Source organism: Punica granatum, chromosome 7 (genome assembly GCF_007655135.1).
Source record: "Punica granatum isolate Tunisia-2019 chromosome 7, ASM765513v2, whole genome shotgun sequence".
NCBI lineage: Eukaryota > Viridiplantae > Streptophyta > Magnoliopsida > Myrtales > Lythraceae > Punica > Punica granatum.
Window position 1 is genome coordinate 6,458,309 of NC_045133.1, and position 142,873 is coordinate 6,601,181.

Genomic DNA, 142,873 nt, shown 5'->3' on the forward strand with positions numbered 1-142,873 from the left:
TTTGTGTGTAAATCAAATTTAGTTGTAATTTCTTCTGAATTTTTATTTGGAATAAGTACCATAAAAGGGCAAAAACATTTGAAATATTTTTCTCTTTTGGACCAAAATATCTATTTTTGTGTAAATGGGACATGACTTTGTTAATATCTCTTTGAATATTTTGAATATTCTTAAATTTCAATAGTTAAACCTAAAATCAATAAATTTTGCATAAAGAACAAACTTATGTGATCGAAAAACGAAAGAAAAAGGCAGATCATTTTGATGGTGGTTGGTCGAAGGGCACCAGCGCCCTAGGCATGATTGTAGGCAGATGGTGGTTGCCGAACAAAGGCCCCCGCTCATCAATTTCCTGGTTCCTCTGAAAATATGACCAAGAGTCAGATAAAAAGTTAGAAAGAAAATAACAAGAGACAATAAAATAATATCTCAAAACATGGAGAGAAACCTATGATATCCCAAAATAATAGTAAAATCTATGAAGAACAACAAATAAGTAGTTACTTGAGAACTATACATAAATATTCTTTGTAAAAGACCTGCAAAAAATCTATAAATTATAAGGAAATATATATCTTATAAGAGATGAACTACTATTTTGAAATATAAGAACATGACTATTGAAATTCTCGGGCAATAATGTCAAGAAATTTCTGAGACTTCATAATGAACTATCTAAGAGAAGAGTTGTAGAGGGAGATCAAGGAATTTAAAATGATTCTCATATGTCATTCGAAAATTGAAAGGTATATATAATAGCAATAAATGCAGCTTGTTTGGGTAGTCATATCCCTTTAGAACACAGTCATATATTTTCACCAGAAAATTATATTTCATCAAATATAAAAAAAAGGATGATTAAATTTATTTATACTAACTTAAATATTAAATTTATCTTCTCATTAAATTGTAATTTTTTCTTTATTTTTTGGTAGAATCTTTCTTTTCTTGTTATACTAAAAAATAGATATAATTTTCTAATAAAAATAAAAATGAAGTGATACGTGAATTTCATTTAGCCTTATGAGATGCAAGTGCCTCTTGAAAAGTTGCTTGAAAAGTTGTTTCACTTGTATTGTTTGAGTAAAAAGACATTAACCAAATGGAATGATGATGTCAAGAATTGAATCGGTTTTGTTAACCATGTAAAGGGGAAATTTATAATATCATTATTTATGTAAGGGCAAAATGGAAAGAAAAGTTCGAGAAACACCTCATATATATATATATATATATATATATATATATATAAACTTGACACCAAGACAATAAATGTGGTTAGAACGGTAAATGTATAAATATATAGGGTTAGAAAAGCCAATACCTCAATAAATATAAATGCTCTATCATTAATGAAACAAAATTATTAATATAATTTAATAAAAAGATCGAAAGAGCTGATTTAATTATTTGAAACCCATTTATAAAAATCCTTTTTTTTTGGCCTATAAGAAAATGCCTTATTTCAAAAAATAAGTGATAAAAAATTATTTAATTGGATATTAGCCTAATTTCTTTTATATGATTAACACTATTATAATGTATGAACTTATAGCAATATAAAAATATTTAAAATACATATTTGAAATGAAGATGTTATAAAACTTTACATTTAAAAATTTTGTAATCATGCTTGTATATATAGCTTTGAAAAATCAGTCTAATATGCATATTGTTAAATAATAGATACAATACAGATTGAGACCGTTAGTTACAAACTATTCATTGAACCATTTAATAATTGTTATAATTTTATTAATAGATTATAGTATGAAGCTTGAAATTAATCATTGAAGATATTTTATTGTTTAAAGAAGTAAATCGATATTTTAAAACTCAGAAGAATTGTTATAAAAAGTGATGTATAAATGTGTTAGAATGAACATATATAATGCAAATCATATAAATAATAAAAAAATTAATTGATCACATATTGAATTTCCTAAAAGGATTATAGTCCTATAAAAAAATCATGACATGACAGTATTAACTTAAACTCATAAATAAAATAAAATAACACCTAAAAATATGGATGTCATATACACCAATTCAGAAAAAGGATGAAACAAATTTTCATTCTAATTATTGAACTTAATATATGTGACAAATTTATATCAACAATAAACTTAAAGTATTATGCATAATGCATATTAATTGACAGAATTACTTGAAATTATTATTTTATTAATTATTTTACACTAATTTAAAAAATATATTGAAGATTATCATTTGAAAATTAATTATAATAGTTCATTTTTAATAAGATAATTGGCATTTCAGTTTATAAATAATTATAATAAATCCTGATATGGAGATATATAAAAATGAACACATGCAACGCACGAGACAGAAAAACTAGTACTTTTATATATAGTATAGATATGACCCATTTACTTGTAAGCCTAGTCATAGTTATAATAGGATCGCATTCTAATTATCGCTAAATATGTAATCCTTAAACGATGCCGTCACCGACACGGAATCGAGATCTTCATTTCCATATATGGCTTATCACCAAAGAAATAAAAGATGGTGGGGTCAATCAGTTGCACTTACCAAAACAAAATCTCGAATTAAATTCTCATCAATGCTTTCAACGTAATCTCATAGATACTATTAGATAATATCTTCAAAAAAAATAACAAATAAATGTTCTATTTCTACCTATATGTGTATATATATGTTTAGCCACTCCTTTTACAAAGCACAAATAAATAATACTTTTACATCATTGACCATGAGGAGGAAGGTGAAGCTTGCTTTTATCGAACATAACTCCTCAAGGAAGGCCACCTTCAACAAGAGGAAGAAGGGCCTTCTTAAGAAGGCCAGTGAGCTCAGCAATCTATGTGGTGTCCCCGCATGTGCAATCATCTATGGTGAGCATGAGTCCGAGACCGAACTGTGGCCTCCGTCCCCCATCTCAGTTCGCCGGGTTATCTCTAAGTTCCATGATATGTCGGAGGCGGAACAAAGCAAGAAGATGATGAATCAGGAGAACTTCCTACTGCAGAGGATCACGAAGACTGAGGAGCAGTTGAAGAAGCTGAGGAAGGACAATAAGGAGATGGAAATGCTTAATGTGATGTACCAGGGCTTAGGCGGGCTGCAGCCGCCGGAGTGGCTCCAAGGCATGAACATGCTAGACCTGAACAATCTCGAGTGGGTGATTGATCAGATGTTGGATAAGATTTGTGAGAGACAGGAGAAGGTGAGTAAGACCGAGGTGGGAGGATCAAATGAGGTGATGGAAGAAGCAGAAAAGGCGGGACCGGAGGATGCCAGCACTTAGGTGGAAGATATCAATAATAATGTGGTTTGTTGTCATGCCGATATGAATTATTAGAGCACATGCAGTGAATTAATGTCGTCAGTCTCTTGAGTCATAGTTAAAGAAAATAAATAAATTCATATTGGATCAACTATCTAGTGAATCTAGGTGGCTGGTTTTGGTGTGAGTCATGCTTACTAGTAGATGGATATTGTGATATCTATGGATTTATGAAATGATATGTGCGCAATGGTCGCATTCTCCAATCGAGTTTGATTTCTATTTTTTTCATTTATTTAGTGTCATTTTTATCATATTATTATAAGGTTGAGAAATTTAAAAGAAAAATAATAATAAAAATTGGATGAATCCATAGCAAAGGAACAAGCTTATAAAGGGGCAAATTCATGATTTTTTGGGTCGTTAACCCTTATTTGTTTGTTTATTTTCTAACATGTGAGCTGCTAATGGCATAGCAAAGGAACAAGCTTAATAAAAATACAGAAAATCTATTATGAGAGAGTTTTACTCCGTTTAGTGGGCCGACCCAGCTCGAATTGGATTAATCGAAGCCCATTAGTTTCCGAATATCAAAGTACACACTGAAAAAAAAATTATGTGTATTATTGGTACTACAATCATCCCTTCCTGAAAAAGGAACATTAATAATTAGAGGAAAAAGCAGTTTGCCCTCTAACCTCATGGGGCAACTTAGCTCTACCCCTAACATTTAAAATTTTGCACTTTATCTCCCACGCTAATTGAAAAATAAGCAAAGTGTCAACTCGGTGAAATTCTGGTCATTTTTCCAGCCAATTCTGGTCATGTCCCTTTCAAAGGGCAAAATGGTCTTCCAATCTCATCTTCTTCCTTCCGCAGAAAAAAAAAAATTTAATTAGGGCAAATTTGGCCCCAAATTGCGTAGCCCCAAATTGCTATGCGGGCACCTTTGGGAGGATCACAACTACCAAATCCTCAGACCACATCATCATCTGCTTCAGTTCTCCAGCTGACACGTTGCCGAGATCAATTTTTAAGCGTGCCCAGGTGCTTTCCCAAGCATGTCGTTGCAAAAAGCTAGCCGACATCACCAGGTTTAAAGCGTTACACCTCGGTTGTAGGCTTGAAAGATTAGCTGGATCACGATTTCTAACAGGGAATTTGGTTTCTAATGAGGAATTTGGTTTCTAACAAGTGGTCCAAGAAATTCGATCATTAGAATTGGACCCTGAATTCGGCATCAGAAACCGAATTCCTTGGTATCATAAGTCAATTAATTCAGATTGACTGGGCTTAGAAATGATTTTTAACAAAGATTTCAATTTCTAAATAGAGTATTGAATTCAATGTACGGATACCAAAATAGACTTTGGATGTTTTAAGTTAAACTTCGGGCCTTCAAGGATCAAGGTGCAACGCGTTAGACCTGGTCAGACCAGATGGTGTTTCGTGGCGACATGCTTGGGAAAGCGCCTTGACACACCTTGCAATTGATATCCCCATGCGTCAGCCAGAGAACTGGTCGTGTGAGAAATTAAACGAAACACATGCAATGATGCCTTGGGCTCTAGGTTGAAATTGCATCTATGTTCTTGTAATAAGTCGTAGACCTTCATGAAAGGAAAAAAAAAAAAACATCTATGGAAGAGGCCAAAAGTGTTACAACTATTATGTGAAGATAATTATGAATTTCAGTAGTAATGAAAAAATATATTATAAAAACTGTGTAGTGTAGTGTAGTGGCATACATCCTGACCTGATAACTAAGAGGTTTTAAGTTCGATATATGTGATTAGACTATTTGTGCCCCTTTATTAACTATTTATGATTTATATTTCATTGTATTAGGTCATCGACCTTCCTTATTAAAAACCCATTGAAGCATCAAAATGATAGCCCGGCTTCTTGCCTCAGAATGTAGGCATTGAAGCATTCATACAGGTTTCTAATTTCAGCCACAAATTACACCTAAATTTTAAAAATTAACAAGTTAGCTAGATAAGGAAAAGAAATATAAAATTCAAGATTTATTTTTCGCAATTCACATGATTTTGTATACAATTTTGCGTTACATAAGTGCGTCCATTAAAATATGAGAATTTTGCACCTCATCGTGCTTTTTTACTCCCATCCCCCTTTTTTTCCTTCCAACTTTCTTTTGAAGAAATTCCTTCCTCTTTTCTAATAATTTTTCTATAATTATCGTGTGTTTACTTTTTCATTTTTATCGCTTTTTTTTTATTTTATAATCCCATTCTTCACTTATTCTTGTTATGTACGGTTTTTTTTATATTTCCAACATATACAAAAAAGTATTATAAACTATAAATATAAAATGTTCGGGCTTGGTCGATGGCCATTGTAAATACTACCTTCTAATTCGGCCTCGGGTCGATGCACATTCTATGACCTTGTTCGGGCTAGTCCACCCGGTTCCACCTTCTTGGCTTCAAATGGGGGCTTGATTCCTGCAAAAGACTCATGATTATTTCACTGCAAAAAAGAATTATATTATTCGATCAGCATGCACTTTGCTTTATGAACCACTTTCTATGCGATCAAATCGAAAATGAGTTAAATAAAAGCACTAATTTAGTATCTCATGGTATATTTTATCTCAAATTGTGAAACCCGTCGCTACAGAACCATTCATATGTTGCCCTTTAATTTTTTTTCGGTTATAAATCTCTCGATCTTTCTTGTGTTCTTCCATTATCTATTCAAGCTCAGTCTAAAAGTTCACTACGCCTATAAGAGATTGAGCCCATCCCCAATCTAAAAGCTCAAGCGGATAGCATGTGATACCCAATCTCTTATAAACTCATGGATTCCTAATCAAGATTTCAACGTGGGATAAATCACTCTCAACAATCGTAATCTAAATCTTTCTTATCTATAAAGATTATTAGCATTGATGATGCCCCATCTCAAAAGTTATAAAAAAAATCTCATGGTTTTCTAGAATTGTACTTGCTTATTGTAGATAATTTAAATTTATAAAAACGATTTCACCTATATGTATAAGGGAGAGAACGGCGATAACAAACAAATGTGGTGGCTATCGTTCAGGTACATTATTATGACAGACTCAAAAGAGTACATGAATTTTATTTTATTTTGTGCATGAAATAACTTGCTTAGTTATTAGGTTCAGTGTATACGATCAATATATTATCTATACTATATATAAAAGTATGAAGTGTTTCTCCAATTTTCATTATTCCAAAATATCCATATATCCTCGTGACTTTTTGTTGCATCCTTTTAGATTCATTACTTTGAGTCTCATACTTTCATAATGCTCACATTCAAATTCTTTCTATTTATAACTTTTTTTGACTTTTTTTTTCTATCACATCCATTTCAACCGAGTTAGTCCTTATTGCAAGTACGTTTGTCTTATTTTTTTCATATCGATTTATAATTTCAAAACTTTGTTGTATCATATGTTCGTATTCCCTGTATGAGGTATTTCTCCAAATATTCTTCCTATTTTGGCCTTACTTAGATTATTCTTGAAATCATTTTACTTTTTAGTAAATGTCCCTACATTCAAATAATACAAGGGAAACAACTTTTCAAACAATATTTTAGGAGACCCTTGCATTTTCTAGGGCTAAATGAAATTGATACATCACTTAATTTTTTTTTATTTTTATAGAAAATTATATCTTCTTTAGAACAATAAAAAACTATAAAAATCCAATCGGAAAAATAAAGAGAAAGTTATAATTTAATAAGAAGGTAAATTTAATAGTTAAATCAGTATAGATAATTTAATCATCAAATACTATTTCATATTTGGTAAAATAATTTTCTTGTGAAAGGATGTAATTGCTGAAGGTTGTGACTATTCAAAGAGTTACATTTGTTTCTGCTATATATACTTTCCAGATTTCAGATAGACATATGAAAAATCACTTGAACTTCATTCTCCCTATAAAACTTTTATAGTTTCATTAAGAAGTCTCAAAAGATTCTCGATATTGTTGCCCAATAATCTCAATGGTCGTGCTCTTATATTTCAAAATGTATGTCATCTCTTATAAAATATCTATTCACTTATAATTTATAGATTTTATGTGGATCTTTAAAAGAGAATATTTACATATGATTCTCAAGTAATTTTTTATCTGTAGTTCTTCATAGATTTTACTCTCTTTTTTAGGATATCAGACGTTTCCTTCTACGTTTAGATATATTATTTGATTGTCTTTTATAATTTTATTTCTAATTTTTCTTCGTACTCTTATAAGAAGTGTGAAATTGAGTGGTAGGAGCCTTTGGCCAACAACCACCACCTGCCGTCGACCTCGCTAGGGGCAGCGGTGCCCTTTGATTAACCAACACTGGCCCGATCTTCCTTTCTCTTTCGTTTTTTGATCCCAAAATTTTGTCTTTATGTGTGTATATATAATTGTTCTAATATTTTAGAATTTTCAAATTTTAGGTTTAACTTTTGAAACATAAAAAATTCAAAAGATTGGAATGGCCTTATTAAAATATTAACAAATGTTATGTCTTATTTATACAAAATTAAATGTTTTGGTCTGAAAGAAAAAAATGTTCCAATTTTTTTTCTCTTTTAGTACTTATTCCAAATGAAAATTGAGAAGAAGATTAGCATAATTATTCATTATTTTCGATGTAATTTTTTAAAAAGAATTCGAATTATGAGCAATTATATAATTTTTTTTTGTTATTTTGCTTTTCTCTCATTTTCCTTCAACAATATTCATTTTTTGTGCTGATGATTATCATGATTTTAATCATGTATTCAGCTAAGGCTTTTTATATTAAATAATTCTTGCTTACGTTTTATTTTTGCATTTTTTAAAATTTGTTATATGTGTAATGCAACAGGGATCTTATATTAATAATGTAGTTAAAACAAACATTTATTACAATTTCTTTTCGATTAAATATTAATTGAAAATTTTTCTTCTTTTGTTTCAATTAACTACTTCAAAATTCCAAAAAAAATATGATAGTTTTGAAATGTGCAATATTAAAAGATTATACCTTCACTTCTTATATTAACCTTAATTTTTTGAAGAAAAATTGACTAGATTCTGTCAAAAAATTGAATTAATTATTCATAATTATTGATATTATCTATTATGTTATATTTAAATAAAAATTATTAATATACATTAATGATATTAAGTAATTCATATTTATTGATTTGGTATCTTTAAACCAACCAATAAGATTATGAATGATGTTACATAATTAATTATATTTATTTTGGATGAAATTTAAATTTTTATATATTTTCTAGCATTTTATAATTATTACGTCTTACCAATTAATCGAAAAATCTTTCACATGCAATACACGTGTTGATTTACTAGTTTATGAAATAAATAATCTGAAAGACATCAATATAATATTTAAATAATTTAAAATTCTAAAAGTATCAACAGATTTAAGTGATTGATATATTCCATTTCCTCAGATAAAATATTGTTTCCAATATTTATCAATTACCAATTAATATCCTTTCTCGAGATTTATATATAATTTCTTACTTATCTTTAACCTTAAAGCCTTAGAAGAAGGATTAGGATTTTACTTGCTAATGGGATCCCCGGAAACCGTCAAGATGATCATTTTAAAGACTGCAATAGCTTTGATACTCATTTCATAAGCTGCCGCTGCTGGGAAACTGAACGCGTCAAGGAGGTAAGTAAAAGGATCGTTGCATAATTTAGCACATGCTGATCATAAGTCATAAATTATATGCAGGTTTGATTTTTTTTCTTTTTTTCTTTTTTTGGTGGATTGCGGTGCCAAAGCCCTAAGAAAAGCAAAAAAACTCGTCAAATACAAATGCAGGTTTGATTTAACCGGAAGTTTCTCACTTGAAAATACGATGATAGGAAACTTTATTAATCTGATCATGCTATGTGTCATGTTAAGCAGCAGTAGTTTTTAATTGGACGATGTCTTATTAAAGTTATTGCCTTGCGTCTTTCACTAATCAAGAGTCAGAGCAGACATGTTACTTTAATTTGCTTCCCTCGTCTGGTACGATAGTTCTATAGCAAGGCGCCTGTGGTTCTGTACGACAACTGTGTGTGCAGGTGCTATACAGCGACTTCCAGGACGAGCCCGAAAAGGACCTCCAGATGCTCACGATCCAGAGCCTGAACTTGGCCATGGCCAACTCCTTGGAGGCAATGGGCTATGCTAGCGCTATGGCCAAAAACACGCCCCCTTCACTGGACTGTGCTCCAATCATGCTCCATCTCATTCCATGGAGCAGAGTCTTCAGAGCAGGCAGCGAGTTTTTGGATGGCCGACTTCCCCCTCTTGATTAAGGTAATGACAGCATTCCGACGGCCAAATCCATTGCCATTATGTGGAGTTGTTTGCCTTCATCTGCGACACCGCTACTTCCATGGTTATCCAGAAAGGCAACAGATCAATTAGTTAAGGAAAAACTAAACATTGCGTCCTCTAGATTTGCTTACTTTTCTGTTTTACTTTTCCTAATTGTTTTATCATTTACATTCTTTAACTTTGAATACTTTTATGTCATTTTCCTTGGTTCGTTTTCATTCAATTCATTTTTTCACTTCTATGTTTTTATCGAATTTTGTATTAGAGAAATTTTTAATTTTGGTCCCTAACCTTTTGTAATCACTTTTTTCATCCTGATTCTTTTTTTGTTTAACTTTTCTTTAATATTAATCATCTTGTGTCTTGTAATTTTACCGCTCACAGTAGAAATTTTGAAATAAAAAATTATATTTAAATTTTTTTAAAAAAATTAGAATAATAAAAGCAAAATCGTGAACCTGCTCAAGAGAATGAGTAAGGGCAAATGTTTTTAGGCAATCTTGGCATAAGATTAGACAGAAAAACTATTGCTAATTGCCCAAAATGAGATCCAGCTACAGGAGAACCAGGAACCAGGAGATCCTGTAGCTGGATCTCATTTTGGGCAATTAGCAATAGTTTTTCTGTCTAATCTTTTGATTAGCTGAATAAGCTTCGTCGAGATTGCTTGGTGTTCAGTGTACCGCACTGAAGCTTGTGTAGCCTATGATTGCCTCACGATATATTAGCTAGAGAAAATGATTGGTAAAGCCGGTTCTCGATCTTGTAAAGCGATGACTGGGAGTTTGACACAATGATACAAGTCATCGAATCAAAATCAAATCTCTCTTATATTGAAATTACCTATTTCTTAAAATAAACTTTTACATTGCTACGATTGTAATAATTAACCTTAAAACATATAAAATTAAGTGATATATAACTTAAAATATTGGGCAATTAAGATATTAAATTTCTGAATAACTTGCTACTTTCAGCACTCCATATATTTTTTTTTTCAAAAAACTTTCATTTAATCTTTTAAGCACATAATTCATTAGGTTCTAAAAATTAAACTCTTAAAAATAAGTCAAAATAAAATCAACAAATACAATCAGAAGAGGGTGTGCGTAGTGCTGCATGTCATCGTCAGATAATCAATAGATTTCAGATTTGATAATTAGTGGGACTACCCGCGCTGCGTTAGGATTTCTATTTCATTGTACTAGGCTCATGAGCCTTCCTTGTAACCCACAAAAAAATTGACAAATACATGTTTAGTGAGGATTTAACACAGGACATCTTAGTTCTAAGTCGACGCCTTGTGCAGCTGTACACAGACCCCTTTTTTCCGCCTTGGAAGAATTAAGTCTTCATTTATTTTAAAAAGAAAATTACCATATTGGGACTGAGGGGATTTGTATTATATTACTTTCTTGTATTTAGATTACAAATGAGAACAATTAGTTTATGAGTGCTTCAACATGTCTGAACATGCACAATTTTTCAAACAACAGAATTATTATTCTCGTATCCACAAAACTATAGTACTCCATATATCATAGTTATGGACATATCGAAAAAAAAAACACAAATTAACACACAGAGAGTGATAAAATCAACCGGCTTTCTCATATCACACTATGCTAGGCATTGATGGCATGGCGTTTCGACTCTGAGACATGGCTCTCATGGAACCTCGCGATGAAAGCAGACGCCTTCCTATCGATCCCGGGCTCAGCCACGTAGTGACCTCGGTCGTAGTCGCTGGGCCAAACCTTCCTGGGGCTGGCTTCATCCCAGCGGTTGTCTTCCCTCCAGTGTTGCCTCCGGTGTTTGAAGAGGCCGAATAGGGAGAATGAACATGAGCTTGCCTTGTTCTTGGTCTGCCTACGGTTGTTGTTGCCTCCCATGTTGATCAATATAGAGATATAAAGAGAGAGTGAGAGAGAGGGAGAGAGGAGAGTGATCTGAAGGTTGATTTCAACTTCAATAAATGTTTTGTTTTGTGATATGTGTTTTTCGCTTTGTGGTGATGAGCAGATGTTATTGGTATTTATAGTAGAAGGGATGGGCTTGACGTTAATTATAGGAAGATAGGCCACTTTTTCTTTGCTGGCATGAACTTTTAGGTGGGAGAATCTTAGGACAGACTTCCAAGCCCACCAACATTAACATTGTTTGAATTCGAAATTAGTCAATTAAAACTTGCTGAAAAGCACTTGCCAGATGCATCCACACTCTCTCTGAAAAATAATTTGGCACTGTACCAAACTGAAAAACGTATTCTACTTCCGTCTCGCTTCCGCTATCGACCATTTCGGAACTAAGATATGCAAAAACAGTCAAGAACAGTGCCAGGCAAAATTGACCAGAGAGTACTTTATTATTTTCATCTTTATTTAATTTATCTATATTATTTAAAGTATCATACTTTCTTATTAATAGAAGACGAATTTTCATGTGCAATGCACATGTATTTATTTTAGTAATCATAAAATTCATATAAATTAATCGTAATATCAGATTAATTTTTTTGTAATGCCATAATAAGTTATAAATAAAGAAATGTTGCTCTCAGTAAATTTACATCTTAGATTCTAAAGAATAATGTAACACATATGTGAATAACACGAGCATCTGCCTCTCATTTTTCCTAATTTTTCATTTTCAATAATTGTTTCAATAAAATCCTTTAGTTAAATTTTAGTGGCTCCGTTGCTAACCTGTATTTTTATTGCTTTTTTTTTTAAACCCGGTGAGTCCAAGTTTCGCCAGACTAATTCTCAGGACTCCGTGAACCCCCGGCGGCACATGGAGCGGATATCTTTATACTTACGGCAAATGTATATAGTATTAGTCTATAATCTCATGCACTGCATGAGATTTGGTTTTAGTTTTGCTCAAGCAATTTCTCGGTTGATAACATTCTAGAATCTCATGAATCATTGTCCGTTTACATTAATGTTATCTTTTTATTTTATCAGAAATTTAATTTTTACTTAAAAATTGAAAAAAAAATATATGATATCTACGTGTCTTTTTTTTACTGGCTTATTTGTACCCAGCTACATCATGGACTCCCCTCGGATTAGCAATCAAAGCTCTTCTCTGCTCACTCTTGTCTACGATTTCCGGGTTTGAAGGACCGAAATTAGTTGCGGTAATAAGACTAGCTTTCCGTCTAGCCGCCGGCGGGCGGTATTTATTCAAAAGTTGTCGCTGAACCCTTCGATTCTTCCTCCGATGAAGCAGTCGAGAAGGAGTCAGTCTTCTTTGGTAAGACGGAATTGGACAAAGAAAAGAGAGTGCTCGACCGGAGAAGAGAAGGACAAAGGACAGAGGAAAGAGACAGAGGAGTACGCGAAAAAACTTCCAAAGTGGAGATGAATATACGCTTCGCCGACTTGATGAGATATTGACCAGTCTGGAAAATGAAGGACAAAATGGTTTCGGATTTAAACTTCTTTATAACCGACGAATGGCTAGCCTTTTTGGGCTTTTTCGAATAAAGGCATATTATATACAAATAAAGCGAGACCATAAGTTAATTAATTCAAAGAAAGTTCTTTTTTTCCAAACATAATAATAGTTACACTGAATGGATTAGTGAGAAAAACTTATTGAGCTAAGACTTGAAGAAAAAGAAGATCATATTGTTTTGTTTCATATATAATTTTCAATAAAAATTATTATCTCCCAAGAAAGACTTTTTAAACAAATTAGAAATAGCTAATATTTACGCTACATAATAATTATTGATATTGCAAATATTAGGATAAGCAATTTTTTTAATCTCATATAAATAAATTACGAATGTACTTATAGAATATATATATATATATATATATATATATAATTTCCTCGTTGATAGTTATACATCTATCTATTACCCCTTCAGTATCAGTTTACCATGTCATGCATGTTATTTTCTTAAGATAATAAGTTGTTTAGGACTATTTTTAGTTTTTGGGTGAAAATTATTTTCTTGGGGTAAGAATCAATATTTAATTATTTGATTAGTTCATATTTTTCATATATTGATCGTTTCTGAATTATATTAAGTTGTCATTAAGGCTAGCTTAATTTGTTTAATTTAAGGATCATAGTTATTAAATCATTTGGAATAATTTTTAAATTTACCTAAACAAAAAAGGGGTTTTTACCCCATATATCTCATGGTTTGGGGTTTTTATCCAAAATGGCCCATGGTTTGTCCGTTTTGTCAAATCTATCCTATGCTTTTTTTTGTCAAATCTATCCCATGATTTACTTTTTGTATCAAATCTATCCCGGCGTTATCTTTTCCGTCAACATTTAACGGTCGTGCTGACGTAGCACGTGGAGATAGTGGGCCACACTTGCCACGTGAGCGCCACGTCAGCACGGCCGTTAGATGTCGACGGAAAAGATAACGCCGGGATAGATTTGATGCAAAAAGTAAACCATGTGATAGATTTGACAAAAAAAACATATGATAGATTTGACAAAACGGGCAAATCATGGGCCATTTTAGGTAAATACCCCCTCATGGTTTCACATTTCTTTCAAATCTATCATATACTTTAAAATGATCTAAAATATCCCATGGTTTACATTTTTTCCAAATCTATCATGGCATTATATTTTCCGTTAATGAAATGTAAGTATGCTCTAAATCTATCCCATGTTTTAATTTTTTCTCAAATCTATCCTATGGTTTTAATTTTTTTCTCAAATCTATCTTATGGTTTTAATTTTTTTCTCAAATCTATCCCATGGTTTTAATTTTTTTCTCAAATCTATCCCGGGTAAAAGGGCCACAGTGGCAAGACAGTTAATATGTTGACGGAGATATAACGGCGGAATAAATTTGGAAAAAAATGTAAACCATGAGATATTTTAAATCATTTTAGAAGTATATGATAGATTAAAAAGAAAGGTGAAACCATGAGATATATGAGGTAATTAGCCCAACAAAAAATATACATTGGTTAATTAAGCTTTAATTTTAATATTTAAAAATTATATAATGTATACTTTCTCACACTACATTTTTACAATCACTTTCCTTATATATTTTTTTATGTGCTCGCGCATCCACGTCTGATTTAATATGTGCAAGTTAAAAGAAAAAATTATGGCAATAGCTACTTTTCTCATATATGAAGTTGCCTATTTCTTAAATTAATCTTTTGCATTTCTATATTATTGCAATAGCTAACTTTAAAACATATAAAAATTAAGTAATATTTTGACTCAAAAAATTGGGCAATCACGATAATATTTTGACTCAAAAAATTCTGAACAACTTGCTACTTTCAGCACTTTATATTTTAAATTTTCTCAATCAAAAAGCTTTTGTTTAATCATTTAAGCACTTAATCCTTTATGTTCTTAAAATTAAGCACTTAATTTTTATGCACCTTGAATTTTTTATTTTTATTTCCGTTAGAGAGGCCCCGGTACTAATATAAGGATAAGAAATAAAATGACACATAAGTCTCGCTTGTGAGAATTTAACTCGGGACCTATTGCCTCTAAGTAAGCGCCATGAAGCACGACATTAAGACCCTTTTCTCCGCCTTGGAAGTTGGAAGAATGAAGTCTTCATTTATTTAAAAAAAAATTACCTTATTGAGAACTGGGATTTGTATTGCATTCTTTTCTCTAGATTACAAAGGAGAACAATCAGTTTATTGTGCTCCAATACGTGGGAACATGCACAATTTTTCAAACGTCAGGATTGTTATTTCTACTCCCTCACTCAACATATGTCTGAATATGTTACTGTTATGGACAAATTGAAAATAAATAAACACCACAAATCATCAATACACAGCGAGTGACAAAATCAACCGGGTTTCTCATGTCACACTATGCTAGGCATTTATCGTATGGTGTTTCGACTCAGAGACACGGCTCTCATGGAACCTCGCAAGATCCCGGTCGTAGTCGCTGGGCCAAACCTTCCAAGGGCTTACATATTGCATCGTCCCCGCTGTGGTCGTATCTCTGGTGATGCCTCCAGTGTTTGAAGAACCCGATTAGGGAGAATGAACATGAGCTTGCCCTGTTCTTGGTCTGCCTACGGTTGTTGTTGCTTCGCATGATCAATATAGAGATAAGAGTGAGAATGATTTGAAGGATCACTAATATTATGTGATTTGGGGTTCACTGTTTTGCAATTGTTGGGGATATCTCTTGGTATTTATAGTAGAAGGCATGGGCTTGATATTAATTATAGGAAGACAGGGACGATGTACTTTTCGTTTGCTGAAAGGGACTTTTAGGTAGGGGAATCTAGGACAAACTTCCAAGCCCCCAACATCAACAATATTTGAGGTCCAATACCCATGAATTGAATTCAAATTGGTCAATTGAAACTTGCCAAAAAGCACCTTCTCCCTGCCCCATGCCTTCCGCTTCCCAGATGTATCGCACTTTTTCTATAGAAAATAATTAGGCTCGATATTAGACTGAAAAGCGCATTCTACTTCCCTCCACCTCTCGCTTTCAACCCTTCTGTAACTGACATAGAAATACAGAAACAGTCGGAATAGTGCCATGCAGAATCGACCAGACAGTACTAATTTATTATTTACATCCTTATTTAATTTATATATATATTGAAAATATTTTTGTTCTTACTGTAGAAAACGAATTTTCCTGTGCGTTATACGTATATTTGCACTGGTTATTATAAAATTCATGGAATTAATTCTAATACCATATTAAGTTTTTCTTTTCTGGGGGTGTAGATGCCATGCTAAGTTAAAAAAACAAACAAATGTTGCAAAACCTTTAAGAGAAACTGGAGGCATGATGTTTATATAAACTCGAGCAGCAAAAGTATCCTAATGAGGAATCAATCAAAATGGCTTCTCTCCAAGGGCTCATTCACTCTCAAGCACTGCATTAGCATAAAGAACCATATATACGCCCATTTCATAATAAAATTACATTCAATTCAAGACGGGCTAAAACCAGAGAGCCAAGAGGCAGCATACAGTTCTCAACAGCAAGGTCTTGTGGGTTTCGCCACTATTCCCCAATGTAATGAAATCATCGCCACCAAAATATAATGGAGAGTTAGGTTCATTGTAATGTAATAGGAATCACAATGGAGAGATAAATCATGACAGTTGCACAAACTGTTTTCTTTTTCTTCTTCGTTGGGGGAAAAGGTTGAAATATAGACATAAAGTTTTAATTCACAAGGATGTTTCTGATTTTAAATTCTAGCAAAGCTATAAAGTTCATAAATCTAAACAAACTCGAGAATTTATGAATAATGAAGAAATTGTAGAATACCAAAATGAAATCAATAATGTGTGGAACGATAACTCAAAACAGAAAATAGTGAGCACCAAGGTCCAACCTATACCTGCTTTCCCAAAGAGCCACCAAAGTTTTCAAACTAGTGGATTCGGATAGTTGATTTGAAATGTAGGGAACCTTTACACAAACCTTCAAGCTGAAAGGCACGGACAACATTTTCTGCACTATTGTTACGAGATACCTGGATGCCATTGATTGTACGGTAGGTTTTATTTGGTATAATATCATCCGCCAATATGATAAGGGCCTCACACACTATTAACTTTGAAAATAATGTCAAATCACTACAAAAGAATACACAAGAAACGGAGGATAAGTTAGAGAAAAGGAGAATTGAAAAAATGAATGTAATGGGACACAAATCAATAGTGAATGATCCTCTTGGATATCCTTCCCATATTAATTTTTTTTTTCTCATTTTCAGTTGTGAAAATAATCTTGTTGACATAGGCAGTGAATGCTTTGATATCTATCCCTTGTTATCTTGTCCACGTTGTCTTTATATGCCTTATGTAAATCTCGGTTTTCAAATCTCGATTTCCCTTTACAGTTTCAAATCACAATTTTCACAACATTTGTAAAATCTAGATGGGATTTGTGTAAGACACTGCTAAAACCACCACAACCTTTAAAAGAAGGAATATGCTTAGAACGTACTTGCTAAACCATCACTGAAAAGGAAAATATATTATATACATGCTAAGCCAACACCATATAACTTGAATTGGCGTTTCTTTTTTCTATTGTGAGAAAAACGAGAAGTCAATTGGATAAATGGCTAGAACCACTCAAGATCAAAATCAAGATTCCAGACCATCACCGTCAAGGGAAAAGATATATTTTGAGAACATGAACATCTCTAACCTTAAACTCATTTCTCAAGGGATAGGCCTTTGGTAGTCGAGGCTCACAAGAACAGAAACAACAGCCCGAAAGAAAAATAAATAATAATCAAACCCCTTAAACCATCGGAACCAAATGCCGCAAAGTCAAATCAAAAGACACTGAAGAAAGCACTTTTACGCAGAATAGCAGCAGTACTATCCAGAGGAGAGCGATATGGCGGAAACTATAATGTAACACGTCAGGAACAGAGTGAAATCACAAGAACGTTGAGCCCCCATTATATTAATTTTTGCGTTTCTCCATGTTATTATATAATTAGAGAAGCATTACCCTTGTACACATCAAAGTAAAATAGCTGGAGATAGAATGACAAAAGGATCCGTGAATACAGATTGAGAAATTAAGTCATATGAGTCTTTTAAAATGAAGCAACTTTAGAAAATTGATGTGATAATGTGTGTCAGACGTCAAATGGGCGTCGAACACAACAATTGGAGGCGAAAGCCTACCTGGTTGGTGCGAAATTCGACGGAATGGTGGTGTGGAGAGCAGAAAGCTGCAAGAGGCATTTGATGAAGCAATTTGGAGGCGGTAGATATAAGTAGAAACGGAGATGGACCTGTAAGAGTGTACAGATAGCAGAGGAAGGGATGTTCGGCGATCCATGCATGCGAATCAATATAAAAGTCACGTTTTGGGACGAACCCATAAACATGTGCGATGGGGAATCAGTGGCGTCACTATGTTACTGATGGGTGGTCGCGGGTGGTAGGGCAAACGGTAGAGGGCCCAGCCAGTGGTCATGGCGACGACAAGGGAGGTGGCAAGGTGGATGGTGAAGGCCCAAGGCCAAGTGGTTGATCGTTGAATGGGCGGAGGCGAAGTCGAACAACGATAAAGAGCGCCGGATCTGTTGAAGGATCGAAGCAACGGTTGGAGAGGCAGGGGCATAAACTAACCTGACACAGTATATATGAGTGTATATATATATATATGGAATTGAGGAGGCACGGTTCAACACACAAAGTAGCGAAAAGGCATAATTGGTGACTCCAAGTGCGAAAACACTCTATATGGCGTCCATATGTGTGAAAACACTCAAGTGAGGCCCGCATTTTTTATTAGAGGTATAGATATATGCAATTTATAGAAAGAGATGAAAGGTGAAAGATAATACTGTTACTCTCACGTGCCAATCTCTCATTATTTTACTCTCTTCTCTCTCAATTTCCCAATTCCAAATCTATCGTATGATATTTATTTTTTAATTTAATCTCAAACTCTTTCCTTTTTATTTTTCAGCATTAATTTTTTTTCTCCTCTTTCAAATCAATGCATCCATCTATGAGCGCATAAAAAAATTATTACACTCGCCATGCGGAATCCACGGAAAGTCTAGTATAAAAATTGCAACAAAAAAAAAGTCTAGTATAAAATTAAGTAATATTTAACTTAGACCATATTGGGCAATCAAGTTAATAAAATTCAGAGTAACTTCCTATTTTTTGCCCTTTCTATTCTGAATAATCCATTAGAGTAAAAGGCAATTTGTCCCATGACCTTTGAGGTTAGATAACATTTGCCCCCGGACCTACACATTGTCCCCCGACCCCCTAAAAAATGAGCACATTGCCTTCTCCGGTCATTTTTCCGGCAAAAAAATGAGACACATGACAAGCACATGAGTTCTCAAGGGTAAAAAGTCAATTGAAAATAAAAAATTATTAAAAAAATAAATAAAAGGAAAAAGAAGAACAGACCCAAACCCTTGATCGGGGAGGAGGGTCCCATCGTTGGTCATTAACTATCCTTCTTGGGTTTTATTTCAAGCCGCAAAGAAAGGGGAAAAAAAGAAAAGGAAAGAAAAGAAGAGGCGTCCTTAAATGTCTGTGGATTTTATTTCGATAGCCCCCTTAAATCCACTCTCAATCAACGTTGCCAATCGGAGAATAACAATTGAGCAGGGAGACCGTCAAATAGTCCACCCCCGGCAAGGGTTTTTTTTTATAAAAATGAAAAATATATTATTTGATATTTTTAATTATTAAATGATTTTTTTGCCCCTTGAAAAGTCTTGTTACGGGCATGTGATCTGATCGGAAAAGTGGCCGGATAGTGGTGAAGTGTTCATTTTTCAGGAGGTTGGGGGCACATTGTAAAAATTTAAAGGTTATGCCATCTATCACTAAAGGTAAGGGGCCTAACTGCTTTTTACTCTAATCCATTAACTTCTTAAAATTTAAACACTTAATTTTCAATACTTAAACATAAGTTAAAACAATCACATGCTAAGTGTAATTCGAAAAGACGCATGCATACGCTTCATAAGTAGTTCATAAGGTTGTGAGTTCGAATCCCTCCTTGAAAGCATATATAGCACCTAGTGAAATCAACCAAATTCTCGTGCTCTCACAAACACAATTACCCTGGATGGATGGGCTCATAGGCAGACTTACATTTTGAGAAACTGAGGGAATTTGTTACTTGATTATAAATGAGAACAGTCATAAGACAATTTCGACTGTTGATTCAACTGTTGTTCGAGGACTCATAATTGGATTGGATCCTGGTGCCCCTTCATTCCATTTACTACTGGCAGACATAAAGACAATTTCCGTCAAGAATCTAACAACTGTTGTGCCGATTAACTTGTCCGAAAATCTATTAGTATGTTTTTGGGATTGCATATTCCCAATGATCTAGGCCTTCTGTTATTGAGCGATATTTATGGGTCGCCATAGCCTGCAATTGTATTAGTTAATATTTTTTTATTGGGCTTTTGCCCCGTTTCCTTACCCCAAAAAAAATGAGAACAGTCAGTTTATGAGTTCTCCAACACATGTACAATCTCTCAAACATCTGGATTGTTATTTCATTATCCTTAAATTGTTGGTCGCTCACTCACACGTCTCTGATTTTATATTTATGGACAAATTAAAAATAAATAAACACTACAAATTAATAAACAGATATAGCTGCGAAATCCGGGTTTCTCATATCACGCGGTGCTGCGCATTGATTGCATGGCTTTTCGACTCCGAGACACGGCTCTCATGGAACCTCGCGATGAAAGCAGACGCCCTCCTGTCAATCCCGGGCTCGGCCACATAGTTGCCTCGGTTGTAGTTACTGGGCCAGACCTTCCTAGGGCTCATCACGTCCTCCCAGCCCTGGTCATTCCTCCGGTGTTTGAGGAAGCCAAACAGCGAGAATGAACCCGACATCACCTTGCTCTTGGCCTGCCTGTGGTTGTTGTTTCTCCCGTGATCAATAGAGAGATATATGGGAGAAAGAGAGTGATTTTGAAGGATTATTTCAACTTCACTAATATTTTGTGATTTGTGGTTCACTGTTGGCTAATTGTTGAGGAGATTGCTTGGTATTTATAGAAGGGATGGGGTTGATATTAATTACAGGAAGATAGGCTATTTTTTCCATGCTGGAAGGAACTTTAGGCAGAAGAATCTAGAAAAAACTTTCAGACCCACCAACATTAGCAATGTTCGAGGTCCAAGACCAATCAATTGAATTTGAATCGGTCAAGTAAAACTTGCCGTAAAGCACCTTTTACCTTCCCGTCTCTTCCAGATGCATCGTGCTCTCTCTCCGAGGAACAATATGGCATAGTACCAGGCAGAATCGACTACAAACATTATTATTGCAGAGGGATTATTCACTGTCCCCTGCGTACTCTTACCGGTTTGAGCCCGCTCATGTAGGTTTCTCTTTGTGTCCTCTATTTGCTTCCTTGCCTTGCAAAAAAGCACATTATTTATGGTCCTCTGCTTTTGGCAAATAATTGACGCATCCAATGTTGGAGAGATGTCATTCTTGTTCAAAGACCTATTCACTAATTTAGATTGACAAATGCATTCTGTTACAAACAAATGCATATTATATACATATAAATCATTAACAAACATTTAAATTAATTCTGACAAAGTTCTTTATCTATGAAATAATAATAGTTATGCTAAATAAATTAATAAATTAGTTATATATCTCTTACTTATTGCTATAACTGAGATTAAAAAGAAAAAACTTGTTCAGTTTAGACTTGAAGTAAAAGAAGATTCGATTATTCAATTTTCCAATACGATTGGTCAAGCTTAAGTGCATCATATATAAAGTAGTATCCCCATAATAAATTGGGTTAGAAAAGTAATTTTATATAGTATAAGGCAATAAGGGTATATATATATAAAGTTGTATCCCAAAATAAATAAGATTAGAAAAGTAATTTTATATATAGATAAGGTCATAAGTAAATATTTAAATAATCTAAATGTATATACAATTAGGATTAAATTCGTAATAACATACAAATCATTAAATATTTAAAAATTTATAATTTTATTATGTTAGCACATTCTTGATTTTAAAAAAATGCAATCTCGAAATTTATTTAGAAAAAATACAACTCATTAAAATAACATATTTATAGAAAACTTTTATTAGTAACTAAAAGAAAATTATACTGATATATAATGAGTATAGTTTCAATATTAAACACTTTTTAAATAGTAAAAGATAAATCTATTTAAAAATTTTTAAAATTAAGAATTTGCAGGAAGAATATATGATAATAGATTATTTGCACTTCTTTTTTTTTAAACTAAAATACATGGAAGTCATCTACCACAATTTTTCAGAATTTGATATCTACGAAAATGTAATATGTTTTTTAAGTAATATCATTTTCTTTATTCATATTTGGTATTATAATTCATCTTTAATTATCCTTAATTTTTTATTGTATGCACTAATATCTGAATCGTTTCAATTTAAGAATATATATAACTTAATGAACATTTCAATTGTGATGTCAAAATTCCAAAAATTCATCTAAAAATAATCATGCTAACCAATAATCCAGATATCGCACTGGCAAAAATGTTAGTTTTAATTTAAAGTTTTGCCAATCAAATATATGATTTAATTCAACAACTTACAATTGGTTATATTAAACCTATATATATATATATATATTATAGTTCAATAAATTTTATATTTTAAGCTCATTTGAAATATATACAGAAAAATCGGATTATGATATAATATTTGTAATGGATTGCATGTAGCTAAAATAACAGAAATTGTTTAAGCACAACTTATACAGTTAAATGGTATTAATTTAAAATAAATAATTAAAATTAAATATATATTATGAAGGAGAAAAGTAAATACTGATTCTTTAATTGAAAATTTTACAAGGTAAAAATTACAAAGTGCACACTTTAAATGTATAAGTTCTTAAAAAAAATTAAAATAAAGGGAATTATTAAAATATTGCCATTTATTTCCTAGAAAAATTCCATTCTATTGAATGGTCATATATGATGAAATGACACCAGAAAACTAAAGGATCTTGTTTCAGAATAATTAAGAGATAATAATTGGAATATTTGTCATATATATTGAAAGCGTGGGATAGAGATTACAAGAATGTTACAATGAATGAGCAAAATAAGTATTTGTAACCAATATGGGATGGTTCAAACGATTCAGCTATTGTTCCGCTTAAACAATATCTCGGGTTCGAGTCCTTGTGAATACAGAAAATCCACGCAAAAAGAGTTTTATCCCTTAGTTGACCGACCCGACTCGACTAGATTAGTCATGACTCAATTGATCTTTCGAATATCATAATTCACATCCAAAAAAATAAATACTTATAAGAGTATTTAGAAACATTGAAGAACGAAATAGAAATTATGGAAAAACATAATAGTAATATCTATAATTTTATATGTATTTAGATATGTGAGTGCGCACGTGCTTGCGCGTGCAATCTAATACATGCAAGCTAATAAGACAAATCATGAAAAAGTTTTAATTTTAAATTCTTGTCTAATATCTCTTATATTACAATAAAACAAGTTTTCCTTAATAAAAAATTTACCTATTTGATTTCATCTTTTGAATTTCTATTGTTTTTAGTAATAATAAATTGAAAATGTGTAAAATTAGGTAAAAAAGCAACTTAAAATATTGGGCAATCATGAAATAAAATTCTGAATAACTTCCTATTTTAATCACTCTATGGATTTTCCCTTACCAAACATGAAACAACTTTACTCACAATTTTTTTTTTTTAACGAGGGAGACTCATGGATATTCTACAATGAAATAGAAATCCCTAATAACTAATAAGACGTATGGATAATCCCACTGAATATCGAATCTAAAATCTCTTAGTTACCGGACAAGAGTGTGTGCTACTGCGCTACACCCTCTTTTGATTATGTACACTTAATCCATTAAGCTCTTAGAATTTAAGCACTTAACTTTTAGCAATTAAAATTAGATAGTATGTGCATATGCTTCGTAGTTCATAAGATCGTGAGTTCGAATCCTTCCTTACATATTGCATATATAACACTCGGCAAAACCAACAACACTCGTGATCTCACATATGAACTTGCCTGGATTGACGGGATCATAGACAGGGGACTTAGCGGGCAATCATGCGCCCGGGAAGAATTTAGCTCTTTCATTCATTAGAAGAAAGACCTCGTTGAGAAACTGAAGGAATTTTATTGTTCTTTTCTCTTGATTACAAATGAGAACAATCAGTCTATGAGTGCTTCAACATTGTGCGAACATGCGCAATTTTTCAAACATCTGGATTGTTATTCTATCTACAGACCTCTGACTCACACACGTCTGAATATTTTATAGTTATGGACAAATTGATAAACGCCACAAACTGACATAAAGATACTGATGAATCAACCGTGGTTTCTCATATCACGCTACTAGGCTACGGATTGATCGCATGACATTCCGGCTCCGAGACACGGCTTTCGTGGAACCTCGCGATGAAAGCAGATGCCTTCCTGTCAATCCCCGGCTCGGCCACGTAGCAGCCTCGGTCGTATTCGCTAGGCCAGACCTTCCTGGGGCTCATCAGGTCGTCACAGCCGTGGTCGTCCCTCCGGTGCTGCCTCAGGTGTTTGAGGAAGCCGAACAGCAAGAATGACCCTGAGCTTGTCTTGCTCTTGGTCTGTCTGTGGTTGTTGTTGCCTCCCATGATCAAGATAGAGACAGAAGGACAGAGTACGAGAGTGATTTGAAGGGTTATTTCACTTCACTAAATCTTTTGTGATTTCTATAGTTCTTTTTGTTTTGTAGTGGTGAAGAGATCTCCTGGTCTATATTTATAGTTGAAGAGTTGGGCTTGATATTATTATAGGGTTTTAGGGAACCTTTTCCTTGCTGGAATGAACTTTAGGTAGGAGAATCTAGGACAAGCTTTCAAGCCTACCAACATTAACAATGTTCGAGGTCCAGCACCAATCGATTGAATTCGAATCAGTCAAGTAAAACTTGCCGAAAAGCACATTCTACCTCCCCTGCCTATCGCATTCCAGACGCATGGACGATTTATTTCCGAGAAATAATCCAGAACTGTACCAGGCAAAATCAGTCATACAGTATTGTTACAGAGGGATTATTCACTGTCCCCTGCGTACTCTTCCCGGTTCGGGCCCGAGCGTGTGGGCTTCTCTTTGTGTTGCTTTGCTTGTCTTGCAAAAAAGCACATTGTTTCTGGTCCTCTGCTTTTGGCAAATAATTGACGCATCAAATGTTGGAGAGATATTTCATGTTCAAAGATCCATTCACTGTGTCTTGCACTTTCTTTGATGGAGAATTCCAACTCAATGGATGGTCTTCGTATTCTCAAGTTTCCATTGTTATTCTTTTTCTTTTTTTTTTTCATATTGTAAAATTCCAAGTACAGTTCATATAATTTTGTACTGTCTAGACGGGTCAATGAACTTTCAAATTTGCCTAAAATTAAAATTCGTCTTTTATATATTTTCTTTTTTCGTTTTCTAACAAGAGACACCCGTGCCTTGATAGGGGAAGATAAATAAATGGACATGGAGTCAGTAACAAGAACCGAGCTCTTAACCCTTGATTGTTAGTGAGGACGCATACCATTGTATTACAGTTTGTTTCTCCTAGAATATATACATATTATCCAACCAAAGCTTGGTCCATTTTATAACCGAAAAGCTTGGTCCATTTCTACATTCCATAAAAAAAATTGAAAAGGTGATTTATGGGGAAGAAACACAGGAAGGCAGTCAAAAAGAAACCAGACTTACGTGTCTTCCTTATTAGTGAAACGAAACCTGGGATCTCCTAAATTTTTTAGGGAGCTCTTAATTTTTTGAATTTATTGGATATGCTCTTTTATTTTTGAAGAAATTTTATCGGTTCATGCTTTTGTTTGGTAAGGTTCGTGGTATTGTTGTCAACATTAATTATTTTCTTAAAATATTAATAAGTTTTTTCTGTGGTTAAAATATTAATAAGTTAATTACTTAATTAAAAGCAGCGTTGCCTTCGTATTCTCAAATTTCCATATTGTAAAATTCACCAAATACAATTCATATTATTGTATTGCCTAGTCAATGAACTTTCAAATTTACCAAAATTTAAATTTTATATATGCATTTTGTTTTTCGACCACAATGGACACCTTTGCCTCGATAACGAGATAGGGGAAGATAAAATAAATGAATATAGACAAGAATTAGGCTCTAGATTCATTGATTTTGAGTGAGAACGTGTGCCATTATAATGCACGCTATTTCTTTATTATATACGTATTTACCAAACCAAAGCTCGGTCCATTTTTACATTCCATAAAAATATTGAATAGGTAATTTATTGTGAAGAAACACGGGAACGCAGTCAAGAAGGAAGAGAAAATTATCAATATGGTCCTTTAAAGATCATATTATCATGGTCTTTCAAAGATTTTTGCCATCAACATGATCCATTGAAGATCATATTGCCATCAATTTGGTCCTTCAATGACTTTTGCCATCAATATAGTCCTTCAAAGATCATTCCGTCCATCAAATTAGTCCTCCGTTAAAAACACATTTAGTATTGTTGAACTCTTTCAAATAATTTTTATAAAAAATAAAAATAGAAAAAACTATATCTGCTGAAATAAAATATCGATAATATTTCTCACTCTAATACATACGTTGTGATTTTGTCAACTGCCTGATAGTTTCCATCTCCACCTCCATCTCCATTCATCTTCATCTTTCCCATTGATAACATGAACATATACAGAGTAAATATTACAAAGAGAGTGTAAGAGAGATTGAGAGAGCAATTTTTCTTTTGTGGAAAAAAAATTTCTATTTTTTTATTTTTTATAGAAATTATTTGATGGAATTAAGCAATTATAACGTTATTTTAACGGAAGATTAAATTGATGGCAATATGATCTTTTAAGGACCATATTGATGGCGAAAATCGTTGAAGGACCAAATTAATGGCTATATGATCTTTGAAGGACCTTATTGAGAGCAAAAATCTTTGAACAACCAAATTGATGACAATCTGATTTTTCAATGACCAAATTTATAGTTTTATGAGAAAACAAGGAGTTCTTAATTTTCTGAACTTGTTGGACAAGCTCTTTTGGTATCTGTTTGTTTATTTCTGAACTGGAAATTGCATTGGTTCGTGCTTTTGGTTGGTCAGGTTCGTGGTGTTGTAGTCAACAAAAGTTTGGTTTTCTTCCTTAAAAAATTAATTAGTTAAATAAAAGCTGGATTGGCTTTAGTAGAATAAATTAGAAGATAATGTCAATTTAATTTATGTACCAAATCAGTTCTCAGTTCATTGTGTTTCCATATTGTGATCGGGTCTATCTTTCCTTTTGCTTTTTGCTCTTATTTAATTCTTAAAAATCAAAGGAAATCTTAAATAATCAAACATCATGATAATATATTGAGGAAATTCAATGAAATTACAATTGACAACTATGGCAACTACTCACATGATTAAAACTCGCCCATCCATTTGATATGATTTGATTGGATTTTCTCCACATAACTTAGTCAGGTCAGATCGCCCAAAAGTTTCTCAATCAAAAAAACTCTTAAACCGATAACTTAATGCAAAATGCCATTAATTTCAACAAATTTCATCAGTTCACTTTCGTTCCAAAATCTTTTTTTTTTAGTAAGATTATTTTTTGTAATAATGTTGAAGACAAACTGACCTGTTTGGTTTTAAGGTCAGTTTTTAAAATTTTAACTCTAACTTTAACTCTATTCACTACACAACAAAAATCAACAGTACAATTATTTTCTTTTTCTTTTTTAAAAAAAAATTTAACCGTTCAATTCAATTTTTAATATTAAATTTTCTCAACTATTTATTACTTTTTCACATTTTTTTCTCATAATTCAACAACACAATCATTATAACCCAATTAAAATCAAAACTCAACTCTACTTAACTCTAAAACCAAACACGTTATAAAATTTCTTGGAGTTATTAAGCCCATACCTATCAACTTGTACTCCAAAGCACGGAACTTGTCCTTTATTCCCTCTTTTGCTTTTCACTTTTTTAGTTAATGGAATTTTATCTCTTTATTCATATTATAGACACTAATATATTGTTTTCTTGCTGTAATCACGTTAGCCTGAATAAATAAATAGATATATCATACTCCGAAAAAAATATTATTAGCTGTTGATAAATTTCTTTGAGTGTTGGCTATACGACACGCCTCTTTGATTTCTTTTAGTAACTTAATAATTAACAATATCCCCCACAAAAAAACAGTAATTAATAAATAATTCATACAACCAAAGGTAATTCATATTCGAGAGTTGGCGGCGTTTATTAATAAAAGTTAGGCTAGATATGCATTAAAAAAGATCTCTTCTAGAGATCTGTGGTCATCCCTTAGAAACATCTCCGGTCTATTCATGAACATCCTTATCAAATTCGGCTTCTCGACTTAACCACATAATTTGGCTCTGTTCGAGTTCAGCCAGCAGTCCTCGCATTAGGCAGGTTGAGACTTCACCTTTGCTACCATATAGGAACCTACTGCACTATTTGAGTTTACATTAGTACTTCTCTATCCCATATTTTCACACCACATGTTAAGACACTTCTAGAATATTAGCTATTACGGAGAAGAATTCATGGATAATCAGTCGAAAATTCGGCATTTTCAACGGATTATCCACAGATTGTCGAGGTATTTCATCTCTCGGTAATTCTTTCCTTACAAACATATTCGACGATATTAGGAAAATTTTCCTCAATAAATTTTGCGATAGAAAAATTCTAAGAGATTAATTTGCTAGGGATATTTTACGAGGGAATGTTTCAGTCGCAAAATTTTCTCTGTAAAGTTGCCCTTGTAGTAGTGAGATATACGAAACAGTGTGTCGTCTACTGGAGCACCTTTAAACGTGCACTTTTAGGGATGCTTCTAAAAAAAGTATTGTTATATCCAAATTAATAAGTTTCTCTTAGAAGTTAGAACACCCAAGACGATATGTCTGGTAGTATAAGGGTGCAACTTTCTTAAACAAGATCTATGTTCGAGTTAACCATATATAAGAATACTCCTATTATGTACCGACTTGTCCCATAATAAAGTCACATCTCCAACTCAACCGCTCGAGTTGATAAGTTGTGGTACCAAATATCTTATAATCCATATATTTATAATTAATCTATTTCCCAATGTGCGACAGCAAACTTTCAACATCGGGAGTTCATGTGGGCAGTGAGGATTAGTGTAACAAAGTTCGAATCCACCTTGTTATCAAAAAGTTTTATATTAAATAACAACACTCCTATGATTTAACAAGGAATCCCATCGACAATCAAATGACATACAGTGATATCATGTTCTCCAATTGGCCTCTTCAATTTAGGCTTCGTTTGGGGAGTACTGTTACTGAAATAAAAATACTAAAATATAATTACTGAAAAATAAATGTTTATTTTAGAATAAGAAAAAGTGTTCGTGAAATAACAATTTGAAATTGCTAAAATTACAATCGATGCTAAAAATATAGAAAATCATGTTTCCAATAGTGAAAAACAATCAAACCAGGTTCCGAAATATTTTACCAAACACTATTAGATTAAAAAAAGCACTTATGTAATAATGCAATTGATGGCATCTCCATAGCCAAGCCTTGATCTTTTCTAGGAACCTCCAAATGGAAGTTTAATCCCCTATGTAATAACTCAATCCATGGCATCTCTTACTCATGGTGCCCTGCTCTCAAATGATAACAAAAGCTCGTCCACTAGGCCCGATCCCGTTTCAAGAAGAGGCTCCACCTAAACACATTAGGCTGAGGGAATGACCCGTGGCATTGCAAAAAGTGGTTAGCACCCTCGGGACCGGACACGATGAATACCTCCTTCGATTGGTGAAAGACACCCCAACACCTTGATGAGGGGGCACCATGGCTCAACCCCTCTCCATGGTGGCAGTGCAATGAGCCTCATTCCACCTTCTTAGCTGGCACGTTAAGGCTCGACAAGCCCCAACCTTTTCAATCAGTTGGGACTTGGTGAGCCCCAACCTTGCTCAGCCAATAGAGTCCAAGCGAGTTCCAGCCCTTCTCCGGCGTACTAGGGCTTGAAGACTCCCAGCCTTGCTTAGGCACCTCAGGCTCAAAAAGCCGTTACCTTTCTTGGCTAGTTGGGGCTTGACGAGCCCTTGCGTTGATCAAGCAAATAGGGCCTTCTCAAGGCTGCTGGGCTTGACTAGCCCCAACCCTAGGCATGCCTCACCAATTGGGCCTAGAATGATCGTCTGATTAATTCGGCTTGTTGTTGTTGCTCTCCAACCACTAAATTCGAATTGCATTCCTTAGATGTCCTCAATTTACCAACAGAGATTGTATTCGTCAGAGGTTATTAGCCTACAACTACAAGCCACTAATTTCCAACTTAGAAAGAACTAAAGTGATTTCTTCTTTTCATTTTAAAAAACTAAAGTGATTTCTTCTTTTCATTTAAAAAAGATTTACTTTTTTTTTTTAAGAAATTTCCCCTCCTGCGAAAAGGATAACAGGTAGGAATGTACGCAAACTAGTTTCGTGGGCCTCCTCCTGTTGGGCCCATTACTGGGCCTTGAGGCCTTGAGAAACTGAGGTTCGGCCCAGCTCATTATACTCTCTATCTTCTCTTATTTTTAGATATAAAAATAAATAATAATTATTTATATTTTTTAAAAAAGTAATTACGAAAAATTCGATTAAACTGACGGAGATCGGAGTCGGAGTTCATCTTCAGATTTCGCCGTCTCTCTGGGCACCGATCAGGTACGTTCATCACGCCGTGTCATTTCTGAAGTTTTAGCCCAAAAATGATCATTCTTTTCTTTTAGTTTTGTCAATTCTCGATTCTGATGCGTGTTCGTGTTTTCAATTTCAACGTATGGCTGTCTCCTCGGAGTTTAATCCTCAAAAATCAGTTTCTTCGAGCTGATTATTTGATTACATTGGCACCGTAGGGTTTGAGCGTGAGAAACTGTTTGGGTTGACAGGTTAGGGTTTGTGAATCATCTCATCCTCTCTGGATGGAGAAGATGATTTGCCTATTTCGTAATTTTCGTTAACTTGCTTTGATGGGCAGAAAAAGGTGTAGTTTTGAGCTGGGGATTTGCTGTTCTTTGGGATTTTGTTGTGAAAATTTGGATTTAGAGGGTAATCTATGAGTTTTGATTAGATTCAGTAGCTTGCTTTTGATGCCCTTCATGTTTGCCTACGCTTAAAGCTGTGTGAAGAAATCAGTCTCCGAACTGTAAGCTCCACATTGTGTTTTTGCTTCAGTTTAGGTGCAATGGACTATAGATGGCACAGTGGTAAGCATGATTCTGGTGCTCGAGATCGAAGAAATCAAGGGAGAGGGGCAAGGAAGCAATCTCTGTTAGAGATTTCTCGTTCACTGTTATGGTGGATAGTTTCTCCGAATATGAAGCCTCTTATTTGATGAAACTGTTTGATCCCATACAATTTTTATGAAATGATATTTCGTTGAACTGCACACGTCTGACTGCCTAGTGACGATAGCAACATCATGCTGAAAGCTTCAGCATAACGTGATTTAGTTTAGGTATGCAGTGTTTTGCTTATTTTATGTATTTATATTGATGTGGCAGGACTCTCTCATGGAGAATCTGTCAGAGGATTTCCGACCACCAATAAACCAAAAGCCTACGGAAAATGTGGATTTAGATGATGTGAAACAAGCATCTCTTGACACACAATCGACATCATCCAATGTTGGATTTAGGCTTCTGCAAAAGATGGGGTGGAAAGGAAAAGGCCTCAGGAAGGATGAAACAAGGTACCTATATAATCCACTGTTGCAATAGGTACAATCCACTCTTGGAATTCTTATTGGGCTTCTTAATCTTCTTTGATGAGAAACAAAGTGGTATATTTGTGGTTTCTGATGTCATTGATCATATATATTCAGAAATTGTTGAGCCTATAAAATCAGACATGAGACAGCCCAAGTTAGGGATTGGGAAGCAAGAAGAAGATGATTTCTTTACTGCCGAGGAGAATATTCAGCGAAAGAAACTGGATATCGATGTTGAGGGGACTGAAGAAAATATCAAGAAGCGAGAGGTATGCAGATCAAATTCCTACATGGTTGATGGGCAATTTTTAGATAGTAATTTGTTCACTTCAATAGTCGTTTATATTGGATAAAGTAAAAGTTGATGCATTACTTTTTGTCAACCAAACACTCGAAAGCAGAAAGCAGCACATAGCATATATGTGTGTCTTTTGAAGGGAATGGTATATCATAAGGGAGCATCAACTTTGGAAGAATTTCCTGCAGTTTTTATTACCTGGTGGCTACTTCTACTGCGCCCTTCGTGCACCTTATGAAAATCCAAGTCATAGCTGGTCTCGAGCAGAAAATTCAGAATGAGGTCAAAGAAATATGTAAGGTGTTCTTTTGTGAGCTTTGCAACAAGCAATACAAATTGGCCATGGAATTTGAGGTTCACCTAAGCTCATACGACTGCAACCACAGAAAGGTGAGTTCAAATATCCAAATAATATCTTTTTCTCTCTTGAGTAATACTTAATTCGCCCCTTTCCCAAGTTTCCAACTCTTTGCAATGTGGGCCCAGAGGTTCAAAGAAATGAAGGAGATGCATGGGAGTACTAGTCGTGATGAATGTCAAAAGAGAGAACAACAACGGCTCGATAGGGAGATGGCCAAAATGTAACTAGTTGTTGTGGTTCGCATTGTCGTGATTCACGTTTTCCTTATTTGAATATCTTTGACTTAAGAATTTTGTTGTTAACTCTTTAATATGATTCGCTCTTTTGGTGCCTTCGTGAAAATAGAACTGATGCCCATAAGCAGAAGCAACAACAACAAGATGATCCTGGGTCTGCTCCAGCTCCAACTGTAACAACTGCTGCTACAGCACTCGCTGATCAGGAGCAGAGGAAGGCTTTGAAGTTTGGATTTTCATCCTAAAGTAACTGCTGTAAGGTGTGTTGCTTCGAGATGTTTGAATTTGCATTATATCTAGTAACATTATTCTGGTCCATACTCATTGCATGTGCATGTGTTATATCTTCGGTAGCCTCAATCGCTTGACGTTAGAAAGTCCATGATTCTTGCTTCTAAGAGATGCTTGTTCAAATCGGAACTCTACTATTGCATTGTTGAGAACCTTGCATACTACAAAACGTGTGGAGTTATTGAGGAGCTGATTTACTTCTTCCAAGTCTCCCTATCTGTTGATTTGGCTTCTTATTCCCTCATTCTTGTCACGGTTGCTGGGCAGAGCTCACTTGGTGCTGCTACAAAGAAACCAATCTTTTAGATAAAATTTTCTATCTTAATTACTCTCAATCTTTTCTTTAAATACTTCATATATTCAAATCAAGAAGTTAGAATTGGTCTCATGACATGAATATAAACAAGTTACAATTACAAATTTTTTTTATTAATATATATTAGGTACGTAAGACTTTTAGGAAGATAAAGAAAAGTTTCAATTAATATTACGTATTATGATCATTTATATCCGTAGAAGAAAGAAAAAGAATTAGACCAAACTAAACTATTTAAAACATTACTTTATTGGCATATATGCCAAATGTAATAGTAACTTTACTTTAAAGAACTTTTTTCTTTTTTCCTTATTGAAAATTCATTTTGGAATGCAACGACCGTCTTTCATATTCTCCTCGCATCTTCTCTCCTTCATTTTTCATGAAAAAACCCCCCAAGCACACTTTTCATACTTTGTTTGGATGGAGGGAAATGCAAGGGAAGGGAGAGAACCGTGAGGGGAGAGGAAAAGTATGTATAGAATTTTTCAAAAATTTTATATAAAATTTGACTTTTTGAATTCTTCAAAAGAAAGGCTATGGCCATTTTGACTTTTTTGTGAGAAGGTTGAGATATTTAAGAAATAGATTTGGATGAATCTATCTACGCTCCAAGTGGGCAAAACTTACTTGCATTGTAAAGATTTGGAACTCAGTGAAAGTACAGCACTTGAAAAGTTTGAATAACAACTCATGGTCTTTCTAGAAAAGGAATAAAAAAATTTGCTTTGAAAATTCTGCTGAAGGGCGAAAAGGCCTTCAGTGGTAATAAATATACGTGATCAATGCAACAAAAAAGAAGCCCTTGATAATCAATCCAATAAGCACAAAATTAAGCCGATAAGTCTCCTTTGCAATTAAAAAATAAGTTAAAAAACGAATGAGATTATGCAGTAGAAGAAAAAGGGAAAATTTAAATATAATTAAAGAGTTCTTGTAAATTCAACGATTTCTTTTTTTTTTAATAATTCATTGTTATCTTCATGATTCTATTCACATTTTAAGATTATATGAATAAATCATATATAGTAAAATTCTTGGAAAAAAGTTGGTGTTTTACATTAATTTCTCGTAATATTTTTTTTTCTTATGATGGTTAAAATTTTATCAACTTGTCATCACTTAATTTAGTTTTTTTTAATGAAATATGCTACTTTGTATTTAAACTTTAGTAATCGATACCCTATTAGAAATTACTATTAATTATCTATTAATTTGTGTGAGAGTGACATAAAGTAATTAATGAGATGTAAATTTATCAAAATTTAAAATGTAAGAAGCGTATATATCGTGGAAACTCACGTATAATATATAAAAATTTGTGATCCATCACGTGTGTTAAAAATAAGCCTTATGAATGCCTCTAATGATGCTTGGATGATCTCCAATGCTTATCAGCTTTTCAATCTAACTAGTGAATCTATACATGTGTTGCACGTGAAAGGTTTCTTGATTAAGTGATAAGACGTAATACTTATAAAATGTTAAAAAATATATTAAAAAAATTTAAATTTCATTCGAAAATATGGAATTGATTATATAACATCATTAATTATCTTATTGTTGGCTTAAAGATACCAAATCAATAAAAATGGATGTATTTAATATCATTAAAGTATATTGATAATTTTTTACTTAAATAAAACATAATAAATATTATAAATAATTATTCAATTTTTTAGCCAGAATTAAGTCGATTTAATTTTAAAAATTAAGGTTAATATAAGAAGTGAAGGTATAATCTTTTAATAATGCCCATTACCAAACTATGATATAGTAGTTGGACTTTTGAAGTAGTTAATAAAAAACAAAAGAAGAAAAAAATTTCAACTCTAATGTTCAGCCAAAAAGAAATTATACCAAATATTCATTTTAAATACATTAGTAATTTAATATTCTTGTTGAATAGCACATACAATAATTTTTAAAATACCGAAAAATGAAAAATGAGCAATAAATTAATTGATATAAAAAAGCCTAGCAAAATGCAGGAATAAAATCATAATAATTAAAGGCAAATAGTGAATACTATTAAAGAAAAATAAGAAAAATTCATTTAATTGCTTGTAATTCTATTTTTTAAAAATTGCATTGAATGTAATATAATTTTTCAAATCTTCTTTTGTGTGTAAATCAATATAATTGTAATTTCTTCTGAATTTTTATTTGGGAGAAGTACCAAAAAAGGTCAAAACATTTGAAACATTTTTCTCTTTTGGACTAGAATAGCTATTTTTGTGTAAATGGGACATGACATTTGTTAATATTTAAGTAAGGCTCTTTGAATATTTTGAATATTCTTAAGTTTCAATAGTTAAACCTAAAATCAGTAAATTCTACATAAAGAACAAACTTACGCGATCGGAAAACGAAAGAGAAAGGCAAATCATTCTGATGGTGGCTAGTCAGAGGACACCACTGCCCCAAGCAAGATTGTAAGCATGTGGTGGCTGTTGGCGAAAGGCCCCCAGTCATCAATTTCTTGCTTCCTATGAAAAGATGACCAAGAGTACGGACAAAAAGTTAGGAAGAAAACAACAACAGACAAACAAATAATATCTCCAAACATGGAGAGAAACCTATGATATCCAAAAATAATAGTAAAATCTATGAAGAAAACGGATAAGTGGTTACTCGAGAACCATACATAAATATTCTATGTGAAAGGCCTATAAAAAATCTATAAATTACAAGGAAATAGATATCTTATAAGAGATTAACTATCATTTTGAAATATAACATTGACGGTGCGTTTGGTATCAGAGTTAAAGTAACTTTAATTTTGATTTTGATTGTGGAAAATAACAAATGAGATGGGATTATAAATTTAACTTGGGAAACGTGTGTTTTTATTGTGTAGTGTGTTGAGTTAAAGTTAAAGTTAAAATTTTTGACTTGGAAAATGTGTGTTTTTGTTGTGTAAGTGTGTTGAGTTAAAGTTAAAGTTAAAGTTAAAATTAAAAAATTTTAACCCGGAATCCAAACAAGGCCTGAAATTCTCGGGCAATAACGTCAAGAAACTTTTGAAACTTCTTAATGAATTATTTAGGAGAAGAGTTGTAGAGGGAGCTCAAGGAATTTCAAATGATTTGTCATGTCATTCGAAAATTGGAAGGTATGTATAGTAGCAATAAATGCAGCTCTTTGAATAGTTACATCTCTTTAGAGTACAATCACATCATTTCACCAGAAAATCATATTTCGTCAAATATAAAAGAAAATGGATGATTTATCTATACTAACTTAACTATTAAATTTATCTTCTTATTAAATTATAATTTTTTCTTTATTTTTTGGTAGAATCTTTCTTTTTTTTTTGTTATATTAAAAAATAGATATAATTTTTTGATAAAAAAATTGAGTGAAGTGTGAATTTCATTTAGCCTCATGAGATGCAAGGGCCTCTTGAAAAGTTGCTTGAAAAGTTATTTCACTTGTATTTTTTGAGTAAAAGGACATTAACCAAATGAAACGATGATGTCGAGAATTAAATCGGTTTTGTTAACCTTGTAAAGGAGAAAATTTGTAATATCATTATTTATGTAAGGGCAAAATCGAAAAAACAGATGGAGAAACACCTCATATATATATATATATATATATATATATATATATATATATATGAACTTGACAACAAGACAATAAATAAAGTTAGAAAGGTAGATGCTTAAATAATGGGTTAGAAAACTCCATATACCTTGATAAATATAATGCTCTATCATTGATGAAACAAAATTATTAATATAATTTAATAAAAAGATCAAAAGAGCTGATTTAATTATTTGAACCCATTTGTAAAAACCCATTGTTTTCTTGGCCTATAAGAAAATGCCTTATTTCAAAAACTAAGTGACAAATAATTATTTAATTTGGTATTACCCTAATTTCTATTATATGATTAAAACTATTATATTGTATGAACTTATAGCAATATAAAAAATAAAAAATACATATTTGAAATGAGGATGTTATAAAACTTTACATCTAAAAATTGTGTAATCATGTTTGTATGCATAGCTTTAAAAAAAGAGTCTAATATGCGTATAGTTAAATAATATATACAATACTGATTGAGACCGTTGCAAATTATTCATTGAACCATTTATAATTTTTCTCATTTTATTAATAGATTATAGTATGGAGGTTGAAATTAATCATTGAAGATATTTTATTGTTTAAAGAAGCAAATCGATATTTCAAGTCTGAATAATTGTTGTAGGAAGTGATGTATAAATGTGTTCAAATGAACATATATAATGAAAATCATAATTGATAAAAAAATTAATTGATCGCGTATTGAATTTCCTAAAAGGATTATAGTCCTATAAAAAAATCATGACATGACACTATGAACTTAAACTCATAAATAAAATAAAAATAACACTTACATAAATGAATGTCATATAGACCAATTCAGAAAAAGGATGAAAAAAAATTTATTCTAATTACTGAACTTAATATATGTGACAAATTTATATCAACAATAAACTTAAAGTATTATGCATAACGCATATTAATTGAGACAATTACTTGAAATTATCATTGTAATAATTAATTTACACTTTTAAAAAATATATTGAAGATTATCATTTGAAAATTAATACTAATAGTTTATTTTTAATAAGATAATTGGCATTTCAATTTATAAATAATTATATAAATCCTGATATGGAGATATATAAAAATGAATACACGCAATGCACGGGACGAAAAAACTAGTACTTTTATATGTAGTATAGATATGACCCATTTACTTATAAGCCTAGTTATAGTTCTAATAGGATCACATTCTAATTATCGATATATATGAAATCCTCAAACAATGCCGTCACCGACACGGAATCGAGATCTTCATTTCCATATGTGGCTTATCACCAGCGAAATAAAAGATAGTGGGGTCAATCAGTTGCACTTACCAAAACAAGATCTCGGATTAAATTCTCATCAATGCTTTCAATGTAATCTCATAGATACTATTAGATAATATCTTTAAAAAAAAATGTTCTATTTCTACCTATATGTGTATATATATGTTTAGCCACTCCTTTTATGCAAAGCGCAAATAATTAATACTTTTACATCATTGGCCATGAGGAGGAAGGTGAAGCTTGCTTTTATCGAACATAACTCCTCAAGGAAGGCCACCTTCAACAAGAGGAAGAAGGGCCTCCTTAAGAAGGCCAGTGAGCTCTGCAATCTATGTGGTGTCCCCGCATGTGCAATCATCTATGGTGAGCACGAGTCCAAGCCCGAACCGTGGCCTCCGTCCCCCATCTCGGTGCACCGGGTTATCTCTAAGTTCCATGATATGTCGGAGGTGGAACAAAGGAAGAAGATGATGAATCAGGAGAACTTCCTACTGCAGAGGATCACGAAGACTGAGGAGCAGTTGAAGAAGCTGAGGAAGGACAATAAGGAGATGGAAATGCTTAATGTGATGTACCAAGGCTCAGGCGGGCTGCAGCCGCCAGAGTGGCTCCAAGACATGAACATGCTAGACCTGAACAATGTCGAGTGGGTGATTGATCAGGTCTTGGATAAGATCTATCAGAGACAGGAGAAGGTGAGTAAGACCGAGGTGGGGAGGATCAAAGGATGTGATGGAAGAAGCAGAAAAGGCGGGACCGGAGGATGCCCGCACTTAGGTGGAAGATATCAATAATAATGTGCTTTGTTGTCATGCCGATAAGAATTATTAGAGCACATGCAGTGAATTAACGTCGTCAGTCTCTTGAGTCATAGTTAAAGAAAATAAATAAATTCATATTGGATCAACTATCTAGTGAATCTAGGTGGCTGGTTTTGGTTTGAGTCATGCTTACTAGTAGATGGATATTGTGATATCTATGGACTTATGAAATGATATGCGCGCGAGGGTCTTATTGAGTGTAATTTCACATTCTCCACTCGAGTTTGATTTCTATTTTTTTTCATTTTTTGTGTCATTTTCATCATATTATTATAAGGTTGAGAAACTAAAAGAAAAAAAAAATTGGATGAATCTGTAACAAAGGAACAAGCTTATAAAGGGGTAAATTCATGATTTTTTGGGTCATTAAATCTTATTTGTTTGTTTATTTTCGAATTGGATTAGTTGGAATCCGTTAGGCTTTCGAATATCAAAATACACACCGAAAAAAAAAATAACGCGTATTATAGCACTACAATCATCCCTTCCTGAGAAAGGGACATTAAAAATTAGAGGAAAAAGGTTAGGGGCAACTTAGCTCTACCCTAACCTTTAAAATTTTCCACTTTACCCCCACCCTCATTGAAAAATAAGCAAAGTGCCCACTTGGTGAAATTCTGGTCATTTTACTGACCAATTCGGGTCGTGCCCCTCGCATGCCTCTTTGAAAGGGCAAAATGGTCTTCCAATCTCATCTTCTTCCTTCCACAGAAAATAAATAAATAAACAAATTAGGGCAAATTTGGCCCCAAATTGAGCTGACGACTAAACCATCCCTTGTAATCAATCTCTTCATTCAAGGGAAGTGCAAGCAATCAAGTCAGAATTCAGTCAACAATATCTCACAGAGTATACTTCCGCTTGACGAAGACATCAGAAAGCAGAGCGACGGGAGAGCTAGAGGGAGGACTCGCCATTCTTGTCCAGCAGTGTCATTATCTGGAACTCGACTCCGATCATTGCCATGTAGTCCAGACTGAACTCGTTCTCAGCAAAGCAGGACAGTATGTGCGACTTCCCCACTGTCGAGTTCCTGATGAGCACCACCTTGAGCCCGTAGTCTATCCTCGAGTCCACATCTTGACTAGCCATTGCAATGCAGCCCCCATATACGAAGGAGTGCGGTTCGTTCGATAAATTCCTACTTCTCTCTCTCTCTCATTCTCACTCACTTACCCTCTCTCTCTCTCTGATCGACCGCTTGATGAGGATAAAGGTCGTATTGATCAGAAAGCTCTCACTGGCTCAGCTACTGATGACTGCATAACCGAAAAGAACACTACTCTAAATCGAAAAGAAGCAGTGATCAGAAAGCATAATTGACTGAAGAAAGCGTAAACAAAACCAGGATGTTGCTCTCTATAGCTGCAACAATCTTCCTAGCCACTGTATCGAGACCCTGAACTTACGGATATATTTCCGAGCCACATTTACATCATTTGACTGTTTTCAACAACAAAAGCTTCACCGCGTCAAGTAATATAGTCCAACAACAAATGTGCCATCCATGCAGCAAAAGTGCCCCATTCATCTAACATGCCACTGAAGACTGTGAAGTCATCCCCTCTTTTCTTCGTACTTCCAATTTCTTCCTTACATGTGCCAGAGTCTCAACTTCATGGTGTGCTCCCTCCATTTTTCTCTTATTTCCACGGTTGGCTACTGATTCTTTTGTTCCCTATAAAAAAAATAATATATTAGTATTGCCCCAACACCATCTTCTACATTATTATTCTTCAAACAAAGCTTGCAGGACCACATTCCTTCATCTCTTTCACATATTTCATTTCATAACCACAATGCTTTAAGAGGATTATACTAACCATAATCTGGAGCATTTCGTCCCATAAGCACTTCATGGTTTTGTGTTCTCAACTTCCAACTCATCCCGAAGAAGAAAGAGTTGGTGGCGGCGTCGAAGTGGAGCTTGGAACATAGGATGGGGTGGGGGGTCTACAGTCGGTGGAGGCCGAGAGGAGGAGGGAGGGGTCCGCGGTTTATTGAGGAGGAGGGTGTGGACGGTGTCGCCGGTGCCAACGAGGGCAGCCTTGCACTAGATGTTCTCAGAACGCACAGTCGTGGACTCTCAAGCCCCGCAAGGATTTAGTCGTGAGCTCAATTTGGAATGTTGAGATTGTGCCTTGCTGTCGCTGTCAAGAGAGATGGGGGGCACTAGTTTAGTCGTGATCTCAATTTGGGGCCAAATTTGCCCTATTTTAATTTTCCTTTTTCTTTTTTCTTTTTTTTCTGTGAAAGGAGGAAGATGAGATTGGACGACCATTTTGCCCTTTCAAAAAGGCATGTGAGGGGCACATGATCCAAATTGGCCAAAAAAAGGATCAGAATTTCATCGAGTAGGCACTTTGCTGATTTTTCAATTAGCTTGGGGAGTAAAGTACAAAATTTTAAAGATCAAGAGTAGAGCTAAGTTTGCCCCCTAAGGTCAGGGACAAACTGCTTTTCCCTCTATTCTTTTATCCTTACTTTTCTGTACCTTTATATTCCTTACACATTACTTTTTTTCGTACATTTAATTCCCGCGCTTTGCTTTACTCACTCTTTACATTTCAAACCTCTACTTTCCTTGCACTTTCATTTCCTGGCAACTAACCGGGGCACATGATCCAACTTATATCCATTCGAGCCTTAGCTTCCGGGCTATGATTTGACTTCTCTTGGCCATGAGCGGCCAGGTCACACATCATGAGTCTTCCAAGGAACGTGATAGCTCTTACTTCAGATTGGCTTTCAGGCCATCTACTGGTACGAGTCGGAGTATTACTAGGCGTGCACCTTTGGGAGGATCACAACCACCAAATCCTCGGACCACATCATCATCTGCTTCCAGTTCTCTAGCTGACACGTGGTGGATATCAATTTTTAAGCGTGCCCAAGTGCCTTTCCAAGCGTGTCGTTGCAAAAAGCTAGCCAACCTCACCAAGTTTAACGCGTTACACCTCGGTCCCTGTAGGCCCGAAAGATTAGCTGGATCACGATTTCTAACAAGGAATTCGGTTTCTAACGAGGAATTTGGTTTCGAACAAGTGGTCCAAGGAATTCGGTGATCAGAATTGGACCCCGAATTCGGTATCAGAAACCGAATTCCTTGGTATCATAAGTCAATTAATTCAGATCAACTGGGCTTAGAAATGATTTCTATCAAGGATTTCGATTTCTAAATAGAGTATGGAATTCAATGTACAGATACCAAAATAGACTTGGATGTTTTAAGCTAAACTTCGGGCCTTCAGGGATTAAGGGCAACGCGTTAGACATAATCAGGCCGGCTAGCGTTTCGCAACGACACGCTTGGGAAAGCGCCTTGGCACACCTTGCAATTGATAGCCCCCATGTGTCAGCCAGAGAACTGGTCGTGTGAGAAATTAAGCGGAACACATAGAATGATGGCTTTGGCTCTAGGTTGAAATTGCATCTATATTCTTTTAATAAGTCGTTGACCTCCCTTATTGAAGGGGGGAAAAAATCTATGGAGGAGGCCAAAAGTGCGACAATTATTATGTGAAGATAATTATGAATTTCAGTAGTAATGAAAAAATATCATATAAAGAGGGTGTAGCGTAATGACACACATCCTCGCTTAATAACTAAGAGGTTTCAAGTTTAATACTTGTGATTAGACTATTTGTGCCTCTTTATTAACAATGTAGAATTTATATTTTTTTGTACTAGGTCATAGACATTTCTTATTAAAAAAACCCATCGAAGCACCAAAATGATAGTCTGGCTTCTTGCCTCAGAATATAGGCATTGAAGCATTCATACAAGTTGTTTTTAATTTCAGCCACAAATTACACCTAAATTTTAAAAATTAAGAAGTTAGCTTGATAAGGAAAAGAAATATAAAATGTCACGATTTATTTTTCACAATTCACATGATTTTGTATACAATTTTGCGTTACATAAGTGCGTCCATTAAAATATGAGAATTTTGCACCTCATCGTGCTTTTTTACCCCATCCCCTTTTCTTATTTTTTTTCCTTCCAATTTTCTTTTAAAAAAATTCCTTCCTCTTCTAATAATTTTTCTATAATTATCGAGTGTTTATTTGTTCGTGTTTATCACTTTTTTATTTTTTAATCCCATTCTTCACTCATTCTTGTTATGTACGGTTTTTTCTTTTTAATTCCAACTTATAAAAAAACGTATTATAAACTATGAATAGAAAATGTTCGGGCTTGGTCCATGGCCATTGTAAAGACTACCTTCTAATTCGGCTTCGGATCGACGCACATTCTATGACCTTGTTTGGGCTAGTCCTCCCGGTTCCACCTCCTCGGCTTCAAATGGGGGCTTGATTCCTGCAAAAGACTCATGATTATTTCACTGAAAAAAAAGAATTATATTATTCGATCAGCATGCACTTTGCTTTATTAAACACTTTCTATGAGATCAAATCGAAATTGAGGTAAAGCCACTAATTTAGTATCTCATGGTAGATTTTATCTCAAATTGTGAAATCCTTCGCTACAGAACCATTTATATGTTGCTTGTTAATTTTTTTCCGGTTATAAATCTCTCGATCTTTCTCAACTTCTTCCATTTATCTATTCAAGCTCGGTCTAAATTTCACTTGGCCTATAAGAGATTGAGCTCATTTCTAATTTAAAAGCTCGAGCTGATAGGTTGTGATACCTAATCTCTTATAAACTCATGGATTCCTATTCAATATATCAACGTGGGCTAAATCACCCTCAAACACTCATAATCTAAATTTTTCTTATCTATAGAGATTATTAGCATTGATGATGCCCAATCTCAAAAGTCATAAAAAAATCTCATAGTTTTTTTAGAATGGTAGGTGCTTGTTCTAGATAATTTAAATTTATAAAAACGATTTCACCAATATGTATAAGGAAGGAGAGAATGGCGATAAGAAACAAATGAGGGGGCTATCTTTCAGGTGCATTATTATGACAGACTAAAAAGAGTACATGAAAAGAAAAAAGTTTTTTTTCTGGGTTGTACATGAAATAACTTGCTTAGTTATTAGGTTCGGTGTAAACGATCGATATATAAAAGGTGCTTATCTAATTTTCATTATTCCAAAATATCTCTATATCCTCGTGACTTTTTGTTGCACCCTTTTAGATTCATTATATTTAGTCGCATGCTTTCATAATGCTCACATTCAGATTCTTTCTCATTATAACTGATTTTTTACTTTTTTTTCCTATCACATCCATTTCAACCGAGTTAGTCCTTATTGCAGGTACGTTTGTCTTTTTTTTTATATTGATTTATAATTTCAAAACTTTGTTATATCATATGTTCTTTTTCCTTGTATAAGGTGTTTCTCCAACTATTCTTCCTATTTTGCCCTTACTTAAATAACGATAGTACAAGTTTGCTCTTTTACATAGTTAACAAGACTCAATTAATTCTTGAAATCATTGTACTTTTTGTTTAATGTCCCTACATTCAAACAATACAAGGGAAACAACTTTTCAAACAATATTTTAGGAGACCCTTGCATCTTCTAGGGCTAAATGAAATTGATACATCACTTATTTTTTTTATTTTTATAGAAAATTATTTCTTCTTTAATACAATAAAAAAACTATAAAAATCTGATAGGAAAAATAAAGAGAAAGTTATAATTTATTAAGAAATAAATTTAATAGTTAAATCAGTATAGATAATTTAATCATCAAATACTATTTCATATTTGGTGAAATAATTTTCTAGTGAAAGGATGTAATAACTAAAGGTTGTGACTATTCAAAAAGTTGCATTTGTTTATGCTTTATATACATTCCAAATTTCAAATAGACATATGAAAAATCATATGAACTCCATTCTCCCTCTAAAACTTTTATAGCTTCATTAAGAAGTACCAAAAGATTCTCGATACTGTTGCCCAATAATCTCAATGGTCGTGTTCTTATATTTCAAAATGTATTTCATCTCTTATAAAATATCTATTCACTTATAATTTATAGATTCTATATGGATCTTTAATAGAGAATATTTACGTATGATTCTCGAGTAATTCTTTATATGTTGTTCTTCGTAGATTTTGCTCTTTTTTTAGGATATCATAGGTTTCCTTCTATGTTTAGATATATTATTTGATTGTCTTTTATTTTTTTTTCTTCTAATTTTTCTTCGTACTCTTATAAGAAGCGTGAAATTGAGCGATTGGGGCATTTGGCCAATAACCACCACCTATCGACGACCTCGCTAGGGGCATCGAGGCCCTTTAATGAACCACCACCGGCTTAGTCTTCCTTTCTCTTTCGTTTTTTGATCCCATAATTTTTCTCTTTATGTGGTATATGTAATTGTCTGATTTTTTTAGAATTTATATATTTTAGGTTTAACTTTTGAAACATAAAAAATTTGAAATATTGGAATGGCCTTATTAAAATATTAACAAATGTTATGTCTTATTTATACAAAATTAAATGTTTTGGTCGGAAAGAAAAAAAATGTTTCAAATTTTTTTCTCTTTTAGTACTTATTCTAAATGAAAATTGAGAAGAAATTTAAATTATATGTGATTTACTGATAAAAGAAGATTAGCATAATCATTCATTATTTTGGAGATAATTTTTTTACAAAGAATTAGAATTATGAGCAATTAGACAATTTTTTTGTTATTTTGCTTTTCTCTCATTTTCCTTTAACAATATTCATTTTTTCTGCTCTTGATTATCATGATTTTAATCCTGCATTCGGCTAAGGCTTTTTATATTAATTAATTCTTGCTCACATTTTATGTTTGCTTTTTTTAAAAATTTGTTATATGTGTAATACAACAGGAATCTTACATTAGTAATGTAGTTGAAATGAACTTTTATTACAATTTCTTTTCGATTAAATATTAGAATTGAAATTTTTTTCTTCTTTTGTTTCAATTAACTACTTCAAAATTCCAATAAATAAATAATAGTTTTGAAATGTGCAATATTAAAAGATTATACCTTCACTTGTTATATTAACCGTAATTTTTTGAAGAAAAATTGACTAGATTCTGGCAAAAAAATTGAATTAATTTTTTATATTACCAATTATGTTATATTTAAATAAAAATTATCAATATATATTAATGATATTAAGTAGTTCATATTTATTGATCCGGTATCTTTAAACCAACCAATAAGATTATGAATGATGTTACATAATTAATTATATTTATTTTGGATGAAATTTAATTTTTAATATATTTTCTACCATTTTATAATTATTATGTCTTACCACTTAATCGAAAAATCTTTCACGTGCAATACACGTGTTGATTCACTAATTTATAAAATAAATAATCTAAAAGACATCAACATGATATTTAAATAGGTTAAAATTCTGAAAATGTCAACTGATAAAATATTTAGAATTTTAACTTATTTACGTAATTAAATATCAACTGATAAAATATTATGTAATTAATATTGTTTCCAATATTTTATCTGAGGAATATTGTTTCCAATATTTTATTAATTACATAATATTTTATTAGTTGATATTTTCAGAATTTTATGAAATAAATAATCTGAAAGACATCGACATAATATTGTTTCCAATATTTATTAATTACCAATTAATACCCTTTCTCGAGATTTATATATAATTTCTTACTTATCTTTAACCTTAAAGCCTTAGAAGAAGGGTTAGGATTTTACTTGCTAATGGGATCCACGGAAATCGTCAAGATTATCATTTTAAAGACTGCAGTAGCTTTGATACTCATTTCGTAAGCTGCCGCTGCTGAGAAACCAAATGCGTCAAGGAGGTAAGTAAAGGGATCGATACTTGATTTACCACATGCTGATCATAAGTCATAAATTAAACGCAGGTTTGATTTTTCTTCGGTGGATTGCGGTGCCAAAGCCCTAGAAAAAGCAAAAAAACTCTTCAAATACAAATGCAGGTTTGATTTAACGGGAAGTTGCTCGCTTGAAATTACAATGATAGGAAATTTTATTAATCTGATCATGTTATGTGTCATATAAAGCAGCAGTAGCTTTTAATTGGTCGATATCTTATTAAAGTTATTGTGTTGCGTCTTTCATTGCTATAAGAAGGCTCCTGTGGTTCTATATATATGACAATTGTGTGTGCAGGTGCTATACAGCGACTTCCAGGACAAGCCCGAAAAGGACCTCCAGATGCTCATGATCCAGAGTCTAAACCTGGCCATGGCCAACTCCTCGGAGGCAATAGGCTATGCTAGCAGTATGGCCAAAAACACGCCGGCTGCACTGAAAACTGTGGTCCAATCATGCTCCATCTCATTCCATGGATCAAGATTGGAGCACAGTCTTCAGAACAGGCAGCGAGTTTTTGGATGGCCGACTTCCCTCTCTTGATTAAGGTAATGTCAGCATTCCGGCGGCCACAATCTGGTGCAATTGCGTGGAGTTTTTTGCCTTCATCTGCCACACCGCTACCTCCATGCTTATCCAGAAAGGCAACTGATTAATTAGTTAACGAAAAACTATACGTTGCATTCTCTAGATTTGCTTACTTTTCTGTTTTACTCCTTTTCCTAATTGTTTTATCATTTACATCATTTAACTTTGAATACTTTTATGTTCTTTTCCTTGGTTCATTTTCATTCAATACCTTTGTTCACTTTTATGTTTTCATCCTTTTATCGAATTTTGTATTAGAGAAATTTTTAATTTTGGTCCTCAACCTTTTGTAACCATTTTTTTAATCCTAATTCTTTTTTTTGTTTAATTTTTCTTTAATACTAATCATCTTGTTTCTTGTAATTTTACCACTCGCAGTAGAAATCTTGAAATAAAAAAATATATTTTAATTTTTTAAAATATAAATTAGAATAATAAAAGCAAAATCATGAACCTGCTCAAGAGAATGAGTAAGGGCAAATGTTTATAGGCAATCTTACCTAGGGCAGTGGCGGCAGTCTGTGTTGAGAGCGTCAGTACTTGAATTGGTGAGTAAAGCAATGCGAAAATATAGGGAAAATGGAGGTGATTGTGCCTCAATAGCCACCAATCACGCATGTGAGGTTGGCCGTGGCACACTGAGTGAGGACATGGCCACCCTTAATGCAAAGAAAGATGTCGTAGAGTGCAATAGTGCTTGTAATTGCAAAGAGGGTGACATTTACAGATCTATAGGTGTAGAGAAAGGCGACCTTTCTTAAGGTGGCGGTGCTCAACATCGTCCCATTCTCTCACCGTTAGCACCACCGAGTTGAGGTTACCTATACCATAAGTGTTGGGCAGGTTTATCAGTTTCACGTTATATTTTTAATTGTTATTATTTTATATTTATAATTTTTGAAAAATAAATTTTATTTCAAGATATGTCATGTCGATATTCTTAGACAAAGATTGAGTGATAGAACTTTGAGGAATAAAAAATTTAACATTGAGCCAATATTATACAAAAAAGAATTAGGATGAAAGAAATAGCAACAAAAGTTTGAAGACCAAAATTAATTTTTTTGTAATAATGATTTTGATAAAAGGATCAAAATAGAAATGTGATCAAAGGTATTGGATGAAATTGAATCAAGAAAAAGAAAAAAATATTAAAACAGAAAAGCATTCAAAGGTTTAGGATATAAACAATATTAGGAAATACTAGTTATTTGGCGACTAAGTTTACTAACAGTTGCAATGTGTAGTTGGCACGAAGGCGCGCCATCCTTTAGAGACTAAACATTTTCTTGGTTACTATAACATAATGGTCAGCGACTATATATTTGCCACTCGCAAAAGAGATGTGTTCCTGTGGCTGAATTAAAGTTAGTCGCTAATACCAATCTATTGCTACTGAAAGAGCTTTTCTTGTGGTAAAAAAAAATAGGAAAAGCACTAAAACAGCAAAGTAACGAAAATTAAAGACTAAATATGTAGTTTTTCTATTAAGGAATGTTAAAGCTTGATATTGGAGTTTTCTTGCTGATAAAAAAGTACAGAAATAAAATTATTGAAAGATAATTCCATCGAAAAAAATCCGCTGAAATACTACTGAAAAAGTTAAAATGAGTGATATATCATTTATTTCATTAAAAAATTAAATGGATGTAATAAATAAGAGAAAGATTAGACTATTGCCTCACGATATATTAGCTAGAGAAAATGTTTGGTAGAGCTGGTTCTCAATCTTGTAAAGCCATGATTGCGAGTTTAACGCAGTGATATAAGTCATCAGCTCAAAATCAAATTGCTCTTATATTAAAGTAAAATAATTTTCATCTTGATTCTGAAATTACCTATTTCTTAAAATAAACTTTTTCATTGATACTATTGTAATAATTGACCTTAAAACATATAAAATTAAGTGATATATAACTTAAAATATTGGGCAATTAAGATATTAAAATTCTGAATAACTTGCAACTTTCAGCACCTCATATTTTTCTTTTCAAAAAACTTTCATTTAATCTTTTAAGCACATAATTCATTAGGTTCTAAAAATTAAACTCTTAAAAATAAGTCGAGATAAAATCAACAAATACAATCAGAAGAGGGTGTGAGTAGTGATGCATGTCATCGCCACATAATCAGAAGATTTCAAATTTGATACTCAGTGGGACTACCCGTACCGCTTTATTAGCTATTAAGATTTATATTTCATTGTACTAGGCTCACGATCCTTCCTTGTAATCCAAAAAAAAATTAACAAATACATGTTTAGTGAGGATTTAACACAGGACGTCTTAGCTCTAAGTCGACACCTTGTGCCGCTATACAAAAACCCCTTCCTCCACCTTGGAAGAATTAATTCTTCATTTATTTTAAAAAGAAAATTACCATATTGAGACCCTCGGATTTGTATTATATTACTTTCTTGTATTTAGATTACAAATGAGAACAATTAGTTTATGAGGGCTTCAACATGTGGGAACATGCACAATTTTTCAAACAACAGGATTATTATTCTCCCAGCAACAAAACTATACTACTCCATATAATATAGTTATGGACAAATCGAAAAAAAAAAACACAAATTGACACACAGAGAATGACAAAATCAACCGGCTTTCTCATATCACACTATGCTAGGCATCGATTGCATGGCGTTTCGACTCTGAGACATGGCTCTCATGGAACCTCACAATGAAAGCAGACGCCTTCCTATCGATCCCAGGCTCGGCCACGTAGTGGCCTCGGTCGTAGTCGCTGGGCCAAACCTTCCTGGGGCTTATGGCTTCATCCCAGCCATTGTCTTCCCTACAGGGTTGCCTCCGGTGTTTGAAGAGGCCGAATAGGGAGAATGAACCTGAGCTTGCCTTGTTTTTGGTCTGCCTACGGTTGTTGTTGCCTCCCATGTTGATCAATATAGAGATATAAAGAGAGAGTGAGAGAGAGGGAGAGAGGAGAGTGATCTGAAGGTTGATTTCAACTTCAGCAACTGTTTTGTTTTGTGATATGTGGTTTTTCGTTTTTTGGTGATGAGGAGATCTCACTGGTATTTATAATAGAAGGGATGGGCTTGACGTTAATTATAGGAAGATAGGCTACCTTTTTCTTTGCTGGAATGAACTTTAGGTAGGAGAATCTTAGGACAGACTTCCAAGCCCACCAACATTAACAATGTTTGAATTCGAATTTTTCAATTAAAACTTGCTGAAAAGCACTTGCCAGATGCATCCACTCTCTCTCTGAAAAAATAATTAGGCACAGGACCAAACTGAAAAACGTATTCCGCTTCCGTCCCGCTTCCGCTTTCCACCATTCCGGAACTAAGATATGCAAAAACAGTCATGATCAGTGCCAGGCAAAATTGACCAGAGAGTACTTTATTATTTACATCCTTATTTAATTTATCTATATTATTTAAAGCATCTTACTTTCTTATTAATAGAAGACGAATTTTCATGTGCAATACACGTGTATTTACATTAGTAATCATAAAATTCATTTAAATTAATCGTAATATATATATATATATATTGTAATGCCATACTAAGTTATAAATAAACAAATGTTGCCCTCAGTACATATACATCTTAGATTCTAAAAAAATAAATTAACACATATGTGAATAGCACGAGCATTTCCCTCTCATTTTTCCCAATTTTTAATTTTCAATAATTGTTTCAATAAAATCCTTTAGTTAAATTTTAGTGGTTTTGTTGCTAACCTGTTTTTGTTGCTAACCTGTATCTTTATTACATTTTTTTTTTACCTGGGGTGTCCAACTTTCGCCCGACTAATCCCCGAAATTTCGTAAAACCCCGGTGGCGCATGGAGCAGGTATCTTTATACTTACTGCAAATGTATATAGTACTAGTCTATAATCTCACGCACTGCATGAGATTTGGTTTTAGTTTTGCTTAAGAAATTTCTCAATTGATAACATTCTAGAATCTCATGACTCATTGTCCATTTACATTAATGTTATCCTTTTATTTTATCAGAAATTCATTTTTATTTAAAATTGAAAAACTTATGATTTACAGAAACAGTCGGAATGTGCCATGCAGAATCGACCAGATAGTACTAATTTATTATTTACATCCTTATTCAATATTTTTATATATATTGAAATTTTTTTGTTCTTATAGTAGAAGACGAATTTTCACATGCGTTATCAGTGTATTTACACTGGTTATCACAAATTCATGGAATTTATTCTAATACCATATTATGTTTTTCTTTTATGGGGGATGTAAATGCCATGCTAAGTTAATAAATGAAAATAATAAACAATTATTTAGCTTATTAAATAATTGTTTATTAGAATACTAAATTATCTACAAAAATAAATTATTCTAATAAATAATGTTTATTATTCTAATATCTAATAATTGCTTAAGCACATATAAATTATTTATCATTAATAATATAAATTATTCTAATATCTAATAATTGTTTATTAGAATAATAAATTATCTAATTAACATATGCGAAGATAGATATTAGAATAATATATATTTTAAGATAATTATTTAACCATGTAGAAAAATTATCACAAAACACTAACTACATAAATTTAGGAGCATATCGAAATATAAAAATTAACATGTGAAAATAAACAATTTGACTAGAACTATTCCAAAAAATGTGTCGAACAATATTTATATATCTATGCAAGTTATCTTTAATATAAATTTGAAAATAGATATTAGAATAATTTATATTTGGAGATAATTATTTAAGCATATATATGAATTGTCACAAAACACTAATTACATAAATTTAGGAGCATGCCGAAATATAAAATTTAATCTGCAAAAATAAAGAATTTGACTAGAACTATTCCAAAAACTCTGTGAAATGACATTTATATATATGAGCAAGATATCTTTAATCTATCACAATATTATATTAACTATCGAATAAAGAAAATAATTACTTACTTATACACAATATTTCTAAAATAAAGTACCACATGACCAATTCTATGAAATTAGGATCACAACAAAATAAAATTTTCATAAATGAAAGTAAGTATATATAACATGACATAATTTTCAAAAGGAAATTCAAAATCAAGTTTGTATACTTGCATTTAACATATGTACTAGATCTACATAATGTTAATGATTTAACAAATATGCAACACAAATGAGGGAATTAGTGGCAAAATTGGCAATAAAGTATTTGAAATTAGTGTAATTATCATTATTGTTCAATATTTTTTATGACTATTTTCAAATTTTAATTTTTTTCCATTTTAAATAATACGATAGAGCGTGAAATTTTGAAATTGTGAAAGGAAATAGCAAAATAAAAAGAGATTAACACGTGGGAGAAAATAGAGAGGAAAAATAATATTAAGTTGACAATACTGTCCTTCAATTCATCTCTTTTATTTTGAATTATATCATATCTAAATTAAGAATAAAGGATACTTTGACATTTCAACCACATACTAAAAATAATGAGGCAGTTACCAAAGTGAATTTTCGCCTAAATGATAGTATAAGATATTGTTATAGTTATTCTACGAAGTTATGGTAATATAAACTTAAAATATTTGAAATAAGAATGTCATAAAATATTTAACTTTAGAAAAACATATAGTTAAATTTGTTAAGAGTATTTATAAACAAGTATACCTAATATATAAATAATCATATAAATATTGCATGCATACTAATTAATAGAGTTAGTTACAAAATCATTATTGAACTATTCTAAGATTAGTTTAATATTGTTAGTATGTCATTGATTATAATGTAAAATTAATCATTCGAGATATTTTATTATATGAAGAAACAAGTGTGTTTTTAAAAAATCAGAATATAATTATTATAAGAAGTGAAACAGAAATGCTTAAAAATACAACGCGAAGGATGCAATACTAAAGAAATAATCTATTGATCACATATATAATTTCCATAAAAAAATATAAGTTATTAATTTTATGATTTTATGGTCATATAGGAGAAAATAATTATGCACAGTATATGTACTTATGCTCATCAATAACAAAATATAAAAAAGAAAGATTCGTGGATGTAATAAAAATTGTTTTTAAAATAAAGTTGGTAAATATAAATGTCTATTGTAATTTCGAAATTAAAGTGATAAATCTGAATTAAGAATTAACTTAGATAGATTATACATATTATATGAGACGGTTAGTTGCAAAGTTATCATTAGACTACTTAACTTTCTATAATTTCTAATAGAAAGTCATGAAAATTATTGTATGAAACTTGAAGTTAATATAATTACAAATATTATTAATTTTAATGAAAAATCGGTCTTTAAAAAAATAATTACATTGTAAAAAAGAACAAAGCATATATATATGTGTGTGTGTGTGTGCGCGAGCGCGCGCATGAACCCTTGCAACGGACGGGCAAAATGCTAGTTTGGAATAATTTTTAAGTTTTACCCAAATGAAAGTTACATCCAATTATTGATCTTTAATTTTAATTTCTGAATATATTATAAGTTTAAATTTTCAAATTAAATTTTATGGTCATTTTCGTTTTATATATATGTGTGCATTTGTCTGTGTAAGCACGCACATGCGTACATGCATAATTTAATATCTAAAGGGAAAATTTATAAAAACATATATTTGTTATATGCTTTTCTGATATCTCTTATTATCTCTTATACCAAAATAAAATGTTTTTCTAAATTACGAATTTATTTCTTAAATTAATTTTTCGCATTTCTATTATTTGTAGTAATGATTAATTCTGAAAAATATTTTTTCTGTCATGAGAGAGGCCCATAGACCTAGTACAAAGATATGAAATCAAGCAAAATAAAAAAGCACATAAGTCTGTGTGGACTAAACCCAGAACCTCTTGGCTCTAAGTCAGCATCTTGTGCCACTGTACCAAGATTCCTTCCTCACTCTAAAACAACCTATCTTCTTATCTTATATCTTTTATCTTATAATATTATTTAAGCAAGCATTCGATTTTGTAACTGACTCCTCATTTACATTGCGGTTGACAAGTCAGAATTATCATTTATTCTTATTTTAAGTATTACTAGTTGGAAGGACACATGCATTGCACATGGTGTACATCTCCATAGATTATCCATATTTATAATTTTTTGTACCGATAAAAATGTCACTGTAAATTCAAAAAGCTTGAAGTACGTTTCTTAATACATAACTTGGAGCATGCTGTACAAAACCGAGAAGTCTATGAATGGTTTTGTTAAATTTCATTAATATCATGTCTCTGTACATATAGCCATAAGCTAGGAGAAGAATAAGGCAAGATTGCTAAATGTTACAAGTCATTAATCCGATACCTATATATCCTATAATATAGCATTATGTATAAGGAAACAAATTATGGAAATCATGGGAGGATATCCCGTAATACTCCCCCTCAAGTTGGAGAATGAGGGTCTCGAATTCCCAACTTGCTGAGGAGATACTGAAAACGATCGCGTCCCAAAGCTTTAGTGAAGAGATCGGCAAGCTGAAGACGTGTGGATATGTGATTGGTAATGATCGTGTTGGATAGTAAGTGTTGCCGGATGAAATGACAGTCGATTTCGATATGCTTGGTCCTTTCATGAAATACTGGGTTAACAGCAATATGGAGTGCTGCTTAATTGTCACAGTAGAGTTGAGTAGGACCGGATAATGTGACACCAAAAGATGAAAGTAGACCGCTGTGCGCACTCAAATTTCATCTCGTCGGGGCACGCATGCGCGAAGCCTATGCAACGCGGCTTGGGAGTGTCCACCTTCCCGAGGACGCGCGACGGACGCACGTGAGGAGGAGTCGCCACTTACTGTTTACGACCCGTAGGTCGAGGGCCGTTGAGTCGCCTGGGTCTAGGGGTACAAGGTACACCTAAATGTTAAGGCAATGGTCATACGGAACCGGAAATTCCGAATTCAGGGGTTCTATTACATGCGAGCCTATATCTCGTACGCCCTTTCGGTACTCTAGTTTGCTAGGCTTGCTGTTTTGTTTATTTACCACGTGATTTAGGGTTGCACTTGACTCGCCCGTTTTGACACCGTAAAGTCGATGAATTGATCAAGTTGGGCCAAGAACCCGAAAGATGAGTAGGCTTGTGCGTCGAGGAATCGGTCCACTATCCTAACGTTTACAGTTCGTCAAACCATGGCGGTCGACTCCCAGCGTGAACCGAAACCGCGAGTATTCGGGCTTACTCGTCTCTAGGCATTAATAGACCAACTTGACCGGTTCAACACTCAGACCTCTCTCTTGCCGATCGGGGATCCTTACAAATAAATGAAAAGATGTACAAATAAGATCCTCGCAATGTACGCTCGAATAATTACAAAGTACAACTGAATAAAGTAAATGGATCCCGATCGGTTTGCATTGGGCCAATATTCCGCTCCAGCTCACCGTGTGTTTTGAATGACCAATAAATGAATTAAGGCAACACGGGCTCCAAGAGCCGGGGGTCGGGTCCGATCAAACCGACGGTTTGCAGGAGAACCGATTAGTCCCCACTGTAACCGTTGGACCAATCGAGCTCTCAGGTGATATCTAAACACGTTTCACACATCCAATCCAAATTGCCTTCCACATAGGCCATATTTGGAGTGTGATGGTGACTCGATGCTAGATCCCATTCCGCACTCGGGTTGCACGCGCTCAGTGAGTTAGGAGGCGTTGGACCTCGTGTTCGGTGATTTGGGGCGTTGGACCCCGTGCAACACGTAACCTATGGGCTCGGACCCGAACCGCAACAAATTAGCAAAAGCAAATGGAAAACAGAAGAAAACTGATAAAACTGATGAAAAACAGATAATAACTGACAAATATAGATAAATACAGACAAGTTGTATATTAAGTCGAATGTACGTGATTTAATCAGTTATTAACCGGGGTTGATTAGCAAACAATGTATCTAACCTAGGCAAACAAAGAGGTGGGCTGGAATATGGTTCTAGGCCAATTACATGTGTGAATTTGTTTTATAACTCTTATTCAGTGAGGTGTCACTACGGTTTCACCGAATTTGCCAAACTCGTATTTTGACTCTAGATTGGAATCTAGCATTCCGCCTATCCGTTATCTAATGTTTGATTAAGTCAAATGCATAATTAATCTGGTTTTTTCGTGTTTTGCAACATAAATGAAGATGCCCGCCACCGAATCTACAATAGGGAGATAGAAACACCGAAAGTGGACGGAATGGGCCGTGCGAATGAAACTCGCGCCCGAACGGGCCGCCCTTTTTCGTCCGTAGATCGAGGTGTTTTCGACTCCCTAATGCCTAGGATATCGGTGAATCACGAAATGACGATTATGCCCTTGAGTGGTAGAACGTGTGTAGTTTGCATATAAATTAAAGATCATGTGACACGAGGAGGTCTAAAAAGAACTCGCGTATCTCGACTTGAGCCGCCTCAAATTGGGCCCGGACTCGAGTCACAATGCGCGAGTGCTCGCTAGACACGGTCCTATCCGTGTTACACGTCTTGTTGCTTTGAAATTGTGAACTTTTAAAGAAAAGGGCATTTCCGCCGTTTCGTAAACCATCGATGCGCTTACGGATAGCAATCAATTTATCCAATTATTTAGTCCAAGTGATTTAATTAACCGAATGATACGTCCCGTCTCTCCCATTTGTGAAATTATTCGGTGGTAGTGATCTTATATCGAGGAATTGTGGACTTGATGGATAATCTTCCAAAACTAATTCTCCTAGGAGGCGGCTAGCACATGATCAACGATAAAAACACAAAATATGAATATACTCAATTCCAAGGGGCGATTCCGAAGCAACGAAGGAGACCGACCTAAACTCGGGAAGGGTCAAAGGGCACTCGGCTACCTCTCCAAGGGTTAGGCCGAGAGCTCTCCTTGACCCGACTTGGGTTATGGAGAGTCTCCTACGTCGATTCTAGCCGTACCTTGCATACATAATACATCGAGCACAATAATAACACATATTTTGATGAAAATGGAAGGAAACCGATGCCGCCAAGATCTCGAAACACAACCGAACACACAAACGAACACATACAATATATATGTATAAAGGAATCGGTAAAACGGCGTCGATTCATGCAATGGTAAAACGCGAAAACACGGGAACCGATCTATTTCGAAATGAAAGAGGTCTCCTTGGACCCGTGTGGTCCAAAGGAACTCTCGGCCACATCCCCTCAAGAGTGGCCGTGAGTTTCCATGGCTCACACTGGTCAAGACGGGCTCTTCAATTCCGATCTAAATCCTTTCCCGTCATACTAATACCTTACATGCGATAAACGACGAAAAAAAACACGGGAACCAACTAACTTCGGGGAAGGAGAGGCTGCCCTAGCCTCGGGTGAGCCAAGAGAGCTCACGGTTCCCTTCCTTGGGACTAGGCCGTGGGTTCCCTTGGTTCGACCGTAGCTTAGACGTCTCTCCTACCTCGATCCTAGCCATTTCCCATCACGGTACATACATTATATGGACGTGCAACGTGAAAAACGACGTTGATCAGGATGGAATTTTCGCACGGGGCCAGTTGCATTGGATTCCCAAGAGACTAAGGATCGTGCCTGTGGTGGTTTCGGGAGGAGAGCATGCGTAGATTTTTCGGAAATCAAAAACAAAGTCGGGTCAGTAAAAAAGGACAGACCCGGTCGGATCAAAACAGACCCGACTGGCACCCGATGAAGAAACGGCTCCACAGGAGGCTCCCGGTGGTCTTTTGATGCAAGGTCGGTGGCAAAATCTGTGAAGGGAGAAAGGAGAGAAAAGGCGGTGGTGCACGGTTGAACGGCTCTCGGCACGCGACCACCTTGTCACGAGGAAGAGTGAGGGTCGTGAGGAACCCCTAGGAAGTGATGGCACGACTCGCCATGGTCGTGGGAAGAAATGGCGTGCCGAGGATCCCGGGGTGGCTATGGAAACCCGTTTCTGTACTGTTTCTGTTACCTGCTGAAACGGTGTGTTGGAGGCTTCGAATGCTAAAACTAAGTTCGGAAATGGATTTAGAAAGTCAAAAACATGTGGGGTAAGAAGTTCGGTCAAGGCTCGGGCAAAGTCGGGGGGCGGGACTCGCCTAGGAACTGGGAAAGTACCTAGAGACCCGATTCTGGAATGTTCTAGATCTGCATGCTGGGAGCTTCAAATGCCGAAACTAACACCGGAAATGGACTCGGGAGGTCAAGTACATGTGGGATATGAAATTTGGTCAAGTTTGGTTCGGGTTGAGTGGCGGTCGCCGAAAAATGGTTGAGTTTTCCGGCAATTTTGGCCTTGAACCGGGCTATGCTTGGGCTGAACGAAGTGTTGAAGTTTGAGAGGAATTTGAGAGAGTTTTTGAGTGAGAAAGCTAGAGAGAGAGTGCAAGAGGAGTTGTGATTAAGTTAATGACCCAATGGGCTTATAAATGTGGCTTTAATGGCTCAATTAGTGAAAACAAAGCACAATTAAGGAGAGGGTTAGGGGGATCCGAATTTTTTAAGATGGATTAAGGAGGGAAAGTTGTCTTGAAAGGTGATGGGAAGTGATGGATGGAAGAGTGGAGTTGATGGGTGTAAGAGATATTTTGAAAATGTGTGGATGGGAAAGACTTGGCTTGCTTTTAGCCACCCCTAGAGAGAAGCCATGGCTTGCGGCTTGGCTTGACTCGGCTTGGCTTGGCTAGCTCAAGGGTCCCACTTGACTAGGAAGAAAGCCGGAAGAAGCTCGGGGCTCGATTGGTCGCACGTTTGATTTTCGTAGCTCGTTTGAACGACGAATTATCGATGTACATGCGAATGCGATTTTAATGAGCCTAATATTGACATGCTCCATGTAAGTAAATGCTCGGGTAGCCCAGGGACTCAAAAGCCGGTTTTGCTCCGTTTGGATGATTTGAGCGAAGTTATCCGTTTCTGTCGCATGTTCGCGCCTCTACATACTGTACTGCTCGTGTCGGTGTGCTTTATGCTTTGGGCAGAACGGTTTACTTGCCGGCCCTGACTGGAAATCGATAATCGGAGACGTCCTAGGAATCCGCAAATGAGGTTCTCTCAGTGTTTCCCAAGTGTTCTGATATGTTCGGAGACCACTGCGATCTCCGTTTGTCAGAAACGAGTCCCTAAGGTTTACCGGGAGGCGCTCGTGACCATTGAAACGTCACTCGGGAGCTCAATATGATTTGCTTGGTTCGAGCTGAAATGATTTCCTAGCCCCTGGGGGTTGTTGGGAGTGGGTGGTGCAAAGCTTGGATGTCAACATTTCCTTGAATGAGCTCTGAGCTCAAGATTCCGCTAGAAATGGGCCATTTTGTTGTCGGAATGGTACTCGGGAAACCTAAATGGATTATGCAATGTGATCAGGGTTTATCTCCCCGGCCCTTGAGGTCCCTAGGATTGATTGGCACGGATTTCGTGCAACAACAAATTATCAAAAAGGTCTCTGGCTATGTTTCTGTGCAAAAATGGCCCATTTTTCCTGGTCGGGATCCACTCGGGAGACCAAGATGAGCTCCGAAACACAGTATGAATCATGTTCCTTAGTCCTGGTGACCCTTGGGCATGTGCAGACCTATTTTCGTGTGTCGTTTATCTGTTTGTGGACCGGGCATCCCGAGGACCCCGTCAAGAAGGCGTTTGTAAATGTTCGAGGGGTGCCCCGGCTTAAGCAGGAGACTTTCGAAATGTGCTCGAAGGTGCTATTGGTCATTTTGGTACCAGAGGGATTTTTAGAGTCCCATATTGAATATCTTCTGACGCTCCGGTGATCCGTCGATGAATAGTACTATAGTGCCGGCTTTTCTGTTTTGGGGCTTGTTGCTCGTCTGTTCTTACGACTGCCCCTCTTGGGCCTTTTTGGTGGTCCCTGCCATTTTCTGTGATCCATGCCCCGTAATTGCATGCTTGCCTCTACTGACCCGACTGTGAATAGTGGCTCGAGCTTCTGCTTGGTGTTCTTCTGTTAAGCTTGTCGGGCTGTGATCAAGGTTACCGGTAGTGCTCCCTATTGGAGTCGGTGGGCCAAAATGGGGTGCTGACAACCGCGTAGCCCAATAACTTCACTAACTGTAGCTGCCATTACTCTGTATTCAGCTTCAGCAGATGAACGAGATACAGTTGTCTGTTTCTTGGTCTTCCATGAAATGGGACTTCCTCCAAGTGTGATGAAGTAACCTGTGACTGACCTTTGCGTCATCGGGCAACTAGCCCAATCAGAATCACAATAGGCTATTAGCTCCATGGATTGCGATCGAAGAAAACTTCCTTGCCCCGGTGATTGTTTCAAGTAACGAAGTATGCACATCGCTGCCATCCAATGGTCTTGGCGTGGATCTTGCATAAATTGTGATAGGATGTGAACACAGATAGGATAACTCGGGACGAGTGATTGTCAGGTAGATGAGGCGACCAATGAGACGACGATATCTACTAGGATCAAGCAATGGAGAACCCGAATCCGAAGATAATCTGTGTTGTCGTTCCATGGGAAATAAAGAATGTCGAGAATCAAGCATGCCACATTCTGTGAGTATATCAAGAACATATTTTCTCTAGTTGAGAAATAATCCTTTGTCCATCCGGGTGACTTCAATTCCAAGGAAATAGTGCAAAGGACCTAAATCCTTAATACGAAAACATGTGGCCATGTAGAAATGCATTATGAACATTTAATTGGTGCATTTCCCAATTGTGAGCAACAGCCAAAGATAAAAAGTACTCGAGAAGTTTATGAATGGTTTTGTTAAATTTCATTGATATCATATCCCTGTACATATAGCCATAAGCTAGGAGAAGAATAAGGCAAGATTGCTAAATGTTACAAGTCATTCATCTGACACCTATATATCCTATAATACAACATTATGTATAAGGAAACAAATTATGGAAATCACGGGAGGATATCCCGTAATACATGCAATGCCGGCAAAGAGTATCTATTAGAATTGAGCAATCTCAAATAATGGAAAAAAAAAAAGATTATCCAATGATAATTCACGATGAATAATAAGACAATTTTGAAGTAATGTTGTGGAAGAAGAGTGAGCGCAGGTTTGCTAAGTGATATAGTGGTGATAATGGTGGCCTCTGACAAACAATGGTGTTGATTGTATGAGATCTACACGCTAGTGCACGAATGAAGAAATACTTCATAGTGAACTCATGTTGGCTTCTAATGGAAAAACCTAGCATCATTAAATAGTTTGTTGGTGCATCTCGAAGTACCATGGATTGTAATATTATTACTTCCAAGGAACCATCCTCATGCTTCCCCACATAAAAAGCAAAGGAAAAATATTAACAAAATATACATGATAAGATTTAACCAATCTCAATTTGATCCTAATTCATTTAGGGGCGTGTTTGATCCAATAACCGAATTATACAAATTTAGGCATTAATAGTTCTATTTCTACCAAAAAAAAAATCTAAGTTACAGCACAACAATTTTGGATATTTCATGACACCTTGTAAGGATCCAATTGAGAAGAGCCACCGCAAAATGCTTGAATGGAAGATATACTTTTGATTTCATGACACGACCATCAGCAGCACCACTAATATCATGTGCTTGTCCCCATATGTCAGGACTTCCCCTATGCAAGGTCAAAGAAAAAGCTTGGTAGGCCAATAGTTAAGCATAAAGCATCCATTGACAATGTTCATTAAGGAAAAATGAAAACTTAAATAAAAGCATAAACTGGTGGCATATCGATTTGCTCCTTCCTAATCAAATAACAGTCTCACTGTTTCACTGGGATAATTTTTCTAAATAGGAAATTATATTATTACTTTAATTTATAATCAAGTAAGCTAGCAACAAGCGAGGAATTAATATCATAAATAGCATGAAGTAGTTCGGATTAAGAAATCAGAAGTTGGCATGGGGATGCACAAGAGAACACGTGCTTTGTCAAATAAGGATACCTTTAAATGAAAGAACATGCTGACAACATTCATTAAAGCACGCTGGAGTAGCTTCCTTATGTAAATTTGAATGCGATGAGGATAAAAAAAAAACAAATAAAAGATAGTTGAATTAACATAATGCAGACGATTGTACTACCTTTTGCCTTGGCTTTCAATTTCCCATTTCCTCCTTAGATATGCTTTTTAAGTTAAAACTCTTCTCTCAACATGATAAAAGGAGGCCAAAACCACAAATTCATATTTGTACTCGTATCAAATGCAACAGGATCTTTAAAATTAATAAGAAAAACATTTTTAGTAGACTCAAGAGACTAAAAGAAGACTACTTTTTCCTAGAGAATAAAACAAGGCAGACATTCTTTTGCTCAGATGAAAATACGAAAATCGCTTCACAGATATAAATAACCCGACAATCGATTGAAAAACCTTTAAAAGAAACTGGAGGCTTGATATTTATATAAACTCGAGCAGCAAAGGTATCCTAGTGAGGCATCAATCCAAATGGCGTCACTCCAAGGGCTCATTCATTCTCAAGGAGGTCGGGGGGCACATTGTAAGAATTTAAAGGTTGGGGCAAATGCTATCTATCACTAAAGGTAAGGGGGCTAACTGATTTTTACTCTAATCCATTAACTTCTTAAAATTTAAACACTTAATTTTCAATACTTGAAAATAAGTTGAAACAATCACATGCTAAGTGTAATTGGAAAAGACGCATGCGTACGCTTCATAAGTAGTTCATAAGGTTGTGAGTTCGAATCCCTCCTTGAAAGCATATATAGCACTCGGTGAAACCAACCGAATTCCCGTGCTCTCACAAACACAACTATCCTGGATTGGTGGGCTCATAGGTGGACTTACATTTTGAGAAACTGAGGGAATTTGTTACTTGATTATAAATGAGAACGGTCATAAGACAATTTCAACTGTTGTTGGAGGACTCATAATGGGATTGGATCCCGGTGCCCGTTCATTCCATTTATTACTGGCAGACATAAAGGCAATTTCTGTCAAGAATCTACCAACTGTTGCGCCGATTGACTTGCCCGAAAAGCTATTCATATGTCTTTGGGATTGTATATCCTTACGACAGTTCCCAATATAGCCCGCGATTATATTAGTTATTTTTTTTTATTGGGCTTTTGCCCGTTTCCTTACCCAAAAAAAAAATTTTTGAGAACAGTCAGTTTATGAGTTCTCCAACCCATGTACAATTTCTCAAACATCTGGATTGTTATTTCATTATCCTAAAACTGTTGGTCGCTCACTCACACATATCTGATTTTATATTTATGGACAGATTGAAAATAAATACACTACAAATTAATAAACAGATATAGCTGCCAAATCATCTGGGCTTCTCATATGACACAGTGCTACGCATTGATTGCATGGCATTCCGACTCCGAGACACGACTCTCATGGAACCTCGCAATGAAAGCAGAAGCCCTCCTATCGATCCCAGGCTCGGCCACATAGTTGCCTCGGTCGTAGTCACTGGGCCAGACCTTCCTGGGGCTCATCACGTCCTCCAAGCCCTGGTCATCCCTCCGGTGCTGCCTCCAGTGTTTGAGGAAGCCAAACAGCGAGATTGAACCCGATATCACCTTGCTCTTGGCCTGCCTGTGGTTGTTGTTGCCTCCCATGATCAATATAGAGATATATGGAGAAAGAGAGAATGATTTTGAAGGATTATTTCAACTTCACTAATATTTTGTGATTTGTGGTTCCCTGTTTTGCAATTGTTGAGGAGATTTCTTGGTATTTATAGAAGGGGGGGCTTGATATTAATTATAGGAAGATAGGCTACTTTTTCCTAGCTGGAATGAACTTTAGGCAGAAGAATCTAGGAAAAACTTTCAGACCCACCAACATTAGCAATGTTCGAGGTCCAAGACCAATCAATTGAAATCGAATCGGTCAAGTAAAACTTGCCGAAAAGCACCTTTTACCTTCCCGTCTCCTGCATTCCAAATGTATCATGCTTTCTCTCCAAGAAAAAAATATGGCATAGTACCAGGCAGAATCGACTACAAACATTATTATTACAGAGGGATTATTCACTGTCCCCTGCGTACTCTTCCCGGTTCTGTCCCCAAGCATGTAGGCTTCTCTTTGTTTATGGTCCTCTGCTTTTGGCAAATAATTGACGCATCCAATGTTGGAGAGATGTCATTCTTGTTCAAAGACCTATTCACTAATTTAGATTGACAAATGCATTCTGTTTCAAACAAATGCATATTATATACGTATAAATCATTAACAAATATTTATATTAATTCTGACAAAGTTCTTTATCTATGAAATAATAATAGTTATGCCAAATAAATTAATAAATTACTTATATATCTTTTACTTATTGCTATAACTGAGATTAAAAAAGAAAAGTCAAAAAGAAAAAACTTGTATAGTTTAGACTTGAAGAAAAAGAAGATTCGATTATTCAATTTTCCAATACGATTGGTTGAGCTTAAGTGCATCATATATAAAGTTGTATCCTCATAATAAATTGGGTTAGAAAAATAATTTTATATAGTATAAGGCCATAAGGGTAAACATATATATATATATAAGTTGTATCCCCAAAATAAATTGGATTAGAAAAGTAATTTGAGATATAGCATAATGTCATAAATAAATTAAATAAAAAAATATAAATGTATATACAATTAGGATTAAAGTAGCAATAGCATACAAATCATTTAATACTTAATAATTTTATTATACAAGCACATTCTTGATTTAAAAAAATGCAATCTCAAAATTTATTCAGAAAAAATACAATTCATTAAAATAACATATCTACAAAAGAAAACTTTCGACATAGTAGTAACTACAAGAAAATTATACTGATATACAATAAGTATGGTTCAAATATTGAACACTTTTTAAATAGCAAAATATAAATCTATTTAAAAATTATTAAAAGTAAGAATTTGCAAGAAGAATACATGATAATAGATTACTTGCACTTCTTCTTTTTTTAACTAAAATACATGGAAGTCATCTACCAAAATTCTTTAGAATTTGATATTTACGAAAACGTAATATGGTTTTTAAGTAATATTATTTTCTTCATCCATATTTGGTGTTATAATTCATTTTCAATTATCCTTAATTTGTTATTGTATGCACTAATATCTGAATCGTTTCAATTTAAGAATATATATAACTTAATCAACATTTCAATTGTGATGTCAAAATTTCAATTGTGATGTCAAAATTTCAAAAATTCATCGAAAAATAATCACTCTAACCAATAATCCGTGCATTGCACGAGCAAAAACGCTTAGTTTTAATTTAAAGTGTTGCTGATCAAATATATGATTTAATTCAACAAATTACAATTGGTTATATTAAACCTCTCTATATATATATTATAAGTTCAATAAATTTTATATTTTAAGCCCATTTTAAATATATACAGAAAAATCAGATTATAATATAACATTTGTAATGTATTGCATATAACTAAAATAACAGAAATTGTTTAAGCATAATTTATACAGTTAAATGGTCTTAATTTAAAATAAATAATTAAAATTAAATATATATTTTGAAGGAGAAAATTAAATACTGATTATTTAATTGAAAGTTTTACAAGTTAAAAATTACAAAGTGCATACTTTAAATATATAAGTTCTTAAGAAAATTAATGGTCATATATAAGTTCTTAAAAAAATTAAAATAAAGGGAATTATTAAAATCTTGCCATTTATTTCCTAGAAAAGTTCCATTCAATTGAATGGTCATATATGATGAAACGACACCACAAAACCAAAGGGTCATGTTTCAAAATAATTAAGAGATATTAATTGGAATATTTCTCACATATATTGAAAGCGTGGGATAGAGATTACAAGAATGTTCACGTAAAATGAATGAGCAAAATAAGTATCGGTAACCGATATGGGTTGGTTTAAACAATTCAGCTCCTGTTCTGTTTAAGCAAAGTGACAGGTTCGAGTCCTTGTAAATGTAGAAAATCCACGCTGAAAGAGTTTTACCCCTTATTAGGTCGACGCGGCTCTATTAAATTAGTGGGGATTCAATTGAGCTTTCGGATACCAAGGTTCACACAAAAAAAAAGTATTTATAAGAGTATCCACATACATTGAAGGACTAAATATAAATTATGGAGAAACACAATAGTGATATCCAAAATTTTATATGTATAATAGATATGTGAGTGTGCATGTGCGTGCGCGGGCAATCTAATATGTGCAAGCTAAAAAAACAAATCATGAAAATGTTTTAATTTTAAATTCTTGTCTAAATCTCTTATATTAAAATAAAACAAGTTTTCCTTAATAAAAAAATTACCTATTTCCTGATTTCATCTTTTGAATTTATATTGTTTTTAGTAATAATAAATTGAAAATGTCTAAAATTAGCTGACAAGCAACTCAAAATATTGGGCAATCACGAAATAAAATCCTGAATAACTTCCTATTTTAATCACTCTATGGATTTTCCCATACCAAACATGAAACTACTTTACTCACACTTTTTTTTTTAACAAGGGAGATTCATGGGTCTTATATAATGAAATAGAAATCTCTAATAGCTAATAAAGGGCACGGTAATCCCATTGAATATCGAACCTAAAATCTCTTAGTTATCGAATGAGAGTATACGCTACTGCACTACACTCTCTTTTGATTATTTACACTTAATCCATTAAGCTCTTAAAATTTAAGCACTTAACTTTTAGCAATTAAAAATAAGTCTAAATAAATACATGCCAAATTCATATGCTTCGTAGTTCATAAGATCGTGAGTTCAAATCCTTCCTTACATATTGCATATATAACACTCGGCAAAACCAAAAACACTCGTGATCTCACATACGAACTTGCCTGGATTGATGGGCTCATAGACAGGGGACTTAGCGGGCAATCATGCACCCGGGAAGAATTTAGCTCTTTCATTTATTAGAAGAAAGACCACGTCGAGAAACTGAAGGAATTGTATTGTTCTTTACTCTTGATTACAAATGAGAACAATCAGTTTATGAGTGCTTCAACATTGTGCGAACATGCACAATTTTTCAAACATCTGGATTGTTATTCTATCTGCAGACCTCTCACTCACACGCGTCTGAATATTTTATAGTTATGGACAAACTGATAAACGCCACAAACTGACATACAGATATTGATGAATCAACCGTGGTTTCTCATATCAAGCTACTAGGCTACGGATTGATCGCATGACATTCCTCCGAGACACGGCTTTCATGGAACCTCGTGATGAAAGCAGATGCCTTCCTGTCAATCCCCGGCTCGGCCACGTAGCAGCCTCGGTCGTATTCGCTAGGCCAGACCTTCCTGGGGCTCATCAGGTCGTCACAGCCGTGGTCATCCCTCCGGTGCTGCCTCCGGTGTTTGAGGAAGCCAAACAGCAAGAATGACCCCGAGTTTGTCTTGCTCTTGGTCTGCCTGTGGTTGTTGTTGCCTCCCATGATCAATATAGAGATAGAAGGAAAGAGTACGAGAGTGATTTGAAGGGCTATTTCACTTCACTAAATCTTTTGTGATTTCTATGGGTTTTTTGTTTTGTAGTGGTGAAGAGATCTCCTGGTCTATATTTATAGTTGAAGAGTTGGGCTTGATATTATTATAGGGTTTTAGGGAACCTTTTCCTTGCTGGAATGAACGTTAGGTAGGAGAATCTAGGACAAGCTTTCAAGCCTACCAACATTAACAATGTTCGAGGTCCAGGACCAATCAATTGAATCCGAATCGGTCAAGTAAAACTTGCCGAAAAGCATCGACGCTTTTTTCTGAGAAATAATCAAATACTGTACCAGGCAGAATCAGTCAGACAGTATTGTTGCAGAGGGATTATTCACTGTCCCCTGCGTACTCTTCCCGGTTCAGGATTCTCTTTGTGCTGCTTTGCTTGTCTTGCAAAAAAGCACATTGTTTCTGGTCCTCTGCTTTTGGCAAATAATTGACGCATCAAATGTTGGAGAGATATTTCACGTTCAAAGATCCATTCACTGTGTCTTGCACTTTCTTTGATGGAGAATTCCAACTCAATGGATGGTCTTCATATTCTCAAGTTTCCATTGTAATTCTTTTTTTTTTTTCATATTGTAAAATTCCAAGTACAGTTCATATAATTGTGTACTGTCTAGGCCCTAGTCAATCAACTTTCAAATTTGCCTAAAATTAGAATTCGTGTTTTATATATTTTCTTGTTTCCTTTTCTAACAAGAGACACCTGTGCCTTGATAGGGGAAGATAAATAAATGGACATGGAGTCAGTAACGAGAATCGAGCTCTTAACCCTTGATTGTTAGCGAGGACGCGTACCATTGTATTACACTTTGTTTCTCCTAATATATATACATATTATCCAACCAAAGCTTGATCCATTTTATAACCGAAAAGCTTGGTCCATTTCTACATTCCATAAAAAAATTGAATAGGTAATTTATTGTGAAGAAACACGGGAACGCAGTCAAGAAGAAAGAAAAAATTATCAATATGGTCCTTTAAAGATCATATTATCATGGTCCTTCAAAGATTTTTGCCATCAACATGATCCATTGAAGATCATATTGCCATCAATTTGGTCCTTCAATGATTATTGCCATCAATATAGTCCTTCAAAGATCATTCCGTCCATCAAATTAGTCCTCTGTTATAAACACATTTAGTATTTTTCAACTCCGTCAAATAATTTTTATAAAAAATTTAAAAAAAAAAAACTCTATCTGCTGAAATAAAATATCGGTAATATTTCTCATTCTAACACATGCATTGTGATTCTGTCAACTGCCTGATAGTTTCCATCTCCGTTCATCTTCATCTTTCCCATTGATAACATGAACATATACAGAGTAAATGTTACAAAGAGAGTGTAAAAGAGACTGAGAGAGATTGAGAGAGTAGTTTTCCTTTTGTCGAAAAAACTTTTTATTTTTTTTTAATTTTTTTATGGAAATTATTTGACAGAATTAAGCAATTATAACGGTTATTTTAACGGAAGATTAAATTGATGGCAATATGATCTTTTAAGGACCATATTGATGGCGAAAATCGTTGAAGGACCAAATTGACGACAATCTGATTTTTCAAGGACCAAATTGATAGTTTATGAGAAAACAGGGAGTTCTTAATTTTCTGAACTTGTTGGACGAGCTCTTTTGGTATTTGTTTGTTTATTTCTGAACTGGAAATTTCATTGGTTCATGCTTTTGGTTGGTCAGGTTCGTGGTGTTGTTGTCAACAAAAGTTAGGTTTTCTTCCTTAAAAAATTACTAAGTTAAATAAAAGCTGGGTTGGCTTTTGTAGAATAAATTATAAGATAATCTCAATTTAATTTATGTACAAAATCAGTCCTCAGTTCATTGTATTTCCGTATTGTGATCGAGTCTATCTTCCCTTTTGCTTTTTGTTCTTATTTAATTGTTAAAAATCAAAGAATATCTTAAATGATCAAACATCATGATAATATGGTGAGGAAAATTAATGAAAGTACAATTGACAACTATAGCAACTATTCGCATGATTAAAACTCGTTCATCCATTTATTGCAATCTGATAAGTGTTTCTTCGCATAACTTAGCTAGGTCATATCGCCCTCAATCGAAGAAACTCTTAAATCGAGAACTTAATGCAAAATGCCATTAATTTCAACAAATTTCATCAGTTCACTTTCGCTCCAAAATCTTTTTTTTAATAAGATTATGTTTCGTAATAATGTTGAAGATGAACTAAAATTTCTTGGATTTATTAAATCTATGTTTACTAGAGAGTCCCAACCCCAAATAAGCCATACCAATCAACTTGTACTCCAAAGCACGGAACTTGTCCTGTATTCCCTCTTTCGCTTTTCACTTTTTAGTTAATGGAATTTTATTTCTTTCTTCATATTATTATGTTTCCTGAGACGCTAATATACTGTTTTCTTGCTGTAATCTCGTTAGCCTGAATAAATAAATAGATATATCATCCTCCGAAAAAATTATTATTACCTGCCGAGAAATTTCTTTGAGTGTTGGCTATACGACACGCGTCTTTGATTTCTTTAGCGACTTAATAATTAACAATAATCCCCCACAAAAAAACAGTAATTAATAAATGATTCGTACAACCAAAGTTAATTCATATTCGAGAGCTGGCGGCGTTTATTAATTAAAGTTAGGCTAGATATACATTCGAAAAGATCTCTTCTAGAGATATGTGGTCATCCCTTAGAAACATCTTCGGTCTTATTGAATTTTTATAGGCTTATACGAACTTAAACTCATATCCACTTAAAAACTTAAACTAATAAATGGTCATATAAATCAATGATTGTTCTTTCATCTTTTCAATATGGGGTTATAATTCCCAACACTCGTCTTTCTGACTTCACGTTATCATGTGTTCTTGAATACTCGCCCTCCAAAACTGACCTTGAACTGGGCTCATCTTCCGTATTCGGGCAAAGGGGACTAACATGAGGCGCTCTTTTGGCTGTTCTCGATATTGGGTCGGCATAGTGTGAGCCCACGTGGAAGCATAACTCGCGCTAATACCATATTAGATTTTTATGGGCTTATACAGACATCGACTCATATCCACTTAAAAGTTTAAGCTAATAAGTGGTGGTATTCAAGTCTCATATAAACCAATGATTGTTCTTTTATCTTTTCAATATGGGATTATAATTCCCAACAGGTCTATACATGAACATAGTTATCAAATTCGGCTTCGCGTCTTAACCACAAGAGTTCCTCTCACAAGAAGGCTCTGTTCGAGTTCTGCCAGCAGTCCTCGCATTCGGCAGGATGAGACTTCACCTTCGCTACCATATATGAACCTACTGCAGTATTTGAGTTTACATAGTACTTCTCTATCCCATATTTCCTCACCACATGTTAAGGCACTTCCAGAATATCAGCTATTACAGAGAAGAATTAGTGGATAATCAGTCGAAAATTCGGCATTTTCGACGGATCATCCACAGATTGTCGAGGGATTTCATCTCTCGGTAATTCTTTCCTTGCAAACATATTCGAGGATATTAGGAAAATTTTCCTCAATAGATTTTGCAATAGAAAAATCCTAAGAGATTAATTTGCTGGGGATATTTTACGAGGGACTGTTTCCCTCCCAAAATTTTCCCTGTAAAGTTGCCCATTATAGTAGTGAGATATATGTAACAGTGCATCATCTTCTCCAGCATGCTTATAAAAAGAGTTTTGTTATATTCAAATTAATAAGTTTCTCTTAGAGCACCCAAGACGATATGTCTGGTAGTATAAGGGTGCGACTTTATTAAACAAGATCTATGTTCGAGTTACCCTTAACCATATAGAAAGAAACTCCTATTATGTACCAACTTGTCCCATAATATAGTCACATCTCAACTCAAACGCTTGAGTTGATAGGCTGTGGTACTCAATCTTTTTTAAATCCATATATTTAAAATTAATCTATTTTCCAATGTGCAACAGCAAACTCTCAACATTGAGTGTTCACGTTAGTCTTGAGGATTAGTTAAACAAGGTTCGAATCCACCTTGTTATCAAAAAGTGTTCTATTAAATAACAACACTCCTATTATTTAACAAGGAAGCCCATCGACAATCAAATGACATACAGTGATGTCATGTTCTCCAATTGGCCTCTGCAATTTATGCTTGGTTTGGGGAGCACCATTACTGAAATAAAAATTCTAAAATATAATTGCTGAAAAATAAATCTTTATTTCCAAATACGTAAAGGTGTTCGTGAAATAACAATTTGAAATTGATGAAATTAAATTATTGTTAAAAATATAGAAAATCATGTTTCCAATAGCTAAAATTAATCAAATCATGGTTCTGTAATAGTTCACCAAACACCACTTCTACTTAAAAATCAGTTTAAAAAAAGCGCTTGTACTTATTCAATAATGCAATCGATGGCATCTCCCAAGCGAAGCCTTGGTCCTTTCTGGGAACCGCCAAATGGAAGTTTAATTCTATATGTAATAACGCAATCGATGGCATCTTCTACTGATGGTGCCATTGCAAATCGGGTTGGCCCTGCCCTCAAATGATAACAAAAACTCGACAACTAGGCCCAATCCCATTTCAAGAAGAGGCCCGACCTAAACACGTTAGGCCTAATGAGCCCGTAGAGGGAATGATCCGCGGCATTGGAAAAAGTGGTTAGCACCCTCGGGACCGAACCCGAGCCCTAACCCCAGGCACGCCTCACCAATTGAACCTAGAATGATCGTCTAATTAGTTCGGCTTGTTTCTGTTGTTCTCCTACCACTAAGTTCGGATTGCATTCCTTAGATGTCTTCAACCTACCAACCGAGATTATATTCGTCATAGGTTATCAGCCTACAACTACAAGCCACTAATTTCCAACTTAGAAAGAACTAAAGTGATTTCTTCTTTTCATTCAAAAAAGAATCCTTTTTTTTTTTTTTGGGTAGAAATTTCCCCTCCTACGAGAAGGATAAGAGGCAGGAATGTACATAAACTAGTTTTGTGGGGCCCCTCCTGTTGGGCCCAATACTGGGCCTTGAGAAACTGAGGTTCGGCCCAGCCATTATGCACGCTCTCTCCTCTTATTTTTAGATATAAAAATAAATATTAATTATTTATATTAAAATAAAAAAGTAATTACGAAAAATTCGATTGAACAAACGGAGATCGGAGTCGGAGTTCATCTTCAGATTTCGCCGTCTCTCTGGTCACCGATCAGGTACGTTCATCACGCCGTGCCATTTCTGAAGTTTTAGCCCAAAAATTATCATTCTTTTCTTTTAGTTTTGGTAATTCCCGATTCTGATTCGTGTTCGTGTTTTCAATTTCAACGTATGGCTGTCTCCTCATAGTTTAATCCTCAAAAATCAGCTTCTTCGAGCTGATTATTTGATTACATTGGCACCTTAGGGTTTGAGCGTGAGAAACTGTTTGGGTTGACAGGTTCGGGTTTGTGAATCATCTCATCATCTCTGGATGGAGAAGATGATTTGCCCATTTCGTAATTTTCGTAAACTTGCCTTGATGGGCAGAAAAGGTGTAGTTTTGAGCTGGGGATTTGCTGTTCTTTGGGATTTTGTTTTGAAAATTTGGATTTAGAGGATAATCTATGAGTTTTGATTAGATTCAGTAGCTTGCTTTTGATGCCCTTCATGTTTGCCTATGCTTAAAGCTGTGTGAAGAAATCAGTCTTCAAACTGTAAGCTCCACATTGTGTTTTCGTTTCAGTTAGGTACAATGGACTATAGATGGCTCAGTGATAAGCATGATTCTGGTGCTCGAGATCGAAGAAATCAAGGGAGAGGGCAAGTAAGCAATCTCTGTTATAGATTTCTCGTTCACTGTTATGGTGGATAGTTTCTCTGAATATGAAGCCTCTTATTTGATGAAACTGTTTGATCCCATACAATTCTTATGAAATGATATCTCGTTGAACTGCACACGTCTGACTGCCTAGTGAAGATAGCAGCATCATGCTGAAAGCTTCAGCATTACGTGATTTTTTTTTTTTTTGGATAAATGATGAAACTTCATTGATAACAGATGAATTTACATCAGAAACCAATACCATTTTCCTCTATACGGAGTAAAATAAAAAATACCCAAGAGCTACTCCCAAGTCAACTAGTTGCAGTATCAAAATGGTGAAACATATGCCTCGCAATGATAGAGTGTGCAATTTTGCATGAGAATCGAGGGAGAACAGACAACTTTGCTTTCACATCCGAGAAGATCCTTCGTATTATAATTGTTGGAGGCGAGACTTGATTCCGGTAGAGCCTGGCGTTCCTCTCCCTCCAGATGCAGTAAATGTAGTGAGTCCAGAGAAGTTTAAGACAAATAATATCCAGCTTCTTTCCACGGAGAGAGGAGACCCAGCAAAGTTCCGTATTCCAGTCGACATTGTGTTTGTTCTACGTGATTTAGTTTAGGTATGCACTGTTTTGCTTATTTTATGTATTTATATTGATGTGGCAGGACTCTCTCATGGAGGATCTGTCAGAGGATTTCCGACTACCAATAAACCAAAAGCCCACGGAAAATGTGGATTTAGATGATGTGGAACAAGCATCTCTTGACACACAATTGACATCGTCCAATGTTGGATTTAGGCTTCTGCAAAAGATGGGGTGGAAAGGAAAAGGCCTCGGGAAGGATGAACAAGGTACCTATATAGTCCAGTCTTTCAATTCTTATCGGGCCTCCTAATCTTCTTTGATGAGAAACAGAGTGTTTTATTTGTGGTTTCTGATGTCATTGATCATATATATTCAGGAATTGTTGAGCCTATAAAATCAGACATGAGACAGCCCAAGTTAGGGATCGGGAAGCAAGAAGAAGATGATTTCTTTACTGCCGAGGAGAATATTCAGCGAAAGAAACTGGATATCGAGGTTGAGGAGACTGAAGAAAATATCAAGAAGCGAGAGGTATGCAGATTAAATTCCTACATGGTTGATGGACAAATTTTAGATAGTAATTTGTTCACTTCAGTATTCGTTTATGTTGGATAAAGTTGAAAAGTTGATGCATTACTTTTTGTCAACCAAACACTCAAAAGCAGAAGGCAGCACATAGCATATATGTGTGTCTTTTGAAGGGAATGGTATATCATAAGGGAGCATCAACTTTGGAAGAATTTCCTGCAGTTTTTATTACCTGGTGGCTTCTTCTACTGCCCCCTTCGTGCACCTTATGAAAATCCAGGTCATAGCTGGTCGCGAGCAGAAAATTCAGAATGAGGTCAAAGAAATACGTAAGGTGTTCTTTTGTGAGCTTTGCAACAAGCAATACAAATTGGCCATGGAATTTGAGGTCCACCTATGCTCATACGACCACAACCACAGAAAGGTCAGTTCAAATATCCAAATAATATCTTTTTCTCTCGAGTAATACTCAATTCGCCCCTTTCCCAAGTTTCCAACTCTTTGCAATGTGGGCAGAGGTTCAAAGAAATGAAGGAGATGCATGGGAGTACTAGTCGTGATGAGCGTCAAAAGAGAGAACAACAGCGGCTAGAGAGGGAGATGGCCAAAATGTAACTAGTTGTTGTGATTCGTATTGTCGTGATTCACGTTTTCCATATTTGAATATCTTCGACTTAAGAATTTTGAGGTTAACTCTTTAATATGATTCGCTGTTTTGGTGCCTTCATGAAAATAGAGCTGATGCCCATAAGCAGAAGCAACAACAAGAAGATGATCCCGGGTCTACTCCAGCTCCAACTGTAACAAGAGCTGCTACAGCACTCACTGACCAGGAGCAGAGGAAGGCTTTGAAGTTTGGATTTTCATCCAAAAGTAACAGCTCTAAGGTGTGTTGCTTCGAGATGTTTGAATTTGCGTTATATCTAGTAACATTATTCTGGACCATACTCATTGCATGTGCATGTGCATGTGGCATATATTCGGTAGCCTCAATCACTTGACATTAGAAAGTCTATTATTCTTGCTTCTAAGAGATGCTTGTTCAAATCGGAACTTCGCTATTGCATTCTTGAGAACCTTGCATGCTACAACACATGTGGAGTTATTGAGGAGCTGATTTACTTCTTGCAAGTCTCCCTATCTGTTGATTTGGCTTCTTATTCCCTCGTTATTGTCACGGTTGCTGGCAGAGCTCACTTGGTGCTGCTACAAAGAAACCAAAAGTAACGGTGGCCTCAATTTTTGGCGATGACAGTGATGAAGAAAAGTGAAAGCCTGTGTGTTCATTTGTGCTTATGTGTTTGGGACCCATGAGTTGCAGCATGAGAAGTGCCGGGATTGATTGTATGTTGTTGTTTGTGTAATGAACTGGGTCCATCGGTTGTACTAGTCCTGGACAGATCAAAAGTCCTAATCTGCCGCCGTGCCTTCGAAGAATTGAGAAACTGATAGAATGCATCAATGTGAATAATTACGATGATCATACAATCTATTATGGAGTTTAAATTTCATATGTTTGTGATTGGATTTATTCCTCAATCTTTGTCTCTGGCCTTTTAGGGTGTTTCCTGCTATAAAATTAGGAAAATTGTCTGGTACTTACCCGAGAACAGAGGTGTCTAACTTCTTGATTATTGACGCATAATCGGAAGTTGCTTATCGAAAAATAACAACAATCATATGGCAAGCGAAATGATAGTGGTGCTATTCAAATAACTCAGCATACGTATATACGACTTGAAAATGATAACACGCATATGAATCTCAGGATACAATTCTTGTTACAGCAATTGTACAACTCTTGCCCTACTACAATGCACGAAGGACGATATTTCTCTAAAATAATCTGTTTGAGATACACGAACTACAATATTTCTCCGAAATCATCTTTTTGAGATGGAGAATGTGGTTTCCCGTCATCCAGAAAGAGCATGGAGTTCTCAAACAGCTTCAGCAAAGCCGAGTTCAAGATTGCCGTAGTCGAAGACGGTATGATACACCCTCATGAACACATCACCAAGAATCCTGCCCCCAAGAAAGATTCAGAACAAGACCGATCGTCAGGGCAAAGCCAAAAAGACGTATAAGCTCAAATTAAGTGCAAATATACGGATTTGCGTACCAGAGAGGTAAATCGAAACCCATGAACCCGCTTATGCAGACAGTAGCAAGGCCGTCGCCTGTTTTGAGAATATACTGGAAAGCAGAAGAAACACTATTAACTGACCAGAAGAAAAGACTGGGAACGAGAACCGAACTAGCAAAACCATATGAAACTAACCTGCTCTGGAGTGAGGTTGAAAGGTGTGCTCCCAATGGTGAAGGTTATGTTCGGCATGTCTGAGATTTTGTTGCAGTCAATCAACGTTTCTCCAGTCGGGTTCGGAAGGCTCTCACAGAGCTGTGGAAAGTGACCAGAATGAAATCGAGAATTTGATACTTTACGCTACTCTTGTAAGCCGGAAAAGATGCCTGTAACAGATACCTGAGACACATAATTGAGTACTCGGTCCTTGGTTTCCTTTTGTTTGAGCTGATTTTTTATCCAAATTGCGGTCATCTCACAGGCAGTGCACAGAAGATCTCCAGCTCTTGTTTCATTCCTGCTTTCCTTCTCAACAACCATTTCAATCCCGTTTCTGCAAATCGACATATTAGCCACTGACATCATTGGTGGATATGGCTCATTTCGTGTGCTCGGTTTTTCCTGACAGGATCGGGAACTAGAGTTTGCTTACCTCACGAGCTGAGTGCCATTGAAGAGGCATAAACCGATCTGTGAACACACTTTGTCGGGTTGCACCTGCGAAAAGATTGTGAAAGTCGCATCTTGTTATTCCTGTAATTAGCTGTGAATATATTCGTGGAGAAGAAGAAATCGATTTACTGATAACTAACCCCTGCAATGAGGAGATCCCATATTATGTCCCCGTACTGGGACACGACTTGCTTGCACTCGGTACTTATAATTCCTTTGGCCCCGATAGCATTATTAATTTCCGCCACGATGGCCTAAGGAAAATGTAAAGAGAAAAGTTCCTCTCTGAAACAGAGAACTTAGAATAAAAATACTCCTGGGAAATTAAGGATGAAAAAGGGAAGCATGTACTGTCGGGCCTGCGAGGAGGGACGTTCCCGAGTCCACAATAGCCGCGCAACCATTCTCACATACACCTGAACCGAACTGTTAGCTACAAGCTTTATGAAGCCGATGGACTGCTCTATAATTTTCGCGAAATGATATATTTTCAGCTTTCATAGAACGGTTTTAAACTTTCCTTTGGCAAGTTACGATATAGTTTTTGAGGAACTTTCCATCTGAGGAAAGTCATTCTTGGTTAGACGAATCCAACGAATTACCTGTCGACTGGCCCCCGATTAGAATATCGCCCATTTCGAACTGAAAAGTGGTAATGCGCGGGAAAGATCAGTAACCTTTTCATTCTAAGAATATTAGAAAAGCTAGTAATCATTTTGCTCACCTGCCAATAGCCCTTTTTAGTAACCGGAACGTAAACATGCTTGCCTATATAATGTTTCGGATCAACTCCGCCGAAAACGATCTCGCCGCCCTCCTTTGCGTTTGGATCGGAACTCAACCAGAAGGAGAAAACCTCGTCTTTGACAAGATCTTGCTGCACCATATTGTACCTGAAAGGGAAGAAGAAAAAGATAGTTTTAAATCTCAAGCTCTAAGGGAGACAAGTCCAGAAGACGAAGTGCCAGAGAACCGTACCACACAGGTGTAACATTTGCAACGGCTATTTCCTGAAACCCCAGCCCGAGAATACCGTCAAACCGTGCCAGTACGAACGTAAGGCTTGACTCTTGCGTAGCCTCGATGAATACCTGAAAATTGCTGAACTTAGAATCTTGATATAAATTTTTATTCTGTTAACAGAGAGAGAGAAAGAGAGCCTACCTGATGTTGGACAGTAAGATCTCCAACTTCGACATTGTCTTTGCTGAGAAAACCCGATATTGATCCTGACCCATAGGTTATCTCAACAGTTGTCCCTGAATCACCAACTCGATGAGAATCCAGCAAAATGAACATCTTCACACATAAAGTAGTCCCCGAAAAGGGAATTCAAAACATGATAACGCACCGATTTTGGTATATGTACTCGATTGGCTTGCCTTGTATTTGGAATGGAAATAGCAAGCGAGCTGCAAATAATTCAACCCATGAGCTTATTCCAGTTCCAATCATGTAAGACACCGGTCTCAACTCGATATAAGAATGCCAGTTCCAACTGTAAATCCCGATAACCCCTGCTATGGCTTAATTATGTACTTTCCATGTTCATAAACTGTTCCGAGATGCATAGACACTATGTAGTTTTGACGTAACTTCCTACTAGCTCACCTTTCAGAAGAATCAATTCTGGGAACAGTTACTAGCTACATAACCTCGGATTTAAAACCGGGCAGCAGGACTCACCGAGAGGTAACACTTTGAAGAGGGGACCCAAAGATTCGAACTCCCGGTGTCGAATATGACGGTGAAGGTCTGGGGAGGAGTCCCGATACCGATCTCTCCATAGTACTGCGCGTCCAGGTAGTTATTGAGGGGCACTATGTCCTCTTCTCCGCTGCCAAACCGGTGAGCCGATCCCTCATGGCCATACCTCAGCTTCCTCGCAATCCGGGCATTATCGAGATCACGAACGTCCAACTTCCGCTTCTTCAGCGCAATTCTAACCAAGGCATTAGACCGATCCGGGAGGAGAGACAAGCTCACTGCCCACAGGCAGAACCATATGACAAAATATTTGTGGCCCATGTCCAATGAAACTCCTGCCATAAAAACATGTTGGCAAGGTAGCTTGATCAACAAAACAAGAACATAAAACCGCATAAAAATTAATTATAAAAAATATTTTTGTAGGGGGGAAAAAAAAAAGTTTTAGACATGGAACCTTCTCAGCTGAGGCTTGGAGTAGAGGTTGGATTGATCAGTGACAGAATCTTTAATAGCCCAGAGAAGTAGGAGAGGAGAAGAGTGGAGAAGCCTTATAATGCATTTATGAAGCCATCACTTTGTCTGCAACTGCAAACCACTTTAAAATCTACCTATGCTTTTATGCCTTGACAGTGATCACTTGTACCTTTTGCCCTTGTCCTTCCCTTCCCTCAAATGTTGATAACATGTTGCTTTTTTTATTTTATTTTTCCCTTCTCCTAATATATCTTTTAATAACCGAAATGACATTATATATTCCCCTCCCCTACCTGCCATTATTTTCTTCGGTTAGATCACGATATATCATCAACTTAATAGTTGAGACTGATTCATGTTCGGACATAAGCTAGCATGTCGTGATTGTGCTCCGGATAGGCATGGGATGCTGATGGGCTATGTAAGGAAAACTGGAAACATCTCTCCTCAAGCTAATGGACATTATCTTTTTCGAAGATAAATCTTCTATCCTCCATTGCACGATTGTCACAACTTAAAACTCCTTCTTCACCATCGCCATCGAAATCTTCTCGTACCAATGCAAGCCGGTTTGCCCGAGTCAGTTTGTCACCTCAAATAGCCTTGGCCAAATCAGAATATGACCTTGTTACCACCGAGGGGGTAGATTCGGTTCTAATCAAAGTAGGAATCATTTTAATAGACCGAAACACCTCATGAATTCATAGAACGTATATGAAATTTTCAAAGAGAGAAAATCTTTCAAATAAATCGCTAAATTTCGGGAAATAAATTTGTCCTTAGGCGGGTATATTTTTTCAGAGGCTCGGACAGCGCAACTTCCGCCATGAAAAGGTTCACAGACGACAGTGGAGGGGACCCGGCAATAAGTTCCAAAACCTGAATTTAGAAATTGCTTGGAAGTTTCATTAGCCCATACAAACTCAGTAAGGGATGGAGCCTGTCATTCGTGGTTCAGATTTATCGTTGTTCGAATCAGCCTCGCACGATAAGAAGTTATTGCAGGACGTAGAATTTTATCGAACTGGTTCATTATGCAGGACGTACATGGAATCCGAGCCGTGTGCCATGATAGAGATTAACAAAGTTCTGCATGAGTCTTTATGGCTTTAATGGCTATACTCGTGAATGAGTCATCGGAAGAAACCGAAACCCATTTAGTATGATGGCACTGAATAGTAGTCTGCCGAGTCAAATCACTCGAACAAATTTCCCCCATCAATTTCATTACAAGGCATTCCATGTCAATGGCTAGCACAGCATGGCTCCGTTGCTCGGCCTCGATGAAGCTTAAACTTTAGTCTGGCTCTTGAGTCCCGAAAGAAGAGCTTCAAGAAGGCCGAGCCCGAACTCGATGCAATGCCAGTCAAAAATATCAAAGTTGGAGTCTCGAAGAGGATGTCTCGTGTATGAGGATGGTTATATTCGAAAACTTATAAAAAGTTAAGTAGAGGTTTTGAAAAAAAAAAATTCGTTACAGGAAGACCAATAAACTGATATAATGAAAAAAAAAATCCCAAAATTATATCTATATCTATATACAATTATAAAAATTAAGACAACGCGTCGGGATACGCCATGTAGGATTAAGGAGGCCCTTGATTGCATGACCTTTTGGATCAACACCAATAAAGATATGACATATGATGCGATATTATGCTACCACCTCACTTATAGGTATCAAAAAGACTCTCACGCTATGAAGATCATAAGTCATGTATTTATAATTTGTATATTTATGATATGATGAAACTGAGGCTTAACTGAGCTTCATATTCATAGGGAAATAACACATTTTTGAATTTTTATATTATGTGAATCAACCATCCAGAACAAATGCTATGAAGGTGGGCTCTCTTGGAGCCATGAAGTTGCTTGTGGTAAGTGAATTATATTGTACAGGATACGTAGACTCGAGACTCTGATGAAAGTTGTTTAGCATGGATGTGAGTTGCACTCACCTATTTCCTGTCTGATTGTACTAAGGCATGGGGGAATTCGTCCTTTCAAGATCTAGGGAAGGATATTTCCTACGGTTATGAGCATGGCTTGTTTGGTTTTAGGATAATATTTTAGAATTATAATTTTAACTTAACTCTACCCACTACAAAACAAAATAATTCATACAAAGTCAAAGAGTGGGCCCCATTTATACCACTTTTTTTTACAACAAAACAACATAACTCATACAAAGTCAAAGGGTGGATTTCATTTATTCCACTCAAAATCAAAATCAAAATCTGATTTTAAAATCCTACTATAAAACCAAACGCAACCGAATTCGATATGGACCGGTACAATCTTTGGCCATGATAGTCGAGCGTAGACAGCTGTGGTTCTCGTATAAATAAGGTTGACTAGGTGTTATGAAGCATAAAGGATATCGAGTATTGCTTAGCATGATCGTGCTATGCGTGCAAGAGTATATCATGCTACTACAAGATAAATCATCTTGGTTATTTTGGAAAGACATATACGTTGTTATTTTCATCCATCATGTTTGTCGTTCTTCTAGAGTTATGCAAGCAAAGTGGCCGGACGGTCTTGATTTGCATTGACAAAAGGAACTCCATTGTACGATTTTGATAAGTTTCGCGTGGTTGATTGATGGTGAAAGAAATTAGGGGATAACTAATCATGACTTTGTTGACAATAGTAAGCACCGATGGTAGCAGGACTGATAATAATATCATATTTTAATTTTAATGTGCATAGCATCATGAGGTAGATCGCGCTCACTGAGCCTTTTTTTTTTTTTTTCCTTTTCTGGTGTACATAAGACGAGCATAATTCACTTACCATATTAATCGGATTGAATTGAAACACGTTAAATTGTGAATCCAATCGAAAAAAAAAAAAAAAAAAAAACAACTTTTCTTACCATCCCTAACATTTTTCCCAAACCGGCCCGGCCCGTTTTACCAGAAGATTTTATTCTCCCTCTTCATCCGTCCCTCTTCTTGACGGCGGTTGCCTCTCCTCATCGTCTGCTTCCGCCTCCCTCTCCCTCTCCCTCTTCACGCCAGGCTACTCCTGACCGGCCGCCGCTGCCTCTTTGGCTCACATAAAGTGAAAAAGGTGACAATTTTCATTCTGGGTTTTTGCAATTTGTTAATTTCTTTGCCGTGATTGGTGAATGGGCCATTTTGTAGTCGTCATCTCCAATTGCCCCCACTTTGTCTCCATTTTTGCTCCGAAGTGTTAGATGTTGGGAAGGTCTGGGAATCGAATTGAATTTTCTTGAATTTTGAATTTGAAGATTAATCTCGAGTTGAAAATTCATGACTTTGAAGATTAAATTCTCTATTGTGTCATACTTTGCAGCTGAAACAGCAGCTCCAATGTGATTTTTTGTTTCTTGATGATGTGTTTATGATCTATGTTGAATGTATTCCTCAGGGTTGTTTTTTCTTCAGCTGTTCGTGATCATGATTAGAATAGCGGAGCCCTTGATCATGTGTTATAGTTTGCTATAGAATGAGATTAAGATGCCGAATTATTGTGTCAGTGGGAGCTCATATCTGTGGAGTAGTTGAAGTGATTTAGCTGGCGATTTGTCTTCCTGCATTAATGGTATTACTTATATTCATAGGCTCATATTCGGATCATGGGTTGGAGTCCTGTTTTGGAAGTTCAGGATCAAAGCCCATCCAAGCCATCAGATTCTGTTGCGTCCCAAATTAAATTCATGACAGCCTCTATGTATTGTAATTGGATACATCTTATTCTTGCTTAAAACCGAAGAGCCGTTACCAACACGGAAACAATGCTATAAAAGTGTTCAGAAGTGAAACCCCTGGATCATTTTTTGAGTGATAAATAAAACAAGATGAGGGCAGTAGCTTCCTTCTTGTATTACTGAAAAGTGAATATCTGATAGATAAAATAAAACAGAGACCGGATAATGGTCTAAAATACAATTCGACTCACAAATTAGCAAAAGGGAGAGTGAAAAGCTTGGCTCCCCATGCCTGTGCCGCTTTGTTAGTACCCTTTCCTCTCCAGCTAGAAAAAAATAGACCAACAAACAGAGATGGAGAACTGAAGAAAGCTGGTTTTTATGCGGAAATTCCTTTTTGCTACCCAAATATAATGACTATTCCTTGCCTAATTCTTGAATTTTGCATATATATTCTAGAATTGTCGCTGAATCTTCTTTAAATCAATGAGAATTCAGAGATTTTCAGGTACTGGGTCTGGTGGACCGACCTGGCAGATTACAGCTATTACCCAATTGTACGGATATACCAATTTTTTCCTATATGCACAATTTGCATTATGAATCTCATATTCCGTGCTCAGTTCTGGTGGGGAGTCAGTTCACTTATTGGGAATTGACCTTGTTCTGTCAGAATGGGTTAAAAAAATAAAAAAATAAAACAAAACTTTATATTGAGAATTGGATGACTGTAATTGACAGTGCTTATACTATATGATCACTTGCGGGTCATGGCAGGAAAGAAAATTATAGCCATTTGTCAATCGGGAGGCCAATTTGAAACTGACACAATGGTTTGTTGGGAATTCACTTTCCCACCCCCTGATGGGAATGTGGATTACCATTTGGGTGGGAAAGTGGTGCAACCAAACGTGGGGATCTTGTGGGTCCATGGAAAAAAAATCCACATTCCTGGGAATTTAGATGGATTCCCACATACCAAACGCACTGTTTGAGTCAATTGGTTTTCAGTTCATTCTGTGCCAATATTTTGTTTTGGAAAGTGATGAGCTCGTGGACTGGTTTTTTCGATGAATATAATTGGAGATTGATTTGATGTTGGGTGGTGTAGATGGCACTGAGGCGTATGTTGGGGTGGTCCGATGGTGAGTTAATGAGATCAGATGCAAAACCTTGTTCGAGACTGATGAGACAGACAGCTGCTGTATGTACTGTTGGAGGAGCACTTGGGTTCTGGGTCCTCTGTAGATTGCACTATGGTTTGTTCGACTCCTTTCTTTGTCTTTGCTTTATTGCCTCATCCTTGGAAATTTATCGACTCCTTTCTTTCAGTTTTTGAGATGTTTTAGCATGTAGTTGTGGAATCTTTACTTAATCGGGGCAAGGAGAACAATTATAGGAGGCCAATTGTTCCTGATGTCTGCCTAACAATTATCTTTGTTCTAGAGCTCTTGTACATGGATAATGCAGATCCTCCATTGTTTCTTATGGTTCTATTCTTTTGCACACATTTCTTTTTCTCCAAGGATTTTTCCCGTTTCAAGATTTGGAAGCAACAATGGACATTCTTGCTTCTGCTTAGTATTGGCAACTAATATCAGTTCTCTCGTCTGTGTCTGTATGTGTGTAATACGCATGTGAATTCCATGGCCCGTCTCGAAAACAAATACGTTTTTTCAGTGCACCAGACACTTATAGCCTGTTCTTTTCTTTCTGCTATTTGAAAATGGTCAAATCCGAAAGTCGGAATTTTTCTTTCTTTCTACACAAGAATATGAAGCATCACGTTGTAGTCTCTTTTTCTGCGAATATTCATTATCATCGTCACCATTCTATCTTACTGAAGGTGATGTCTCTACCATTGATCAATGCAGGTCCCAGAGTCACTGTGCCAAGGAGCCTTCGCTGGGCTGCTTGTGGAGCTGTAACTGTGAGCTCAACTTCTGCTTTACTAGTCCGCCTTTTTAGTCCCGAATGTGAACCGCAGAATATTGCTGCTTATGACCATGGAAAGAAATGACAATAGTCTCGCTCTTTTTGTAAGAAATCTGGTTGCTTGTGCCATTTAGCTATTTCACGAGCCTGTATCAGAAAAAAGATCCTTCCTGTTTTATGATTAGTTGTTATTGTGATCTTAGGTGGCGTTTGATAAATGAAGTACTTAAAAATTAAGCAGTTAATTAGTTAAGAAAATAAGTATATAAGAAGATGAGAGGATTGATAAAGATGAAGAGATGTGTTTTGATGAGTTAAAAAGGTATAAGTGAAAAATGATTTATTCCATTAAGTCAAATCTTTTGACTTAAGTAGTTTTTGACTTAATGATTAAGTAATTTAGATACTCATCTCTCATGTTCCCATCATCTTATTCATTTTCCCTTATAACTAACTTTTAAGTACTTATTCGATTAAATTGAAACAAATACACCCTTAATCTCTTGGGCTGGCTTAATATAGCAGATTGTTTGCCCATTGAATAGCTGATAAATTATGCTATATCTAGTGTGCATCGAGATCTTAGGCAGCGAGAAACGACCAATCCAATAATTGTCCACTGTTATGCAAAAATTTAGACATGATGTTGCCGAGTTCTGTGTGACGGATCTATAGTTTAACTGCAAAGATAAGGAATTGACAGAGAAGTTAGCAACAGTGTGCTTCATCTAGCGATTAATCACGCCTCTTATTGCTCGGTGGTCCATATGCCATTCAAAACGAAGGATGCGGTTTAGCCTTGGTATGACCTACGAACAGGAGCACCTTTCTTTTTTCTTTTTCTTTTTCTTTTTTTTTTTTAATGTAGAGATGAAGTTGACCATGGTCATCATAAGGGATAGACTTCAGGTTGACCAAGTCTGACCGTAAACATAGAGCCCACTTGATTTTCTGAATTCACAGGATTTTCATATTTCGTTCAACCATGGCTATCCACATTTTCACATGCACATTCTTACTCAAATATTGATATAGATTACTACAAGAGGAGTAAGAATGTGGATTTCCACCTTGGTGGTATAATAATATAATATTTCTAATAATGTTAATTGTGATATTAAATGTGATGATGTGGATAATCAATAATTTAATTGGTGAAAATTTAACTCGAGGCGATGTGATTACTAGTAATCACATTACGGGCAATGTACCAAATCTCATCTTATATGAGGACCCCAAGATTCTCTTCTGATTCGAGAGAACGTGCCGTTTTTTATCAGACGAGTCTCCATGGTTATTAATTAAAGAGTCATTTCATAGATTCATGTAAAAAACAGTCGATATCGAGATAGTTTTAATAAGAAGATTTACATAGTTGTCTAGTTGACAACCGAATTACTCATGGTTGATTGTTGTCTAAAACAACGAAAAATTCTGTGATGGAGTGCCAAATTATATTTCATGGTGGAGTGCTAGTTTTTCTAATCCATTTAATATTAAAGACGATATTTTGATTTATAGATCTTTCAATGGCATAACAAATCCATCAGGTCACTTATAAAGTACAATAAAATTGAAAGGTCACTCACGTATTGATGGCCCGTCATTCACGTGTCGCTGACGTTCCCATAAATGAAAACCCACTTATATGTTGATCATGGATGATGTATCGCTAACGTGTCCGATGTTATATCAGATCGATTGTCTTTAAAAACCAATGTGGTCTAGTTTGGTGACGCGACGATGATTAATGATGTGACAGAATGTGATTGATACATATGACAGGAAGATTCAAAAACAGTAGTATAATATTATAATCGAAAATTGTGAAATGAAAATATTAATAATTAGAAATACTATGGGAAAAATATGTAAATAATGGACGTATAGAATTAAAAATTTGTGAGATGTAATAGCTAAAATTAATATTTCATCATTAAACACAAGTTGCGATGTCATTGTATAATCTACCCTAAAACAACAGCCAAAATACGTGAATTTATTTATATTCATCAATATCATACAAAGGGATTACTACGTTTTAGTCCGTGATTTAATTTAAACAGTCCAAATGACAAAAGTTACCTTGATATCGTTTGGCCCTTGGTAAAGCCAAAAACCATCGCTTTTGAATCCTATTTTTCGTTCAGTTCTTTTTGTTTTCTTTAAATATTTGCCTCATGAAAAAAAAATATGTTTATTAATATATTTAATATAATATAAAGCTGCAGCATATTAGTTGAAGAAAGACCAAGTGCAGCCCCACTATATATCACTTTCCACCGGTCATTCTATATCAATGATAGTATTGAAAGACCGAATTTAATGGTGGATTGAGCATTCCGGACTAGAATCGAACTAAGAAATCGTAAATAATTTCATTTCACGATAATCAGGTTGTCGACGACCATGGACGAGTTGGCGGGGATTTGAGTTGCTGCTACAGCCGCTGCCGCTTTCTTCTGCGATTGATCGCAAGTATTTTTTTCAAAATTCATAAAAATATAGATAATATTAAAAATTGGGTCAAAAGTAGAAAAAGAAGGGAAAAATTTTAGGTTGACAAATAACTGCAATATCAAAGAATTTTAATTTTTAACTACTGACAAAAAAAAAAGAAGAAGAAATTTTTAATCCCTTGTTTCTCTAAATAATTTTTACTTAAACGAATAAGCAGTTGTCGTATTAAATATTTAATTTTCAATATTTAGTTTAAGTCTAATCAAATAGCACCTAACAAAGGTCAGGTGAAGTTGCAATTTCGTCCGTGCCAGATGGAATCGGTCCAGTTGAACATGCTCCGGTTGATTGTGTACGGTGGACGGACGATTTGGTTTTGATGAGACTTACATGGGATTCCAAACCAACCCAATTCCAAGTCGAGCTTAAGCACTACATTCTTGCGGGTAAGGTTAGGCCAACTCTGGTCCTTGTGTGTATATATATATATATATATATACACGTATATATATGTATGTATATACACTAACTATAATAATTTTATCATAGAATTTTCTGGAGATTTATATTTTAATATAAATAAATATTCTATCACTGAAAATTACTGCAGGAAGTGATCCACTTTGAAGAAATCAATTAGGACATAATGTGAAATCGTCGTGGCTTAATCGGTTGATTATTAGTTTATTCGGTTATGGAACTCTCATCATCCCCACTCGTCCTCCCCTTTATTATATTGCCTTTTTCACCTTCTTTAAAGAAATGTTTTTTTCTCACACACCACGTAATCAAGAATTGACATTTGAACGGAACTTAGTTTTAATCGATGGATTGAGGATATATAATGGTCTTATATATTAGAAGCCGAACGAGATTAATCTCAACTAATATGGGGAGCGTAATATGTTACAGATCTAACACCTCTTCAGTCCATCCAGCTATAAGAAAAAACCTTCTTCGGCCCCATCCGCAATGCGTGATCCTGTGTTTGGCAGTATAAAATATTCACAGTAAATGATGACGTGGCATATTCTTATTGGCCTATGTAAAAGGTTGCTTTTAGGATGCTCCGTAGGCTAGTCATTCTCGTCCCCAAATTCACCATCCGACGCCCACTCTCCCCGGCAAGCCCTAATCTCGTCAATCCCTGCCACGGCCGATCGATGGCCTCTCCCGACGGCAACCACCGCCACCCCGAGACCAACGGCGAGGCCAAGCCACCCGCGCCGAAGAAGCAGAAGCTCTCCACGTCCATCACCGACTCCGAGATCCAGTCCGAGTTCTCCCACCACGACGCCTCCGTCGCCCGGATCAACAACGGCAGCTTCGGGTCCTGCCCCCAGTCTATCATTTCCGCCCAGCAGCGGTGGCAGCTCCGGTTCCTCCGCCAGCCAGACAGCTTCTACTTCAACGACCTCAAAGCCGGCATCCTCGAGTCCCGCGAGTTCATCCGCTCCCTCATCAACGCCGACGATGTCAGCGAGGTCTCCATCGTCGACAACGCGACCACCGCCGCGGCGGTCGTGCTTCAACAGATCGCATGGGGCTTCACCGAGGGGCGGTTCCAGAAGGGCGACGTCGCTGTGATGCTCCACTACGCGTACGGGGCGGTGAAGAAGTCCATGGAGGCATACGTCACGCGCGCCGGCGGCCGCGTTGTTGAGGTCCAGCTTCCTTTCCCGGTGAGTTCGAAGGAAGAAATAATCACCGAGTTCAGGCGGGCTCTGGAGAGAGGGAAGGAGAACGGGCAGAGAATTCGACTAGCCGTTATCGATCACGTCACGTCGATGCCGAGCGTCGTGATTCCGGTCAAAGAGCTGGTCAAGATTTGCCGGGAAGAGGATGTTGACCAGGTTTTCGTGGACGCGGCTCATGGGATTGGGTGCGTTGACGTTGATGTGAAGGAGATTGGGGCTGATTTCTACACCAGCAACCTCCACAAGTGGTTCTTCAGCCCACCGTCGGTGGCCTTCTTGTATTGCCGGAGATCGGCCAAGCTCTCCGACTTGCACCACCCCGTCGTCTCCCACGAGTATGGCAATGGGCTGGCCATTGAAAGCGCCTGGATCGGCACTCGCGACTACAGCGCACAGCTTGTGGTCCCTTCGGTCTTGGAGTTTGTCAACCGGTTCGAGGGCGGGATCGAAGGAATCAAGAAGCGGAACCACGAGCAAGTCGTGAGGATGGGGGAGATGTTGGCTAAATCATGGGGAACGCAGCTCGGGTGTCCGCCTGATATGTGCTCTAGCATGGTGATGATAGGGTTACCGTGGTGTCTGGGGATCACGAGCGAGAGGGATACCCTCAAATTGAGGGTGCATTTGAGGGATCGCTTCGCGGTCGAGGTCCCGATATATTACAGGGCGCCTAAGGAAGGGGAGGTTGACCCAGTTACAGGTTATGCAAGGATTTCTCATCAGGTCTATAACAAGGTCGAGGACTACGAAAGGTTCAGGGACGCGATTAATAAGCTCGTTGGTGATAAGTTCACCTGTGCGTCTCTCTCGGCTTGAGATGGTATGCTGTTTTTTCTGAACAACTTGTAAAAATGGTTCCATTTCGAGTCTTCCGATCGAATAAGTTTGTGGCAATTGCTAATGCGCCATCTTCAATAAGATGAGAAAGAAGAACTATTTCTTCTTTTTTTTTTTGTCTTTATTGGTTCGAGTCAGTAGATCGAAAGTAAAGATTACTTGGCAATTCTATTCGTTTCGAGTCGTGATAACTACTAGTGAAAGGAGCTTGTATAAGTATGTAGGGTAGGAGTACACGGTTTATGCTTGTGCTTGTGCATGTATGTATGTGTTAAGACTCTCGTGAGTGATTGGAGTTGATGGAGTAGTCTTAGAATCTGTTTTACTACCGACTCGGGAGATGGAATTCTAACTCAGTTCGTATCTCTCTTTTGTGTAGAGTTACGCGGGTCGTAGAGCATTGTCTGTCCAGATGAATAAGTGCTGCTGTAATACTCAGCGCTCGGCTTGCTTGCTCGGTGTTGTCATGGTTTAGTTACCATGGCACTCCCGAAAGATGTAGATATGCTATGCAAAGAACAAAGGGCCAGAAGAGATGTATGATGACTGTTTAGTTCTTCAGCATTGCAATGACTAGATTGCGGGGAAGACCTGTCTGTGTTTTCGAATTTGCAGCAATTGCTGATCTGAACTTTTCTCTGAATCATTGTTGAAAAGATGAACAGTCTATGAAGGTCTTTACTTCTCATGGCTTTTCGTTGTGAATCGGAAACAGTATATACTATCTGGGCTGTGTATCTTTACCCGCATTTACAGACTTTGCTGATTGAGTCCGAGGTATCGACGACATACATTGATAACAGAGTTTCTTTAGCAAATCAATCGTACACTTCACAGTTTCTGACGCGGACTTGGTATAGAAATGAAACGATTGTAGAGGGATCCAATATTTGTTCGGTGACCAAACTGTCTATGGCTCCATTATCACCACCAGATCGTTTTGCCCCAGATTGTTGGCTCTGTTATTGCCACGAGAAAATATTCAGTGAGTGTTATATAATCACATAAGTTGTATAGAATTCAATGAACAATCGATACATGTCAAAGTGAAGAAAGAAATTTTATGAACTATAATTGTAATTTTTACACGTGTCAGTGATTCGTGTAATTTTGCACAGGCACGGGTTATATATGGTGCTTTTGATTTTAGAGTTAAAGTAAGTTTGATTTTGATTTTGATTTTGATTGTGGAAAAGGACAAATGAGATGAGATTATAAATTTGACTTGAAAAATGTGTATTTTTGTTGTGTAGTGTGTTGAGTTAAAATCAAAATCATGATTCTAAAATTAAACTTACAAATCAAAGGGGGCCATAATATCTTCTCACTACATTGACTCAGCGGTGATGGTGATCGCCACATTGATTCAACGGTGATGGTGATGAGGCAGGGGACCGTTTATGTTCCATAAATAACGTCCTTGCATATTTGTCTATGTTGCTTAAATGGATGGGACATGACATGATGGCACTAGAGTGAAACTTTTTTTTTTTTTTTTTGACGAAGGCACTAGAGGGAAACCTATTCCTTGTTTAAGTGACACTTGACAAGTTGATAGACACTTGCGGGTTATTATGATACAACAATGAGGGGTTGCGGGGATTACCGTTATATAGATCATTCTTTTTTTCATGAACTCTCACCAAAAGTTGATGCGACAGCGAAATCAATCCTTATTTTGGAGCTGCATAATATTAGTCATCCTACAGTCACAATTATTTTTGAGATATTGATCTGACTCGCGTCCATTCTACATATCGATTCGGTAGTTAAATCTGGTATTTAATATACCATTTTGAACTATCAATCCATTTGTTGTAGAGATAAAAAGAGACCACTTTTTGGGTAACATGATCATGTGCGTGACATATATTTTTATTTTTCTCATACATATATATTAATTGTTATTCACTTAATTATCTCTAATATGATGAGTTAATTTATCAAAATTAATGGCAAAGCATTGTTGAATCAATACTCGAATTTGCACAAGACACAAAGGCAATCGCACACGTGCGAAGTGCGTGCATGAGGGGTAGTTTATAATTATGTATAAATTACTTTTTACAAATATTGTTAATAACTGTGCATGCTTCATTCATTCTTCCATTAGTACATAATTTTGTAATTAACTATGCAATGAAATATAAACATATCGAGATATTAGGAAAGCATGGCTACTCAAATTGGTAGTAAAGGAAGAACAGAACAGAGCCCGTGATCGTATTGCTAACCCTCAACGATGACAAAGAGTACAAATAAACATGCAGGACGATCATACGATGGCCAAATTTCGCGATCGTATTACTAATCTTCTATGAGCGGAATATGGTAATGGGAGTCGTTGATGGGAGCATTAGATGTATTTCAATTAAACATATATAAGAGTATGCGTTTTATGTAGAAGTGTTTGAATATATTAATGTACGGTCTCGAACTTTTGATCGAATATTGCACCATGCAGACGGCGGGAGGAAATGCTTCAGAAATATGTTTGTGTACTTATACATTTATAAATCTGTGTATGTGTATATGTGGAATAAAAATAGATGAGAAAATTTATTATTAAAAAAATTATTATAATAATGGTTATTGAAAGGTAGGTGGGAGAACATATCAATAAATATGATATAAAATAAAATAGTAATAATTATAGTATTGAATTTGGAAAAGACTATAATTGGGTTAAGTAGTAAATAATGTGCCAATTCCTCTTTACTATATGTACTAGCCTTTGTCGTGCGATGCACAACTTTTGGATGGTCTTTATTTTCTTCAAATTTACGCTAGTTAATAAAACTTTAAAAATAAAAATTTTTAATGGAAAGATTTTTTATCTGGATATAATCATGTTTCAGAAATTTTAATAACAAGTGAAAAATCACAACTATGAGAAATTATAATTAATTTTTTACCAAGTAATGATTATTTCTAGATTATATTATAGTTGCTTAATTTGTATTGGTAAAAGAGAGTATCTCCATAGTGTGATTCACTTTATATTAAATTTGCGAATAACATACTTGTATTATAATAATTGTAAAAGAATATCTCCAACTCTAAGCCATGAACTTCTATTACAAAAACTTGCCTATGTTTTATTAATTTTACCAATTCTACTTTATTATTATATGTATTATAAATTATGAATTATAGACTATAGATTTAATAAAACACAAATTTAATCTTATTATAGAAATTATTTGTCTCGGATAAATCATAGTTGCTTTATAATTACAAGAATTCTAAAAAATTATTGATCAAAGAAATTCTCCATTGAGCTTGATTCTCTTTATATAAAAATTGCGGATAATATTTACATATTTTATTTCATCTTTTAACTAAAAATTTACATTTTATAAATAATATTGATATACTTATTATGTAGATAATAAATACTATAATTATTTAAATAAAATTGACCGATTGATAACAATCAACCCATGAACCGGTACATACCGGTTGGATGTCCGACCCAAATCTGATGACATTTGGAATAGGATAGACTATCGGGGCTGATCTTAACCAGCGCCTACGGGCTTTGCCGATTCAGTTCGAGGTGTCGACGACATACACAGTTAACAGCAGAGGAGTTTCTTCACCAAATTAAAGCAATTTCCCACTTCATGGTTTGGCGCCAAACTACGGTTTCTGACTGTTATGGAGATGGAACAATTATAGAGGAGAAGGTCTAATATTGTCCTATGACTGAACCGTCTATGCCTCCTTTATCACCACGGTTCATGCACGGTCCATATATAACTAAAGCATAGTATATATATTTCGTCCTCGGATATTTGTCTATGTGCTTGAATGAAAGGAACATGATATGATGGCTCTAGACGGAAACATATTCATAGATTTAGAGATGGATTAAATTTCGATATGGAGCCTCCTTAAAAGGAAGTGTTAGTAGAAAACTAATAGGTGAGATTAGTAATTATCAAGAAATTTAATAAGACACCTACTAAATAATGAAAAATTCGTTTTAATAACATGTCATATTATTTTATAAGAAACTTATTTAATCTGAAAACAATAAAATTCTGGCGAAATAACAAGTAATTTTGTGAAATAACAAAAGTCTTATTATTTTTTATAATATTTTAAAAAGTGTTTTTAAGAATGCACAGTATCCCAGCAATACTGTAGAGATATACTTATCAAGTTAATAGACACTTGACTTTCATAAAAAAAGGAAAAAAGAAAAGAAAGAAAACGACCTTTCCTTTTATTGAAAGTTGCTAGTTGCCTTTCATTAAAAAATAAATAAAATTGGATCAATTCAAGCGGTTCAACGTTTATTTTTAAGCTATGTTTCGGATTCGAGTTTTGTGAATGGAGAAAATCCTTAATTGGGAGAGCTTTACTCACTAAGGGCCGACCGACTCAAACTGAATTAGTGGGGTTAATTGAACTTCATAATATAATCGGGGCCGATTGGACTTTCCTGATACTAGTGTACATACTGAAAAAAGAAATAGTTCCAATCATATAAAAACATGGCTTAATTTAAGCACGACCTTTATATTTTTGTTTTAAATATAGCACGACATTTAGAAAATAACACAGAAAGACACAAACTTTACATTTTTTCTAAATACATCATGATCTTTGGAGAGTAGCATATAAAGGCACGACCTTTGTATTTTTCTTAAATATAGCACGACTTTTTGGTTTAGTTGCGCATTTAGCATAATCTAAATTATTCAATCAAATTGTAACGATAACAACTAACGTGAAGCTAACCATTCTATGTGATAGAACATGAGTGGACGAGTAGACTCCGCATGATTGAACGATAATAGCTAATATGGAACTAACGGTGTCAGGTGATACTCGTTTAATCATGTTGTGCCATATTGAGTCGTTAACTACGCTAACTGTTATCTTTATATTTGATGGAATAATTGACGTTATATTAGAATCGCAACTCAACTTGAAAGACGTGCATTTTTATGCTATTTTTTAAATGTCATGATATATTTAGAAAAAAGTACAAAGGTCATACTTTTATATGCTATTATCTAAAGCTCGTGTTATAATTTAAAAAAAATGTAAATATCATGTCTTTTTATTCGATTTTCTAAAGGTCAAGTTATATTTTAAAAAATTATAAATGTTGTGCTTTTTTTAATTAATTAAGCCTAACAACATTATAAAATGAAAGTTATATTACACCATATAGTTTAACGTTGATAAATATTCTTAGATCTATCACAACGTCGTTTTTTTGTCAGGTATCTCTACGTTGCTAATTTGATGTCACAATCTATCCCTGTGGTAAAACAAAAATAGCAACGTTGGGATACCTCAGACAAAAAAACTATATTGTAATAGATTTAAGAATATATGTCAACGTTAAGTTATATAGTGCAATAATCCCTAAAATGAATAGAATTTTTAATTTTACAGGATACGTAGACTCTCATGAATGGGAGTCGCACTCGCCTATTTTCTGATCGTACTAAAGGCAGGGGAGTTCGTCCTTTGAAGATCTAGAGAAGGATATTTCACACCTTTATGAGCATGTCCTAGGATATGACTTCGATATGGACCGATTACCATCTCTGGCTATGACAGTCGGGCATAGACAACTGTGATTCTCGTACAAATAAGGTTGACTTGGTACCATGAAGCATAAAGGATATCAAGTATTACTTAGCATGATCGTGCTATGTGCGCATCACGACAATGCAAGATAAAATCATCTCAATTATTTTGGAAAGACATATATGGTATTATTCTCATCCATCATGTTGTCTTTCTTTTAGAGTTATGCAAGCAAAAAAGCAGGACAGTCTTGATTTGCAACTCCTTCGTACGATTTTGATTAGTTCCGCGTCGTTGATTAATGGTGAAAGAAATTAGGGAATAACCAACCATGACTTTGCGGACAATAGTAACTAGCCATGCTAGTAGGACCGACAACAATGTCGTATTTTAATTTTAATAGCATCATGAGGTAGATGGCAACGCGCTTAGTGAGCATAATTTACTTACCATATATAAATCGAATTGAATTGAAACACGTTAAATTGGGCATCCAATCGAAATGAAAACAACTTTCTTACCATTTCTCCCGTTTTTCACGGGCCCCGACCCGACCGGCCCGGCCCTTTGTCCTGACGATTTCTTCTCTCTCTTCATCCTTCTCTCTCTCCTTGATGACGGTTGCGTTGCCTCTCCTCAACGGCTGTACCTCGTATCGGTGCTCGGTGTTTGCTTATATCGGAGCCGGAGGAGCCTCGACTGCTTCCGCCTCCCTCTCCCTCTTCACTCCAGGCTACTCCTGACTTGCCGCCACTGCATCTTTGGCTCACATGAAGTGAAAAAGGTGTCGATTTTCACTCTAGGTATTTGCAATTTGTTAATTTCTTTGCCGTGATTGGTGAATGGGGCGATTTGTAATTTTCATCTCCAAATGCCTTCACTTTGTCTCAATCCCTGCTTAGGAAGTGTTAGATGTTGGGAAGATCTGGGAATCGAATTGAATTTTCTTGAATTTGAATATTAATCTCGAGTTGAAAATTCATGATTCTGGAGATTAATTCGCTATTTTGTGCTATACTTTGCAGCTGAAACAGCGGCTCCAGTGTTATTTCTTGTTTTTTGATGATAGGTTGATGATCAATGTTAATTATATTCCTCAGGGTTGGTTGTGCTTCGACTGTTCGTGATCGTGATATAGTATAGCAGACCCCTTAATCATGTGTTATAGTTTTCTGTAAACTGTGATTAAATCTTCAGATGCTGAAATATTGTGTCGGTGGGAGCTCGTTTCTGTGGAGGAGTTGAAGCTATTCGGCTAGCTATTTGTCTTCCTGCATTAATGGTATTACTTGCTGCATTCATAGGCTTATACTTGTCAAAATCGAGTTTTGGGTCACGAGTCAGAGTCCTGTTTTGGAAGTTCAGGATCAAAGCGATCCAAGCCATTAGATTCTGTTGCGTCCCAAATTAAATTCATGACAGCCTCTATGTATGGTAATTGGATATATCTTATTCTTGCTTAAAACCGAAGAACCGTTACCAAAAGAATGGAACCGATGCTATAAAAGTGTTCAGAAGTAAAACCGCTGATCTTTTCTGAATGATATGTAAAACAAGTTGAGGGCAGTAGCATCCTTCTTGTATTACTGAAAAGTGAAAACTGATAGATGAAATAAAACAGAGACCGGGCAACAGTCTAAAATACAATTCGGCTCGCAAACTAGCAAAAGGGAGAGTTAAGAGTGTGGACATCCTGTGCCGGTGCCGGCTTTGTTAGTACCCTTTTCTCTCCAGCTAGAAACAAAATAGACTGAAAAACAGAGATGGAGAACTGAAGATAGCTGGTTTTTAGTCGGAAGTTTCTTTTGTTACCTCAAATATAATGACTATTCCTTGCCTGAATCTTGAGTTTTGCTTAAAGATTCTAAAGTTATCGCTGAATCATCCTTAAATCAATGAGATTCAGATATTTTGAGATACTGGGTCTCGTGGACCGACCTGTCAGATTACAGCTATTATCGTGTAGATAAACCAAGTTGTCCTATTTGCACCATTTGCACTATGAATCTCATACTTTGTGCTCAATTCTGGTGGGGAGTCAGTTCACATATCAAGATTTGACCTTGTTCTGTCAGAATGGGGGAGAAAATCAAACAATTTATATTGAGAAGTGGATGATTGTAATTGACAGTGCTTATACTATGTGATCAATAGCAGGTCATGGCAGGAAAGAAAATTATAGCCATTTGTCAATCGGGTGGGCAATTTGAAACTGACAAGGATGGTTTTCTATCATATCGTGGCGGCGATGCTCACGCAATAGATATCGATGAAGGAATGCAGTTTACAGACTTCAAGACTGAAGTAGCAGAGATGTTTAACTTCAGTATCAGCTCGATGTCCATGAGGTACTTCCTTCCTGGCAACAAGAAGACGCTGATCACCATCTCCAATGATAAGGACTTGCAGCGAATGATCAAATTCCTCGGGAACTCCGACACGGTTGACGTTTACGTCACGATGGAGGAAGTTGCGGCCTTGGAGGTCTCTAACATGCCTGCCAGTAGGTAGATTTTCTTGCATGAATGTTAAGCAACATTTATTATCCATTTCATAATGCATTTGGGTAGATCAAATGGTTAAGGGGCAGACAATGTCTTAATTTCCTAGCATGAGTTGCCTCCCCTTGTTTAATGTGGCGGGCTTCCTGGAGAGGCCCTAACACTTCTGAATTCATAGGCTTGGATGATGCACATGCTGTCTGGTAGCGACGTGAGATGTTTGTTGTGAACAAGAAGAGAGTGAACAGAGGATCTGTATGCTCCTGAACTGGCTTTATGAAGAGGCTGCAACATAACTGGACTTGTTTCTTTTGATGGGAAATTTGCTCTATAAGGAGTCTCCTATTAACAAAGAGGGAAAAGAGTTTATTATTCTGTGTTCCTGACTTGTAGGTCCAGCAGGACGACTGTGTCAGAGGCAGTGGTCTCCGTTGATGCTGCATCTCTTGACGTGATAGTTGATACAACCAATCCCGACATGTCGCTCGTTGCCCCGCTTGATGTAATGGATGACACAGGCCATGTGGAGGCCCACATGGATGACATTCCTGTTGACATTTCGCCCATCCTCTCCGCCATGAACGGCTCCACACTCGCCTCCTCAAGTGAGAAGCACGCAAAGGGGGCCCAGCAGTGGCAGAGTGCGATCACAGGGGAGGGCCAGAGGTTCAGCAGCGTGGGGGAGTTCCGTGAGGCTCTGCGGAAGTATGCAATTGCCCATCAGTTTGCTTTTCGTTACAAGAAGAACGACAGTCATCGGGTGACCGTCAAGTGCAAAGCTGAGGGCTGTCCATGGAGGATCCATGCATCTAAGCTAGCGACTACTCAATTAATTTGCATAAAAAAGATGACTCCGACTCATACCTGTGAAGGGAATGTTTCAACATCGGGTCACCAGGCGACAAGGAGCTGGGTTGCGAGCATTATAAAGGAGAAGCTCCGGGTGTTCCCTAACTACAAGCCAAAGGATATCGTGAACGATATCAAGCAGGAGTATGGGATACAACTGAATTACTTCCAAGCATGGCGGGGCAAGGAGATTGCAAAGGAGCAGCTTCAGGGCTCGTACAAGGAAGCATACAGTCAGCTGCCCCTGTTCTGCGAGAAGATCATGGAAACCAACCCGGGGAGCCTCGCTACCTTTACGACCAAGGAGGACTCGAGCTTCCACCGGCTCTTTGTTTCATTCCATGCTTCACTCAGTGGGTTCCGACAAGGCTGCAGGCCTCTGCTGTTCCTCGACAGCACGCCTGTTAAGTCAAAGTACCAGGGAATGCTATTAGCTGCAACAGCCGCTGATGCAGATGATGATGTGTTCCCTATTGCTTTTGCTGTGGTTGATTCAGAGACGGATGAGAATTGGCACTGGTTTTTGGTTCAGCTGAAGTCGGCTCTTTCAACTTCAGTCCCAATAACTTTCGTCGCTGATCGACTGAAGGGGCTGAGGGAATCTATTGCAGAGGTATTCTTCAAAGGGTCATACCATGCGTACTGCCTCAGGTATCTTACGGAGCAGCTCATTCGGGACCTGAAGGGTCAGTTCTCTCATGAGGTTAAGCGTTTAATGGTTGAAGATTTATATGCTGCTGCTTACGCCCCAAGGGCAGAGGGCTTCCAGCAGTACATTGAGAGCATCAAGAGCATCTCCCCCGAGGCATACCACTGGATCCTCCAGAGTGAGCCCCAGAACTGGGCCAATGCATTCTTCCAGGGTGCGAGATACAATCACATGACCTCAAACTTTGGAGAGCTTTTCTATAGCTGGGTATCGGATGCGCATGAGCTCCCGATTACTCAGATGGTGGATGTGGTCCGTGGCAAGATGATGGAGCTGATTTACGACCGCCATACGAGCTCCGCGCAGTGGGTGACAAAACTCACGCCCTCCATGGAAGAGAAGCTTGAGAAGGAGAGCCTCAATGTCCGTGATCATCACGTGCTTTTATCAGCAGGGAGCATTTTTGAGGTCCGTGGGGAGTCCAGCGAGATGGTCGACATGGACAGATGGGACTGTAGCTGTAAAGGGTGGCAGCTCACGGGCTTGCCTTGCTGTCATGCGCTTGCTGTGGTTGGCTGCATAGGGAGGAGCCCTTACGACTACTGTTCCCGGTACCTTACAGCCGAGAGTTATAAGCTGACTTATGCTGAGTCTATAAACCCTATCCCGAGCATAGAGAGACCACTCTCTCTGAAGAAGGGCTCGCAGGTTGCTACTATGACTGTGACTCCTCCTCCAACTCGGCGCCCACCTGGCCGGCCCACTACAAAGAAGTCTGCATCACAGGAGCTGGTCAAACGTCAGCTCCAGTGCAGCAGATGCAAGGGCCTCGGGCACAATAAGTCTACTTGCAAGGAGTTCCTTTGAATGTGAGTTAATGGATTGTTCCCCATCTATTTCCTTTTCTCGATTCTACATTCATGATAACCATTTCTGTTTACATGTCGCCTTTCCAGGCGTTGCTTGGCAGAATACTGTTTTTTGTGTTTCAACCTTTCAAACAGTTGAACACGTTGGCAGATTTTTCGATAAAAAGAAAAAATCGATAAGTAGATATATCTGCACTTGCTTAGCCAGTTTTTTCTAAGAGTATTAAGCGAGATTTGAAGATCAGTTTTGTCAGAGCTTTGACTTCCCTTTATCTTGATGTTATTACCGTTCGATTGCTCAATGCCCTTATGCTTTTCTGCTATCACAGGACTCGACCGGCAGCAGGGAATCAACACCAAAATACCAACTGCGGAGTCTGGCACTGATCTTTCCAGTCTTGTAGATAAGATATATTAGGAGGCCGTGCTGTGATTAATAAATGTGGCCCGAGGATACCTTAGTCGACATAGATAGTCTGGTGTCTCATGCTTTTTGAGTTGCATTTCCGACTCCATCCTCGATGTGGCCATGTAGAATTTATTTTGGGGAAGCTTTCATTAGTTAAGGTCATTGGATTCTTTAACCGCAATCGAGGAAGCTGCCTTGCCTTCGCCCTTTCCCGAACTTTAAAATTAGCTGATGCCGGGGGAAGGGAGTACACAGAAGAAAGATAAATACAGAGATTTTTTTGCATAAACTAGAAAACGAAAATAAATAATAATTGGAAGAAATATATATTCATACTTTATATAAGTTTCTGATATGAAATATCGGGGGGTGATTGTTTAATTTTAGAAGTTTAGGGAGCGAAAGTTAAGGTTCAGAAGTTCACGAAGAGAGGAGACTTTGCAAGTTAATGGCCATCATGAAAAATAAATGGCCGAAAAGAGAGGGCCATTGTGAAAGTATACCTTTCAGTATGAAAGGAAACGAGAATGGAAGGATGACTTTGCAAAATTTAGACGCAAACCCATCACTAATATCCATCTAACGGCTGTAATTTTTCCTTATGAAATCCAACGGCTGTAATGGCCCCATCAAATTTCGGATTTTGCCGCGCCGAAGTTAAAGGGTCAACCCACTAATATACGAACTTGTAGGGTCTGTTTGGTTTGATGAAATGATTTTAGAATCATGATTTTGATTTTAACTCTACTCACTACACAACAAAAACACACGTTTCCCAAGTCAAATTTATAATACCGTCTCATTTGTCATTTTCCACAATCAAAATCAAAATCAAAATTAAAATTACTTTAACTCTGAAACCAAACGCACTCGTAGCTTTGGAAGAAACTATTACTTCCAGCTCACTCGATCGTGTCAGCAGTGGACCGGACCAACCGTTGATTAATTCATATTTAAGAATTCCATCACTATGAAATAGTAGGTGCTAATGAGGTTAGTCGGTATTTACTTAATTCTTTGTGAAACCAGATCAAGGAACATTTTTATCAATATGTCAGTCAATAATTAATTCTGTTCACCAATGAACTGAATTAATGTAATAATTTTTAACTTTGGGCGCACCGTTTCACAAACTCGAGATTAGGAATCAACACATCTATGAACTGCAGGGACTTGGTCAGTGCAACTCACCCAATGGCCGACTCAAACTACGGGGGTCGAGTCTCAACGGGACCCACCCAACTCATACCATGGGAGCCCAGTCTTGGTGCAATCCAACTTACTCCAACCAAATGAACCGATTGGACCGGTGAACCAAGACCCATCAATTCGGTCGGTGAGAAACATCCGGTCCGGCCCGAAAACCAGTGTCCGAAAAAGACAGTCGCCCACGTAGCATAAACCTCGATCCCACTTGTCTCCCTCTTCCCCTGTTCTCCGCACATGAAGACAAAATTCATATCCTCCGTTCTCATTTTGCTTTTCCATTATAGATTTGTTTTCCAATTATTAAACTTAATGGAAAACAAGAAACTCATTACACACTTCCATTATTAAAATCCTGAACTTTATTCAGCATAAAAAATTATTAAAATCCTGAACTTGATTACACACTCCCATTATTAAAATCCCGAACCTGACTATTCAGCCAAAATAAATAAATAAATAATCCTGAACTTGATTATTATCCGCCATTAAACGCGTCACCTCTGATCTCCATTACTACGTAAATATTCTCCTCGGATTAGATCGACAAAAGCAGATTAAAGTTAAAAGGTTAAATCTTATGTGACTCCGTTCCGTTCAAGATTTTTGGCTTCACGCTCAAAATCCTACGTTTCGTGCTGATTCGTGGAGTTTGAGGAAGCTTTGTGCACTGTTCGTTCGACTTTCAGCGGGGCTGAAGCTTTGCGAGACGGTGAGAAAAACCGAGCTTTCATGTTTGTTTTAGTGTGGAATCGAGTTTAATTGAGTTGGGTTTTCCATATTTGCGATCTTCGTGGAAGCAGCTGGAATTGAATGCTCTCAACCACCGTCACATGCATACAAATGGAAGAGAGAGGGAGAGGAGCTGAGTCAGATTGCATGGTCAACTGATCAACTTTCTGGCAGACCAATCGCCGACCGGAGTTGTTTTTGTTCTGTCGGGGGGAGATTTCGAATGTCATGTCCGTTCCTGGTGGAGGGTTCGATCCGCTGCTGAAGGATTTGGATGAGAAGAAGCAGAGCTTCAGGCGGAACGTGGTGTCGTTGGCGGCTGAGCTGAAAGATGTCCGCGGCCGCCTCGCGTCTCAGGAGCATTCCTTCGCCAGAGAAAACCTCACCAGACAGGCACGTTCATGGCCGTTTTCGATTGTTGGGGTCGTAATGGTTCTCTTCTCTCTGTCTCTTATTAATTAGTTTTGACGTCTTCTCGCAGGAGGCGCAGAGGAAAGTGAAGAAGATGGAGGAGGAAATATACAGGTTGCAGGAGAGGTTAGAGGAGAGGGATGGGCAGCTCCAGGCTTCGGCCTCTGCCGTCGAGAAGGTCCCACTCTGACAACTGAAACTAAACTTCCCCCACGTTTCTCGTCTTTGATCAATCGATCTCTCTCGGTCGATCAATCGACCTGCGATTAGTTTTTATTTCAGGTTCTTGATCTTGTGATTATCTTATCTTGGTTGATTGATCTTTCTGGGATTGAAATCATCATGGTTCACTGATTAGGCCATGGTTATCTTTTGAGATGCCTTTTATGTTTTGGCCTTTTGCTTTAGTGTATTATGGTGGAGCCCTGAGGAAAGGTTACCAAGTTTTTGCTTCTTTTTTTTCCATGATTTGGCTGCCTTGGACTTGTCTCTTTTTTGATAAGCAGCTGCCTTTACTTATCGTTTGAGTGGTTCACCATACTTTTGTCTTATTTAGAGAGCCAAATGTGAAAGTGTGAGATTTAAAGCTGCACCAACGAAGATGGTTTCTAAATTTGCATCTATATTTTCATTGCGATGTTGGACTGTCTGTGGGAAATTGAATCTTGTTATGGTCTTGCTATTGAAGATGAATCTCGAAAATGCGTTCTGTGGAAGCTTTGGCAAATGTATAATCATTGACAATTCTTAGTCAGGGAGGAGGGATTATTCATGAAATGGATGCAGGTGTTAAGTAACCCGACTGAACCAAAGAGAAAATTCTTCGTTTTCTCTTTAGAGGTGTCTTTGTCTCTCCTGGGGTCTGTCCTATGAGAATATATGGACAATTTAAGTGGGTCATTTTGACTGAGGGAAGTTAATGGGGAAGTACTTCTGCATCAGCTCATTGAAGCATACCTGTATTAATTACAAACTGTGGCCCGCGTGAATGTACGGAGTTAATTCTAGCGAGATCCCTTATTCCGATAGTTTTGTGTAGCATCATTTTCGTAAGTGCGTTTTATGTTTCAGATTTGGTGATGTGGCAGAATTTTCCAATTTATTATCTGATTTGTAGTTGCATTCCCAATCTTGTCAATTGGGACTGCGGCAAGCCTATTCATGTAAAAAATATAACCAGTCAATAAATATTGGAGTTCTCAAATGGTTTGTTGACTTGCTAGAAGATTCTGTTCGGCTATTGCAATATTTATTGAGTTCTTCAAGAAGCAAAGTGGTGTGCTGTATGCTCTAAAGGAATGTACTTTATATAATTTTAACATGTATGCTTTGCTACAATATCCTCGTACTTTTTTGATAATGAATGAAGGACCTCTGATTGCAATTAATCCTTGTATTTATGACCTTAGAAGAAGCACGAATTAAAGATTTAGGGTATACCGACAGTTACTAAATTTAGAGAATTTTGTCTACTTCCGATTTTAATATTTCTGTTTTGCATGTTGATAGTGAGCTTCTATTCTAGTTAAATTTAACTTCTCTTACGGTTTCTTCTCTGATTCCAACATTATATGCAAACTGATTTTTCTTTTTCCTTTTCATATAGTACCTCGAGGAAGCAGATGCTCTTCGGTCACAAATTGCTAGTACTCAAGCAACTGCAGATGCAAGTGCGGCGTCAGCTCAATCAGCGCATCTTCAGTGCTTGGCACTCTTGAAGGAATTGGATCGAAAGAACACTTCCTTGGAGGAGCATGAGGAACGAGTGAAGCGCTTGGGTGAGCAGTTAGATAATCTGCAGAAGGATCTCCAAGCAAGAGAATCATCCCAGAAGCAGCTAAAGGACGGAGTTCTGAGAATGGAGAACGATATTATGCAGACGCTTGCTAAAGCTGGGGAGAGCAAAGATTGCGAACTCAGAAAGATATTGGATGAGGTTTCCCCGAAGAACATCGAGAAAATTAATAAGCTTTTGATTGCAAAGGATGCAGAAGTAGGTAGGCTGAGGGATGAAGTTAGGATCATGTCCGCTCACTGGAAGCTCAAAACTAAGGAATTGGAATCGCAGGTGATCCCGATCAGCTCATACTTTGGCTACCGTTTGGTTTTTGCTGTTGAGAGCGATGAAAGATTGGTTGAGCTCTTACTTGACTGATTTATGTAATCCAAACTTTGTTGAACAGCTAGAAAAGCAGAAGAGAACAGATCAGGAGCTGAAGAAACGAGTACTGAAACTGGAATTCTGTCTCCAGGAAGCTCGTTCTCAAACACGGAAGCTTCAACGGGTATTCTTTCTGTTCCTCTATATTTGCTAGAAATATGCTCCTTGCTTTCATTGCGATACTGTTAATATACATGCAGAGGGGCTACTTGGTGAACTCATATTTCGTTTTCTTGAACAGATGGGGGACAGAAGAGACAAAGCTCTCAAAGAACTGAGAGACCAATTATCAGCGAAACAGCAATACCGCGACCCCAAGGATAATGGTAAACAGAATTTCTGGGATACTCCTGCTTTCAAAGTCATAGTATCCATGTCAATGCTGGTCTTAGTAGCCTTCTCGAGGCGGTGAGCTCTCCAGTCAGTTGATGATGTCGTCTCAACTGCCCAAAGTCATCAATGCATACAAAGGGAACAGTAGGTCCGTTCAGTAATTTTCAGGAAGCATTGTATACTTCATGTACATTCCCTTTGCTTTTAGATCTCAAAGCCATCTCTCCTGCGTCACTGCACCGAACACCCTCGGATGTCTTCCCTATGAAATTCCAACATTACATAATCTGATGAAGATTGAATAGTCGCAACCGCGATCCTGAAATCTCCTTTGATGTAAACCGAAATGTCACAGCTTGTGATCCTGAAAACTCCTTTCGGAAACAAAAGCAGAACACTCTTGACCGTGACTTTAATTTGCTTTTCTTTCACATTGGTCCCTAAAAAATTGACAGAATTCATTTTCGTAAATATTGCGCGTAGATATATATATATATATATATATATATATATATTAAACAAAAATATTGCTTTTTGCACGTATCTTTATATGGTCGAAGTTTAACAAAAAGCATCTCCTCCTTTAGGCTAAGTGGCGCCAATTTTCTCACTTTTCAATCCCCACTTCCGACTCGACAAGCAACTCAGTGAAGAATGCATCCGAAAGAGCTTCCTTTGCTGAAGAATACTCATCGAGACGTTTCTTCAGCGACCGTAACTCTCTCTCGTCTCTTGACGACCGCACCTGCACAAGAATATCAAGATCACTCTTGTAAAGGGAACGAACGAGCAATAGAAACATCGAACATCTATAAATCAATGAATGAATAGCATCGCGGATACTAGTTCGTTTTCTGATCATATGGTAGTAGTTTTCGTTTTCTGATCATATGGCAGTAGTTTCATGAATCGGGCTCCAGTGTCGGGCTTTGAAATAAAGAGATCGGAGACTATTCATTTGCAAAAACTGCAAGAGCAAAGGGACTTACAAACGATTTCTTCAGGAGCAATATATCCACTAAGTAGAGCAGCCACAGCACATTTGTTCTGGGGAAGCTGTGAATTAACCAAACAAGGGGAAGAAGCTGTGAGAAAATGGACCTCAGAAGACTTTATCGGTGAACTAACAAACTATTTTGAGTCAGCAGTTTATAACATCAGGAGATATCATACTCTCAATAACAGGATCAACACGTCTCGCTGCCGGATAAACTTATTTAAGAGGGGACACACAGACTAGGTCATAAGCCAAAAATAAAGTCGTGGAGCTTATACCTTCCTTCCCAGCAATCGCCGGTGGCCTCTTTCATCTTCCGATATGTCTCAGACTGTGTGCGACTTTTAAGTTAGTAGACAAAAGACAATTATGAAAAAGGACTGGACGAGTGGACGTAGTTCAAGTTTAGTAGTTCTAACCTGCCTATCTCCTTTAGGACCTTTGAAGAGATCAGGATCTAAAGACAGATCCAGGAAGAGGATATCTTTGCCTGCAGGCAGAGAAGACTTTGTCAGTGAACTAAACCATTTGTCTACTGCTTCAAAGCAGGGTGCAAACCACAAATCAATCTGTAAAGAATAAGATGCTCACCAGTATTAATTCTTGAGAGTGTGAAGTCTATAATTGATATGTACAAACCAAAGGTTTTGATTGTCATGTGTTTCCCCTTGAGAGTAAAGCTCATTTCGGCGGAATCATTCCGACTTAACAGTACATTTCCCCTAGATCAGTTTTTTTTTGTTTAATCAGTAAGAGAGTAAACTCAGTGTGTGACAAAAAAAATGATATAACTGATGGTAACATATATACCAGTGAAGATCGCGGTGTTCAAATTCATAAGCAGCTTCAGCAACTGCCAAGGCAGCTGTAACCTGCAGTTGGCAGTAGAGAGTATAACGTTGTTAATTATTTAGCTGATCAAAACTAACGTGGACTGGGTCAAATTTCCTTAAGTTAGTCTAAATTACCTGAATAAGTAAGCTCCGTGCTTCATCAAAGTTCAACAACACAAAGCTCTCAAGATCCTTACCACCATGTTCCAGAATGAACACAACATAGCTCTGATATGTATCAATGCATTAATACATTCAGTCAGATAAAGTAAACACTTGCATATCATGGATATAATGATTAATGACAATACAAGGGAAGAAAGAGACGATATTGCATACTATCTAAAAGACAATGTTTTAGCAGAGTCTGCACAAAAAGATGTACGGAAAAAGAGGAAAATGTAAACCTGTTTCTCCGGGAATTGCATAGGATGATCATTCTCTGAACCATTCTTTTCATCCCAGTCTTCCCAGGCTTTAATCAATGCAGGATCATAGGAACCTTGGCATACCCTCAAACTGTTCAATGAAAAGGTCAGTAAAGCGGATCACGATTTGACTAGGTACTTAACTTTCCAAGTTAGAAGCATGTCCTCCTGTGACTACTGGGCAGCAATTTCAGAAGACTAATTAGTTCAAGGCAAAGAACATTCCCATAAATAATGGAAAGTGAATTCAAATGTATCATGCTTATGGGGCACAATAACTCAGCATCTTTTTATCAGTATACAGACACCAAAACTAAAATATTGTTCACGGATACATACTCTATTGTTTCTATGAATGTAGTGCACCGATTATAAGCATCGCCCCTGCAAACTCTTAATTGGTTAAGAGTGCGGGAAAGTATCACCTCCTCAAGCAACTCTTCAGATCTCTGAAACACAACATATGGCAAGTTCGAGATTCAAGGTCTCAAGGCCAAAGCTTACTGGCCAGAACAAAATATCAAAATGGATGTTTCACACTTGCAGTCAAGATCGTACACTATCACCCTTCTAGAGAAACTCGGGCAAACATGGACTTGATTATAAATATTACCTTTTGCACCTCACCATTCACCAGAAGCTCTCCATCAATAGGGACTATTTTGCAGACAAAATTGCCAGCTTTAAAAGCTTCCCCAAATGTCCCTTCTCCAAGTTTGACAATGGATTCCGGGTTGCTGCACATGGAAGTTTATACAATTACTATGATCATGCATGCAAGTCACAAGCTTCAGCAGCGTTAAAGCAGGAGCAACTGTAAGAGTGAAACACCAAAGATACATACAATAGTTTGTGCATGATAACTTTTAGAAACTAGACGAATGAGAGTAAATCGATATTGGCTGTAAAGGCATATCTTTGGGATTATTCGGTTTAAGCTCAGAATACTATAACAACCAAATTTGTTATCTTCCAGAATCTGCTGTCCCCAGATGATTTTGGGTCCATGCAGGAAATTGCACTCATAGAAAAACCAAACATGGTATAACAACCTCTTCCATAGTAGAATCATTTAAAGGAATATCCATGTTACAATTAGTACAAAAGGCTCGGGTATCTGGTAAAGAAGTACGAACCAGTACTTGGAGAATACGTCCAAGAACCCTGTTGGAGCTGACTGTCCACAAACTGCTAACAATTGAGTGAATGGATCTAAGAAGTCAGAATCTGAAGCGGAGGCTAGAGAGAGTTTCTTGATAGCGGCATCAAGATCTTTATGACTATCATCACCGGTATCCTTCAAGTCTAGCCTGCCCTTCTCCATATTAGTATATATTTGGACATAACTTTTGTTCATTGAGCTCGGATCAATGCTTTTCAAAATCGAATGTGCTCCTGAACATATATGTTGTGAAGCTAGTCGGGGGGTCTCCAAATTCGTCTCTATGGCTGGACTTTCTAGTATCTTTGAAAGGGTGCTTGAAGGTTCACCGGTGAAGTTTAGTCTCTTAGACATCAGCCATCTCTCCAGCCTCGTCGACAGGGGAGGCAGTGCAGCTAAATCAGTTTGGTTGCCAACAACCCAGGTGCTAGACTTCTTCGGGGAAGGGCTCTCCTCTAACAACTCAAAGGCATCAACCTCCTGAAAGTAGGCTCGCTCCCTCTCAAAGCTCGGAGGCCGAACATTTTTTGCCTGCAACCAGAGCAAATTCCTGAACAAGTGCTCCGAAAGGAAATATCGCAACTACTGGCAAGGAGGAGAGCAAATCCATACTTTAGGAATGGGTGGCTTTGCTTTCCTTCTCCCCTTCTTATGCTCGGGTTGACGATCTACGAAGGCAACAGCAGCAATACTTGTCCTCCCTCTACGATGCACAACATAAGACCGCAAAGCACTCAGTTTTACTCAACAGAAGCTAAAATCAGAACGAAGAGAAACCGGAACAGAGCGAAGTGTGGGTTAACCTGGTGGAAAGTGAACGATTCCAACTGACCCGCTTGGTGTTAGCAGCAGCTAGGCTCACCCGAACCCCGTTGCCGCGCTGCTCTCTGCAACCAAACAAACAAAACAAAGGACCAATTTTTGACACAAACCCACAAAATCTTCAACATTGCAGAACCTCGGAAGACGTCCTCATTGGAAAATGGGGGAGAAAACAAACTCGACGTACTGTAAGGCTACATTTTCCTTATTGGCTCTCTGAGGCTTCCTCCTCTGATAGATTACTTCGAGTTTTGGCTGGTCCCGATGTTCTCCGTCTCGGCCCTCCTCCGAAGCAGCGATCTCCGACCACAGGTCGACGTTGCTCCCACCTGAAACGTTGAGAAACTTGCGGAAATGGTGCGCGGCTACTGAAGAAAACGAAAAATTGAGGGACTGGATAGTGAATGTCTCAGAATACGAGGATTGCGTGGCTCTACCTGGTCTTGAGCTCATCATGGCGCCTCTGGTTGCAGACTCGGCAATGGCCACAGAGAGAGAGAGAGAGAGTTCGAATGGAGAATTTGAGCGGGAGTTTCGTCACCTCGAGGGAGAAGAAGGGGATGAAACGCTGCGTTTTGGACTTCGATGCTCTCTATTACTGGGCCGTGGTTTGGGTTGATACAGTTAAAATTGGGCCTTAATTTGGGCCGGCCTCCACCGTGATCGGTGTCGGAGTCGGCCTCCACTGTGATCGGTGATACAAATCTGCCCTTGTGGATAGGTTCAATTAGATTTACAGGTCCCAAGCCCGCTTGTTGCACGAGCCCTTACTATTTCCCCCCCGTAAATTAATTAATTTATTGTAAATAAGTAATAGAAATTTTTATAAAAGACTTATCGTACTTTTTATATAATATTATATATTAATAAATATAATATTAATAGAGGGCACGGATTTATTATTTTCATACTATTAGTTAATGTATTTAGGATTTTATGATGCATTATGATTAGATCCCGGATTACATAGCTAGGCAAATAGATAGTTCAATGTAAACAAAAATACGCGATTATATACATTTCGATATCTAGTAGATGTTTAATCAAATCAAACAGATACCTGGTTAACTTAGTTAACATCATGATTCACTTCACCTCTACCATCTTCCATATAATTGGCAAGGAGGAGAAGACTGCAGGGATGAACAAACAAAAAATTGCATAGAAACATAGATGGAGGCCTTGGCAAGGGAAAGAATGGAGGCGGCGACGACGTTAGGTCAAGGAGGATGGGACTGGAATGATTTTGAATATCGATTCATTAGTAAAAAACCTTCTCCCACTTTTGAGTTGCCGAAGTATGAGAAAAGGAGATGGTGGAGGCGACCGCGACGTTAGGGCTAGGAGGACAGGACTGGGCACCGAACAGATCTTTATACAAAGACAGGAAAGACCCCAAAAAAAAAAAATTCTATCATTCTCAAAGCAAAAGACATTTGTGATATTCATAATGTAAAAAGATATTTCTGTCATTCACAATGCAAGAGGACATTAATTAGACACAATAATTCTAAGATCTGAGAGCGTTGATTGCTGGGTATATTCTAGGTTAAAATTCTTACCTTTTATTTAATCCACTTGTTTAGTAATGAAATACTTGCTATTTGGAGCACTTGCAAACTGCTCCTGTTCGTTCTGGTTCGCTTCGACATGCTTTTTTTCATTTGTAAATTATGTGTACCTGTTAAGTTTGCCTTTGGACTAGCTTGGGACGCGATTATTCCCGAATCCTGAGGTCTCCCTTTGTATAAGCGAGTGCGCGGTGTCTCGGCATAACAGCATGAGATGCCCAGTATACGCGAGAAGGCATCCTTTTCCTGCGGCAAATGTCCTGCGGCTCAGAAACTTGGCCACGAGAAATCTCTTGCGGCTATGCATTAAATGCAGCCATTTGATCGAACTCGCTGCTATCATATGACTTGCAGGTACTTTTGGACTCTTCTCGTTAATATGATAAAAGTAGTGATACCATTCACCCCCCAAAAAAAAAAAAAGAAAAAAAAGTGATACCGCTAGTCTTGATGTTAAGTAGTTAATGTTGCGTTTGATTTCAAAGTAAGATTTTAAAATCAAATTTTAATTTTAAAAAAGAGTGATATAAATGAAATTCACCCTTTGACTTTGTATGAGTTATTTTGTTTTGTTGTGAAAAAAGTGCTATAAATGGAACCCACTCTTTGAATTTGTATGAGTTATTTTGTTTTGTTGTGGGTATAATTAAGTTAAAGTTGTGATTAAAATCACATTTGCAAACCAAACAAGTTATAATATTTTTTCGGTGCGCATTTTGATGTCTAAAAGTTCAACGGATTTTAACTGATTCAGTTTGAATCAACCCATTAAAAGGTAAAACTCTCTCAATAATAAATTCTCTCTATTAATAAGACTCGAACTTGAAACTTTTGCTTAAGACAAACCATTTGAATGTTAGTTTGGCAGTAAACATTTTAACTAGAAAATTGACTCTAAAATATATTGGGAAGCGATCTTTCCCCATAATTTTTTTTTGTATAATTTTTCTGAACATTGAAATATGAAATCAGACTTGAGAACGATACAGGTGGACCGAATATAGAAAGCAGCAATAGCTCGAGGGCTGTTTCACCAAATCGGGCTGGGCTTGAGTAGGCCCAATATGATCCGGCTCAATATGTCTCTACAAGATTCACGTCTAGGGATGTCCTTGAATCCCACTAATGAACCAACGAAGGAGGCAACAAACAACAGGAGAACTCACACACACATAATACTCGGGCAAAAAACACACGCACACATAAACATATGTATATATATATATAGCACTATAAATGACAAAAGCCGATGACGTCAAGCTCCGCCAGATCTCATTGCTCGATGCAAGGTATGAGACGAGACAATTACTTACATAAAGTTACTGTATAACGATATTGTTCCTTCGTATGTTGTTCCTGGTTAGTTGAGGCTGTGACCAGGACTCAACTTAGCAGAATTCTTCCGGCGAATGTAGTCATCTAACCGCACAAAACACATCAAGAAATATTGATCAGACAGAACTCATAATGCAGAAACAATGCATTTATCTTCGCAATGAGGACAACCCTTCTGTGAATTCCACCGCAATGGGTGTGGGATGATAAACAGTTTGATCATACAACAAAGAACATGGCAGAGGCCCACCAGTTGTACTGACTGTAATGCCACAAAAAGTAAATAACCATACGATGCTCATGGCTGCAATTTGGCATTCATCAGTCGCTGACCAGGTGGAACAGACCATGAACCTCTCATACCAAGCGAAATCCAACAAGAAACTATTTCTCACAACCTACTAGTTATTTCTGAACCAAATAAATCAGAATTTATACCGATTTTATTTACAACAGTGGAAATATACGATGAATGATCACAGTACCAGAACAGATTCACGTATTGTGGCGAGCTTTGGACAGAGTTTTCACCAAGCCCTTGGCAATCTTCCAGAACCAGAAGAAGTTCATCAATGCCAGAATAGGGCCCACCACGAGCAAGCTATAGAAGCCCAAGTCGAAAATCTGTTTCACCTGGTAAACACAACAAACAGAAACCAGTTCAGAGTAAGTCGGTGATTTAAGCGCCTAGTACACAAACAACCATTACGGGCAGAGACATCATATTCCCTTGTCCAAACAAAATGATTCAGCAAAATCAATTGCTGGAAATATCCCATAAGTTGAAAGCTTCTTCAGTTACAACTGATTCTGGACCCTGTAAAATGCATGATCCAGAAATATGCAGACCGAGGATTTGAAAGATGATATGGGCGAGATAGCATTGAGAGTAAGTACTAGCTCAATTGACACACAAGAACTAGCTCACCTGATCAAAGTGGAGAAGCATGTGGATGAAGAAGATGATAAATAGAATTATCCTTGCAACCTGAAGTGCATCAGAAGAGTAAGGTGGCATTTGATAAATTTAAGTGCTTAAAAATTAAGCATTTAATTGGTTAAGAAAAGAGGTGTATAAGAAGATGAGAGGATTGATAAGGATGAGGAGATGTGTTTTGAGGAGTTGAAGGCACCAATAAGTGAAAAATGACTTATTCCATTAAGTCAAATTTTTTGATTTAACTCATTAACTAGTGTTTGACTTAATGATTAAGTAGTTTAGACACTCATCTCTCATCTTTCCCTCTTTCTCCCATTCATTTTCCCTTATAACTAATTTGTAACTAATTTTTCAGCACTTATTTGATTAAGTTGAAACAAACACACAGCAACAAAAGAGTAAGCCATGATTTGTAACACTGTAACATATTTAATTAACAGTACTATTCTTTTCTCAGGTAATAATTAAAAATATCATTGGGTAACGAGTTTATTGTTCCACGAAGTTGTAGCTCAAATCTGTCTTCCAAAAGAAGAATTTATACATTATATTGACCTTTGGAGACCAAACCTAAGGATCTTCAAAAAGCTTCACTGATAAGCTATATCATCGCTAAAACCCTTTGTTATCCCCCCAAAAATCAAGATATGCGAAGTTTTTCAAGTGAATATAACAGAGGCAGAGCAGCCTATATGCATTCTCTCAGTCACTGAGGGAAACACTGCTATATTTCAGGATATGCATGATTGCATCTTGGTTATTATCAGAATTTTTAAATAAACAAAATCATTTGTCGTTCCAAAAGTAAGTTCCCTAAGCAAGCTGTCCTCGTAATAGATCAACTACGGAGGACAAGGTCTGCTTTTACCCTCCATGCTGGTAGGACTATGTTAGTGACGGTTCATGGGCTGCTTAAGTCAAAAGACTTTGCATCTGAACTCTTAATTTCTCAATGTTAGTCAAATGTGAAAACCCCAAAACATTCCATGTCAAGTGAACAAACTCAAAGAAACAATGTGCTTGTATGCAGATAAGTACGACAAAAGTCAACATGAGCATTCTTGTATCCATGCATTTTGTTACTCCCATATGGTAATAAGAGCGTTGAGAATCAGAAAGAACAAAATTCTGGCTATTATTATCCCATTTTTTTAACATGATCTCCATACACTATGCGAGAAAATGTCAACTCTTGTAAGTGAAGTGAGGTAAATTTGCCACCAAATGATGTATCACCAAATGATAAGCGCTAACCTGTATGTATTCATTCACCTCCAAAAACCTTTAACAAACAATCACTTTTCCCTCAAATGGATTGATGAATTCCATCTTTATACTACTGTTCATTTCTCTGCCGCTATATGTGTTGTTGCAATCAGAAGCATTTGTACTAAGTGAAAATGAAACAATTTTGCTGAATAAATATACTTATCCAAAAAAAATAATAATAAATATAATTTTCCTTAAATAAGCAGGTATAATGACATGCAAAGGTTAACAAGGATATGAATCAAAACATACCAAGATCCCCATGATAAATAAAGAAAATAATAAGAAATTATCTTCAGGAGAAGCATTAAGACTATACCAACCAACCCAAGAACAACAGGATGCCATTGCAGAGATAAAGCTTTGAATTCTTTTGGCCAGCAACATCCAAGTACCTGCACATATTTCAGCCATAAGCGGGATATTTACAACTTATGGCAAAGTCATCCCAAATTACCTCTTACCATCTTAAATTCACGAAGGGAGTTGTGCTCTCCGTGAAGAGAACCATTAGTATGTATATTTGTCCTTGACCGCTCATCAAGGAGAGGAAAATGGAAAACATAGATAATCCATGGTGTAGGACCTGTAAACCGCAGAATAGTTAGCAGTTGCTATTACCAGAGGTAATCAGTACAGTGCAAAGTAATTCAAACCTCCGCATTCAGAGGCTAACCAATTACACTTTCTTATTTATTTTTTTCCCCAAAATCTTTGAAAATACCAACTATATCACAATCCAATCTCAACATAGCTGTAAAGAGTTCTTGAAAAGAAAGGCAAGACTACGGAGCTGGTTTTTCTTTTTTCTTTTGGACATGTAAGGGTACCCGTCTGTGGCCAGAAAACAATTTTATTACAATCCACAATTGTCTAGCATTTTTAACTAATTTTAAATAAGGGGCATATTCTGATTAATAAGAAAAATCTTTATATCATCAATCCACAGTGTGATATAAGCAATTAAGGTAAAAGAAAAAAGTAGTCAAATATAAATTACTCAAAAGAGTACTTTATAATAATATAACCTAACTTTACTTTATAAGCTTCTCTACATGATTACATCTTCCTATGTATTAATGCTTGGTTACAAAATTTTTCTTAAGATTTCCAGTCTGATGTTTTTGCCAAAAACAGTATCTTTCATGCAATGTGCGGCGTCTCATACATAAAAGGACAGATGTGCAACTGATTTATTCTCACGCATGTAGCAATACAAGTAACAGAAGCACAGATAAGGGTTTTTTGACTTACATACTCCCAGCCACCCAATGCTGGAAAATGCCAAAAAATCATCCCCAGGTCTGACAGAAAATAGCCAAGTGATACCTGTATAAAGTAACAAATACATAAAAAGTCCAGCTACGAGAGTGAAATAATTCAGGTGCAAGGGATTCAGAAGAGCCAGAGAGGGATCGTATTAACAAGCGACTGGAGCAGTAGATGCCAGACCGTATAACTGATTTTTCCAGTTTTTTCTTGTTCTTCATACAAATTCAAATGTTTAGCCAAGGACTCTATGACAAGTACTGCCAATCCAAAAAAACATGATATACAGTCCTGAAAGAGCATCTAAGAGTCATACAATTAACCATGAAATCAATAAAATTAAACTTGAAGAAAGCAGTTAGCAATTTTTTCCCCTTCAAAAAAATGGTAGCTTTCCCAAGTCTTTTTAAAATATTTCAATATAAGCTCCCCCTCTCCGTAAAGTGTCAATTCTCTTGAGATATAACTAGGAAAAGGATGGCATATCCTCAGATTTCTTCTCCTCTAACCATTTATAAGTGCAAAGTTCAAAATGCACTACTTTCCACTGTAAAGCCGTCCATTAGAGCCATGTCTGTGTGAACTGGAGAGAATACTTCATAGTTAAAGGAAAAGAATACTTAAAGAGAAGGGCTTATATTTCATTCCATTTTTCAAGTCAGATTGTACACATCGCAATTGCATGAAATATAATAGCAAATTAATTGATAAGTGTGCTTTCCAAGTTTTGTTACCCTTTTCATGTGCAAATGTGCACCACCATTATGATGACCATCCATGAGGATTCCCTTTCACAGATATAGAGAAATCCAAATCACAAAGAAATTATACAACAAAAATAAATCCTAATTTTTGAGATAAATGAAAATCTCAACTGTTTTACAATATCATTTCACTCAAAATTTCGTGCAATATCTGCTGTGAAAGATTGCGTAACTTGGATAAGGGACATGCTGCGTGGAGACCATCAATCACTAGCATGACATGCTGGACATTACCTCAAGAGATTTAAGAAATGTTCCATCTGCTTCGTGCTCTAATTATATAAAACTTGCAGGTGATATCTAGCATTATTTGCCACATTACCCCCAATATTGTATCTGACAAAGTAGACGTGTGGTTGATGATTGACTTGCCATGAGAATCCTCTTTGAATTGGTCAGATAACAACAGGAGGTACAGAGAAGCAAATGCTACAACAAGCGCATGGAATGTAGAGAATCCCCTGTGCACAAAAGTTCAGAATCCTTTATTCCACAAGAGAATCAAATTATTCTTTCTTTATTCCAGTTGTTAGGAATGGCGAAACAAGTCGTAGGTTGGACACAGAGAAGATTTAACAAATGGTATGAGCTTCAAGTGAAGGGCTTTTACCTGTTCTTCCACTCTACTCTTTCCATTTTTTTGAGCCTACTGTACCCATTAAAACACAAGAGGCTGATGAACCCAGTTACTTGATAAACCTTCAATTTCAACAGACACAGTGTATTAGACATAAACGGAGAAAAAGCAGCTGGGATCATGAGAAGCGAAGAATTCCAACAGCATAAACCACAACAGTGGAAACTAAGCCATTTTGAGTGATAGTGGGCTGACTACATGGGCACTCCTCACCACATTGTTTTATCAACTATTGGTAACATAACTCCACTATGCCACCAATGATAATCTTTGTGATAGCAGTAGATAAAGTTCTAGTCCCACGATTCATGGAGGAAAACCATTGAAAAGATGTGAGTTAGAAAGAACTGTAGTCAATTTTAAAATAGAAAGCATAGGGGGATTGCATTGGAACATATCATTGATTTTGGGCTGTCGTCGATGGTACCCAAATGCCGCAAGAATGGCTTTTTCACGACAAACTTTCACTGGATGAGGAAATAAAGAATAGTCTGGAGGAGCAAGAAATTGCAAAGGTTCCATGTTTACTTGCTACTAAAATTCATTGAAAAGGGACAATAACATGACGATTATCAAAAGGCATGTACAATTCAACCTAAGCCGAAACTCCGATGATGAAGAGAGTACTTACTATAATGCACATCACGATGCCAATGAAGACGGAAGCTATCCAGCGAAACTCTTCGGGGGGAGCATCGTGATTTGTGGACACAAACGAAGAAGGAAAAGACAGCGCCACCATATTTGCCTTTCCCAGGATCTAAGGGCAGACAAAACAGCAAAGCAGCAAGTAAATCACATGGAAATTGAGACAGCATATCTTCTATGGCAGTCTTGATTCGCTTCTAATAACCAGACAGACGTTTCAACACAAGCATATGGCGTTAGGATGAAAACCCAATTGCACCCAACTGCCAACCAGATGTGAAGGGAACCAAAGATTGTACGACCGACACCGGCAAGCTGTGTGTCTTCATCTAAATGCCGACAGAGTCCTAAGTTCCTTGACCAAAGGACAAGGGGGCGATTTTCTCTCCAACCGAGAGGCAAGCAGAGATTTTGAAGAGATCAGAGGGAGGAGTTACTTGCATTGACTGTGGGCAGCTGCGTTTGCCGGATGATTCGGTCGGCGAAGCGGTCAGCTGTGCCTTGGAGGAGGGAAATTCCACTGTCGCTGCAAGTCAGTCAGTTAATGATCAATCGTCGTCAGCTCAGCCCTCCGCATCTTTGTGGAACTTCGGATTGGATAGTAAAGGGCAGCGCAGCTGCGTGGGCTTCAGGTTATGCCGTGATAACATTCTTGCAGTTTGACTTTGACTCTTGTTGCATTTTATGCTTGGAGAAATTGCAGTTTTGGTCCTCAATATTTTCATTTGTTCACTTTCATCCTAACACCCCCTTTTGCTTTTGTTATTCTTGTCCTCAATCTTTCTTATTTTTGTCACTTCAGTCAGGATGTTGAATCGTCAAAATACATTTTCTGCTCAAAAAATTATTTTGTAGTAATAATAATAATAATAATACTAGTCATTGGTGCAATGATCTGATCCAATCTACGTGACTGATCCGACAACACCGGCCCAAAATGTTCAAGCTCAAGTTGTTAGTAATCCCATAAGCGTGTCTTTATTAAACAATTCACTTACTCTTTTCCCATCAATGTAGGATTTTGGGGTATTACAAAGGCTTGATTGGGCATGTATATATCCCCCCACTTTGTGTGCATAGCACTCGATCCAATCTACGGGACTGGCTCAATAACTTGTCAAGGAGCCCAATCACCGATCCAAAATGCTCAAGCTCAAATTGCTAGTAATTCCATAGGCGGATCTTTATTAACCACTTCACTATCTTTTCTCCCATCAATGTGAGATTTTGTGATGTTACAATTGGCAACCTTAATTAAAGGGTTGGTGGTTGTTGGCACGGATCACCGCCAGAAAATTGTAAAACAAAAATGTAAGAGGAAACGGGTAGTGGTCCCGCCGGTGAAGCCCCATCCAACCCCTCCGCCTCTTTTTGTTTTCTTAGTTTTAAAATTTCAAAAATTATACTATTAACAAATTACTTTTTGAACAAAAAAAGTATTTTTTAATGGAAAAATCGGTGTTATTAGAATCGGATCGGATGGTGAACCGGAAGGGGTATGGGTTTGTGTGTCCAATCGGGATTCGATGGGTCGGACCGCACGTTTAATTAAAATAAAATAAATAATCATATTATTAAAAAAATTATGATAATTAAAATAAAAGTATGATGATTTCAAAATATCTATATTTAATATTTCTTATTTCAATATAAATATTGAATTTTAATAAGTACTTAAAAGTAGAGTTAAGAGAACAAGAAAATAGTGGTGATTTGGTTAGTAGCATGATAATATGGGAAGCAAGAGGTCATGGGTTCAAATCCTTACACAACCTAACAATTTTTACACTAAATATGAAACCCATAAAACTCATAGAATCGGCCGGGTCAATGGGTCTAGCGGTTCAAATATGCAATTTGGATTTTTAGGTAGACCAGATCGGACAAGGTGTCAGTTTCCTATCAGACCGGTCCGGTCCAGTTCTGATAACAATGAGAAAAATGTTCAAACTAAAATGGTAAAAATATCAAAACTTGAGGACAATCTAAAGAGATAAAATTAATTAAAATGAAAGTGATAAAAGCATCAAAGTTTAAAATCAAAATTGTCATTTTCCCTATATATTTTTTGTTATATTTTTTTAGCCACTTTTTTGGTTAAAATTAAATGTCAAGATTTTATTACAAATTTTCCCTTCGAAATTCAGTCTATATCTGAAAAATTACATCCTTTATTTGGGACCAGGTAGGAGCCCATCTTACAAAAAGTAAAAATTAAATTTTATGCCTACCGAAAAAAAATTATAACTCTAAAAGTGAAACATGAGTAAGTTGTAATAACTTAAATATAATAGGAAGATAGTAAAAGATACCTTAATTCTTAAAATTCTTTACCATTTACCATATTTTTAAAATAATAATAAATCATTTTAAAATTTATACATTTTGACACAATATACTTAGCATTTTAATTAAAAACTCACTTTCCTTTATGTTGCACTTAAATCAATTTACTTTGCGTTTCTTATTATTTTTATTTAAAAACCGATTTTTAATTTGTCTTTCATGTCATTAGCTAAATTTCAACTTAAACTTATCATTAGATGAATTTTGTGCATCAAGTGATAAAAACCATAATCTGAGGATAGCAGGACAGTTATTCAAAAAGTACAACCAGCACTCATGAGAGTACATGGAGATTACGGGTTACTGGGAATCTAGGCATGCGCAGCAGAAATAAAATATAATAGAATCGTAACCGCGCAATGCGCGAAATTACAAAAATCTTTTTGGTATTACAGAGCATTCCTGGGGTGCCGAAGATAAGAAATAACTACAATCCCGTGACGTGGATTGTGTAGGTGATTTCTGCATCTGCTGAAGCTGAACTTGGAGCCGATTTTGCTCAGATAATACAAGGATTCGCCTTTACATCAGTAAGTTTGGTTTCCAACTCTGCCTGCAAATGAATGAGAAACTAATGGCGTGAACATATGCTTACAAATTTCTCACGGCACTGCACCTGTTCTTTTTTTGAGCTAGAGGGAATCATTGCATTTATCGATTTTCCCAGAGTTAAAGCATATGCAAAGGTGCATCAATAGTGCACAGTAGGCACGATTTAACTGTTCTTTTTATTTTGGTCATACAGGTACAACAGGGAGCTCGTGAAACTGAGCACTCCTCCTCCTGGCTCCACCGATCTGCATTTCCCGACTTAGTTCCCACAGAGCCATTGGGGCCAGTTCCGGTGGTTCCTCTGGAAGGAGCACTGGTCCTACTGGAGAAGCCCGTCCTAAGACTAGGGGGCTGGGGCGGCTACTGCAGACTCTTGTAATGTCCCTATTCTTCGGTATTGTCTTCTGGGACCAAGGCAAAAAATTATGAGTAACATACATGCACCAGAACAATATAAGTTAAACCACCCGAATGGTGGTTTAATTTTATCGCACATATAAGTTTGTTATATCCTAAAATTCTGTTTTTTGCGCAGAGATAATCAGTAGAACTTATTCAATGCACTCTTCTTTTTTTTTTTTCCTTTTCAGTTACAAGGGAAGCTGGTGAACCTAGTACACTGAAATAGAAATCCTAAATATCTAATAAAGGGGCACAAGTAGTCACATTGGGTAACGAACCTGATGCCTCTTGGTCACTAGGTGAGAGGTGTGTTACTACGCTATACCCTCTCTTGATTGTACCTAGCAATGCTTTTTATAGGCGTAAATAACTGCTCATTGGCCTTGCCTTATATTGCCATGGCGTGAACAGTCATGTACCGTGAACCGTTTGCAGGAATGTACTGCTTTTGGGGCTAATCACTTGAACAGGTAAGTGAAAAGAGGTCCATCTGGTTGTCGAAACCAGCAAAATAAAGGGAAAATGTGTCAAATTTAATTTCATAAAACTTCCATTTTACAACCTCTGCTGGTAAAATGCAGCGCCACCCATTATACCGATGTGTTGATTGACCATAAACATGCAACATCTTACTTTCCCAGGTGATCGTCGAGATTCCTTACATGTTGATTCAAAGTCACGACATATCCAATGATTGGGTATTACATGTCGGCTTACAAGATTTTCTGATACTTTTACCGGACGCTCTGTTTGCAGCTGTACTATAATTATCTTGGGATGTTGCTTGTATCGCTAACCCCAAACATCCTGTCAGCTGAAATTCTGTCCTCTGTCTGCTACATGAACTTAATCTACCTGTGCTTTTGATTCCTGAGCAGGTGAGGCTAATCTCTTCTGATTTCCGATCTCCCGAAACTGAAAAAAATTTCTGATACTTCTACGGGACGCTCTGTTTGCAGCTGTACTATAATTATCGCAGGATGTTTTTTGTATGGCTAACTACAAACATCCTGTTAGCTGAAATTCTGTCCTCTGTCTGCTACATGAACTTAATCTATTTGCTGTGCTTTGGATTCCTAAGCAGGTGAGGCTAATCTCTTCTGGAAAACTGAAAAATGTTTTCGACCTCCCTAGTGCTTTCAAATGTATTCCATGAAATACATAATAAAGGGTGGAAGACAGAAAACCAGAATGCAGGCTTCAAAGTTTTCTGTTTGAATCGAACTTCGCCTTCTCAATGCATTCCTTGTTTTCTCTTTCCAGAGAATCCCGAAATGGTGGATTTGGAATGCAATGCTCACTTCACAATACGGGGACATAGACAAAGAAATTACGGTGTTAGGTGAGACCAAAACAGTGGCAACCTTCCTAAGAGATAACTTCGGGTTCCACCATGATCAGCCGTACGTCACGGCAATTGTTATGACAATGTTCCCCTTCATTTTGGCTTCTCTTTTCGCCTTCTTCGTAGGACGACTGAACTTCCAGAGAAGGTGAATCAGGTTTTCGAATGTTAATAGCCTAAAGATATGCTGGAAATATATGATTGTCAAGCAAACTCTCGTACTTACCCTCTTTGAATAACAAAATGAAAAGGAGAATTTCATTTAAATCCATATATTACACAGTAAGAAACATGATACTGCAATATAATCTTGATTGATCGCATGCTTCCCCATCAGGTACTAGACACCATGTTAACCGGTAAATGTAAAACTATGCATTCATTCTACTCGATACAAAGAAATACGACGCACAATCTGTAATATGGGGCGGCTACATTGCTTGAGAATCAGCCCGCATATTGAATCTCAGTCCACTTTTCTTTTATCAATTTTTTTTTCGCATATTTCATAATATGCACCAACTTTATTTTATATCAACACCTAAGAGCGTCAATAGACGATACCATATAGCAAAGCCGAAATAAACCACCACAATAGATGCCGGCCCAGTACTATATATAGATGGCGACTATTGCAAAAGCGTTACTATACTCTTATGGAATTTCTGCTCAGTCACTATAGACTGTAAAATTTAGACATCGGTTGAACTGTCACGCAGACCCAGGAGTTGCAATATGTAGATCTGTCATACACTAACTGATGCCGCGGAAACTGTCACCATAACGAGTATTTGGTAAGAGCCCCTTCAAGTCCTTGGTACAAAATCCACCGTGGTGCCAGCTTAAGATCAGGTCAAGACCTTATCTGCCCCTCATTTATTCAGCTTCTCATTATCGAGTTTCATTCTTCTCTCTAGACTAGTATATATGTGAGTTCTGGTTTAGGAGCCTACGGTTCTAATCCGATTTAGAGTCTGATCCAATATCCAGTTCGGATCCAGGCATGAGGGGACTGATATCATCACAAACTTAAGTTTGTAGATCAGTTGTCAAGCAGTCATTCCGGGGTTCGGCAAGTGCAGCGTAGCAAGTCTTCAGCGAATGCTGCTGCCTACAGATGAAACTATTAAGATAATACACAGGTCTTCATCACGTTTCATAATCAATCTGACCGATTTTGATAGCTGTCTTCCAGTTTCTTGATTTGATATGAATCTGAGTGTCAGATCAAGTGATTCTCTCTGTAAATATATTTATGAAACTGTTGCTTGCTCGCGTAAACCGGCAATTCCGTGTCTGACTTATGTAAATTGCATCAATTGGGTTATGAAAAAAATATTACATCAATTCGGTCTACAATCACATCAATTTCATTCATGATCACATCAATTTCGTCCTTAATCACATTAATTGAGTCATTGGTCACATCAATTCCGTCTTTGAGCATATCAATTTGGTTATTGGTCACATCAATTTGATTTTTGGTCCCATCAATTTGGTCATTGGTCACATCAAGTCCATCCCTGATGCCCTTGTTGTTAAAACTCCGTCAAAGGCCCATATTGATGTTTATAAAAAGGTCATTGTGTCTGTATTTTTTATTTGGGGTTTTTTTCATCATTTTTATAAAATTTTGGAAAAAGTACAAAAACTCCATTGTGGTTTGAGCTTGAGTCAAATTGGACCAGTGATTTTTTTAGGGACAAATAACACAATGTGGTTCACTTTGTGAGACATAATGGACATCGCCGTTAATTTTTTCGTCACTTTTGGTCCTCAAATTTTTCTTTTTGCCATTATTACTTTCAAACTTTCAACTTTTTTCCAATTTGGTCTTAAAATTCAAAAAAAAAAAAAGGAGGGGCCGGGGTTGTCGGTCAGCGACCCCGACCCCACCACCGAGGTCGCATGCACCCACAAAAGATGCCGTTGACCATGGAGCTGGGGTAGGGGCCGCAGATTGGTGGCCCTCGCCCTCGAATCGACCGGGATCTCGAACTAGAGAACTCGATTGATTCAGGAGGTAGGGCCATCAACCGATAACCCCGACCCCACCCTCAAGGTTCGTGACGTCCTCTGTGGGTGCATGCGATCGGTGGTGGGGTCGGGGTTGCTGACCGGTTGCCCAAGCCCCTCCCCCCTTTTTTTTTCCCAAATTTTAGGATCAAATTGCAAAAAAAGTTGAAAGTTTAAGGATGATAATGATAAAAAGAAAAGTTTGAGGACCAAAAGTGATGAGAAACTAACGGTGAGGTCCATTATGTTTCACGAAGTGAACCATGGGGTGTTGTTTGTCTCTAAAAAAACCACATGGTGCCTTTTTTTCTCTTGGTTTTTGGTTTGCCTAGTTTTCTCTTTATAATGGGAGGTTATATAGAGTTAAAGCCAGTTCTCCCCCAAAATGCCTTATCTGTTGCAAGATTGACATAGTAGGAGTATATCTTGTCATTTTTCTCCTTGGTTAGCCAATTGTGAACAAATTCTTCAGTTTTTTTACCATTTTGGTTCATGTAAACAAGGGCATGCTTGCATGGAATGCCATACAACTTCCAAGATCTGCATGAGCAAGCCATCTCCTTCAAGTCAACAACACATTTTGAATGGGGAGGACAAATTACCTCAAACTTTGCCCTATTGGGATCCCCTGACCATTGAGGAGTCCAATAGATTGCCTTTTCCTGTAGTTTATCAAGCTTAATTTGGACTTGTTTGCAGGGGTCCTTGGCTCTTGGCTATTGAAGCTTGTGTCTTCACCATCTTGCTAGTGATATGCATCCTTACACCTTAAAGCATTGTAATTATGGGCTTACACCTATACTTGAGGATTGCACTATTGAACTGCTTACACATATTGGATGTCACTGCCCGATTCTTGCACACAGTATCAAAGACTGACCTACTCCACATATCTATAGGGATGTCATTCAGCTACTGTGCAGCATCCTTATTCAGCCTCTCAGACACCTTCACTGCTTCATCAAAATGACGTTGTGTAGTTGACTTAACACAAACCCATAATTTTTTTTTCATACTGTGGGGTGTTGTTGAATTTCTTTATGAAGTTAGAAAAGATATGTTTGTAACAATATCTATGTGGTGCACCATGACAAACTAACTCCAAAGCACTATCCTGTCCCTGCATGAGAAATGAAGGAATTGATCAAATCAGTTATCAGAATAAGGACCTAAATGATGTTATTATATCCATATGAAGGATAATTTATTACCAATAATTTGTAGCAATTGGTTACCTTCTGTCTATCAGAGATGAAACTGAATCCCTTCTCCATTAGATCCCCCATATCATTCAGTAGGTCTTCCAAAAATTAAATTCAGTTGTCTTTGTTCTCCACATCCATAATAGCGTATGCTATCACATAAAAGGAGTTGTTTCCATCTTGACTCACAGTAGCTAGCAATTGTTCACCATATATCCCTTGAGAAAGTAGCCATCCAAGCCAATCAGGGCTCTACACCCAATTAAAAATCCCATTTTGCAAGCTTTCAAACATATATACATTCCGTTAATCTCATGAGTATATGGTGTACATTGCAAGCCAACAATTGACCATGGATTTCTCTTTAATAGCTCATTAGCATAATCATGCAACTTTGCATATTACTCTTTCTCTTGGCCTTCATAGATTTCATAAGTCAATTTTAGATCCCTAGATATAATGGCATCATTCATCTTTATTCCATACCTATGGATCATATAGTCATATGCTACATGCCTAGTTATGTCTGGTTGGATCTTGACAGACCAACTTAGGGGCTATCCACTCCTTTCTGGCAAGCTCGTTGGTCATCCTTCTAGTACATGTGTGTTCAAAGTAAAAAGTCTTCACTTGGAAGACTTTCGTTGCCTTGTTTTTTGAGCACAATATGGCCCAAGGACATCCCTTACCTTTACTGTTCACATCCCTCTCAACACACACAGCTATGACCCTCTCACTATCATTTTTCACAAAATCAACTTCCTTCCTAGTAGAGATATTCAAATCTCTCATGGCATTCTTGAACTACTCCAAACTCTCAAGCGCCATTAACTTAGTGAAAACAATATAATGATTATTTTCTGGATTGAAACATGGATACCTGATACTCTCATCTTCTGAATCTTTATCATGGATTGACTTCAACTCATTTGTTTCATAGCCCTCACATATCTGCTCTTCTTCGAGGTTGGCAAAAATGTGGATGCACTAGTAGCAGCAACACCACCAACAGCAGATGAGGATGTTATAGGAGCTGTTATGTTCCATTTGCACTACTTTCTTCCATCTCCTATGTAGAGCTAAAAGTACTTGCGAACATGTTCTCACTCTCAGCAATAGTCCTGTCCTTAAATCTTCATTTGCTCTTATATCTTTTTTTATTAATGGATTTGAAGTTACTTTTGGAGGTTGAATAGCTAGATTTCACCTAACACTTTCTCTTCATTCTCTTCCCAGACTGTGTGCTTGCTTCACCTCCTTCTACCCCTTCACCTCCACCTGATTCAATTCTTCCCTCATCAAACTCGTTTGAACTATTGTCTTCTGGTCCCAACTTATAGGTGTTGTCATCTGCAATGTCATCATCTAAACCTTCCTCTTCCTGACCGCCTTGCTCTCCCTAATGACCTTCCTCTTTTATTCTCTTTCTCTCAAGCTTTTTAACCTCATCTAAGGAAACTTCTTTAGCAACATCTATTACATTGTGCTCAAAGTACAAGTGAACCTCCCTATAGGGCTCAATAACTTCTAAAAGTATATTAAACAACAATCTTGCATCATCATCGCTGGCTGGAGGTTCAAGCCCAACATCCAAATTACTAAAGATTGGATTTTTATAGAAGCAAGTAGTGGGTTTGGTTCTATATTTGTTCCCGAGCATGTCTAAAATTCCTGCAGCAGTGAACTTATCTATGTCTTCGTCCTTCTTCACTTTTACAATACCACCTTCATATCGTAACATGGGGGTCCCTAACAAACCTTACACCATGATGCATAACCACATCCACTGTCCTAAAAGTACTGCAACCGCCACAAACCACAGAAAACCAAAAATTAGAAAAACCCTATAATGTTTTCCAGAACAATGTCCCAACTCACAAAATTCGAGTACATAGACATAGTAATCAAACTATAACGCACACTATTCTGATTACCAATAAAAATGTAATCTTTTCACTCAAAACAATACCTTGTGAGCCTGAGACATACCTTGGCTCGCGGAAAAATCTGAAGTCTTCATCCATGATCAGGACAGACAGTGCTCTAGCGCGAAACTGATCTTTTTCTCCAAGCTGAAACCTGCGTCGTGTCGCTTAGGCTTGGAAGGAGTTATGTGAGAGCAGAGAGAGAGCGGGAGAGCGAGAGCTATGAGCGAGAGACGAGAGGGAGTGATTAAAGAGGACAAAAAGGAATAAATAAATGCGATTTCAAATTCAAGCGAAAATGTGAACAATGACACACAAGGAAGAAATTGATGCAAACATTGTTTTCCGTCCAGTACTAACGATAGATTTGACGGAGGGATAAATTTGATGTGACTGAGGACCAAAATGATATGACCAAGGATCAAATTGATGTGATCAAGGACGAAATCGATGTGACCAAGGACGAAATTGATGTGACCATGTACCAAATTCATGTAACATTTTTCTCAGGGACTCAATTGATGCAACTTGCATAAGTCAGGGATGAAATTGATCGTTTACTCTTGCTTGCTCACTAGTAGGTTGTGGTTGATTACAATTTTATTATATAAGTGCTGAAAAATTACTAACAAATTAGTTATATAGAAAAATAAATAGAGGAAAGATAAATGATAAATGTCAAACTTACTTAATCATTGAGTCGAAAACACTTAATGAGTAAGTAAAAAAATTGACTTAATAAAATAAGTCATTTTTCACTTATTATGTTCTTTTCCCTTATAAAATATATTTTATAAAGAATGTAGAGTAATAGCGCACGCCTTCGCTTAGTAACCAAGAGGTATAAGGTCCGATACTTGTTGTAGGACTACCACTGCCCCTTTATTAGTTATTAGAATTTCTGTTTCATTGTACTAGACTCATCACCTTCTTTTGTAACCGAAGAAAATATTCTCATCCTTATCATTCATTCCCTCTTCCTATACATTTCTTTTCCTAGCTAATTAAGTACTTAATTTTTAAGCATTTGATTTATCAAACACCATTGGAAGAAATTGATTTAGGCAATTAAAAAATTCCTTTCCCCGTACTGAGTTTGCATGTGTCCACGTTCTAGTGTGTGTATATATACGTAAAATTTCACTGGATCTATATGCGACTGAGCTCATATAATCTTTAATAAAATATATACCTCGGTATATCTTTATATTTTCAAGATGTGCGATAACAACTCCCAACACCCATCCTGATAAAGTGGCAACATGTGACTTTGACCTTTTCCTATGCTTGCCATGTGGACTTGAACAGCCGTCCTCAAGAATTGACTACAAGCAGGGTTCCACTTATGTTATCGGGACTTATCAGCACGAGGGCGACTTTTCCTTCCACGCTCAGATGTGAGGAGGAGGGGGATAATTGACTATGTTGTGGGCTTTCTCTTCCATATTCGGACTGAAATGTCTCACGCTTGAACTAACATGAGGTGCATTTTGATTGTTTCGAAATTGGACTCAGCATTGTCAAATAGATCCAAAATATCCTAAGTTATCCTAGAAAATTTTTCTTCCAGCTACGATTGCCCGAAATTGTGCCAGAAACAGAAACTAGATTCGCCCAAAATTAACAAGCGAGACCTGCAGCGCACTCGACACCTGAGCGCTTCTGGGGATGCTATGCTGCGGCAACCTTACTCTTGTGACGCGGCTGGGCCAGTTAAGTGCTCTTCCAGCCCCCAGCAGCTTGTTCCTTCATTTCCGGTTGATCTTCGTCCTCATTTTTGTTGATTCGCCCTAAGTTTAGAAATTAGAATACTTATTTTATATTCAAACCATCATTTTTTTTTGGGTAAGGCTTATTTTTTTGGGGTAAGGTAACGATGCTTATTTATTTTAGAGTCACATGTGAAATTGTGTAGGATCTAAGAAAAAGGCACCACCCATTAATTGCGCAACATTATTCTACAAAAGTAAACTCTTTACACTCTGAATCTCAGTGAACATTTCTCATTTGCTCAGCAGTCTCAACATACTTTTTAATTGGCGTATAAACCACCGAAAAAAAAAGTTGGCGTATATTTAAGGAAATCAGCAATCTCAACGTGCTTAATAATTTGAAAACGTGCTCTACCAATAACATAATTTGAAACTGTTTAAATAAAAAATAATGTTTGAAATGAAGAATATGTAGAGGCATTTTCATAAGCAACTATTAACTACCGGAGAAAATTACGTCTCCAACAGCTAAAATCAACAAGACATGGTTTGAAGTAATTCACCAAACATGGCTCCTACTAAAAAATCATAGAAAAAGTACTTATGTAATCGACACTGCATTCCCAAGGAAGATGTGTGAATTTTTTTTTGCATATAGTCAAAGAAATAATTACCCTCTTCTACGTATTAGATTTATATCTGTTTATGTGCATGTGCACAAGTACACTGGCGCCTTACCAAGTTCTCCTTAGGTCCTAGGAGCTCTTCCCAAGCACGAGCACAAATGGCTGAGCAATTTGGCACAGAACTTGATGGCGTACAGTCGTTAAGAAATGAGCTTGGTGAGATAGGGAGGAGTGTCAGGTCATCATTTCGGATTCGCACCTTGAGCTTGCGGAGCACTTCAGGGCGGAGTTCTTCGAAGGCCGGTAGAAATGGTGAACACGACCTCCAGTGGGCTGCCATTGAGAGGTTACCGACCTTTGAGAGGCTGAGAAAGTCAGTCTTCGAAAAGGAAGATGAGGGAGTTGAGAGAATGGTGGTTGATGTCACTAAACTCGGGCCCGGGGAACGGCACCTTTTCATAGAGAAGCTCATCAAGCACACTGAGCAGGACAACCTTAGACTGCTTCGGAAAATACGCGAGAGAACAGACAGGTAAGCCAGGCCTTTTCTCATAGAATTGATTTTTGGCTAAATCTCCTGTCCCGACGACTTGGATCCTATTTCTTCTTATATCTTCTGTTTGTTTCTGTTCCATGTGTACGATGTCTTATAAATCCTTCCACTTGGCTTTATATCGGACCATAGATTGTTCATTGTCAATGACTCCACCAAGTACCTTGCTTTCTCAAATCTTGTTACTTTATATTTGTTTTGCTTATTTGACTTTGTTAAATGTCCTTGGTAGGGTCGATCTTAAACTGCCTAAGATTGAGGTGAGATATAGGAATCTCTGTGTAGAATCAGATTGTCAGATTGTCCATGGAAAGCCGCTCCCGACTCTCTGGAATTCCCTGAATGACACTCTTTGTGTAAGTATGTTAGTTCCCACGTTGATGGCAAAAGGAGTCATTAGTTCAGCAACTCATTAGGCAAGTTTGCATGGAATTTTGTGATCAGGGCTTTACAAAGTTTCCGTTTTCAAGGTGGAATAGAACCAAGATAAGCATCGTCGAGGGTGCTAGCGGAATGATAAAACCAGGGAGGTATTGGTTGCAACTCAATCTCCCAGTCGGACATTTCTAACTCAGTTTTATACAGATCTTCCTATTAAGAAGCCAATACTAATACTTATTACTGATCAATCTGTCCCAGGATGACACTATTACTTGGGCCCCCGGGATGTGGGAAAACCACCTTCCTGAAGGCACTCGCAGGGAATCTACACAAACATCTCGAGGTGCCATGCTTTTTTTTTACACTTTATATGGTAGAAAAGTTTGAAATTCCGCACTCTGTGGATTACCTGATTTGTTGTTCCTTTGCTTTGGTTCTCGATAGTTGACGGGGGATGTTTCGTACAATGGCTACAAGTTAGATGAGTTCGTCACCCAAAAGACTCCTGCTTACATAAGCCAATATGACTTGCACATTCCTCAGATGACTGTAAGGGAGACATTGGACTTCTCGGCCCGGTGCCAAGGTGTTGGAAGTCGAGAAGGTAAGTTCTTTCCCCTTATGAGGGAAAGCATGCTTTGTACAAATTGCAACCTTTGGAAAATGAAAATTCTGTTGCAATTCTGAAGGCCACATCCAGATCTAATGGATTTTCCAATTGATGAAAGTAAAATAGTACTGAAATTATTTTGCTATCTTCAACTATGAAGAGATTATGATGGAGGTCAGTAGAAGGGAAAAGGAGGCAGGAATCGTTCCTGATCCCGATGTAGATACCTACATGAAGGTAACCGAATTCTTCACATGATTTCATTGTTTATGGGGGTGGAAATGTAACTTTTATGGAAAATTAAGAGAAGAATTTCATAGAGCAGCATGCTGATTCCCCAAGTGTGTTATTTTTGCCAATTTAATGGTTTCACTGAAGCTGATGGTTATAATTATCATTGCGTGATCAGGGTGTGACTATAAAAGGACTGAAGAGAACTCTCCAAACAGACTACATCTTGAAAGTAAGTCATTTCCTTTGACTCAGCTGGCTACCTCTTTGGCAATTTTTTTTTTTGAATTTTAGAACTGTTTTTCAGATTCTTGGGCTTGATATCTGTGCGGATACACTTGTGGGAGATGCACTGAGGAGGGGCATCTCCGGTGGCCAGAAGAAAAGATTGACTACAGGTAAGTGTCAAGTGACGATTTTCCTAGAAACTTAAGCTGGCAGGAAATTATAGCCAGAACTCAGGGCTTTGAATGTCAAATATTACACGAAAAAGGAATAGAGATAGCCGATGCTCTAATATGTCAAGTGATTGATGCCAAATGGGATTTAATGTTATTTATGCAACAGAAAGTTTAACTTCGGCATGGACGAATTTTCCGGTGTAAATATGCAGGGGAGATAATTGTCGGTCCAAATAGAGCTCTCTTCATGGACGAGATAACAAATGGCTTAGACAGCTCCACTGCATTTCAAGTGGTCGTTTGTCTGCAGCAACTCGCCCATATAACAGATGCTACCATACTCATCTCCCTTCTCCAGCCCGCTCCAGAAACTTTCAACCTCTTTGATGATGTGGTCTTAATGGCAGAAGGCAAAATAATTTATCATGGTTCTCGGGATCACGTCATCAAGTTTTTCGAGGATTGCGGGTTTAAGTGTCCTGAAAGAAAAGGAGTAGCTGATTTCCTTTGGGAGGTAAATGAATCGCATCATGTAAAATTGACTCTTCTTGTTGACATGAGCATCTGATTCGTGGTACTGAAGCATATATATACCTTGCCACTTAATGATTTCCAGGTCATCTCTAGGAAGGACCAGGCGCAGTATTGGAACGACCCGGAAGTCCCATACAGTTACATATCAGTTAGCCTTTTCGCGAAAAAATTCAAGGAGTCGTCCTTTGGGATGAGGCTTGAGGAGGAGCTCTCGAGCCTGTTTGATAAATCTCAGTGCCATAAGAATGCCCTTTCTTTCAGCCGGTCACCCTCACTTAGCAAATGGCAACTTTTGAGGGCTTGCATGTCGAGGGAGCTTCTCCTAATGAGAAGGAACTCGTTCCTCTACGTCTTTAAAACTTGTCAGGTCATCATTAAGTTCTTTCCATGTTTTCCTGAAAGCACTACTTATATATTTTGTTCTTCAGTTTTATGTTTTGGTCGTTTTTAGACCCATCTGATAGTATCATTTTTCTTATTTTTGTAGTTTGTAATTGCTGCATCGGTCATGATGACCGTGTTCCTTCGGACCCGAATGACCATAGATTTCTATCATGCAAACTACTACATGGGAGCACTCTACTACACCCTTGTGAGTCAGCTTGTTGACGGACTTCCGGAACTGTCCATGACCGTTTCTCGCCTCACGGTGTTTTACGAGCAGAAAGAACTCCGCTTTTACCCTGCCTGGGCTTACGCCATACCTGCCTCCATTCTAAAGATTCCTGTTTCCTTGCTTCAATCTTTGGTTTGGACTTCCCTCACTTATTATGTGGTCGGGTACACTCCTGAGGTTGGGAGGTGAGTTTGCGGTTGTACTTTTTATGAGAAGATAGTTTCAATTAACAAAACATGGCGTCTTGTTCCCTGTCCTAACATATCTGTGAGATTTAATGATCATTTCCAATCCCAGTCCTTCAGGAATTCAAGTGCCAGATTTTAACCGTGTTATGTGATTTTAGGTTCTTCCGGCAATTCATTCTAATATTTGCCATGCACTTGTCATCGGTCTCCATGTTCCGTTTTCTGGCCTCAGCCTTCCAGACCATTGCTTCTTCTTCAGCAGCTGGAACGATTGTGATACTGTTCACCTGCTTGTTCAGCGGCTTTGTTATTGCAAAACGTAAGTCAGCTCAAAGCTCAATTACGTAAAAGCATACAACTTATGACTTGCTCTTCTTTCTTGCAGCATTTGTGCCTGTGTGGCTCAGGTGGGCTTTCTGGGTCTCTCCGGTAACCTATGGGCAGATAGGACTCTCTGTTAACGAAATTTCTTGCTCCGAGGTGGCAAAAGGTAAGACTTTCGTGCGGGCTCAGTTTACATGTTTCTTGCTTTGAAAGATAAGTCTTCTGGTGTACAGTTCTGAACTTATGACCTCATATTCCGTGTTTTTGATAATGGGAGTTCACTCTTATTAACAGATGCTCCCGACAAACAATACAATAGGGCAACAGATCCTCCAAAGTAGAGGTCTTGACTTTGGCGGATATGCTTTCTGGGTATCAGTTTGTGCCTTGTTCGGATTTACGTTACTTTTCAATGTGGGATTCACCTTGGCCTTGAGTTTCTTGAAGCGTAAGCTTCCCTCAACTGCAACTATCTTTTCTGTAGACGGGAAATCTTTGTTTAATCCATCTAGCATGTACTTTTTCAGCTCCCAGCAAATCTCGTGCTATCATTTCACACGCAAAATACATGCAAAGACGAGGAGCTGCGAAGGATTCCAGTGATACTGACACTAAATATAAGGAAATGAACAAAAACCATTTTAAAGCAGTCGATTCTAGAAAAGGTTGAAGCTTTTCTCCTCGCTATTATTCTCCTCATTCAAATTAGTTTTTACTCGTAAGTTGTTTATTTCATTTTTCTTTACAAATTGTGCGGACCCAATGCATTTGTTGTATTACAGGCAGGATGGTTCTATCTTTCGTGCCTCTAACTCTCGTGCTTGATAATGTGCAATACTACGTAGACACTCAAGTAATAGCAAATCTATTCTCTCATTTTAGTGTGCTTAACTACAAGGTCGATATTCTCTCCTGATTCCCTATGATTATTTCCAATTTCTCAGACACTTCGGGAACTAAGGCTTGTGCAAAAGAGACTCCGATTATTATCTGATATAACTGGTGCATTTAGGCCCGGGATCCTTACGGCATTGATGGGAGCCAGTGGAGCTGGGAAAACAACACTTTTGGATGTTCTCTCCGGAAGAAAGACAACAGGATACATCGAAGGAGAAATAAAAGTTGGCGGTTACCCCAAGGTTCAAGAGACATTCGCTAGAATCTCAGGTTATTGTGAGCAAACTGATATACATTCCCCACAAATTACAGTGAAGGAATCAATCATTTTTTCCGCTTGGATGCGTTTACACCCTCAGATCGACTCAAAAAGCAAAACAGTAAGTTTAAGCAAAACAGTAAATTTATTTCTGTGAAATGCAATGAAAGTGGTATTAGAATTGGTCCGAGCATGGAGAATCAATGGGCAGTAATGACCACTTTGATCTAACCAGTCCTACTTGTTAGCTCGCTTTAGTTTTCAGCATTGTGACTGAAAGTTTGAGCCGGCTGACAAGGAAACCGTTACTGCAGGATTTGGTAAATGAAGTCCTGGAGATCACAGAGCTCTATGAGATCGAAGACGCATTGGTGGGTATTCCAGGTGTCAGTGGCCTCTCTATGGGGCAGCGGAAACGCCTAACTATTGCAGTGGAGCTCGTGGCGAACCCTTCCATTATTTTCATGAATGAGCCCACAACAGGATTGGATGCAAGAGCTGCTGCAATCATCATGTGTGCAGTGAAGAATGTGGCTGACACTGGAAGAACAATCGCATGCACCATCCACCAACCCAGCATTGACATCTTCGAGTCATTCGATGAGGTACAGCACATTAATAGTTCAATCTTGAAGTTCTTGAACAGTTGTTTTAGCCCTTTGAATAACCTCAATATTATGTTCTAGTCTAAATGTTCGGAGATATATGCTCAATATATTCTATTTTTCTCTACCATACTCCAGTTAATTTTATTGAAAACTGGCGGCCAGATGATTTATTCCGGGCCGTTGGGAAAGCATTCAAGTAAGGTCATAGAATACTTTGAGGTCAGCTTCTTTAAAATCTTAACATTCCCATATTCCAAGTATTGTCTCTCCGAGTCCTTGTAGTTATGCATAGAATTGTACGTACAGAGCATTCCCGGGGTGCCGAAGATAAGAAATAACTACAATCCGGCTACATGGATGTTAGAGATTACTTCTGCATCTGCTGAAGCTGAACTCGGAGTTGACTTTGCTCAGATATACAAGGATTCACCCTTACATCAGTAAGTTCGGTTTCCAGCTTTGCCAGCACTGCACCTCTTCCTTTTCAAGAGCCAGCGAGAATAATTTCACTTAATAGAGGATGATACGATATCATAGATTTCCATCTATACTTGTTGTACTTTAGGCATGGACCAATACACATTTATGTACTTTCCTTTGATAGTCATGTACAGTGCCTATATAATTGAATATACTCACCTCATCTCATTAGTACGGATTCAGTCATTTTGTGCCCAAGTCTTTATGGTATCAGAGCTTTACCGGGTAACTCCCAATTGGTTAGCTCGCTTCCGCTCATTCCCCTGACTCACCTATCTGCGTTCTTCTCGGCACCAATGGCTGATAGCTCATCATCCTCTATTATGACTGATCGATTTTCCCAGAGTTTAAGCAAGAATGAAGGTGCAGCAGCAGTGCACAGTAAGCATAGTTTAAGTGTTTCTGTTGCTTTTCTCAAACAAAATCAACAAGGAGGTTGTGAAACAGCTGAGCACTCCACCTCCAGGTTCCACCGACCTGCATTTCCCGACTCAGTTTTCGCAGAGCTGGTGGGGCCAGTTCAAGTGTTGCCTCTGGAAGCAGCACTGGTCCTACTGGAGAAGCCCTTCCTACAACTTGAGGCGGCTTCTGCAGACTCTAGCGATGTCCGTGCTTTTTGGTATTGTCTTCTGGGACCAAGGCCAGAAATTGTGAGTAACATCGATCACAAATGCAAGAACAATAAAAAGTTAATGAATTAATGATGTTCTAATATTGTTATACATATTAATTTGATGTATCCTGTATTTTGTTTTTTATGCAGAGAAAATCAGCAGAACTTATTCAATGTATTCGGCTCATTGTACCTAGCAATGATTTTTATAGGCATAAATAATTGCTCACCGGTCTTACCTTATATTTCCACAGAGCGAACGGTCATGTACCGTGAACAGTTTGCAGGAATGTACTGCCCTTGGGCTTATTCACTTGCACAAGTGAAATAGGTCAATGTGGTTTATGAAAAACTGGCAGATTTTTCTAGCTTTGCTTTTCTGTTTTCTTCCAACCAGCAAAATAAAGGAAAATCGTGTCAAATTACTTTCATAAAGTACTCCATTTTACAACATTATAATTGCAGTCCTACACATTATACGAATATGTGGATTACCAGAATCATGTAACGTCTTATTCTTTCAGGTGATCGTCGAGGTTCCTTACATGTTGGCTCAAACCCTTCTATTCGTGGTCGTCACATATCCAATGATAGGGTATTACGTGTCCGCTGACAAGATTTTCTGGTACTTCTATGGAATGCTCTGTGTGCAGCTGTACTATAATTACCTGGGGATGCTTCTCGTATCACTAACTCCGAGCGTCATGTTAGCTGAAATTCTCTCTGCTGCCTTGTACACGAACTTCAATCTATTTGCTGGGTTTTTGATTCCTAAACCGGTAAGGCTAATCGCTCATAGAAAACTGGAAAAGTTTTTCTATTTCCCTAGGAAGAATGCTTTTAATATATTACCATGAAGTATCTAATAAGGGAAGAAGACCGAAAACCAGAGTGCAGGCTTCTATATTCAGCAAACAATGAATGGAGGCTTTAAAGTTTTTCGTTGGAACTGATGTTCACCTTCTCAATGCGTTTCTTGTTTTCTCCTCCCAGAGAATCCCGAAATGGTGGATTTGGATCTACTATTTGTGCCCCACATCTTGGTCACTCAATGCAATGTTTACTGCACAATATGGGGACATAGACAAGGAAATTACTGTGTTTGGAGAGACCAAAACAGTGGCTACCTTCCTAAGAGATTATTTCGGGTTCCATCATGATCGGCTGTACGTCACGGCAATAGTTATGACAGCGTTCCCCTTCATTTTGGCTTCTCTTTTCACCTTCTTCATAGGACGGTTGAACTTCCAGAGAAGGTGAATCAGGTTTTTCGGATTGTTAAGAGTACAACGATATGTCGTGAACTGATTGTCAAGGAACTGTTGTAATTACCTCTTGAATTACAAATAAATGAAAATGACAATTACTTTGATCTATGTCTTACACAGTAAGAAACATGATCCTGCCTCAATATCATCTTCATCGGTCACTTACTTCGCCATCGGCTAATAGACAGCGCACACACGTGACCTGTAAAATGTGCGGCCACATTCCTTGAGAATCAACCCGGATAGTGAATGGAACCCCCACCAGTCTTTCATCAAATTTAATTTTTTTCCTTTAATTTCATGATATGCTGCAACTTTATTTTTTGTCAACGCCCACAAGCGACAATAGATGTCACCATAGAGCAATGCAGAAATTAATAAAACCATCAGAATAGACGCCGGCCCTGTACTATATATATGGCAACTATTTACAAAAGCATTGTTATAGACCTGAGGAATTTCTGCTTAGTTACTATAGACCGTACAAATTTAGATGCATATATAAACTGTAACGACCCAAATTTTTTGTTTTTGGGAATAAAGGCAAATTGGGGAATTGATTTGAAAGAAAGGTGTAATAAGGAGCCAAATTGCAAAGAGTAAAATTTCTTTTGGAACCAACCGTTTTGACTTGGTCTGTTTAATATGAGAAGTGTTTAACAGAACCGGGAATCAGAGGGCTATTTTATTTTCTTGTAAATCATATATATATTCATGCTTATTTCCCGATCAAACCGAGCAATGAGAATCCCAACGACGAGGACGCTACTGTGCTGAACAGAACCGAGTCCTGCCCTTGCCAAGCACCAATAAGACGACCGAGGAGCGTTGTTCAGACAATCTAGGTGACTTTTTCGCCTCTTTAGAGAGCCGTTATAGCCGCATGAGAGTAGTCGAAGTTAGTGAGAGAATGCTCGACTTGCGGTTGATAATGGCGGATTAGCGTAGAGTGACGTTCAGTTCGAGTATTCTATACGGTTAGGCTCCTCTGGTCATAAGGAAGCTCTAGAATTTTACGGGACTAGTTTTCGATAAACAGTTTGAACGATATTGCATTTTAAAGTTTCTGTTTCTCTGCTAAACAGCGACTTTTAACTCGTTTTGTGGAACTGATTTTTCTCAAACTGTTTCTGTGCTAAACAGCCTTTGGGCTGAGATCTGACACTGCCAGTGGAGGCGTACGCTGGTTTTTGGGCCTTCTCAAGGGGATATAGCATGGGCGTAGCCATCGGGCTGTGATCTGACTCTACCAATGGAGGTATACGCTGGTTTTTGGGCCTTCTCACGGGGATATAGCGTGGGTGTAGCCATCTGTATATTTATGTGTGAATTTTGTATTTGGATTTCTAACTCCACAAGTATTATAACTGTTTGAATATGAGTTGTACTATTTTGATGCATGATCCAGCTAGTGTATGTCAGGATTACTTACTAAGCTCTCGAGCTTATCCCCTTCTTCTTCCCATTTCAGATTCCGAAGATTAGCACACGGGGATCATCTAGGTGGAGGGCGAGAGCTATCCTAGGATTGATAGAGGATTAGGAGTTGTTGCATTTGACCTTTGGGAATTAATTTAGTTTCAATGACTTTCCATTCCGTATTATTTAGAAATTTCCGAAGTCTGAGTATCTTGGAACCTTGATGAATTTTATTTATTTTTTTAGTGAGTTTTTTTTTTTTGGGAATTTGGATGATTAAATGTGTTTATTCATAGTTAGTTTCACAGCCTTGCATGCTTAGAGGTTCTTCTTTTAAGTATGTGGCGTTGTCAAGGTCTGACTCGAGTCGGGATGACATAAACTGTCACGGAGGTTCCACACTTGCAAAATGTAGCTGTCGTACGCTAACCAACATTTAAGAAACCGTCGCCATAATGGGTTTGCTATACCGTATAGTTTTGGTAAAATCACTTCATGCGGACATAAGTCGTTGGTTTAAAAATTCAATATGTGTTGCCAGAGTCCAGCTTAAGATCTGGTATGACCTTATCTTCCTCTCGTTTATTCAGCTTCTCTTTATTGAGTTTCTTTGTTCTCTAGTCAAGTTTCAGAGCCCATGGTTCGAATCTGATTTATATTCTGATCCAATGTCCTTACCGGGTCCAGGTTTGAGGGCACTGCTAGTCTGCTATCATCAACAAACTTAAGCTTACAGATCAGTTATGAAGTAGTCAATCCAGTTTTCAGCAATTCCAGCATACCAAATCCTCAGTGATCGCTGCCGCCTACAGATACAGCTACTAAGATATATTTCAGGTCCTCTTCATGGCCACAAACAATTTCATAGATTTTCATAAATAGAAAAGCAAACTCTTTCTCTCTTGGTATATTTATGAATTTTTTTGGCCAGAATATATATTTATGAAACTGTTGCTTGACATTCTCAAGGTGCTCATCAAATTTGGAAGAAGTTGATATAGGCAAAAAAAAAAAAAGGACCCTTTCCCTGAACTAAGTTTGTATGTGTTCATGGACTAGTGCAGATATCCCAATTAACACGGGGAGTACATTCTTCTTGCACCCTGTGGACAGTGTATTTCCCGAATTTGTCTTTCATTTACATAGAGATAAACATAAACTAATACTGATACCTATTATCGGTCAATCTGTTCCAGGATGATTCTATTCTATTTCTCGGCTCTCCAGGATGGGGGAAAACCACCCTCTGAAGACGCTTTCCGGGAATCTACATGAACTGATCTCATGGTTCCATGCTTACTTTATAGTTTGTATGAGAGGAATGGGACCTTGTCGATGGCCCCCACACCCCTGCTGAGGTTGGCAGCAATCACACATAGGGCGGCAATGACCTCGGCTGGGGGTTGGGGTAACCGACGATGTTGAGATCACCATTGACCTTAGAAGGCGATGTTGAGGCCGCCACCCTCTTGGCTGAGGTAGCTAGCGCCAGCAACCTCAAACGGAGAGGCCGCCGGTGAGACCCCATCAGGGCAACCACATAGCCTCGCTGTTTTTTTTTTTTTTTTTTTTTGAATTTTTAAAGGTTTCTTGTTGGTCTTCAAATCCTTCTATAATTTAAAAATGTTGTAACGCCCCAATTTTTGGGCCTCGAAAAAATAAAAAATTTAATGAGTTATAATGGACTTAAAACATAAATATCGATATAATTTCCAAAATAATTGCGAATTGATCTAAAATAAATTGTTTTTCACAACAACATAACTTTCTAATTCTTTTCAAATACAATTGAAAGCCAAAAATAATTACATGAAAATCCTTTAATGCTTTTGCTGCGCACTCTGATAACTCTTAGACCTGTAAAAACATCTAAAAGGAGAATTGGAGGGTAAGTTCAGGGAGAACTTAGTAAGTGACCATAACTAATATTAACTGGATCATGCATGTAAAATAACTTATCTCAGAATCAGACATATATTTTGATTGTAGAACATAAATTGAAAATTTATAAGCAAACATATAGATGATTACGCCCACCTTAGCATGTGAGAAGGTCCATAAACATTAATCACTTATCCAGCGTATATCTCCACTAGCAGAGCCCAAATCATAGCCAAATATACACAAACAAATTTCACACTTGTTAGTACCGTATCATATACACAAAATCAATAATAACCACACATGATCCATGAACTTAGCAAACAATAAACCATAAACCAATATAGATTTTGGAAACTATTTTCTTTACAAAATATTTTCATTTCGAAAGCACTAATAAGAGCCACGATCACTTACATAGCAACTCTTCGAATCTCAATTCACCATAGAATTATCAAAACATATTTTTCATGATTTCTCTCTTATTCTCTGACTTGGCTAATCTCTCACTCTCTGTGTTCTTCCCGAAAGAAGGCAATACTTTAAGGGAATAGCTATACAAAAGAAGAGTCGTGCCATTTGTTTTGATATGAGGGAAATCATATATATATATATATATATATATATATATATATAGGAAATCATATATAAGGACAATTTTCTCTCAATTAAAACAATTTGACCTTGAATTGAATGCAACTACCAAAAGAGATATTGTGCAAGTTAAAATCAGACTTTGGATATTTATTAGAATGTCTAATAAGTCGACGTTTCGGTAACAGATCAAATAACAAAGGAGAGATTTAT

The 142,873-nt window shown here is 36.8% G+C and overlaps 13 protein-coding genes and 1 long non-coding RNA gene across 39 annotated transcripts; 9 read left to right on the forward strand and 5 right to left on the reverse strand.

Annotated features, from left to right (window-relative positions):
* The first annotated feature begins 2,695 nt into the window (after positions 1-2,695).
* Positions 2,696-3,537, forward strand: LOC116214977 (agamous-like MADS-box protein AGL80). Its single transcript, XM_031550518.1, has one exon. It carries the CDS (start codon positions 2,738-2,740, stop codon positions 3,290-3,292), a length of 555 nt encoding a protein of 184 aa, XP_031406378.1. The 5' UTR covers positions 2,696-2,737; the 3' UTR covers positions 3,293-3,537.
* A 27,255-nt stretch (positions 3,538-30,792) lies between these two features.
* On the forward strand, positions 30,793-38,842 carry LOC116213984 (G patch domain-containing protein 8-like). 9 transcript variants are annotated; one of them, XM_031549176.1, is made up of 7 exons: positions 30,793-30,891; positions 31,731-31,918; positions 32,051-32,205; positions 32,423-32,624; positions 32,721-32,815; positions 32,941-33,091; positions 38,536-38,842. In XM_031549176.1, the coding sequence occupies exons 3-6, from the start codon at positions 32,117-32,119 to the stop codon at positions 33,074-33,076; spliced, it is 522 nt and encodes a 173-aa protein (XP_031405036.1). In that variant the 5' UTR covers positions 30,793-30,891; positions 31,731-31,918; positions 32,051-32,116; the 3' UTR covers positions 33,077-33,091; positions 38,536-38,842. The 9 variants fall into 9 exon arrangements, 4 of the variants coding, with proteins under 4 accessions (XP_031405036.1, XP_031405037.1, XP_031405034.1 ...); XR_004158192.1 differs by lacking the exon at positions 38,536-38,842 and adding an exon at positions 31,402-31,524 and having other exon boundaries at positions 30,813-30,891; positions 32,338-32,624; positions 32,941-34,920; XR_004158193.1 differs by lacking the exon at positions 38,536-38,842 and adding an exon at positions 31,407-31,524 and having other exon boundaries at positions 30,815-30,891; positions 32,338-32,624; positions 32,941-34,920.
* LOC116214349 (agamous-like MADS-box protein AGL80) lies at positions 38,528-39,371 on the forward strand. Its single transcript, XM_031549770.1, has one exon. The coding sequence runs from the start codon at positions 38,528-38,530 to the stop codon at positions 39,098-39,100; it is 573 nt and encodes a 190-aa protein (XP_031405630.1). The 3' UTR covers positions 39,101-39,371.
* Positions 39,372-40,522: 1,151 nt separating this feature from the next.
* On the reverse strand, positions 40,523-41,477 carry LOC116213986. Its single transcript, XR_004158195.1, has 2 exons — positions 40,951-41,477; positions 40,523-40,805 (listed from the first exon to the last, which is right to left on the reverse strand). It is a non-coding gene; the product is annotated as an uncharacterized LOC116213986 (long non-coding RNA).
* A 22,116-nt stretch (positions 41,478-63,593) lies between these two features.
* LOC116215426 lies at positions 63,594-64,092 on the reverse strand. The gene has a single exon (XM_031551134.1). It carries the CDS (start codon positions 64,016-64,018, stop codon positions 63,749-63,751), a length of 270 nt encoding a protein of 89 aa, XP_031406994.1. The 5' UTR covers positions 64,019-64,092; the 3' UTR covers positions 63,594-63,748.
* Positions 64,093-72,974: 8,882 nt separating this feature from the next.
* Positions 72,975-76,318, forward strand: LOC116214182 (G patch domain-containing protein 8). 3 transcript variants are annotated; one of them, XM_031549512.1, is made up of 8 exons: positions 72,975-73,071; positions 73,581-73,661; positions 74,331-74,517; positions 74,628-74,782; positions 75,060-75,203; positions 75,296-75,390; positions 75,516-75,666; positions 75,970-76,318. In XM_031549512.1, the coding sequence occupies exons 2-8, from the start codon at positions 73,590-73,592 to the stop codon at positions 76,048-76,050; spliced, it is 885 nt and encodes a 294-aa protein (XP_031405372.1). In that variant the 5' UTR covers positions 72,975-73,071; positions 73,581-73,589; the 3' UTR covers positions 76,051-76,318. The 3 variants fall into 3 exon arrangements, with proteins under 3 accessions (XP_031405372.1, XP_031405373.1, XP_031405374.1); XM_031549513.1 differs by having other exon boundaries at positions 72,985-73,071; positions 73,585-73,661; XM_031549514.1 differs by lacking the exons at positions 72,975-73,071; positions 73,581-73,661 and adding an exon at positions 73,896-74,235.
* Positions 76,319-76,478: 160 nt separating this feature from the next.
* Positions 76,479-79,861, reverse strand: LOC116214181 (aspartic proteinase-like). Its single transcript, XM_031549511.1, has 14 exons — positions 79,702-79,861; positions 79,224-79,579; positions 78,889-78,949; positions 78,702-78,796; positions 78,516-78,628; positions 78,262-78,430; positions 78,140-78,179; positions 77,889-77,953; positions 77,678-77,791; positions 77,518-77,582; positions 77,265-77,418; positions 77,061-77,180; positions 76,902-76,975; positions 76,479-76,804 (listed from the first exon to the last, which is right to left on the reverse strand). The coding sequence occupies exons 2-14, from the start codon at positions 79,563-79,565 to the stop codon at positions 76,720-76,722; spliced, it is 1,497 nt and encodes a 498-aa protein (XP_031405371.1). The 5' UTR covers positions 79,566-79,579; positions 79,702-79,861; the 3' UTR covers positions 76,479-76,719.
* Positions 79,862-82,635: 2,774 nt separating this feature from the next.
* Positions 82,636-85,537, forward strand: LOC116215059. 2 transcript variants are annotated; one of them, XM_031550622.1, is made up of 4 exons: positions 82,636-82,799; positions 83,899-83,957; positions 84,512-84,659; positions 85,275-85,537. In XM_031550622.1, the coding sequence occupies exons 3-4, from the start codon at positions 84,512-84,514 to the stop codon at positions 85,418-85,420; spliced, it is 294 nt and encodes a 97-aa protein (XP_031406482.1). In that variant the 5' UTR covers positions 82,636-82,799; positions 83,899-83,957; the 3' UTR covers positions 85,421-85,537. The 2 variants fall into 2 exon arrangements, with proteins under 2 accessions (XP_031406482.1, XP_031406481.1); XM_031550621.1 differs by lacking the exon at positions 83,899-83,957 and having other exon boundaries at positions 82,641-82,799.
* A 3,175-nt stretch (positions 85,538-88,712) lies between these two features.
* LOC116215061 (probable L-cysteine desulfhydrase, chloroplastic) lies at positions 88,713-91,055 on the forward strand. The gene is made up of 2 exons (XM_031550623.1): positions 88,713-90,312; positions 90,709-91,055. Exon 1 carries the CDS (start codon positions 88,860-88,862, stop codon positions 90,306-90,308), a length of 1,449 nt encoding a protein of 482 aa, XP_031406483.1. The 5' UTR covers positions 88,713-88,859; the 3' UTR covers positions 90,309-90,312; positions 90,709-91,055.
* A 5,408-nt stretch (positions 91,056-96,463) lies between these two features.
* Positions 96,464-101,366, forward strand: LOC116215062. 9 transcript variants are annotated; one of them, XM_031550626.1, is made up of 5 exons: positions 96,464-96,685; positions 97,080-97,164; positions 98,037-98,389; positions 98,777-100,750; positions 101,080-101,366. In XM_031550626.1, the coding sequence occupies exons 2-4, from the start codon at positions 97,162-97,164 to the stop codon at positions 100,746-100,748; spliced, it is 2,328 nt and encodes a 775-aa protein (XP_031406486.1). In that variant the 5' UTR covers positions 96,464-96,685; positions 97,080-97,161; the 3' UTR covers positions 100,749-100,750; positions 101,080-101,366. The 9 variants fall into 9 exon arrangements, with proteins under 9 accessions (XP_031406486.1, XP_031406488.1, XP_031406485.1 ...); XM_031550628.1 differs by having other exon boundaries at positions 98,040-98,389; positions 101,080-101,340; XM_031550625.1 differs by having other exon boundaries at positions 96,464-96,666; positions 96,983-97,164; positions 101,080-101,340.
* Positions 101,367-102,853: 1,487 nt separating this feature from the next.
* On the forward strand, positions 102,854-106,418 carry LOC116214896 (nuclear envelope-associated protein 2-like). The gene is made up of 6 exons (XM_031550387.1): positions 102,854-103,077; positions 103,169-103,490; positions 103,579-103,686; positions 105,115-105,576; positions 105,692-105,793; positions 105,911-106,418. Exons 2-6 carry the CDS (start codon positions 103,326-103,328, stop codon positions 106,079-106,081), a joined length of 1,008 nt encoding a protein of 335 aa, XP_031406247.1. The 5' UTR covers positions 102,854-103,077; positions 103,169-103,325; the 3' UTR covers positions 106,082-106,418.
* Positions 106,419-106,516: 98 nt separating this feature from the next.
* On the reverse strand, positions 106,517-110,800 carry LOC116214895 (serine/threonine-protein kinase haspin homolog). The gene is made up of 15 exons (XM_031550386.1): positions 110,682-110,800; positions 110,432-110,573; positions 110,226-110,309; positions 110,035-110,125; positions 109,397-109,953; positions 108,874-108,997; positions 108,600-108,709; positions 108,240-108,351; positions 107,968-108,060; positions 107,810-107,871; positions 107,591-107,721; positions 107,419-107,489; positions 107,278-107,330; positions 106,992-107,058; positions 106,517-106,747 (listed from the first exon to the last, which is right to left on the reverse strand). The coding sequence occupies exons 1-15, from the start codon at positions 110,698-110,700 to the stop codon at positions 106,610-106,612; spliced, it is 1,854 nt and encodes a 617-aa protein (XP_031406246.1). The 5' UTR covers positions 110,701-110,800; the 3' UTR covers positions 106,517-106,609.
* A 2,031-nt stretch (positions 110,801-112,831) lies between these two features.
* LOC116214648 (TLC domain-containing protein 4) lies at positions 112,832-119,326 on the reverse strand. 7 transcript variants are annotated; one of them, XR_004158297.1, is made up of 11 exons: positions 119,115-119,326; positions 118,661-118,789; positions 118,003-118,091; positions 117,715-117,853; positions 117,363-117,416; positions 116,614-116,688; positions 115,824-115,945; positions 115,683-115,754; positions 114,079-114,138; positions 113,636-113,783; positions 112,832-113,234 (listed from the first exon to the last, which is right to left on the reverse strand). XR_004158297.1 is itself a non-coding variant. In XM_031550048.1 (11 exons), the coding sequence occupies exons 1-10, from the start codon at positions 119,118-119,120 to the stop codon at positions 113,646-113,648; spliced, it is 888 nt and encodes a 295-aa protein (XP_031405908.1). In that variant the 5' UTR covers positions 119,121-119,326; the 3' UTR covers positions 112,832-113,234; positions 113,636-113,645. The 7 variants fall into 7 exon arrangements, 6 of the variants coding, with proteins under 6 accessions (XP_031405908.1, XP_031405913.1, XP_031405907.1 ...); XM_031550048.1 differs by having other exon boundaries at positions 115,679-115,754; XM_031550053.1 differs by lacking the exon at positions 117,363-117,416 and having other exon boundaries at positions 117,765-117,853.
* Positions 119,327-130,961: 11,635 nt separating this feature from the next.
* On the forward strand, positions 130,962-138,758 carry LOC116214810 (pleiotropic drug resistance protein 3-like). Its single transcript, XM_031550286.1, is given in 26 exon segments — positions 130,962-131,335; positions 131,589-131,712; positions 131,801-131,886; positions 131,996-132,080; positions 132,182-132,341; positions 132,508-132,584; positions 132,757-132,810; positions 132,886-132,976; positions 133,192-133,493; positions 133,596-133,880; positions 134,001-134,314; positions 134,476-134,636; positions 134,703-134,782; positions 134,784-134,807; positions 134,936-135,089; positions 135,169-135,205; positions 135,207-135,253; positions 135,412-135,494; positions 135,616-135,918; positions 136,112-136,402; positions 136,541-136,624; positions 136,712-136,841; positions 137,304-137,535; positions 137,649-137,820; positions 138,023-138,277; positions 138,492-138,758. Coding segments are annotated over 26 exon segments (4,272 nt in total).
* The last annotated feature ends 4,115 nt before the right edge of the window (positions 138,759-142,873 follow it).

Excerpts from the sequence above, each read along its gene's own strand:
- LOC116215061 (XM_031550623.1), top strand. The coding sequence starts at position 88,860 with ATGCTCCGTAGGCTAGTCATTCTCGTCCCCAAATTCACCATCCGACGC.
- LOC116215062 (XM_031550626.1), top strand. Across the intron at positions 98,390-98,776 it reads TCTAACATGCCTGCCAGTAG|GTCCAGCAGGACGACTGTGT; the intron begins GTAGATTTTCTT and ends CCTGACTTGTAG.
- LOC116214349 (XM_031549770.1), top strand. The coding sequence starts at position 38,528 with ATGAGGAGGAAGGTGAAGCTTGCTTTTATCGAACATAACTCCTCAAGG.
- LOC116214182 (XM_031549512.1), top strand. The coding sequence starts at position 73,590 with ATGGACTATAGATGGCTCAGTGATAAGCATGATTCTGGTGCTCGAGAT. Across the intron at positions 73,662-74,330 it reads GAAATCAAGGGAGAGGGCAA|GACTCTCTCATGGAGGATCT; the intron begins GTAAGCAATCTC and ends TTGATGTGGCAG. Across the intron at positions 74,783-75,059 it reads AAAATATCAAGAAGCGAGAG|GTCATAGCTGGTCGCGAGCA; the intron begins GTATGCAGATTA and ends ATGAAAATCCAG.
- LOC116214181 (XM_031549511.1), bottom strand. The coding sequence starts at position 79,565 with ATGGGCCACAAATATTTTGTCATATGGTTCTGCCTGTGGGCAGTGAGC. Across the intron at positions 77,954-78,139 it reads AATCGGGGGCCAGTCGACAG|GTGTATGTGAGAATGGTTGC; the intron begins GTAATTCGTTGG and ends AGTTCGGTTCAG. Across the intron at positions 76,976-77,060 it reads TCAACCTCACTCCAGAGCAG|TATATTCTCAAAACAGGCGA; the intron begins GTTAGTTTCATA and ends TCTGCTTTCCAG.
- LOC116215426 (XM_031551134.1), bottom strand. The coding sequence starts at position 64,018 with ATGGGAGGCAACAACAACCACAGGCAGGCCAAGAGCAAGGTGATATCG.
- LOC116214896 (XM_031550387.1), top strand. The coding sequence starts at position 103,326 with ATGTCCGTTCCTGGTGGAGGGTTCGATCCGCTGCTGAAGGATTTGGAT. Across the intron at positions 103,687-105,114 it reads CGGCCTCTGCCGTCGAGAAG|TACCTCGAGGAAGCAGATGC; the intron begins GTCCCACTCTGA and ends CTTTTCATATAG. Across the intron at positions 105,794-105,910 it reads AAACACGGAAGCTTCAACGG|ATGGGGGACAGAAGAGACAA; the intron begins GTATTCTTTCTG and ends TTTCTTGAACAG.
- LOC116214977 (XM_031550518.1), top strand. The coding sequence starts at position 2,738 with ATGAGGAGGAAGGTGAAGCTTGCTTTTATCGAACATAACTCCTCAAGG.
- LOC116213984 (XM_031549176.1), top strand. The coding sequence starts at position 32,117 with ATGATTTCTTTACTGCCGAGGAGAATATTCAGCGAAAGAAACTGGATA. Across the intron at positions 32,625-32,720 it reads ACGACTGCAACCACAGAAAG|AGGTTCAAAGAAATGAAGGA; the intron begins GTGAGTTCAAAT and ends ATGTGGGCCCAG. Across the intron at positions 32,816-32,940 it reads GATAGGGAGATGGCCAAAAT|AACTGATGCCCATAAGCAGA; the intron begins GTAACTAGTTGT and ends TCGTGAAAATAG.
- LOC116215059 (XM_031550622.1), top strand. The coding sequence starts at position 84,512 with ATGGCACTGAGGCGTATGTTGGGGTGGTCCGATGGTGAGTTAATGAGA. Across the intron at positions 84,660-85,274 it reads CCTCTGTAGATTGCACTATG|GTCCCAGAGTCACTGTGCCA; the intron begins GTTTGTTCGACT and ends TGATCAATGCAG.
- LOC116214648 (XM_031550048.1), bottom strand. Across the intron at positions 116,689-117,362 it reads CACATTTGCACATGAAAAGG|GTATCACTTGGCTATTTTCT; the intron begins GTAACAAAACTT and ends TACTTTATACAG. Across the intron at positions 113,784-114,078 it reads TGCTTCTCCACTTTGATCAG|GTGAAACAGATTTTCGACTT; the intron begins GTGAGCTAGTTC and ends TGTGTTTACCAG.
- LOC116214895 (XM_031550386.1), bottom strand. Across the intron at positions 108,710-108,873 it reads TGAATGGTGAGGTGCAAAAG|AGATCTGAAGAGTTGCTTGA; the intron begins GTAATATTTATA and ends GTTGTGTTTCAG. Across the intron at positions 108,352-108,599 it reads ACATTCATAGAAACAATAGA|TTTGAGGGTATGCCAAGGTT; the intron begins GTATGTATCCGT and ends TTCATTGAACAG.